This window comes from Abramis brama (genome assembly GCF_963993115.1).
Source record: "Abramis brama genome assembly, chromosome: 11".
NCBI lineage: Eukaryota > Metazoa > Chordata > Actinopteri > Cypriniformes > Leuciscidae > Abramis > Abramis brama.
Window position 1 is genome coordinate 33,145,053 of NC_139973.1, and position 124,213 is coordinate 33,269,265.

A 124,213-nucleotide genomic window follows, 5' to 3' on the forward strand; every position below is an offset into this window, starting at 1 on the left:
TTCAGTTTCAGTCATGTCTCATCACTGTTTATTATCAGGTAGACTTAGAACTATAGGGGGAAAAAGGTATTACCTGAAATGATTGAGACAGTGCCTGTAGATGCAATCCTGTTCGTGATGCCCAATTGTGGACTTGAAAAATAAGCTTTTCCCCATTGTGGTTGAATCATGGAAGCAACACCAGCCATTTTGCCAAGATCTCTTTTTTTATTATATGTCAGACAGAGGGGAGAAACCAACGAGATTGTGCCAGCTTTCTCTGTTCCTCTGGACACAAAGGTTAGGTTTTATAGGCTGCTTGACCAAAGAAATTAATTACAAAAACAAGTTTAATTTAAAAGCATGTTTACGTTTAATATATATACCTTGTGCTCTTTCTTTATAGAGAATAGGCCTACTGTATGACAGACAACGTATGTACATATTATCATTGGAAAACCTTTTCATCAGTGGAAAACAACATCATGCTACACAATCCTTCCTTATAGAGAACTTGTGACTAGTTTCATGTGCATAACTCATGTACTTAATACATCTGATTATGAATACTAATAAAGAAAATAATAAAGATACATAATACAACTGATTATGAATACTGAAAATAAAATTTTAGTCTTCAAGAGCTATACATAAAACACATTTCCATTCTGATACATCGACTTGTATACAAGCCAGTATAATTCACTCTTCCACTTCTACTTGTGGCATTCCCAAGTGGTGGAAAACGTGAATCAGAATTAATTTAATCTGACTCTGCCAGCCTGGTGGAGCGACTGGGAAATACTTCCAATAAGTCTTGGCCTATGGTAGCAAGAATACAGGTACATAAAGTGATGGATTTCAGGTTTGGGTTAGGTTCGGTCTTAAACTTTAACAGAACCAGTCAGGCTCAAGTCGGGTCGGGTCGGGTCAAACGATCTCGGGTACGGGCTGGGTTCGGGCTTTAAAGTCAGTGTAAACCTCTACACTGCAGGACTGCACCTCAAAACTTCTGACACTGCTAATTTCGTTGGAGGTAATATTTGATCATAATGGTCATTAATCAGCTGTCGGCTAATATTTCAAACTAGCAATCAAAGACTTTGGCCTAGGACAGAGGAATCTTTTAGGGTTTACCCTGTGTGACCCTGGCTTAAGCGCTCAATTTGAGGCACCTACACCTCGCGGTTCGATACCATGGTTGCCGTAGCGGCAAGGCGGAATCGAACACAGGGATTGTAGGCTGAGAATATTGGCATAGGGTTAGAGCAGGGTTTTTTAAACTTTTTGTTGACTGTAGGTAGGAGGACATCCTGCCCCCTTTACATGACCCCCAAAGTGAGAGAAGCATGGGCCAGTGGCTGTGGTTGGAGTTTTATTGTCTCTGATATCTCTCTTGCTCCGCTTTGATACCCCGAAATGCAAGGTAGTTTGTAACAAATCTTTTTTCCCAGGGTTGAGCTATATTTTCTCCTATGTTAGGGTTTAAAGTAAAATTGTACACTCAACACACAACTGCTCATGGTTGCTTGGGAGGTACCCCCTTAGGGTTGATGCAGGTTGAATGGAGTATGTAGGGCAATTACATTCTCCTACTTCATTAACCTCCCTCCCCAGCCACTGTTGGTGAATTAGGGATATATGCTGCCCTTTGGATGGGTGTGTTATAGGCCTCGCTAGTTGACCCATGGTTAAAGCGCAAGCTACAACAGGTCCAGGAGAAGTACCTTTATTTAAGTCAGGGTTCGGTTCTGGTTCGTTCTTAAACTTTAACAGTTCCGGTCGGGCTCAAGTCGGGTGTATCTTCCTCAGTGTACTGGGGTTTTTAAGTAGGGCATAGCTCCCCTGCTGCCTCCTGGGGTTGGAGTATATTGACAAGTTTTTTTTGGCAATCTGTGGTTTGCCTCCCTGTCTGAGTAATGACATGGGACATATCTCCTCTTTGGATGGCCCCAAGGGATGATGCTAGGTGAACCAACTAGGTGGGCAGTATAATTCCCTCTACTTCATTTACTTCCCTCCCCAACTATGGTTGGGTCTTGAAATAGGGATAACATTCCTTGGGAATGGCCCAAGATTTGACAATGATGATAATTACAGGAAATTTGCTTGTGGGGCTTCCCTCCTTGTTATCTGTCACTCACGTTGGTCTAGTTCTAAATAAAGTGCTAGATATAACGGGCCGTTACTCTGGTACCCTCCTTGGGGTTAATGCAAAGTGAACTAAGTATGGTAGGGCATTATTTCCCCTCTATTTAGTTTGCTTCCCTTCCCTAAATACTGTTGGGTCTTCCGGCCAACTGGCGAGTAACCCTTTTTTTACTCACCAAAGCGACTTTTTATACGCATTTGATGCGTGGTGAGTTATCATTTTGAACCATGTTTTGAGGTTTTCATTAGTAGTAGGCTTTTTCTGCAACTATAAGAAATCAATCCCACTTGAAACATAAAAACAAGTGGAACTGAGAACCAGTGACTCATCCCTCCTACTGTTCGATCTGGATGTTGAATGATGTCGTTTTTTTGGTTTTGTTGAATGGCTGGTGGCTGCGACACTGCAATGCAATCATATGGTTTATTTTTCACTTGTGGGTCTGAGAAAGGAATGGGGCAAAAGGATAAATTCACATCACTCAGCTTTCTGCTTCACTGAACTCCCATCTGTTATCACCACAGGGTATTAAGATGGCAAAACAGACATTTCTGGAATGTGGCACTAGAAAAGAGAACTGAATGGCCTGGTTGAAATGATTCAGTGCAAACCAGCTATTATAACTCTTTCTACCATAATAATTGCTAAGTGTGTCTGAGTGGCATCTTTGCATTGATTTATTTTCTTGCAAAAGTTTTAGTGTTCGATTATGACTGTTTTTGCAAAAGTGCATTAAAGCTTACAAGACATTTACAAAGATGAAAAGTAAGCTATTGTTCTCCTAGCGTCTGGCAAGCTTTCAGACCATGATCAACAGACATCAGAACAGTTTCTATCTGCAGGTGACCGTTCACAACTACTCCAATAGCCATTACAGCCATTACATTGTGTTGAACTAGTATCTGGCATGACACATATTATGTTACATATGGCCTATTTTTCCTGTTTATCAAGAATGTTTATGGAACCTGAAGAAAGCTTGTTTGCATTACCTTCCATCACAGTGCCAATCAGATGGCTCAATTTGAATTGTTATCTTTGTTTATGGGAACTCAGGCTCAATCACCTGTATTGGTAATGACATGCGATTAATTAGTCTGGAGCAGGAAAACGACATCTTAGCAACACTGATTGGCTAATGAAACCCCAAAGCCCTTATACCGACAATTCTGAGCTTTTAAAAGCCCGCTGGGAAAATATCTACTATAATAAAGTATTTGTGACGTATGTTACTAACAAAATATTTTATTTCATCAAACCAAAGGTTGTGTAGCATGTTAACATTGACATTAATTTACACAGTTTAGTGATAAGTTGCAGATTATTTGTAGCAGATACATTTTGAAAAATTACATCAAAATGTATTTTATGTAATTTAATGTAATTTATAGCGGCGCTATGCAGTTTTGGCAATTTCTTTGCTGTTTTCTCGCTTTTTGCTCGCAGGTTTCTCTATAGAGCTCCCTTATGTCCACTGAGGTATGTATGATACACAGAAGGCTAGCATATAAATGTTGAGTGCAGTGCCGTAAAGCAATTCGTTACATTGCGAGACCTGATATTGCGAGGCCCGTTGGCCCAAAGGGTGGTTTTTCCGCTCACAGGCGCTAGGGGGAAGTGAGACGGCCACCATTCAACCCGAAAAAAGTCATATAACCATTCCAATGACTCCGAAGCAGTTCAGTTAAGGTAAATTAAGCTAAAAAAAAAAAACTGCATAGCTCCCCTTTAAGATAAATAGCTCAGAAGTGTTACAACCATCCCTATTAACAGTACTTTGCTCTTTTCTTCTCTATTTTCTTAATTCTCTGGAGCCTGCAGAAACTGCATCTCATTGCCTGCAATTTGTAATGACTGGAGCTCACAAGGTGTGACATGAAGAACCAAAATGTAGCATTATTAGAATAAAAGAGACAAAAGTAATAAAATAAATGACAATTCAACCAGGAAAACTAGAACTCTGACTTGAGCTGAGCTGAGGAAAACCCACAAGTTACATTTAACACTTGACAAGAGACACATGAGGGGTATTTATATAAAACGACTAAACAAGGAACCTGGGGGATAACAATCAGGGAGGAAACAAAAACACTGATATGACAAAAACAATACAGCCAAACTTCAAAATAAAGGTCCTGATATAAACAGAACAAGATACAAGTAAAAACATCCAACTTTGCAAAACAGTTACTGCTGCATGTTTAAATATTGTGGATTTATTAACAAATGTTCACTTGCCTAAAGAAGCGTGCAAATGCCATTTTTAAATAGGATGTGTGTGTGTGTGTGTGTGTGTGTGTGTGTGTGTGTGTGTGTGTGTGTGTGTGTGTGTGTGTGTGTGAGTGTGTGTGAGTGAGTGTGTGATGGGAGGAAGGACAAGAGAAAAAAGACATTTCACACAGTAGACAGAACGTAAATTTGATATAAAATGAATGAAAATGTGTTTTGTTGATTTGCAAAAAATCTTTAATCTTACAAATTTCAGATAAACAACAAAAATCACTCCTGATTGCCAGTACTAGGCACTAGGAAGAGATAACATTCTTAAAACCAGGATCTATAATCCATTTGATTCACTCAGCAGCGTTATCAGGCATTTATAATGAGTTAGGTGTTTTTTCAAAACTCATCTAAATTGAACAGTACCGACTAATGATAATGAAATGCTCTATTGGAGCAGGAGAGAAACGTTGGTGCAATTATTTATGCGTTTTTCACTTCCTGCTTTCTAAGCATACATTTAAGATAAGGGGAAATTAAATGCCAATGTTTGAAGGAGGTATTAATCTAAGTACTTGAGAAAGATAAAGTTGCTATTCCACAACTAGAACGCGACGTCCAAGAGACGTCGCTTCTAAACACTTTGTTTATGATCATTGAATAAATAGGCACAGATATGCATACACACAAACGTCAAAGGATCAAACCCCAAATACAAACTAATTCATATGCAAAACAGCCAGCGCTGTGAATTTATCTTCTTATTTTCCATGTTTCATTCTTTCTTTTGAAAGGGTAACCCCGCCGAGAATAGGTTTTGCTCAGTTATTTATAGAAGACTATGATGAAAAGGCTTAGGGCAAAAAATATTTTCTTCCATCTCTAAATTCCACTAATACTGCTCTGATTGCACTAACCGCTATCTGACGAAAGACGTGATTGTGATCTTCCTTCCTGTGTGGCCCTATAAAGATCAGAGGCTTTGGTGTTTTATCACCCCCTGTCTCATATAATTTCCCTGAAGCTCCGTTCCCACTGCCAGAGACAGATACACGTAGGAAACAGGAAGATGAGCGAGGAAAAGCGAGGACTGAAGCTAATGATCTTCCACAGAGTTTAAATGGCATCATTAGCAATGCAATGTGATGAAACTTTCTGACACCCTGCTGCCCAACTCCTCTGTGAAGAACAAATCGATTTTAACCTGACAGACTGATGCTTTTTGTACTGAGCTGAGAGTTAGAGCCATAACACCTCAAGAAATAGATTGGAGTCGAGGTGTAATGTGTGCTGACTGAATACAACCAAGCTGCAATGGTGAAGTCATCATGCAGCTGCCAAAGAGAGATAACTGCTTTGCAAAAGAGTTTGAAGTACTGTTGCATTCCTTAAAAAAAAAAAGTGTTAGCTCACAAGGTTATGTATATTTCAATTTAAATTATTCAATTTTCTGTATTCATTTTTCCAACACAGTTGACCGTTCAGTGATGATTGACTTCGATTGCCACTTTTTACCGAGTCATTGCTCTGAGACACGAAAGTTGAGGATCCAAATGCAGTATTTATTGAACAGGGTAATCCAAAGACGTAATCCAAAAACGTAATCCAAAGTACAGGCAAGGTCAAACACACGCAGGCAGTCCATACAAACAAACAAACACAACAAGGCAGGGAACACTGGCAAAAGAGTAATCCAACAGGCAAGAAATCCAAAAACCAAGAGACATGAAACCAGGGAAAATGCTCGGAATTGCAGCGTAACACTAAACAAGACTTCACAGATAATGAATAAACCAGGGGCACGTTCAAGTTCAAAACGGTGCGCAACGTTTTGCTACGGTTTCCGGGTTGAACGTCATGTTTCCTGGAAACGGCGTGCACCGGTGTGCAACGGGGTTTGAGATACGTTTTCTCTTGTTTGGTGGGTGTGTCAGAACTGCAGTCCAATCAGCAGCAACATGTATATAAAGCACACGGTATTAAAGTGAACTCGCACAATGGGTTCAAGGAAAGTAATTTACAAATGTCTTCGATGCAGCTCGGTATACACAACAACTGAGGATATTAGAAGACATGTTTGTTTTGTTGTAAAAATATAGGTTATCAACATGATGTAGTTGCTTATGTTTTTAGCTTCATTGCAAGTGTATGACATTTGGTATAGAAATAAACAATGGTAATTAAGTGCTTTTCCTAAAAAGGAGAAAGAAAATACAGGGTATTAAAACAGTATGAACTACAAATAAAGTCAGTATGTGAGGCTAAATAGATGCGTTTTAGTCTGAATTAGGTAAGATGTGTGCTTCCATTTCAGTTTCAGCAATCCCTTCACTCGATTGGGATGTTCTCTTTTGTTCTGGGCGGCAAGTGCAGTAACTGTAACATCGGCATATTTTGTACTATTAAACACATATTTATACCGACTTTATCAGGCTCCGAAAATTCTTCACAAAGAACACAAAGAATGGCCTTCTCAGCTGCCATAGTTGCAACTCTTGCGTCATCAGAACAGTGTGTTCAACGCATCACCGTTTCTGTTTAAAAAACGTTGTGCAACGTTTTGTCGGGGCTGAACGCAGCCCAGGCTTATATGGGGTGAGCTAAACAAGATAATGAGACACAGGTGAATGTGATAATGGATGACGAGTCTGGGCAGGGAGTTATGGGAAATGTAGTTTGTCAGGGAATGACAATAGTCTGATGTGGAGTGCCCTCTGGTGGCTCTCAAGGGCACTCCAGCTGGTGACCATTAAAATTACTAATATATGTGATTAATTTCCTTAATTTGATTAATTGATTGATACACCAACTAGTTATTAATTTAGAGTTTGATTTATACAAAACTAATTATCTGTCGATAACAGATATGCAGAACCTATTGTATTTATTTTTTATTAGCCCATAGCAATAATATTGCAATAATAAAAAATAAATCCATGAAACATAATTTGTTATTATTTATATTTTTATTATTATTGATATTAATAGCAGTAGAAGTAGTAATTATATTATGCAAACAATGTGTAAATAAGCAAGTTTTACATGTTAAACAATGTGTCCTGTTGAATGATGTAATGGCATTGTTGGTGCTATTCTTTAGAGATCCACCATCAAATCCTTTATCGGTACACCCTATAAAATATAAAATAATCTATAAAAGTAATAAAATTACCATACTACTAAAATATACACATACTTATGAGTTTAGTTTAAAAAATATCCGTCAATCACTAAGCAAAATATCACAACCTAAAATGTGACTGAGGACAATACATTTATAATGCAAATTGTCCATTATGAGTCATGCATTCATAATGAGATCTGTTGTCTCTCTCTGTTCTAATGATTATCAGTCTGATGTGTTTTTAAATGACAAGCTGAGGCAGAAGAATGAGACAGAATCCTATTAGCAGAGTGTTTTAATGGACTTCTTGTTTATGAGGTCTGATACAAATGAAGAGAAGCTGTTAAATGAGGTTGCTCTAGGCGGATCTTTAGCGGGATCAGACAGGAGAGAGACTCATTATAAGACATTCTGTCTGATTTACTGCTGTCTGGCCATTGGCTAACACCAACTCTCCCATGCACTGCTGATTATTTACATCTGTGTCATGTCTGCTCATGTGAATTTATTCGCAAGCATGCTCATATGCATGAGTGATGCTTGATTTAGTTCTCTTTTTAGATGCGATGTGAATCCATTACAGACAGGACGATGTGATTATAATCACACAGTGTGTTTTAGATGTACATATATTCATGTACCTGTATGGCCATAGCCTAACTTTGGCATGCATGAAATCAAAACACTGAATCCTGGAGAAAAAAAAATGCTTAATTCTAAATCCAGGCATCTGATATTATACACATTGGATGCTATACAAGTCACCACTTCTGCCTTCTCTTCATTGATTGGTAACTTAAACCATGTGACACAAATAATTGATGCACTTGCTTGACAATATATTTGGGGCCATAGTTTAACACGGGATGAAGCACAGTTACCTATTAATTCCAATAAAAAATATATTGTTGATATATTGTTACATAAAGAAATATATATATGTTTTTATATAAAAACATAAAAATAAAATAAATCTGCAGAAAAATGTCTGCAGCAGACCTTATTTTTCAGATTTAATAACAGGTAAAATAATTAATTAATTTGGATGGGATTGTTTTCTCCAACCTATCAGACTTAATTGAAGGCAGTAAATGATTAAATAAATAAAATATTGTCAGTATGTGTACAGATTATCAGCAAAATATACTGTATCATATTGATAACAAAATTTTTTAATTGTTGGAGTGTACACTGTAAAAATTAAATTATCAATAAGGTATGACAACCTTTGGTTTCATCAAAATAAGTTAAGCAATTTCTACTTTTTTCACAAGTCAGTTTAATGTTATTTAAGTTGAACTGACTTAATAGTCTGACTTAAAGTTGATTGTACTTAAAAAATGTAATTTTACACAAATTTTTTTTACAGTGTAGCTTTCTCCACATTGATTTTGTGACATTTTCTTTCACATATTTACTTAAAACTCTTTTATTCACAAAGGGCAAGAACTAAGAGGTGTTAGAGATTGTGGGAGCTTACTTGATAAAACTAAGATGAGAAAGGAGAAGAGAGGAGGCTATATTATTTAGTCATTCTTGGCCCAACCTGTTAAGCCTATTCAAAGTGTCTGTATTTAAATGTGTCATTGCATGGTGAGCTTAGGAGAATTTTTAGAAAGATTGTGACTAACCGCACTTCAGTGCTTTAAAATAATGAATGAATAATGATTTCCCTGAGCAGGAGTAGTTATTGTGTTTCATTAAGGCCTGTTGAAAAAATACAAACACAAAGCCAATACCTGCTGTGTGCTAATAATGAAAATAGACCAGGAAACGAATAGAAGAAAAGGGTGTGTGTATTCAACAGCTCTGAGAGCTGTTGAATACACACATTTCATTTCCATGGCTTCAGATATTATACATTACATAACATATGCATTTAGAATTACACCATTTCATGTTTGAAGGTTGTACATGGATGAGTGAATCAGGATGGACAAATCAACAAAAATGCACATTTGCTATTACATAAATATCATAGTCCCTCAGGATTAGGCCGTCAATCACTATTTCATTCCTTAAATTGTAACTTTAACTGTTTATTTATATAACAAATATTTGCTTAACATATGCAGTATTAATAAAAAAACAAAAACACACAGTATTTCGGAACATAACCCGTTGAACATTTGAGTGTGCTGTGCATTGGTAAACATATGTTTTCCTCTCGGAGCAGAAAGTTAAATTGATTGCAAATATGTTGTGGTTGACAAATGACAAATGGAAACCAGGTTTTGGAACATTCTGCCTGAATGGCACACATTATTGATTAGACACACAAGAAGAGACAGATTGTTCATTCTAGAAATTAAGAGGCACAGATGTGCAGAGAGATCAAGACGTCACATAGATGCAGGTGAAGGAAGATTGCTTTCACTCTTTGCACCAGATGAACTGTTTAAAACAAAGGTGCACTCTAATAAGTCACAGTCCTTCTAATAGCTCCTATAGTGAATGAGAGTCATTGTTTGGGCTAATAATAATTTGAGCAGTTATATTTAACCCAAGGTGATGTGGTATTTTGGATTTTAAATCTCAGGAATTTGTTCTTAGAAAATGTTCAGGGCTGGTGATTTCTGTGACATTCATAGTACATGCAAATTAGTCCAACAAACAAAACAATCAAATAATTGTACAGTCTCCTGACGTTTTTATTATACTGCACATCTTTTATAGTCACTTAGTTTAATGTTGCATGGTAAAGTTTAATGTTTTAATGTTTTAATGGTGTAATAATAGAATAGATCAACCAAATATATCATTGTAAACTTATTTTCCTGGCGTCATTTTGAACCCCATATTATTTACATTTTATGAAATGCAACAGGAGATACTAGGCAGAATATCAAATGGCGCTTTTCCACTGCATGGTACGGTACGGCTCGGTTCGGTACGGCTCACTTATGGCGCATTTCCACTGTACGGTACGGCTCGCTTTAAATGGTACCACCTCTGTTGAGGTTCCAAGTGTACCGTACCGATACTAAAATGTGACGTGAAAACACTGCAGATCAGATTGGTCAGACAGAATCATCACTACCAGCGTCATTATTTACGACACGAGACACTAAACCCGCTAGATTTAAATAGCCAGTAGACAACAGCCACGCTGTAGCGCCTGTTTTAAAAGTATTTGCTTTAAAAAAATAAAAAAATAAAAACTATATGTATATGGATAAAAATTCTACTTGATTACTGGCTGTTTAAGTATCACGTGTAGAAGAAACATGCTGGGAACTTTAAAAGTCAGTCCATATATGGTTGTTTTAAAACCTACCAACATATTTTGCATGGCTATTTTTGTTGAACTAAAACTTTTAATACTTCTTAATATAATTTTTTTCTTCATTTAATCCTTTTTTTTTTTTGTGAAATATTGGTTAGTAGCATATCATTTATTAAACCGTACATCTGCAGCCAAATTGTACAGCATTATACCACAGCTTTGGACACTATATACAAGTGTGGCCTTCTGAGCGCCTTCTAAACACCCCTAGGTATACAGTTGGGCTATCAATATCAAACAACTAAAACAATATTTAGATGCCCTAGAGGCCAATGCAAGAATTAGCCTACTCTATATCCTAATTAAAGGACGAAGGTGGACATTGGTAGCCTGGTTCCGCCCTCCTACGTACTTCCGCTCAATTTCATTTTCCTTCAGTACTCCGTCTGGGATTGTGGTGTATTCTTTGGTTTTCTCCGATCAATTTTTAACCGGTCCAATCAGCGAACTGGGGGAGTGGCTGAGAACGATGACGTTGAGATTGTGCGCTAGTTTGAGTTGACATACGTCACGACCAAACGTTAGCAATTGGTTATGGCAGATCCAGAGTGACTCTGGTCAGATCCAATAGTTTTAAACTTCAACAGAGTACCCGCCTTCAAGGAAGTTAACGCTTGTCAATGGAGAGAGGCCAGACTCTCTGTACAAATGAAATGTACGAGAGTCTGGTAGAACCAGGCTAGGGCATTGGTGTAAAGAAAATCAATCTGTAACACTTTATTTATCCTTGTTGCACATCATAAGTAGGCCTACTAATACATTTACTCCAAACAGGACATATTAAAAGGCATAATGAAGTACACAAAGGCAGGGCAAGTGATAAACCCTATAAAGGTTAGAATCCAATACACACAATACTCACACCAGAAATTGGTCCATTCCACTTCACGAAACACACTGTTACAATCGTTATGGGAATTATTGTAAATAAGTAAAACAATATTGTAATGCATTACTTTTAAAAGTAACTTTCCCAACACTGCTTCTAAGTTCTAAGTAAGACACCATAGAACGCCCAGTTTTATTGAACAGCCCCTGAGGTCTCCTTTTGTGTTTGCACAGAAGAAAGAAACTACACGAGGTGAGCAAACGATGACAAAATGTTGTCACGTTCAACAGTTGATTATATGTACACTATTTCAGTGATAGTGCGCGGTCCCTTTAATGAAGACAGCACGTCGTACGTTCCTGTGAAAAAAGCGGCGTTTTAAATGCCCGGTTGACGTCATTAAACTTTTTAAGTGGCTCGAGTGCGCGCTGAGGGGAAGGCACACACGCGCGCGCTATTCGCTGCAGATGCGACTGGACGGGTTCAGGTTTGCGGGGAATAACTACAAAATCAACCTTCCTGGTAAGTTAATTTCAATTTCTTTAAATAGCTTATTATTACGGTGAATATATGCTTAATGGATTTTATTATATGAATGTTTTAAAGACAGCAGAAGCATAATAAGTAGTTCGCTTGAGTAGATCTGTTGCGTGCTGTTTACAAAACAGATGTTTTACGCGTCACATTTATTCTATAATTGTCATGCTATATTTCACTTCTGCTATAGAATAGATAACATACAGATACATTTTCTAATATTTTTGTTGTAAAACATGTTCATTTACTGTATAGACTGGCAGGTGTATTGGTGAAACTCGTGCATGCGCGTGTATATTTGATCGCACGCGTGTTATAAAGTTAACAGGCTACTGTTGTTCAGTTCACCGGGCTTAACTGTTCCGTGGTTTACTGCACTTTTCTGCTGTGCATTAGCCAAATCTATTGACCCAGAGCTCAGCCACCAACCCCAGCAGCGACACTGACAGAATAATGTTCATAATGATATTGCTGACACTGTATCCCGCGTTTGCTGCCCTTGACAGAGGAAAATGAGAGGACAGCATAATGACATTCTGACATTCTCAGGCAAGCTAATGTTGTTGTGCTTTAATAACTGTGGCTGCCAGACTCTTTTCATAGACTGTAAATCCATTTGCTTCTGAAAATTTCAGTCAAATGTGAACGTGCTAAATAAATGCACCTTCATGCTCCACATATGATTTAATTCAAATTTAAATTGCACGTTTAAACCAGGTGAACTGACCTGAAATGAACAGTTCACATGAAATAAAAATTCTGTAATTTGCAAAACCTATAGTCCAAGGTAAGCTGCTCCTGTCCATACCCCCAATAAAGCACAATAAAAGCATCCATTTAGCTTTGTGCTAAATAATAACAACAAGTCTTCTGGACCCATACAGTAACTTGTATGCAGAACAGATGGAAATTGAAGTTCGTAATTACCAGAAATCTATCCCTCAGTTAGTCAAGATACAATAAATGCCGTTTGACATTAACATGCTTGACATGTGATGGTTAATAACTGTCCCCAGCAGAATAGTGTCAAACATTTGTGATGTATGACAGCTTTCACATAGATCCAGAGAGACATGCTGCCACTAGCAACTCAAGCGGCCATTTCAAGCACATGATATGTTTATTTTATATTGTGGATTATACATTATTTGAACTTCATCAGAACTCCATCTGGGTAACATTCAGGGTATTTACATGCAAGAAAAGTTAAACCATATTGGGCTGGTGCAATGCCAGGGAAGATTTTCAGTGAATAACAATCTCTGCCTTTTTCCCCACACAAATCTATGAATGGAAGTAGATTACAACTACTACTTTTATGGTACTTTTTGGAGCTTCATAGCCACTGGTGACTGTGGTGCATCATTTGCATTTTGTAAAATATCTTGTTTTTTGTTTAACTGAAAATAGAAAATCAAATGGGTTTTAAATGGCGCAAGGCTTAAATTATAGCAGAAATATCATGTTCTGGTGAACTGCTCCTTTAATTTGCAAAGGTCTTTCGTGAGGATGCATATATTTTTGCCATATTCTTAAAGAGCCATGTATCATTTACATAGGCAAGACATTTACACAAGGCTTTGAATGCATTTTAAATTCATTTGGAATGATTATGATTTTTTTTTTAATTAACACTGATCTTCAGGTGTCATTCAATTAAAATAGATATTAACATTTTGCAAATCACATAAATGGTTTAAGTTGTCTTGCATATGCATACTGTATGTAAATACCCTTCACAAGACACCAATGTCTTGCATTTCTTGGACGTGAGATTATTTAAGAAATTCCAATTTAATTTTAGGAGAAAGCATGAGCCCTGTCAGCGTCACATGCTTCAGTGTCTATTTCCATACAGTATCTACGAAAATAAATGCTGTAATGTAATGACATCATGATCCTCACCAGGTATTTCTCATATAAGCATATGTGAAATCCTTCTTTGGAGCTATGTCCAGCAAGACATATAATCTACTCATAATCATTGCTGTCAATGATGGATTGCTATTGCTTGATTTGAAGATTTTACTTATCCTGTACTTGAGTGGTTTGTTTCCAGTGCCGGTGTTTGGTTCTGTTCTTTATTGGGTCTTATGGGATTTGGTTTTGGCATGGAATTTGGACTCAAGAATGGTTATAGTTTGGTCTGATGGCCTTCATCAAATGCTGTCCCATGGTAACCTGATTGCCTTTGTCTTAGGAGAACTGATATGAACACTGGACACTGATTACTTCCTGCTGTTACAAGCTAAAAGGAAGCAAAGCACACACTTTTTAGAGAGGATATTCTTGTATAATAAAGAGCTTCTTCAACCCGTCAAAGTGTGAGAATGCAGTCAAAACAAATGAGGTTCAGGAAGAATTTGAGTAAGATTTCTCTTTTAAATATTAAAGGAGAAGTTCACTTTTAAAATGAAAATTCTGTCATCATATAATCACCCTCATGTTGTTTCAAACCTGTATGAATTTGTTTCTTCTGCTGAACAGAAAGGAAGATATTTAGAAGAATGTCAGTAACCAGACAGTTTTTGGGTCCCATTGACTTCCATAGTATATTTTTTTCCTACTATGGAAGTCAATGGGACCCAAAAACTGCTGATATGATATTCTTCTAAATATCTTCCTTTCTGTTCAGCAGAAGAAAGAAATTCATACAGGTTTGAAACAACATGAGGGTGATTATATGATGACAGAATTTTCATTTTAAAAGTGAACTTCTCCTTTAAGTGTGTAATTTTTCGATTTTACAACATTCTATGCAGAAACAATTATAACAATTTTTATGTCTGTTTCCCTTAAAAAACACTGTGGTGCTATCTAAACATTACAGTGTTCGCTGCACCTTTTCGAATCCATTTCTTCACCTCAGTAAAAAGCGTGTCTGATTGAATGTGATAAATGTGAATTGAATGTGAGAAAAATAATGCCAAGACAACATGACTTTCTCACAAATTCATGAACCAGTGACTCTTAAGAGCTAGTTCTTTTAATGAATCAGCCTCACATACTCATGAGTTATCTGTATGAATCAGTTTGATAAACCATTCACTAAATGAACTGAACTGAACCAGAGAAGTTACTACATTAAACATCTGGTTCAATGAAATCAGCAGCTACCATACATGCAACCAAATAATCCATTTAAAATTGGATTGATGGCTCAGTCAGACTGAAAAGTCATGTAAACGATTCAATCCGATTGAGCTTGATACGAATGAAAATTCTATTTCGATTGAAGGGGGTGCATGGTGTAGATCTTAAAGGGGTCACGGATGCCCATTTTCCAAAAGTTGGTATGATTCTTTAGGGTCTTCGTGTAAAGTTTGTAACATACTTTGGTTAAAATTCCTCAATAGTTGTGTAAAACAACACCCTTTTTACCTCCACATTTTTGGATTTTTTTCATTGTATGGTGATATTTCATTGACAATATTGCTGTGACTTTCTGAATGTGGCGACCTGGCACTGCACATGCACTGAAGTTTTGCTCAGAAAACTGTGAATTTGATTGCAAAGGTTAGGGTAACATATAAACAAAACTTTTAGAATCTGAAATCAGATTAATTCGGATTGACGTGAATTACATTAAGGTGCACATTTGTTTTGTAATATAAGTAAAATAAAAAATAAATTAATTAAAAATGAATAGTAAAATAAATATTAAATGTATAGAAATGTTAATATTATCATAAATGTTACATTCTCACAAAGACATATATTTTAACCCTGTTCAGGCTGAAACACTCATGATAAAGTACACCTCAAATGGGACATAATTTGAATGACAAATAAGTTGCAATGTTTTGTCTAGTGAGATCTGAGCCTCTGAATTTACCCTAGATTAGGTTTGTTTTTCCTTAGTGCACAGGGAAGTGTTATTTATTGTGTTCGCCAGCAAGTTTTACCCTGAGCATGAGCAAATTAGCAACATGTCCTTAGTTGCCCAATGGAAACATTCCCATGGAATACTAATTTAGCAAAAGTTGAGTGTTATTTCCTCTTTGAAAACTACAGCTTTTATCACCACACGTTTTGTAACTTGCATGCAAATTTATATACCGGTATGAAAATATTTCAAAAGGTGACACAAATTCATCCTTAACAAATGTTTCTGGCATTTTGATCTTCAGAAACATAGAAATTACCATATATACGCTTTAAGCTCTGCTCTTGTTTTCCAGACATTGATTACAAACTCTGCCCCTTAGTTGTAATTGTCAACATCACTTTTGCATTCACAAACAGCATTCGGCATGCACAAAATAGAAAAGAATGTGCAATACAAAGACTGAATGCTGAGCGGGTCCATAGTGCTTCCATTCAGAACATCCAGACAGAGATAATCACTTAGCGGCATCTGATGCTTCATTTCCTGTCAGTGAATCAGCATCTGACTTCGTGTTTACGTGCTGTCTCTTCCAAATTAGATTTGAGTTTTTTGAGCTTTAAATTGTAATTGACTGGAGCAGGTGCTGCATGAGTCTAATGAGTTGTCCATTTGATTCCACTGAAGCGTAGAAACCAATAGGCTTCCGTTTAAACTGAAAATGTGAATTTTAAGGAAAGCAACAAGCGTAAAGCTTTTGTATGAGGAACAGGGCTCATTCCTGATTTAGCTCACAAATCCTATGATTCTTTACAAACCTGTCCAGCGTGGTGCCCTATCGATCTTAAAATAAATGAGTAAACAAGTTATGGCCAATTCTTCATTTTTATTTGCCTGCTTAATGTCATTTTGTTATTAGGAATGTTGGTTTTGATGCATCTGGGTATGTGTGACTTAAAACGCAGCCATAATAAGAAACCGTATAAGCATGTGCTTTTATAGATGTGTGTGATTATGGTAATATGCTGTATAATTATATACGTGTGAGGTGGGGTGGCAGGCAAATGACCTGTAGAAAAAACTCTGTAACACTTTACAATAAGGTCTCATTTGTTAACTTTAGTTAATAAAATGTTCATGTTCCTTAACACATACATTAATAAATGCTGTAGAAGGATTGTTTATTCTTAGTTCATGCTATATGTTAACATATAAAACCTTATTGTAAAGTGTTACCAAATTCTGCAAAAATAATGTTTTAAAAACAGGTTTCCAGAGCACTTCCCTATCTGTCATTGGCCGGACAAACAAATAGTCCCGCCCCAAACTCACACTATTGGCTGATGTGAGACAATGTTTTGTTGATTTATTATCGTCGTTTACGATTGTTGGTTGTCAGACTGTACGAACATGATCCTTGCTGTAAGCCATGTCACACTGTAAGTTGTCATTGATGTCAGACTGTACGGCAGTCGAGACGCGTTAAAAACGGACGCACGCAAGAAGACTCGTCCAGAGTTTTACATCATCAATCAATGACACATGCGGGATTGAAATGATGACTACAGAGAAATCTCTAACGTTAATTTAGGTCACGGCTAGTCTTGAAAAACGAAAACAATTTGACGGTCATCGTAGGAGAAGTCACATTGCAGGACTGTGAGCCAAATCTTCTGACACTGCCAGAATTTTGTCAGAGGTGAACTTTTATCGCAATGGTCATTAATCGGCTGTCGGTAAACATGTCAAACTAACGATCAAAGACTTCAGATTTTAGCCTATGATCAGAGGAATCTTTTAGGATTTGCAAAATTTGTCTCAGACGGCCAAATTGTGGCCAAAATCGCACAGCATTCTGAAACAAACAGTGCCTCAGTCACTTTTCAGGGCAATCAACCTACGAATGCCTTACTTATAGTTAAGCTGGGATTGGACAAAACAAAATATTTTATAACAAGGAAAAAAAGCAGCACTCTGTAACCCGAACCGGGCCAAAATCCAAGCATGGAGCTCTTCTCCTCGGACAGCACGCCAAATATGCACACGTTATATCTGACAAATTTTATTTTGCAGCCAGTGTCGTCTAGCAACTCTCCGTTGGCTTGCGAGGTGGAAAAACCAAACTCTAGTCAGGCCAATCATATCGTGTATAGAGTCGGTGGGCGGGCTTAACATAATGACGGCAGAGTTGTGACGGTTCCGCGTGAATTCCCTGCTACTTGGCTGCTGCTGCTGGCGAACAGCGGTCTTTCGAATCGGCTTTGGCTGCATCTCTTGAAGACTTGGAGTTAAGCTTTTCTTTGAGAAAAGAACAAAGAACGGCTCTGAAGTCATTCTTAAAAAAGGAAGATGTGTTCGGAGTTTTGCCGACCGGATACGGCAAAAGTTTAATCTATCAACTAACTCCGCTGGTGGGAAAACGATCTGGTTGCAGAGGGAATTTGAAAGACAACCGTTTATCCCACACCTCGGATTGAGCCCTGCCAATGGTGTGTTCCCAGACCCAAAATCTTGATGTGGGTCTGGCTTGCCAGGCTAGAATGTACCAGTTACTCTTCTAAATGTATTTGTATTTATAGCATTAATATTGAACGGTGAATCAACTGACTGGACTGCATTACACGGTTTTAACGCACACCTTTCAGCCAATCAGTATTCAGACAGACCATGGTATGATTAATTGTATTGACTGATTTAGGAAATTATTTGGGAGAACACTAATGTGGTTTTTGTACATGCTGATTAATTGCCTTAGATGATCGTTTAGCTAAAGAGATGGGAATCTGTTTAATTACTTGTATGAACAGTCATTTGGATGTGATTCACACATCTGAATTAGAGAAAAGGGACAGATTTCATTATGTCCCATTGTGTATCTCAAGTGGTCTCAAGGACCTGCATCAGTCTTTTTCTGTTTTCAGCTTTCTGTGACTGATCTCATAACCGATCAACTGGAGTAAACAGCTGGTGTGGGTTGAATTATTTCATGCATTTATTCTTCAGGAGGACGTGATATGCCCTACCGGGAATTTACTGTTATTTTGATCATGGTTGTGGTCCAGAAATGTCCCTAGTTATATCATAGGACTGTCATTATTGCACCATAATTCTGTCACAGACTATGTGAAAGGAAGTTATTAAAGCCTGGTGCTCATGGTCACAACAAAATATAAGTGATTTATATAGTGCTTTCTCTTCAGTGCTATAATTAAGCATTTTGACACTCATTGAACCCTCATGAAATTGTTGTTTTAGCCTTTTGATGGATAAATGTTACCTGAATAAGCATTATATATTACACAGCTATTTACATTTCATTTTGAGAATGTTTCTTCACCCTGATCTTGAAAAAAACCTTTTTATTGTATGTGTGTGTTAATGAACTCATTTCCCCTCAGTAAATTGGCAGAAATGTCTCTCCTCCTTTGAAGCTTTGTTATTCCATTTCTATAGCATTACAATTAAGAAGATATCAATAGCAGCTATAGGCATGGGACTAAAATGGTAATGGTGAAGGGTTTGTAGACAGATAGTAGATTAGCTTCCAGAAAAATGATGGAAAATGGAAACAAAAGTTTATTATTTTCAAGTGAATCTGATCTGTTTGTTCAGGCAATATTTGGTGTATGAACATCGGTTGCTAGTAACGTAAGAGATTTTCTCAGAGCTGTCAGTGTATAAAGAGAGGAAGAAAGACTGGGAATTTGAAAGAGACACATGAAAGAACATAAGTGGTTGTTTCACACATTCATGTGTACTTTAAAACTGCAAACTCATTCACTCATTTGCTACTCACTAGATAGTGAACATTGTTCGCTATATGAGGAAAGAGAGAGCAAAAATTAGTGTATTTGGTCTATATTGCACACTTTGCATTTTTGTTGTTGTTGTGTATTAATGTTTTATTTTTGTACTATTAAAAACTAAATGGATTTGCATCAAATTATTAAAAAAATAAATAAAAATAAATAAATTGTATTGTCAGAACAAAGCCTTAGAGTTCTAAAAATAGTCCACCAAAATGACCTTCCCTAAAGCTTTCCTGTAGCTCACATAGTGGAGTGCTGGCACTTGCAACACCAAGGTCAGGGGTTCGATTCCCAGGGAAAGCAAGAACTGATAAGAATATAAATGCGTAGCTTGAAATGCAATGTAAGTCGCTTTGGATAAAAGCGTCTGCCAAATGCATAAATGTAAAGGCGGAAGTATGAGAATTTAGTGTCAAACTAAATCCAGGACAGTGTAGAAGAAATATGAAATTTTTTAAAAGATCCACAGTCTGACAAACATGAGTTTTAAAAAATCTGAGGTGCTTATAGGAACACAAGCTGTGCGAGATGAAAGGCATATGGTATTGTCGCTTAAGAATATCCTCAGGAAGAGATTCAGGGAAGGTGAATAAGGTGTCCACCCTGAGACTTCCTGGGAGTGTCTTTCTGGGTGCGGTCCAAATAACATTGTAGACTTGGAAAGTCTACAGGAAAGTCTATTTTTCTCCTGGAGACGCCCATTGCCTCCTTTAGAATGCACTCATTACACTGTTTCCTCTCTAGGGGAAAACAGGAAGCATAACTCTGGGGATAAAGAGAAGTGGAATGAAGCTGAGATTAGCAAAACTATTATTATCCCTCACAGTATTTGGGCTCTCATTACAGATATTTTGCATTACTGTTGTTGAGACAACTGTCACATGTCTTTACTGGGTCAGTTTCTCTTTTGACTTCTGCAGGGTATTATTCATGTTTGCTTGTTTGGTTCAATTCCAAATGCTTTATGTAGAGGAATTGCTGTGAAGCTGCTCTCTATTTAACACTTGAACTTATTGTATTTGTTCTATAAAGGGAAACTATGCCAACCACTTAACTTAATCTGCGTTATGCCTCCAGATGGCACAAATAATAAATTATGGAAGAATTATTACATACAGTTTGTGGTAAAACAAAAAGAATTGGACATCTCAAGGTTATCACTTGTGGTGATAAGGAGTGACATATGATTGACAGCTTTGCTGTATAAATGTGTGTATTGTTTGGCTAAAATGAAATTTTTGTGTGAACAATAAACTAAAATTGCTAGGCCATCTCTGTTTTCAACAATGCTTTTTAACTGTTTGGCCAAATTTACCTCGAAATGAAGGATTTATGAACCAAACCTGTATAAAAGAATAGGATGTTTGATGATTGCTGCAGCAGAATACAGCGTTTTTAGTCGTGGATCCATGCGAATGGGGATCGTTTTGACAATGGTGTCGTCTGTACGTGGAAAACTCGAAGGAAAAACTTCTTCATTTTAAGCATATCGTTGTCGTGTAAACGTACCCTCAGTTTGTTTCTCTTTAGTTATCTGTTTCCTTTGTTCTAGTTTCCCGCCACTATCAGTTGTCATGGATATTAATTTAATGAGCACAACTGTTTGCAATTAAATTTGTCACCTTGTGTATTAAAGTTCCTCTGTTTCTCACGTTCATTTTCCGGTATTGTTTGTGCATGGCACACCGTTTCGCTTGTGTTCGTTGTTAATGCACTGCCTGAGTTTTCTTTGTAATTTGAGCTGTATTTGAGTCTACTTCACCCACCTTCATCCCTGGGATAAAACGTGACAATAATACTACTATGATAGACTGGCATGGAAAAAAACTCAAATAATGCCAGTCCCGGTCCAGGAACAGCTACAGAAATTACATGGGGAAATTTTTTTAATTTCTTTTACTCCACATACTCTGCATTTCTTTACTCTGCATACTCTTATACATCATTGATCCTAGTTGTTCCTCAACAGCACTCATCATAACAGAATGGTCCCTTGTAAACCATTCACCTAAACTTTTAAATTCTGTTATCATTTACTCACCCCAAATTACTTTCTTTCTTTTGTGGAACATAAAAGAGATATTTTAAGAAATATGACTTTTTTTTTGTCAATACAATGAAAGTCAGTGATCACCAAACCTGTTTGGTTACCAACATTCTTGAAAATATGTTCTTTTGTATTCTGCAAAAGAAAGAAAGACATACAGGTTTGGAACAAAATGAAGGTGAGTAAATTATTATTATTATTATTTTAATGATCTATTAGCTGAGTTATGAGCTGCAGTGTGTTCAACTTCTGTTTCGAAAATATTAATAATGCATTGTTTAGGATTTGTCATGAAATGTATTGCATTTTTCATACATTTCTAATTTTCAGGTGCAGGAGTTTGTCAGTGTATGAGATTGAGATGTAAATTCTGAACCAGTACAGGAAGTTGCTGGTCTTTTGGGATTTTCCTGTGTTCCATTAATATTTCTCTGGAGTAGTTTGTGTTTCCATTTTATGATTAATCAATATTCAGACAGAGACAGTGCATTATCTTATTATGCTTTGAGAGAAAAGTAGAGAGAGCCAGAATGCTGTGAGGTGAAGAGTAAATGTGAAAAGCATAGAAAAGACAGAGTGCACAGTCAATGTGATATTATGGGAATAATGTGGAGATAAAGAGCCAGCTGTGCAGTGCATCCATCATACAATAGACTATTATGAACATTTAATGGTTACCTTTAGATGGCAGGTGATATGCACTACAAAATGTGCACTTTTCAGCTCTTGAGTTACATTTTGTCTGGATTTTTTTATTTCTTTTAAAAATATTTGAAGGCAAACAAGCATTTCCCATACAATCAAAGATCATTATAAAAGAACAGATATCACACAGGAGGAAAAGGTTTGCCATGCATGCCCCCTCATTCCTTAGATGCAACTGTTTTCTATTATACAACTATGGTGTTTATTATGACAAATAGTAACCTTAAGACATTTAAAAATGCAACTTGCACAATTTTTTCTCCTGTTTCCTTCCTCAATGCTGTTAAATGGATTTTTAAAATGATATGAAACAGCCCACGCATTCTTTAAATGGCTTTTATGCTTTTTCACTTTTTCAACTTTAGTTAGTGTGTAATGTTGCTGTTTGACGAGGCCTGGTTGGGCTACATAAGAGAAGAAAGTGTTGTCGCTATGTTGAAGAGACGCTGTTTTTTCCACCCCGTTTCCAAAGCTCATTTGTTTGACCTTCCTAAGGCTGATGAATTTCGAGTGTAGAGCCTCCTTTTGCGGCCTATTCAGCATCAATTCGTCTTGGGAATGACAGATACAAGTCCTTTACAGTGGCCAGAGGGATTTTGAGCCATTCGTCTTGCAGGACAGTGGCCAGGTCGATGCTTGTGGAGGATAAAAATTTCTGGCCTGCTCCTCCAAAATACCCCAAAGTTGCTCAAAAATATTTTAATCTGGTGACTGTGCAGGCCATGGGAGATGTTCAACTTAACTTTCATGTTCATCAAACAATTCTGTCACAATTCTTGCTGTGTGTATTGGTGCATAATCGTGCTTCTACACGGCACCCCCTTCAGGGTACAATGTTTGAACCAATAGGTGCACATGGTCCTTCAGAATGGTTTGGTAGTCATCGGCAGTGATGCTCTCATCAAGCACAGTAGGGAATGTCATGATATTGCAGCCCAAACCATCACCGATCCACCCTCGTGCTTCTCTCTAGACACACAACAGTCTGGGTGTAAAGATTCTTTGGGGCTTGTCCACACCATAACTCCCACAGATGTGGGACAGACAGTGAAGGTGGACTCATCAGATAACAAGTTTCACATTGTCAACAGCCCAAGATATGATTTTCAAAAATATGATTTTTTTTTTTTTTTATCCATATCCCCCAGCCATTCTCCAAACCCTCTTTTCCCTCTGCAGAACATAAAATATATTTTGAGGAACCATTTCATCCATATAATAGCCCCTTTCACACAAACAGTCTTTACTGGTAAATTACCGGTAAATGACCGTTAAGAGATCATGTTTTCCGGTATCACCTGCTAAACCTTGAGTTACCAGTCCATATGTTTAACCACTATGCCACACCACCACCTTAATGAAGCACTCTGAACTCTGAAAACTAAGGGTGCATATCATTAGGGAAATTTCAAATTTCAGCAAAAATTTTTGGCAAAAAAGGTCCATTGTCAATAGCAATGTATGAAGCACATAGAAGTCACTTTCAAACCAAACAGCTTTTTGTTTGTCAGTGCTGAGAATTTGTGTGACCAACTTGAATACAAGTGAAATCTGTGTGGGGAACTTTTCTGTATTTACAATCATCTGGGTTCCTATTGAAATTACTGGATTTCACCTGATAAATTTAGCTGAACAACAGTAAATCTGACCACACCATATAGCCTGTTAACTGTCAGTGTCCTGTATATGACACTTGTCACAACATTTTTATTGCCTTTTTCCTTATCACATATTTCAGTAATCATCATAAATTAGGTTAATAACATATTACAATAGCATTCAAAAGCTTAAACACTCAAAATTCATCCTGTGAAAACCATGTTGAATTTAGACTTCTGTTTCATTCTTACTGACCGCCAGAGGCAGTGTAAACACTATGGATTATCGCAGCGCCAGCTAGATAGGTCGAGAGAATATACCAACAAAGTCACGTGGCGTGACGTATGCTGAGCCCTGGAGGTTTATAGGCTACAGTAGCTCAGCACTCTACCTCTTTCGCTTTCTCGCCTGGTTGAGATAGGTTGTATTTGGTTGAGTGATTATTCGCGCGGATTATCAAGTGCAGCTTACAAGAGCAGCGAGATTCGTCCTCACAAGCTGTGACAGCGCGCGTCTACGCCATTTCAAGGATTTGGATTAAATTAACAGCGCTTGGTGAGTTTTGTTTTCTATTTGAGTTTATATTGCTTTGTCAGTAACACTGTGCCTCTCGGTGCAATCCGGTGGCTTGTGTTTTCCGCGCCTATGAGTTAACGGTCTCCCGTTGACATATCTACTCATATTTTTTGTTCCTCGGCTCAATCCGCTGGGCATTTTAGACACTTTCTCTTTTTCGTGAGATATTTGTTGGTATTACCTGTCGGTTCACCCGAGGTAATAGTTTTATTTTATTATTATTGTTTTTTCATTCCGCTTAACTTAACCTTACGGTGCTATCCGAGGGTGTTATTAGCGAGTAACTATGGCTCACAGCTCGATCGCCACTGGTTTCCCACTGACTTGTAAGCTGTGCCCTAATAATCTTCTCCCGGATGACGGTCATGACATCTGCCCGTCGTGTTTGGGTGTTCAACATCTGCGAGAGGCTCTCACGGACCCGTGCATGCACTGCAGCCTTTTGCCTATGTCGGAACGACGGCTCTGTCTTGCCGAATTAGACCCTAATTCAACAGTGAAACTTGGGCAGTTAGATGTAGCCCCTCCGCGCACTCGGAAGCGCAGGGCGTCGGTGGCGGCTGGTGCTCCCCTCCCATCTAAGAAGGCCAAATCGCGAGGTGATGAACAGTCACATGTTGTGAAAAGTTCACTTTCTGTGACGGTGTTGGCGCTTTCTTCAGAGATGGCAGAGCTGAAACGCCTGCTTCACTCGCTTCAGCCTGTCACATCTGCTACACCTGTGAAGATGACACAGGAGGATGAGAATGTTCAGAATCAGGGAGCTGGGGAAGAGTCTCTTGATTCCCCTTGTTTTTCTCATCGTTCAGAGTTTGATGTGCTTTCTACAAGTGCTTCAGATTCCTTTTTTCACGATCATGGGGTTACTATGGATGTTGCTGCACAACCATCACCTCAGGCTGTTTTCACTGGTTACCCAGCAGCGGAGGGGTCTAGTGGGGGGTCAGTTCAGTCGTCTGGACAAGCCCAATCCTCCTCCGATGATACTTTGGCTGTGCTTCGAATGGCAGTTGCCCGTCTAGGACTTGATGAGTCACCTGTCCAATCTGCCCAAACAAATGTGTTTTTCAGACAGACCACAGCTGCAACTTCTTTTGCCATGCCACCATGTAAGGATTTTGTGGCTGAATTCTCAAATGCTCTCACTGGTTCTGGTCCGCCTAAGCGGCGCTCAAAGATTGCTCGAACGCTAGCATCTATGGCTGAAGCAGATTCTATCGGGGTGGGTCGTGCTCCGGAAATAGAGCAGCCTGTGGCAGCTTTGGTGGTGTCTCCTGATGAGGCTCTACGAGGGAATGTGCGATGTCCCAGTGCGCAATGCGGTCGTACAGATTCCTTGCTAAAAAAGGCATATGAATCTGTTGCCTACATTACTCGAGCAGAAAACACAATCTGCCAGTTACTTCTTGCTGCCACCAGTACGCTGGAACCTGCAAATGCGGATCCCTCTATTTCACAATTTCTGCAAACTGCTCTGTTGGCAACAGGCCATGTGACCCGCGAGCTGGGTAGTCTTACAGCCACGCTTCTGGCAGCCCGCCGCCAAGTGTGGCTTGCCCAAGCACGACTACCGGAGGACTGTAAGAAAACCTTGAGAGATCTTCCATTTGTTCCCAGGCATCTTTTTGGTCCAAATGTTCCGGAACTATTGGAAAAGAGGGTAAAGCTGTCTGAAGCCACTCGTCAACTGACACAGGTGCAGCGCAACCCTACCTTTAGGATGCCAGCGGTTCAGGCCCGACATCACTATGCTACATCGGAGCAACGTTTCCGCCGGCACGCTACACCTCAGTCACAGCCCCCTCAAAGACCTCGTGTTCCTGAAGATGCGAGAGTTTTTCGCCCACCTTATCGACCGTTTCCAGGAGGACCCCGTCAGCGTCCCCCCGCGAACACTAAAAATCGCACACATAAAGCCTGAGACAGTCAGGCCGGCGGTCGATCGTTTTTCAATAGAACAGCTGGAGTACTGGAGATCCAACACAGCGGACCCCTGGGTGTTGGCGACTCTGAGCAGGGGATATACTCTACAGTTTCAACGCCGGCCTCCCAGATTTTCAAGAATTGTTCCTACGATTGTCAGAGACACGGTTCGCGCAGTGGCTCTCTCTCTGGAAATTTGTTCACTGTTAGAGAAGGGAGCCATAGAAAAAGTTCATCCCCTCGTTCAGGGAGACGGGTTCTATTCAACATATTTTCTTGTTCCGAAGAAGGACGGTGGTTTCCGCCCAATTCTCGATTTGAGGCTTCTGAATTTGTTCCTGAAGGTCCTTCCTTTTCGAATGCTGCGCACAGCCGATGTTCTTCGGTCTGTGACTGCAGACAATTGGTTTGTAAGTGTCGACCTGAAAGATGCATACTTTCACGTCCCAATTGCTGTACATCACAGAAAGTTTCTGCGTTTCAGTTTCCTGAATCAAGCTTACCAGTTCAAAGTGCTACCCTTCGGCCTTTCCCTTGCTCCTCGCGTCTTCACAAGGTGTGTGAGCGCAGCTCTGTCTCCTCTTTGGATGAGAGGTATGCGTATTCTTCCTCATTTGGACGACTGGCTTCTCTGTGCCCCAACAGAGCAGCAGGCTGTACAAGACTCCAGACTGCTTTTGAGACATGTGCAGAAGCTGGGGTTTTCTGGAGACAGTTAGAGTTTCTGAAGGCAGGAGTGCCTCTGGGTGTTGTTCCCTCTCGTCGGGAGTTGGTCACAACAGACGCTTCCCTCACAGGATGGGGGGCAACGTGGAATCGGAGGGGTATTTGCGGGCGCTGGACACCGATCCAGGCCACAGAACATATCAACCTGCTGGAACTAAGAGCAGTGTTCTTGGCTCTAAAGTACTTCATGCCGGTTCTGGCAGGCCGCCATGTTCTCGTTCAGTCCGACAATACCTCAACAGTGTTCCATCTGAACCACCAGGGCGGCACGAGATCCCGCAGGTCTCTACGGCTGACTCACGAGATCCTGACATGGTGTCAGCCACAACTCGCTTCACTGAGGGCAGCTCATATTCCAGGAGCGTGCAACCAGACAGCGGATGCTCTTTCCAGGGATCAGGTACATCCAGGGGAATGGAGGCTTCATCCAGATGTAGTGCAGGAGATCTGGCTACGATTTGGAAGAGCAGAGGTGGATCTTTTTGCTTCAGAGATGACCACCCACTGCTGATTATGGTTCGCAAGGACAGAAGTGTCCAGCCCCCTGGGCCAGGATGCGTTGTCTCACGAATGGCCGAACTGCCTGCTATATGCGTTTCCACCTATCCCTCTGTTATGGGAGACGTTGCACAGGATCTCTCTGCGCAAGCACAGAGTGTTACTTGTGGCACCACGGTGGCCAGCCAGACCATGGTTTCCTTTGTTGCTGAGACTTCTGACAGGAAATCCATGGAAGCTTCCCCCCAGGAAGGACCTCCTCTCCCAGCTGGAGGCCAGTGTCTGGCACCCGGACCTGGCTCGTCTGCAGCTTTGGGTCTGGCCATTGGGCTAAATCCTTCCCTGGAGCGTTGTGACCCTGCTGTTATTCACACCATCTCTAATGCTAGGGCTCCTTCCACACGACAGATTTACGCTTCCCGTTGGAAGCTTTTTTCTGCATGGTGTGAGGAACAGGGGCTCGATCCTGCAACATGTGACATTCCGAGTATCTTAAGCTTTCTTCAACGGTTACTGGAGGAAGGAAAAGCAGCTTCCACGTTGAAAGTGTACGTAGCTGCGATTTCTGCATATCATGTTCCAGTTGGTGGCTCTTCTCTTGGCTCTCACAGTCTTGTCTGCAGTTTTCTGAAGGGCGCGCGCCGTCTGAACCCTGTTCGGAATCCTCATTTTCCTGTGTGGGATTTGTCACTCGTGCTTGCATTCCTGTGCTCACCCCAGTTTGAGCCCTTGCAAAGCATTGACATTAAATGGTTGTCCTTGAAGACTTCTTTTTTGTTAGCTATTGCTACTGCGAAACGAGTCAGTGAGTTGCACGCGCTGTCTGTTAGCGAACTGTGCTTGCGCTGGTTACCGGATGACTCCGGGGTGGTTCTACGACCCAATCCTTCTTTTCTTCCGAAGGTCCTTCTTCCTCAGTTCATAAATCAGCACATTGAACTGGCCTCTTTTCAGACTTCTTCAGGGTCTGATTCAAGTGCCCAACTTTTGTGTCCTGTTCGTGCCTTGAAGTGTTATGTGAACTCTACTGTTCAATTTAGACAGTCAGACCAATTGTTTGTCTGCTATGGTGGTGTGAAGAAAGGTGCTCCAGTGTCGAAGCAGAGGTTGTCGAACTGGATAGTAGAGACCATTACGCTGGCTTACAAGGCAGCAGGGAGACCACTGCCCTGGGGACTAACTTGCCATTCCACTAGGGCCGTCTCATCTTCATGGGCTGTTTTTAGAGGAGTTTCCCTGGTAGATATCTGCACTGCTGCTATCTGGACTTCTCCATGCACGTTTGCCCGGTTTTATAAGGTCAACGCTGCTGCTCATCATGCCGTTAGTTCTGCGGTTCTTCTGGAGCAGCCTTAATTTCATCAGGTGGGTGGCATTCCTCATGACTATGTTGGTATGTGTCATCCATAGTGTTTACACTGCCTCTGGCGGTCAGTAAGAATGAAACGGAACGCTAGTTACGCATGTAACTGTGGTTCTGTGAATTCTAGATGACCGCCAGAGTTCTCAGTCACTCGGAATGCGCGAGAAAGGCGTACCGAGGTAGAGTGCTGAGCTACTGTAGCCTATAAACCTCCAGGGCTCAGCATACGTCACGCCACGTGACTTTGTTGGTATATTCTCTCGACCTATCTAGCTGGCGCTGCGATAATCCATAGTGTTTACACTGCCTCTGGTGGTCATCCAGAATTCACAGAACCACAGTTACATGCGTAACTAGCGATATCCTTACCATGGAATTGGTATAGAAACCTTTTTGCAGGATCATTTTTGTGGTATCTTCTTCAAATTTGGAACACAACTTAGACATAAGGCTTTGATTTTCTTGCAATTAGTCCAAATTATTTTGTAAAATATACATTTTGTATAAAACATTTTTTTTTTAGTTCAGTAGCCTACATTTGCTTTACAATAAATTCGAACTTATATAACTATTTTTTGCTTTCACTTCTGCAATAGTCTGCTGAGTGTCTTCTTTAAAACGAGATAAACCTTAAACCTTAGGTCTGTATTCTAAAGCATTCATCAAATACATTCATCAAAACTTTTTAGTTCAGATCTATGCTCAAAAAAGAAGGGGTGACAGTTATTAACTAATTTATTAACTAAGTTATTAACTAATAATCCAGGTATATTTGCACACACAGAAGCACATTCTAGTGTTAGGGGATAATACAGTCAAAGACCCAGAACCACAGCAGTATATTTTCACAATCACAGCAATTATACCCTACACCAGGGATAGGCAACTCCGGTCCTGGAGGGCCACTGTCCTGCAGAGTTTAGCTCCAACCCTAATTAAACACACCTTAACAAGGCAATCAATGTTTTCAGGATTACTAGATAGATACAGGCAGGTGAGTTTTTATCAGGGCTGAAGCTAAACTCTGCAGGACAGTGGCCCTCCAGGACCGAAGTTGCCTATCCCTGCCCTACACCATGGTCTAAGCTATGTCCTTGCTTCAGGTTGAATGATTCTGATTGGCTAAGAAATAGATAAACATAGTAATTTTCCACACATGGACAGATAGACTGAATCTGAGTCATCAATTATGCGGCTGACACTCGAACACTGAATTTAGGCACGGCGTGACCTTCCGGGTCGCAGATCTGGGTTGCTGGGCGCCAACATGTCGAATAAAACAACTCAGTCAATCTCCAATAATGCCACTTGTTCCTTTACCCTGTAACCAAGAATACTAACACACACTGACACACAGCTTCTTCAAGGTTGGATTTGTCCAGGTTCTAACTATAAACGGGAGAGTCTTCTTACAACATCCAGATAACATGATCTTTCTCTCAAGGAGAGGACATTTTAATCTAACACAGTAAAGTAAAGACTTTAACTAAAGAAATGGTCACTTAAACTATTGGTTCCAATGACCCTTATGTTTTAACACATTAAAGACTTTTCTCAAACAAAATGAGCCGGGCTAAATGAGCAAGCACTGTTATTGCATTCCTGGCATGGGCCAGACCCTTCAGTCACCTCTCAGATATTTCATACAGACGTTTAAAGAAAACATAAGAACATTTTCGATAATCACACTGGTAACTTCTATAACAAAGTAAAATCTCATAAGCCTAGAGAAGTCATTCAACTCATTTGATATTTAGAAGGAAAAATATGGTAACACTTTACAATAAGGTTCCTTTATTAAACATTAGTAAATGTATTAACTAACATGAACTAACAATGAGCAATACATTTACTACTGTTTTTGTTAATCTTTGTTAATGTTAGTTAATGAAAATAAAGCTGTTCATTGTTTGTTCATGTTAGTTCACAGTGCATTACCTAATGTTAACAAGATTTTAATAAAGTATTAGTAAATGTTGAAATTAACATTAACAAAGATGAACAAATGCTGTATAAGTGCAGTTCATTATTAGTTAATGTTAACTAATGTAGTTAACTAATGATATATATTGATATAAATTGAAGCAGTAGTGGATTCCAGAATCCACCCCTTCACTAGTCTGTATATTCCAGAGCTTGTTGCCTTTGTTTATGTAACCACTGGTGTCTTTAGTCAATAATGACTTAGAAATATTGTAACCCTCAGTTTTTATTCAACCCCAATCCATTGAACAGCCCACAGGGTGACTTTACAGGTGTTTTGTACTACCTGTGTTGGGAAGAAGGGTCTTATCTTTCCTGTACCAGACCTGCTCTAGAGAGAAAGGGCCATAAATATATCACCACCCTCTGTTTTTCTGCTTCATTCACTATTGCCTATCAAGGCTCCACAGTTAGTTTAATCATGGTCTGTAGTTTATTGTCCATATTGATAATCTAAAGTCTGCGTGTCCTCCGTTGGGTATGGGCGCTTTGTTCTCATAGAAGCCTGGGTTGTTGTATTTGGTTTTTGTTCACTGCACAGCTTTCTTCTCTTCCCTCTGGGTCTTCTCTGTATTGGAGCCAGAGAGGATCTGGTTTGGATTTTGGACGACATTCTAATTTACTAATGACATACTTACCCCACAAACAAATGCTTGCCCTTGGTATATCTGTATTAGGCAGCACTAAAGCAGAGGCTTTATTGCAGAGCATATGAAAATAAAAGCTGTTGCTTTTGATGTGAGCTGTGAAGCGCTTGAGCTGGCCTGGTTCATTGTCATAATGTCCTCTCCCCTGCTATATCTATGCCACAGTTGTTTGTGTGTGTGCGCGCATTAGACAGCCCTTTATGTGGCTAGCAAATGCACTGACTTCACAGCCTGCCTTTGTTCTTTAGATGTGCAATTTATGTGGACAAAAATGCATTATTTCGACAGAATATCTCGCAGACTATTAAGTAATGATGTCCACTCTGAATTATATTAGTTATACAGTAACCCTCATTAAATGCAAAATTAAACCAGCATTGTTCATGAAAACATGATTAAAAAGCTACATGATGCATTAAGATCATTTATGAAGCGGTATCCACTTGGCTGTTGGGTCGACATAAATGGGTGCACAAACTAAGATGGATGGATATAATTTTAAACCTATTAGTTTCCACCCATAACCCCCCCAACCCCCAACCCCTCCAGAAAATGACAACAATAGTTGGCACTGCTCATTTTAAACCCAGAAAATGGCTGCATACTCACATGTAATCAAACACACTGAAAATTCATTTTAGTAAATTGCTTCATTCAGTTGATTCATTTAAATGAATTGATTAAAAAAATGGATTGGAAATACTTGGGATTTTATCTTTTTGTTAATATACTAAATGGGATACAATACAAAATAATACAATTTTGTAATACAATATAAAGGGGGGAGGGGAGGGGAGGGGAGGGGAGGGGGAGGGAGGGGGGAGGGCTTACATGTTCAAAAGTTAATGAATAATTTATTTTTTGCATATGAATGTAAGATCAGTAAGATGTAAGACTAATTTCTGTTGATCTGTTTTCACTAGATTTGAATGACAGCACTTCTCATTCTTTACAACTTTGGGAACAGTGGCAAATAGAATAGCCAGTATAAGAATGACACAAGTATCCTTGAAATGACTGCATATCTGCACAAATATGTGGCTATACTGCATATCTGCACAAATATGTGGCTAAATTATCACTTTCACTTCTTTTTGCCAAAAATTATTTGTGAGCAACTTTTTGAGTCATAATTGGAAAAAAAGTTTCTCATTCAAAAACTCTTTGATACGCTGCAAAAAAATGTTTTACTGGCAAAATGTACTGTACATTGTGTTGGTTATTTACATAAATGAGATGATGTGCTGGGTATTTGGATGGCCTTTGTTCCAGACCACATTTTATCTGCTGGCTGATATTATTTTAGGAGCCTTTCATTATTTATGATGCTAAATTATAAATTGTTGCCATTTGCTTTTTGGACGTAATTATGGTATTGTTGCCATGGGGATGGCAGCATGCACAGAGACATGTATTGCTGTCTTTGTTTGTTTCTTGTCCTGTGTCACATTCTAGCATGGCATGTTTTAACAGTTCTTGGGGAAAACAAACATGCTCATTACAATGAGTTTGTTTCCCTGTTTCTGCCCTTCAACTCATCAAATGGTGCATTGAATACAACCAACAAATAATACAAACCAACGAAAAACCCACTCTGTGCCTTGTTACAGAATGAGAAATACATAGTTAAGGGCATACCAGGATTAATTGGATATTTATGATACAGTATATTCACATTTTTTTTTTTTTTTTTTTTTTTTTTTTTTTTTTTGGCTAATAAAAATTAAGCAACATTTTGTATATCACAATCATTTTAATGCTTTTTTAACTTGCCCATTCTCCTAAAAATCATGTCATTAGTCCTTGCCTTGTCGCGCAAGTATGAGAGCATTAAGTGTCTTTTTTAAAAGCATCAGTAGAAAAAAAGATGTTAGAATTTCATTAATTTCTGTGAATCAGTTTAAACTGTCAGTTTTATGTATCGATTCAACCTGGGAAGCTCTTACTACAGAGTTAGGCAGTCATTATTTCGCATTAAAGGGATAGCTTGCCCAAAAATGAAAATTCTATCATTATGCACTCACCATCATGTCGTTTCAAACTTGTATGACTTACTTTCTTTTGTGCAACATAAAATAAGATATTCTGAATAATGTCTGTTTTGAAATGTCTTTTTTCTTTGTCCATACAGTCATTGATAAAAAACAACAACTTTTGGTTATGGACATTATTCAAAACATCTTTTTGTTTCGCAGAAAAAAAAGTCACACAAATTTTGAACAACAAATTTACATGAGTGAATAAATGATGACAGAATTTTCATTCTGGGCTGAACTCTCTCTTTAAGTCTTATATCTTTAGTCATATCACCTAGCCTTAGCGCACGCTCATTTGCAGGGACAATGTCTTAAGGGATTATATGCTCTGTTTAGTGTTCTGCTCCAAAAATGCAGCTCTGTGGGCTCTGCCATGTTTTTATTTTATTTTAGAAAAACAAAAAAATCATATATGCACCCCGAAATCTAGTTGATTTTTATAAAAAACTGTATCTCGTGGTGAGAGAAATGAAGGTTGGTTCAGAATATGAGCTTATAGTGCATGTAAATGGATTTTCATAAGACTGCTGTTTAAAAAGCAGCTTGGACATGCTCTGTTATTGATTACCTCCCTTTTACACCAGTATAATAAGCACTATTCAGAATGGAATTGTTTGTCAGGGGAAATGAAAAAAATATTCGCATGCCTCCTTCATTATAAAACTTCACTGTGTCGAGGGAGTTTTTTTCCACATGGGCAATAACACACACACTGTAGCTAAATATGGCTGTAAATATTCTTGTTGTTACATGTATATCTTGTTTTGCCATTGTGTTCAGCATGTTAGTTCTGCCCTTTGACCTAGTTTTCCCCAGTCTGTTTAATGTAGTAATTTAATTCACCTGTCATCCATTAATTATATCATTAGTTCTCTTACGAGAGGTTCTCTCGTATTGCGTAAGCTCTGCTTACGCAGCGGGAAAAGCCTTCTTTTCTCGAGATACTGAAACCAAAAATTATCCTTAATTTCATATATTGTCAACGCAGTGCGGCTGCAGGCAGCTGAGCTAGAGCGGCATACTGCGCGCTCATTGGCTGCCGCGCGGCAACTGCTTAAGCCTACCAGTGAGCCTGGCGTGACGTCACGCCCAATGAGGGCGCGCGCGACCTCGCGCGTCACAGCCCGCCAGAATGGGCGGCGTCAGAGCGTATATAAGGAAGGCTCGTAGGCTATATTCTCTGATTTCTGTCTTTTCAGCGAAGCACTCGCATCGCTGGTCTCTGAGAGGAAACCGTCGCCGTGGCCTTCTTGGATCAAGCTAACGAGCCAGCTTAGGACAGCCTGAGGAAGCCGGACGATCTCTTCGCCGCCTTCAGCCTGCCGTGCCAGCTCAGCTATCCGGCGATACATATCCTTCCGTGTTAAGCTCTTGTGTGTATTGCTTTTCTCCGCAGCACTCTAAAAGAGCACGAGGCGTTGTTTCAAATGCCTCGCACCACGTGCGGCTCATGCCGCTCACCGCTCAGCGACGGAGACCGCCATCTTCTCTGCGCTCTCTGCCTGGGACGGGATCATGCAGTCGTCGCGTTTTCCTCGGGCGGCTGCGAATGCTGTGAAGAGCTGCAGATGTCGACCCTGCGGGCTCGACTCGCCCTCTTTTCAGACGCCGCTCCTGCCGTTGCTGGGCCGCGAAAGAAAAAACGCCGCTCACAACGCCCACCGGAGCCTGAGACACGAGCCAAGGCCTCGCCGGAGCCTCTCCCGCGAGCCTCGCTCTCTCCCTCTCCGCCCCCGCTCCCCGACGCGCAGCCGACGGCTCTCGCCCTCGATGCCGTCGACACAGCGGATGAAGCGGACGACAACGATCGGCTGGACACATGCTCATTGTTAGCGTCGGACAGCGAGGCGTGGTCCGGCTCCGCCCGATCCGCCTCCTCCACCAGAGCTTCCAGCAGGGCTCCCGCCGGAGTGGAGGCCGAGCTTCTCCACCTCCTCACTATGGCGGTCGAGCGTTTGGGCCTCGAGTGGTCTGCGCCGGAGGTACCCCCGCCTAACAGACTTGATGGATGCTTCCTGACCACCAGTCGCCAGGCTCCAGCGTCTAGACCGGCGCCGTTTCTGCCTGAGCTCCACGACGAGCTTTCTAAATCCTGGAACGCTCCAGTTTCGGCCAGACTCCGCTCTCCGGCCTCATCGACTCTCTCCCGCGTGGACGGAGCCACGGAGAAGGGGTATGACCGGATTCCACCGGTCGAACAGGCGGTTGCAGCGCATCTTTGCCCCCCATCCGCGAGATGGCGCTCAAAGGTTGCCCTCCCGTCCAAAGCCTGCAGGACTACTTCGGCGTTCGCCAGCCGCGCTTTCTCCGCCGCTGGGCAAGCCGCCTCAGCTCTGCACACAATGGCGGTCCTTCAAGTTCTCCAGGCGGACCTCCTCCGCCAGCTTGACGAGGGAGAACTGGACAGATCGGCCCTAACCAACCTGCGCAGTGCGACGGACCTTTCCCTTCGCACGACTAAAACAGCAGCCCAAGCGATCGGACGATCCATGGCTTCGCTGACCGTCATCGAGCGCCACCTTTGGTTAACTCTCGCCGATATGGGGGAACAAGAGCGATCCGTCTTCCTGAACGCCCCGCTCTCGCCTACTGGTCTCTTCGGCCCGGCAGTGAGCGGCCTCGTGGACCGTTTTTCTGAGGTACAGAAAGCGTCACAGGCCATGAACCTCTTCCTGCCCCGCCGCTCGAGCTCCGCTGCAGGCCGCTCTAGCCAGCCTCCTGCACGCAGCTCCGCACAGCGGCCGTCTCGACCCCCAGACTCTAAGCAGCGCCAGCGCGGCCGCCCCAGGTCCCGCTCCACCAGCCAGCACAGGCCGCCGCCCCCGCGTGGGCCTCGGCCTAAGGTAACGCTGAAGCCCGAGCCTGCTAAGTCCTCCTAGCACCCGTCGGGAGGAAAAGACGGGCGGCTCCCGCCGCGGCCGGACCACCGTCAAAACTAAGATGTATCCCTCTGCCAGTCCCCTTGTCAAAGGCTACTGCAGTAGTGCCCACAGCAGCCAACGAGCCAGTTTCGCAACTCTCTCGCCTGCACACAAACGCCGTTTTTACGGCGACCCAGATAAATCGAATAAAGAGTGTAATGTCTGGTCAGACGGCTCACGCCGTCAGTGTTATGAGTGTAGTAAACATGCCCACTTCCCAGTGCTCATCACTACACACAAGCACAAATTCCCCTGTGTACCCCACAGAGTGCACTCACATAAAGCGCGCTACGGCCGCTCGAGTGATAACTGTAGGTCACGTGCCCACACTTCAGTGCTCACACCTACACAGTGCTCGCTCTGTCTCACACGCTTGGGTAACGGAACATTCTGCCACTGGCCGCGTGTTAATACAGAGCCCTGTGCCCGCTACACAGCACGCACACTCTCAGTTAAACATGTACGAGCCAGCCACCGGCTGTGTGTTAATAAAGAGCCCTGTGCCCGCTACACAGCACGCACACTCTCAGCTAAACATGCACGAGCCAGCCACCGGCGGTGTGTTAATAAAGAGCCCTGTGCCCGCTACACAGCGCGCGCACCCTCATGTACACACGCACAAGTCAGCCACCGGCTGTGTGATAATAAAGAGCTCTGTGCCCGCTTTACAGCACGCACACTCTCCGATAAACATGCACGAGCCCGCCCCGCTTCTGCGCCGCGAGCCGTCTCACAAAACGCTCTCTCACAGCGCTGTTCAGCCGGCTGCCGCCATCTGCGAACCCCCGTTCCCCCTCACTGCCACTGCGCGATGCGCGCTTACACCGCCACAGATTCCCCGTCCCGCGCTGTGCGACGGGCGAGAGTCAGAGGCGATTCGACCCCTAGCTATGAGTGCGAATGCATGGAAAGCTATCCAGGGTGTGTCGAAGTGGGTACTGAACACAGTGATAAAGGGCTATTCGCTTCAATTCGCTCGCCGCCCTCCGCGCTATCGCGCTCGGGCCGAGACTACAGTGAAAGCGGATGCAGCGCATCTGCTTCACACAGAAATAGCGAATTTGCTGCGCAAAGGGGCGATAGAACGGGTTCTCCCTCCGGGTTCCGAGGCAGGCGTATACAGCCGCTATTTCCTCGTACCCAAGAAGGGCGGAGCACTCAGACCTATATTGGATCTGAGATATTTGAACAAAACGCTTATGAAACGGCCGTTCAAAATGCTCACAACCAGTCAAATCCTCGCGCAGATTCGCCCGGGGGACTGGTTCATATCTCTCGACCTGAAAGACGCGTACTTTCAGATTCAGATTATACCCCGTCACAGGCCATTCTTGAGATTCGCCTTCGACGGCCAGGTATATCAGTACACCGTCCTGCCGTTCGGCCTATCCCTGGCACCCCGTACATTTACGAAGTGCATGGATGCGGCTCTCGCACCCCTGAGATCGAGGGGAATGCGAATCCTGAACTATCTGGACGATTGGCTCATTATAGCGCACTCGGCGGAGGAACTAGTTTCCCACAGAGAAGCGCTTCTCGGTCACCTGCAAAGCTTGGGTCTTTCCGTGAACTGGGACAAGAGCTCTTTAGCCCCCAGCCAGTCTATCACTTTTCTGGGTATAGATCTGGACTCGGCGGCAATGACAGCCAGACTGTCCGCACAGCGCGCGCGCTGTGTTCGACACCTCGCCGCCTCCTTTCAGGAGGGAAAAGTTTTTCCATTGAAAACTTTTCAGAGGTTGCTGGGCCACATGGCATCAGCAGCAGCTGTCCTGCAGCTGGGTTTACTCCGAATGCGTCCGCTTCAACGCTGGCTAAAAACGGAGACGCCCCGCAAAGCATGGATTTCAGGCCGTACTCCAATCAGAGTGACTCAGCGCTGTGTTACAGCCCTGCAGCCCTGGCTGACGGCCGAATGGTATCAGCGGGGAGTGTCGATGGGAACCATCGCACACCGCAAAGTGATCTCGACAGACGCGTCCAACATGGGTTGGGGAGCGACTCACGAAGGCAGTCCGATTTGCGGCCCGTGGTCGAATACGGAGAAAGACCTTCACATAAACTGTCTAGAGATGCTGGCGGTCGAGAAAGCGTTGAAGCACTTTCTACCGCTTATACGGGGACACCATGTGCTAGTTCGCTCGGACAACATGTCAGTGGTGTCGTACGTGAACCGCCAGGGTGGAATCAAATCCAGAACCCTGTGCGCGCTCGCAGAGCGCCTCCTATCCTGGGCTCAAGGCCCGTTGCGCTCCCTAAGGGCAGCTCATGTACCCGGTCGTTTGAACGACGGCCCGGACAGACTGTCCAGGGACAACGTTCCCCCAGGGGAATGGTCTCTACACCGCCAGACGATACAGACGCTTTGGCGTCGTTTCGGCGAAGCGAAGATCGACCTCTTCGCCACGAGCGAGAATGCTCAGTGCCAGAGGTTCTTCTCGAAAAGGGAAGACGCGCTGGCCCAGACCTGGCCCAGCGCCCCGCTGTACGCGTTCCCACCGATCTCGATGCTACCTCAAGTGCTAGCGAGGATCAGGAGTTTGAACTGCGCAGTGCTCCTCATAGCCCCGCGTTGGGAAAACCAACCATGGTTCCCCGAGCTAATGAGACTGGCAGACACAGCCCCATGGCCGATTCCGGTGAGGAGAGATCTCCTCTCTCAAGCCCGAGGCTCGATTCTGCATCCCCATCCAGAGCACTGGTCTCTGCATGCGTGGATAATCAACGATTACTCGTTGGCTTGCCAGAAGGGGTAATTAACACGATCACGCAGTCCAGAGCCCCCTCGACGAGGCGGCTCTATGCGTCTAAATGGTCAGTGTTTAACAAGTGGTGTGTGAATACGGGTTCTAATGCTCGAACCTGTGGAGTTCCACAGGTACTGAAATTTCTCCAAGAGATGTTGGACGCGGGCAGGTCCCCCTCCACGCTCAAGGTTTATGTCGCGGCCATAGCAGCGTTCGCTGAGTCGGCGCGCGGCCGTGCACTGGGCAGAAATGAACTCATTACCCGCTTTCTACGCGGGGCCAGGAGAATGAACCCTCCACGGCCCCCGACGGTTCCTATTTGGGACCTGTCCCTGGTCCTGGAGTCCTTAAAAGCGCATCCCTTTGAGCCTTTGGACTCAGTGGAGTTGAAATACTTGACGCTTAAGACCGTTTTTCTGCTAGCTCTGGCTTCAGTTAAACGTGTGGGAGATTTACACGCGCTGTCCATCAGCGCGTCGTGCCTCGAGTTTGGACCTAACGACTCGTTAGCCATTCTCAAACCGAAGCACGGCTATGTCCCCAAAGTGTTAGGCACTCCCTTCAGGACTCAGGTCGTTACCCTATCGGCTCTGCCGTCCTCCAGCAGTGAGGAAGGGGTTAACTGCCTTTGCCCGGTCAGGGCGTTAAGGTGTTATGTGACGCGCTCTGCAGCCTTCAGGTTCTCAGAGCAGCTTTTCGTTTCGTTTGGCGGGCGCACCAAGGGTCGCGCCGCTTCGAAACAGACACTGTCCAGATGGATAGTAGACGCTATTGCAGCAGCTTATGCGTCAAAAGACCTGCAATGTCCGTTAGGCATACGGGCTCATTCCACCAGAGGCATGGCCTCATCGTGGGCATGGTCCAGTGGGATTTCCATTGATGACATTTGTAAGGCGGCGGGCTGGGCGTCCCCCTCCACATTTGTTAGGTTTTATAACCTGGAAGTTCCCGCTATGCAGGCTAAACTTCTGTCAGTCTAGTCGTGATTCGTGTCCTGCCCAAGGGTCAGGCTGTATTTCCGATTAGCTTGTCTGTTGAGCTGCACGCTCAGGGTATCAGTTAACATGAACCGGCAGTGCCGTTCTGTGTTTTTTCCCTATGTGTGCTTATGAACATGTGTTGGCCCGCACCGCTGGCCACCTGTTTAATCACCTCTATGTTTTTCTATGAGTCATATGTGATTGTTAGGCTCGCACGGCGTGGACAAAGGGTTCCCGCTGCGTAAGCAGAGCTTACGCAATACGAGAGAACCTCTCGTAAGAGAACGATACTTGGTTACTCACGTAACCTCGGTTCTCTCTAGAGAGGGAACGAGTATTGCGTTCCCTGACCGTGCTGAGCCTATCGCTCGCGTCGCTTCAGTCGACAGAAAACAGAGAATATAGCCTACGAGCCTTCCTTATATACGCTCTGACGCCGCCCATTCTGGCGGGCTGTGACGCGCGAGGTCGCGCGCGCCCTCATTGGGCGTGACGTCACGCCAGGCTCACTGGTAGGCTTAAGCAGTTGCCGCGCGGCAGCCAATGAGCGCGCAGTATGCCGCTCTAGCTCAGCTGCCTGCAGCCGCACTGCGTTGACAATATATGAAATTAAGGATAATTTTTGGTTTCAGTATCTCGAGAAAAGAAGGCTTTTCCCGCTGCGTAAGCAGAGCTTACGCAATACTCGTTCCCTCTCTAGAGAGAACCGAGGTTACGTGAGTAACCAAGTATCGTTCCCTTTGTTTGTCACGTGTGTATACCCTGTTCTCACATTTTCTCAGTTTGTCCTCTTTTGAGATGGCGTTTGGTTGTTTATTCTTTGTTGTTCTCCAAGTTAGCTATTAAATATTACTCCAGTTAAATCTCCTTCATTGTGCGCTTTAACTCACTATTCTATTCTATAACTTTTCTGTAAAACACTTGTAAGTGTTTAATCGTTTTAAATAACAATTGTATGGTGCTTTACAAAATACAATGTTGGATGGTTGCATTGTTTACTTGCAGTAAATGTCTGTTTCCCTTAGAGAACATCAATGAGTCTCATTATTTGATGTTCCTTTGCTAAATAAAAGCCAGCATTTATTCCTTTGGCTGGATTGTTTAGCTCAATCAAATGGCTCGTTTCCACTGAGCAGTACGGTACGGTACGGGACAGTACGGTACGGTTCGGATCTGTTAACCATGATCTGGCTAGCGTTTCCACTGCCAACAGTGCCCTTACTTGATAGGCATGGTGTTTCGATCGACGTCATTTTCGCGCGAAGAAGAACATAGTAAACTACAATGGATGACATACAGCAGATCTTGTTCTTGCTCCTCGACATGTTTGTCACAAGAAGACAAGCGCCGACATTAGGCTTTTTCTCAATATCAAGTACGCAAAGTTTGTACTTGCCATGTGCGACTCCTACATGCAAATGGTACATCGCGTTCTTAAAAGTGTCACTCAGCTCGCTCTGCTACTCCGCTTATCTCTGTTACTCTGTATGTACATTTTAAGCAACAATAAAACGAAATATGTTATAAAACACCACTCTGCCTCTTTTCGTTTTCATTTAAATAAATTAAACATTATAGGGACACAAATGTGGTTCATGCGCAACGCATATTGATTATTCACTGCACGTTTAATACGTTATTCTATTTATAACAAAACGAAATTTAAAACACAACCCTAACGTTACCTCTTTTCGTTTAAAAAAAAAAAAAAAAAAACACATTCCAGGCAAATGTTGCAATAAACATCAGTGATAATCTTGTAATAAAAAAATGACAAGAAACCATATTTCTTTTTGTAAAATTTCAGTTTTATCAATATTAGCCAATATAAAAGTTTAAGTAAAAGGTACAAGAAGCTATACAATAAGAAATAAAGCAAACAATTCAGTCAAATATCCAAATGCAGCGCTCTAGTCTAACATTACAACAGTAAAGTTAAATACAAATAGCCTATAATATGAAACTAAACTTAGCCCTCAGCCAAAACGATTGACAGGGAACGAATTATATATTCACGAGACCAAAGATCGCCCGTTAGGTCTACACAAGACGAATTATATCTCATGTTTAACCACTAACGTCGGAGTCAGCGGCAAACGTCAGAAGAACTAGCCGAGGAAAGGCTCATCCAGCCGGGAAACATGAGCGCCGAGCGCCCGCTGATCCCATGGATCACAACCGGGGAAAAAAAAATATCATCTTTATAAATAAACCACAGATTTGAGCTTTTAACAACTACATTCTCGCCTGAAAAACTCTTAAAATTACATTTCGTGACACAGTAACAGTAGTATTATATTAAACTCTATATTAAAAAATGGCGCTTCTTATGTTGTCATTCCCCTTGTAGCACGCGCAAGTGACGATTCTCTGTCAACCAATCAACGTCCTGCAGTGAGTGTAGCTCCACCTTTTAGTACCGTACCACTGTGCTAGGTACCCCAATGGAAGGGTACCTAAAAAGTGGTACGGTACGGTTCGGCATTTTGGTACCATTCACAACTTTTGATAGTGGAAACGCAAATAAATGCGTACCGTTCCGTACCGTACCGCTCAGTGGAAACGAGCCAAAATTGTACAGGACCACCTGAACATCAGATTCATTCAGTTTGCTTTTACCTTCTCCTGTTGCCCCTTGCTCATTCAAATTTATTTGACGAAAAACAAGCCAAATGAATGAAATTGCTTTAATCTGTCCTTGAGCTGCTTTACTGCTGCTCATAGAGGAGAGAAAACGGCCCCTCAGAAATCAATGCCTGACAGTAAAATATGGGCATATTTTAAGTGATTGGAGAAGTTGCAGCATTTCACCAGGGAAAGTCCTTATCATGCAGAAACAGCCATGACGATGAGAGGAAAATTATAAAAATGGATTTAACGCATGCTCAAAGTCACCTGCTAAGATTTATGAACCTACTTCATTATTCCAGGGTGCTTTGTCTTGTCAAGTGTAGGCACTGCCCATGAGACCTTAGCAACGCTAGCGCACCTCTTGGTGTGTGTTCGATTATACACTTGGACCTAAGAAACGTGCCAGTATAGCTCATTGAATACACTGTTGATCCACTGTCCTACTGAACGATACACTAGGACTACAGTAAAATGTCAATATGAGCCACGTTAGCTAAGTACACCTCTCCTTCATATAACACAAAGCCTTGATATTCTGCATGTCAAGTCCAAAAGGCAAATTTCAACCTTTTGTCTATTGTATGAAAGTGCAACAAACAATTCTGTATTTCTGCCAATACAGCAAGACATCGTGCTGCATATTCAATGCTGAATTATCCCATCTACTGATTTACACCCTAATTGGCTTTCTTAATAGTCCTTATAATGAGATTATATGCTTCACGGAGCAGCACATCCCTTTTGGTCTCCATATCTGTAATGTAAAACTCCTTTTCTGGATTAATAGTTTGGTAGCAGAAACTGAATGTTGGAGCCATCCATACTACACAGATGGTTATTGACTTGTTTTTACTTTCCCAGGCAAACAACTAGTGAATTGTGTTTGTCTTTTTCTATGAAATAGGTAATTTAGGACACCTGGTTTGGAGAAAAGTATTGAAACTTATTCATACATTAAACTATTTGTTTGGAAACTATTTGGAAACTTTCCATCCTGGTCTAACATTTCACACATATATGAAATGATGAAAATAAAAATATTGGTTATACCAGCAGATAAATATGGGCTTTAATGAATTCATTGCGATTCTACAAATATGCAATGTAAAATGTATGTACCGGTTCCTAAAGCAAAACTTTGAAGAATCATTTCAGTGCTCAATACTTACCATAACGTCTTGAAACTTGATGAACATTTTGATTAATTGATGTATGTCTTCTCTTGGGAATGATGTTTGTTTTGGCTTTCTACCAACGTTTTTTGTCAGGCACATGTTGCACATGCATATACAGTTCCCTTTCGAAAGGGAACTCGCACTGCGTCGATGACGCTATGGGGAACGCCCTCCACGTGAACCGGTGTCTGAAAAGCTATCCAATCACGGCAATCGTTATTGACCGGCGACAGCCTATGACGTCACTACTGGTGCGACCCGGAAGTATAAAAAGGGCGCCTAGAAAATATGTCATCCTCTTTTTGTCTTCAGGGACTGTTTATAAGCTTCATCCTGAAAACTTCAAAAGGTAATCATGGCTTGTGAAAAATGCTTCAGGAAGTGTGTGGATCCGTGTCTAAGATATTGACACTTGATGACACACACAACTTGTGCGTTTACTGTTTGGGCTCAGAGCAAGCACGATCAGTTCTTGAGGGAACTGCTTGTGCCAATTGTGAGTTTTTTTCCTTGAGAAAACTTTTCTCTCATCTGGCCCTCTTCTCAAGGGAAGAGGGACAGGCATCGGTGCCAGGCGATTCAGGTCCCGCTCACGCTGAGGCAGAGCAGAGACTAGAATCGTAGGGTTTCAGAGGGAGCTCGCCGAGGAGTTTGAGAGAGTTGTTTATCTCTCACGCCCCTCTGAGGCTCGCAAGAGTGAGCTGCTGGATGAGGATGTGTTGTCACTAACATCCTCTGATCTGACAGTGAGTGCTCTGCTGGTAGCCCAAGAAAGCAAGAGATGGCTGATGAGGGTGAAGAGGATTTACAACCCGAACCCTCACAGCCACCCTGCCCCATGTATGATGAGTTGTGAGTGTTATGGAATGCGCTCAGGTAGGCTTTGCTGCTGTAGGAGCGCGTGAGGGAAGCGACAACTCGTGGCAGACTTTACGAATGGTTTCTTTCCAGCCATAACGCTCCAACTCCTGTGAGCCTTCCATTCCTGTCCGATCTATACAATGAGATAGGGATAGGCATCTGTGGTTGAAGTTGGATGACATTGGGGAGAAAGAAAGCTTTTCTTCTCGATGCATCAGTGTCACATTCTGAACTTTTCGGCACCTCTGTCGAGACGGTGATGAGAAAGTTCAGAGAGGCGAAGGCACGCTTGGCTGCATTAAATCTTGCATAACACTGTGGTCTGAATCTGCACATTTCCTACACCCCAGGCGCTTCTTGCATCAGCCCTGAGGCTGGACCTGTGATGAGTGATTCAATTTGGAACCCTTCTGTAGGTCTGGCGTCGGGTTTGGTAGTAAGTGCGTTCTTTCGAGCTCTTTATAGTGATAGGCCTCCATTTTGTGAATGTCGTTTAAGGCCATCGCTCTATGGGCAGCTCTATTGAGCTTTGTAGGTCTCCTCCCTTTACTAGAGTTAGAACAGTAGACCTCGGTTCCCTGTTAGAAAGTATTAAGGGGTGTGTTAGGTAGGGTTTTTATAGGAGTAGAAATAGGGCCCTGAAGTTTCCATATATAGGTAGGTTATGCATACCCTTCCTATAGGCCTCCTCTGATTTAGAGTCATCAGGCTTATATAGTGGGTAGTGCCAATCTGTGGTAGTGAACAGGTTGGCCGTATTATACAAAAAAAAAATCTAGTCAGGCCACCGTTCATCCGAGCATCAAACAGACATTTCTGCATGAGATGGCTTCCTCCCTATCGAGAGTTTTCTAGTGAGGCCACTGCTCTGTCAAGCTCCAGATAACACTACAAAATCAAGCATTGGCCCTCGTTAGGCCACCTTGATAGCCACCTTATACTAGAGCAGTAGTTATCCTCTCACTTTAGAGAGTCTTTTTGAGATTATTGCTCGATATCTGGCTTAGGTTTAGTATCTAGGATTTTTGGTGGCGGTCTGCCAAGCATTCTCGCCTTGAGCCTCTCAGTATCTGAGTGCAGGCTCCTTAGACCATCAGGAGATTTTATTCCTGTATAGTTTTTCCTAGTACTAGCTTCCTCTTACTCAAGAGTCATCTGGCCAAGGTCCGCCTTTTGCATTAGGTGTAAATGCTAGTGATAGCAGCATAGCAGGCTACCTTCGAAAAGCCTCCCATGCAGATATTTATTGTCAGGCCTTTCTATCTAGAGAGTAAGAATCAGTGTGCTCAGGCCTCAGTACACTATATAAGGGATAGGGAATGATTCAGACTAGGGATGGGCATTTTTCAAAAATATTGCATTCGAATATTCGGGCTCATAAAAATTGAATATTTGAATATTCGTTTATTTAAATAACGTTTAACAAAAAATGTTATTTTTTAAGCTTACGTTTTTTTTAAGTTTTTGTCACTATTTCTGAACAAGCTTACGATTAGGCAATATACACAACAAGCTTACAATATATGTTTAAGTTTTCTTTTAGTTGAAAATATTAAACAGTAGGCCTATGTGTAAACAAAAATAACGTTTCAGAGACACAAAGATAATGGTGTTCTTTGCGTTTTCTGTTCTTAAACCGGTCTCCCTCAACGAAACTTAAATGAAGTATAGGCCTATGTCTCAAAATCATTTTGCTATCAGATTGCTATCGCAGAATTATACCTGTGAGTTAGTGCTTGGAATTTATCATGGATTCACTGCACTGCAGTCTGGTTTCACGTTAGTGTCACATGAACTGCCAAAGCGCGCACACAGTCTGCTCTGGTCCAGAAACACGACAGCACAGAGTGGATCATATGCAAGAGTCGGCGCAGACCACAAAACTAATCAGACCCATTTCTGCACAGAATGCTAGATTTTAAAGCGAAATGGAGGATGAGGAGAAACGGTTAGAGATTAGGAGGAAACTGCGGCTTTACCGAGCTCAACGGCTCTGGCCGAGCTGTGATATAAACGAAACACTATTTTTGCTATTTGCTATTTTAAAAAGGGTGAGAGGCTGTTCGATATGTCCCGCCCTGTCTTCCTGTTTCTGTGGAAATTTACGTCACCACATTGAATAATGTTGCGTGTTTCAAGGCACTTTGGTGGGCCTTTAAAAAAAGCCTGGTGCAGACTCCAAAATATGGATTTAAAAGGGATGTGAGAGCCTGCATAGATTTTTGCACGTCTATCTGCTGTGTGAAAAAATTTCTTGAGTGATGACCTGACCTTCATCTAGGTACTCTGGACGACCCCATACTTGTCTTATTTTAGCACTGGTTCTCTAGAAGCCTACAGTGTATCTGTCACTGTAAGAATAAATGCGTGACTGATTGATAGCAATGTCCTTTTTTTGCTTAATAGAGCTGCAGGTCATGCATTTTTGAGGCAATGTAGGAGAAATAGCTTGTCCTCTGTCTTAAAGCAGAAACCTACAGTGATAAATGATAGTGTTTTAGCTTTATATATGAAGGTTATTCATATACTCATATCTGATCATTTTCTTGTCAAAATAATTTATCTTTGACTTTGCTCAACCTGTACTCCTGAAAGTAGCCTACAGGCAGAGTCAGAGTAGATGTCTGGCTATATAAAGCTATAATAAGATGATACATTCACTTTATATAGAATTTTCAGGGACATCTAAACAAAGCAAGAAAACCAAACAATAAAATAACAATAACAATAGACATGCTAAAGCGAGGGTTCTCAACTCTGGCCCTCGAGGTCCACTTTCCTGCAGCATTTAGCTCCAACCTTGATCAAACTCAACTTACTGTTACTTTCTATTAATCCCGAAGACCTTGATTAGCTTGTTCACTTGTTTAATTAGGGTGGGAGCAAAACTCTGCAGGAAAGTGGACCTCGAGGGCCAGAGTTAAGATCCCCTGTGCTAAAGACTCAGCATATCAATGGAAGTCAGAGTGAGCAGCATGTGTACAATCCATCAGTTAAACAGAATGTATATGAGTGGAGAAATGTTCATTTATCACTGGGACAAAGAAGAGCCAGCAAAACTAAACCAAAGCTTACCTTTAAGACAGAACTGTACTTTTATTCATCACACATACTGGGTAGTTCAAAGAACTTAGTTCTACAAACTAGCCACCAGGGTGGTTCCCCGAGAACTAATGGTTCCCTTAGGAAAATTTCCTGGTTGCATTCGCAACGCCAGTAAGAACTTTGAAGTGACGTTGTTGTTGTAACTTTTATTTTGACGGCACGGCGGACCTTTATGTGCTGAGTGCTGAGAACGCCAGCCAGAGCCTGAGCACACAGTGCTCGCATTCTGCGTGTTCATTAGTTTACGATCTGTCTAACAGTCCTGTCTAATACGATATTAGATATAACTTTTATACATAGAAAGTAGACAGTATATGAAAAGGTATTAGCGTATGCCGTGTGGTTGATGTCCAGTGTTGCTAGCTGACCAGAAATACATAATCATGCTTTGCTTGGTCCCCTCAAATTTGTGTTGGATTTTCTCATTAGCGTAAAGTTTAAAACCATCCATCACTGTTTTCCATGTTTGTAGAGTTAGTTTCTGGAGTAAATGCTATAATCTGTGTGTTTACACAGCTTTTTTTAAAATGTCAGGTGCCGATGTTTCGCGTGCGTTCAGCCAATCAGCATACACTAACATCACTGGTAGTTCCTATAGTGCTGGTTTAGACCCTACTCTGAAGTAGTAGCTAAATTAGTTCCTCCAAAAGAAGTTCCTAGAACTAAAATCATTCCTAGTTCCTGCTGTGCGAACACGCCAAAAAGGGGTATTTCCGCCAATAGTTCTAGGAACTATGAAAAGGTTTCTAGGTAGCCCCTAGGTAGAGTTTGAGGGCTGCCCGGGGTGCTGCAAGGTAATAGTGATTTAGCTTATGTCATATATATATATATATATATATATATATATAAGCTATCATCCATTTACAAGCATGCCATCCCTGCAGAGATTACGAATAAGGAGCATATAATGTGTGAAAAGATTGAACAAGTGCACCCCATTAAAACTTCATGAAGATTCAGGACTTCAGGCTCTCCCGGTCAAAATCTGATTCCTGTCACGGTTAATGGCATGTGTGTGTCTGTGTGCAAACCATTTCACTTAGGTCCTTGGGAATCACTACACTTATTTCCAGACCAATTTATAATCTGCAACTAAATGTGATTTGATGTGTATCCTGAAATGGAATATGATTGGAATGAGATTGCTTCCTATGCTCTCTGCTACCCATCTCTACAGCATTTCACGCCTCAACTTTAAATGACTTTGTCAAGAGTGTTTTTCAATTTCAGGCCACTGAGCCAAAAGGAATATAATTGAGCCCATTATTTTACATTTGTCAGATCTCTGCGTGTATTTAAATATATAAAATCGACTTCAAACCTTACTGATAACACATTTCAAATTTGTCAAAAATCTAGTGCAACACTTGGCTGAGACACTCATATAACGTCGGAAGCAAAAATACACTTTAATAGACTTGAATTGTGGTAAGGTCTTGTCAAGAATGCTAATGTGCTTAATTAACTGAAGAAAATGTTTCCTCCTTTGTTAGCCTGTCACACCTGTTAAAATACTGTGGTGAATGGGCTGAACAATCTGTAATGGTGAGTAAGGATCATTGGGATCAAACTAATTTTTACTAGAATTTGTACAGAAACAACAGATTCTTCAACTTTAAGAAAAAACAGGCATATCACTAATGTGACATTACTAATTACATACATTTTTAGTGCAATTTTCCCCTGGAAATTGCGCTTGTTAACTCATGATTTCTGTTCTGTGCGTCTGTGCGCACCAATCTTGCACTTCTATCTACTCCTCAACCAGACCACCTAGAGACTTCGGGTTTTCGGCATTATGTTAAGGAAGGTCTAATCTCGGGAACGCACAAAAAAAATCCAGGAAAAGATTTACTATCTCTTAGTGTTGTGATCCCATGAGGTGAGAAAATTGCGCTAAAACACTCACCGAGTTTTTATTACTTGTTTTGGTTATGTTGTGTGCAGAAGCTGTGAAGTGAGTCTTGCAGAAGCCCTAAAAAGTATTTGAGTTCTTATGAATGTCATTACATTAGCTAGCAAAGTATTAAAAGCAATTATTTGAAAGAACGTTTTTGTTAAAGGAAAAATAGCTGTAATTTTGGTTGTTTTTGTATACAGTACATTCAATGTAATCCATAAGAAAGAAATATCACAAAGTTGACTTATATTTTTCAAGTGTTTTTTAAATGTTTTGTCTCACATATTTGCTAGAGTTTCAGATCTCAACAGATTTAATCAAAAGTGAGAGATTTAATTTGAATAGTTTGAGTTTGAGATTGAATTGGATATGATTGAAATTGAATTGAATGATGTATCATCAAATTTCTCCAAGAACAAATTATATTATGCTCTCACTGCATGTCAAAAATAGCCTTGTGTTTTTTTTATTTCTCATTAGCCTTGAGGTCATTCATAATGACTGAGAAGTGCTATAACTAAGTCATACCTGTTGCATTTTTTGGTGTAAACTCAAAAAATACATACCCAATAGGCTGTTGATTAATTAAGTGAACACTGCAGTTTATTAAGTTCCCAGTTTATTTAGGGAACTTTATTTAGGGAACTGAAGCCTTTCCTCCACTGTCTATTAAAGTCGACATGAAATCAAAATTGACCCTATTGACTTTGTTAGCACATATTACTAGTCTTGTGGTGAACAATTAATCTGTGCAAGTTAATACACAGAAAAAAATGTTTGCCGTGGTAATCTTTAATCAAAATCTGAAAAGTTTCTTCCGGTCTGGAATGGCGTTCCTTTTCTGATGACGTCAGTTTGACGGCTTGGGTTGAAAACGCTTAACCACTCCCCTCAAACTGTTAGTCTGCTACTAGCAGAGATGGAGAGGAGGAGCGCTATAAAGTCAAACCCTGCACTCTGTTCAATATTCCGTTTCACTTGGAAATACGTCACAACACTGGAGAAAAGTCGCTTGCAACTTCTGGATCATGGGGACTTTAAGGCTCTGCCTGAAGACCTTGATTAGGTGATTCAGGTGTGTTTAAATAGGGCTGGAGCCCTATGAAATGTATATGAGATGTATATATTTTTAATTTTACATATACAATGTATGTAAAATAGCCTATAAAATTAGTTCTGAAGGGTTTTCTCCATAGACATAAACTAACTAAATAATTAGGACCATGTGAAATGCGCAGCAACTGTTATTGGAGTTTCTCCTTTTAACAACGTGTTGCCTTTAAACTTCTGAACTTGGAAAGGTCACCGTGCATCACATCCTTTCTGCCTCGTGTCAATGTTGTGAGATTATATGTGCCATTTTAAGACGTAGGCTGTCATGCTCAGGCAAGAGTAATAAATCCTTGTGTCTCATTAAACTAATCCTTCCTGAAATGCACGAGTGGCATTTTTAATGTATCATTTCATGCATATTTTTAACGTTGCTTTTCCCTATCTTTTTTTTTTTCTAAGTTCATACGTTTTTTTCACATTCACCCTGAATGGAAGATTGTCAGAACTGAAAGATTAAGCAGCTCTTCAAGCAGCAATACTCAGGCTTAGCAACTTTCCTGAACGCAGGCTGTCAAATTGGCGTTCTGTCTTCTGCACATTCTATTTCCGATATTTTCTCATTCTTCCATTTTCTTCTCTGAGGACGATTCTTGATTGACAACTGAAGTGCTAGCACAATATGAAGTATTTCGAGCTAAGGGTCTTTTGCGCTGCAGTTCAGACAGAACAAAGCTTTGACTCAGATAAAAGGCAGAGATGTGTTTCACTGTTGTTCAGGGCTTCATAGAAGCCACTTGACTCCTGCTCCTGTCATTGGCAAAAAATCAGATTTTTTTTTTATTCACATCTGACACAGATCGGAATTTGTTGCACACGTGTCAACACAAAAATCCACACGATCACAGCCTTTCTGAGCGAAATGTGTTTTTAAATTAGATACATCCAATATCTGGACATCTGACCTACATCTAAACACATATATCCGATTCCCCTTGGAATTCCAAACCACTGCAAGGCTAGGGCGAAAAGTTTGCCCACAAAGATAGGTTTTTTTATGTCGAATTATGAAGCAGACGTGCCTGTATATGCTTGCACTAAAACTCACAGCTTTTGAGCTTTTTTTATTGAGGTGGAAACTTTATATATTGGCAAGAGACACACAGAATCATTCAGGAGCATAGAAATTTGTATAAATATTGTATAAATAAAACCGCTTTGCTCTGGAAGCTTTGCATAAAATCAAATCAACTGAAATTCAGAAAGCTTTCAGTAGAGATGACATTGCTCGAACACTGCAAAGACAGCAAGCAATGTAATCATCAGTCAATCACAACAGCCTTAACCCAAGAAAGCCTTATGTATCATATTTGATAAGCAAATTTCCAAGGCCTCTAAATTTGCCTTCTGTTGATTGATAGTTATACTTTTTTAGAAAGTAAAAGGTCTTTTAGCATAATTGCAAAAAAAACTTGCTGTAAAATTGTCACAGATTTTTATAAAGTAAACATAAGAATAACTTTTAAATTGATTGTAATATTTCAAGAAGAACTTTGAACACTTACTGAACGTTATCTATACATCATTTTTACTTGTAAAAATTATGTTAAAATATCAATACATTTGTACATGATACATTTATTTGTACATCTCTCAATCATTATAGGCATTGCATTATATGTTTTGCCCCCACTATAAAAACTACAGCGCTTTGATCATGAAACTAGACATATTATGGGGATATATATATTTATATGCTTGTTTTGCAATCACGCCAGGCTCTCCCTCACTTAGGGTATGTTTACACGACAATGATGTACTAAAAGCAGACGACAACATTATCAAAAAGATCCCCGTTTACACTGATCTGCGAAAATGACTAAAAGGGCTGTATTATGCATGCCACGGCAGTAGTTGGCGATGTAACTTTGTCAAGAAACACCACGCGAACACGTAATACGCATGTGTGAACATGTAAAACACATGCGCATGACGTCACTGTTTTCACAAATTCATGCTTTTGTAGTTTACACAAGAGACTATAAAAGCATCTTTTTTAAACCTTGCACTTTGAAATCCATTTTCAAAAGCTTGCATTTTCAGGCCCCAAAAAAGATGTGTTGTGTAAATGAACAGCCAAAACGCATAAAAAGTTTTCAGTTTTCAGTTGAAAACAGTGTCGTGTAAACATACCCTTACGTGGAGTATTGACCATGCACACCTGACACGCATCTGCCCTTATCACCAGCACCATAAGTAGCACACACACGCACACACACACACGCACACACACACACACACACACACACACACACACACTCAGTCTTTGTCTGGCCTTGTCTGATGCTACAGACTCACTTGCCTCACTACTTAACGGCTAGAATTTCCTGTGAGACTCTACCAACGTTGTTACCTCGATCCAGTCATCCAAGTCGTTATCTATAGTCATCCCACGTCTCCTCTTGTGTGTGTGTGCTCTGCAAACCTGTTAGACAAGCTCAACAAGCTTAAACTCTCATTTATCTTTCTATTGATCATCTTACCTGTTAGTGGACTGTGTTCCTGCCGCTTTACTAATAAACTCACCTGTTTGAATTGATCCGTCTCTCTACCGTCATTATAGATCTAAGCCTGTACGTGATAGTTATAAAGACAGATATAAAGTTATATCTCTGAAAAAATATCAGTAATTTACATTACAAGCTATTGATCTTACTTTTTGGTCATATAAATTGCAGCAACTGCACCAATTTGCATAATTTTGCTCCGTTTCTTTGCGTGTGAACTCCAAATTCTTCTATATGAGCCAATCAAATGTGATACTAAAATATGACAATTAAAAAAAAAAAATCAGACTGTTATTTCATATGGCAGGCTTTACAGGGTTAAAAGAATAAGAAAATGAGTATTGCATGGCAACAAGGTGAGATGTGTGTTTGCAGTACGTCAATTGCGTGGTGTCTCTGAGGTGAGTTTTTTCTATTGCAAAAGGATCGGCCCGAATTTACTTTTTGATATTGAGTGTGTTTGGTTCAGCGTTTTTGACATCCTCAGCCTCCAACGTTTCTTTGAGGCTTTGATCTTGTGTATTTCTATGTCATCTCACTCATCGACTCAACATCAACTAAACACTTCACAGCAAAAGTAGGAATTGATGCCACCTTTATGACTAAGGGTGGCTATATTTTGAATCACAGAAATACTGTTTGAGCAAACTATGCCAGGATACTTTTAAACAGATGTAAAATATTTTTAGTCACTTTGCACAGGATTGTCATTCAACACTCAAAGTGTAAGTGACATTTACCACTCTAAATGGCGACCTACCTCTGATTGAATCCACAACCTCTTCAGGGCATAGTTCTCTCATGGTCACTGACGAGCACTAAGGGAACGTTAACACAACAGCAACATTTTTCCTTTGCGCTTTCGCGTACAGACGAAAACATTGTCAAAACGATCCCCGTTCACACGGATCTGTGAAAACAATAAAAAAATGCTGTATAATGCAGGCCAGTAGTTGGCGATGTCACTTTGTAGAGAAACACTAAGCACCTATAGACTGTAATATGCACGTAATACACATGCGCATGACATCACTGTTTTCACAAATTCACATTTTTGTTGTTTAAACTGAGATAATAACAGTATAATTTTGTTTAAAAAACTTGCACTTTAAAACCTGTTTTCAAATGAACGGCCAAAAAGCATAAAAAGTTTTCAGTTTTTAGTTAAAAATGCTGTAGTGTAAATGGCTGTAGTGTAATTTTTAAATTGTTAATTGTTTGGTGGTTTTGTATGTACTTGCCTTAGTGTAAACATAAACTACAAGTTTGCTGATGAGTGTTGAAAGTTATATGAAAAGTTATATGTATATATATATATATATATATATATATACAGTGAGGAAAATAAGTATTTGAACACCCTGCTATTTTGCAAGTTCTCCCACTTTGAAATTGTCATCGTAGGTGCATGTCCACTGTGAGAGACATAATCAAAGAAAAAAAATCCAGAAATCACAATATATGATTTTTTAACTATTTATTTGTATGATACAGCTGCAAATAAGTATTTGAACACCTGAGAAAATCAATGTTAATATTTGGTACAGTAGCCTTTGTTTGCAATTACAGAGGTCAAACGTTTCCTGTAGTTTTTCACCAGGTTTGCACACACTGCAGGAGGGATTTTGGCCCACTCCTCCACACAGATCTTCTCTAGATCAGTCAGGTTTCTGGGCTGTCGCTGAGAAACACGGAGTTTGAGCTCCCTCCAAAGATTCTCTATTGGGTTTAGGTCTGGAGACTGGCTAGGCCACGCCAGAACCTTGATATGCTTCTTACAGAGCCACTCCTTGGTTATCCTGGCTGTGTGCTTCGGGTCATTGTCATGTTGGAAGACCCAGCCTCGACCCATCTTCAATGCTCTAACTGAGGGAAGGAGGTTGTTCCCCAAAATCTCGCAATACATGGCCCCGGTCATCCTCTCCTTAATACAGTGCAGTCGCCCTGTCCCATGTGCAGAAAACCCCCCCCAAAGCATGATGCTACCACCCCCATGCTTCACAGTAGGGATGGTGTTCTTGGGATGGTACTCATCATTCTTCTTCCTCCAAACACGTTTAGTGGAATTATGACCAAAAAGTTATATTTTGGTCTCATCTGACCACATGACTTTCTCCCATGACTCCTCTGGAACATCCATTAGCTTTATTCAGCTAACGACCTCAAACAGGTGCATCTAATTTAGGATAATAAATGGAGTGGAGGTGGACATTTTATAGGCAGACTAACAGGTCTTTGAGGGTCAGAATTCTAGCTGATAGACTGGTGTTCAAATACTTATTTGCAGCTGTATCATACAAATAAATAGTTAAAAAATCATATATTGTGATTTCTGGATTTTTTTTTTTGATTATGTCTCTCACAGTGGACATGCACCTACGATGACAATTTCAGACCCCTCCATGATTTCCAAGTGGGAGAACTTGCAAAATAGCAGGGTGTTCAAATACTTATTTTCCTCACTGTATATATATATATATATATATATATATATATATATACATACATATTTTATACGTATTTTCACACCCAAAACAATTTGTTTAGGCCAGTTATTTATGTATTTTGCTGTTGTGTGTCAGTAGGAAATATCAGTTTATATGTCCAAACATTCCTTTAGCCATTAATTGTAATAAACCTGCAAAACTACCTTAAAAAATATGTTCAAGTGCACCTAGGACAAAGGCTGTTTTAAACGCAAAGGGTGGTCACACCAAATATTTATTTGATTTAGTTTATGGCAGTTTATTGATAAATAAAATCTACAGTATTTCTGGCATTATATTTGAAAGCATCCTCTCTTTACAGCATTTTTACACAAGTGCCTAAAACTTTTCACAGTACTGCAGCTTTGCAGGTAGGTTTCTTCAAGCGTCTTGGAGACGTTGCCACAGTTCTTCTGGATTTACTCTGACTCAGTTTTTCCTGTTTCTTCATGTAATCACTGATGGACTTGATGACGTGAGATCTATCATCTTCGTGCGGAGCATACCGGCTGTTGTCAGACTTCTTGTGCATACAAAAATCTCACTGGATTATTAAAATTAATGGCTAAAATAATGTTTGGAAATGTAAATTGATATTTCTTACTGACACACTACAGCAAAAGATATATAAATAACTGGCTTAAAACCATTTTTTGAGGGGTGAAAATTTTGTACAGTAGTATATATATATATATATATATATATATATATATATATATATATATATATATATATATATATATATATATAGTTTTGCCTCTGTTATTGACGAAATCAAAAAACCCTTTGACAGTGAACATTTCATTGAGAATAACGCCGCTTTTTCACAATCATTCTGTTCCTCTGTGCTTTTTCTGCAGGTGGTTTCTCATTGGAGTCCGTCCTCACCACACAGGCACTTCACAAACTCTGCAGAATGAACAGGGCTTTTAACAGGAGAAAGGGTATGCAAAAAGAATAGATTTAATTCCTGCAATGTCAGCTGCCAATATGCCAACAAGCCTGACTGACTGATGAAGATGAATGTGCATTTATGAGGCTGGTTGAACAACAGACTGATTATATATAAACTTGTTTTGAGCGACAGAATTCACTGTTACATTAAATTTACCTGACAGCAAAATCATTGAAGAACATGTTGGCTAAATGTTGTGTATTTGATTGCTAATTACGTTCGTTAGGTGCACCATAAGGGATGCAGTTCCTAACATATTTTCTTTGGGAAAGTAATTACTTCCAGGCCCAAACTGTATTAAAACTTGCTAAAATCAAGTTTCACCCCCACACTTCAGGTTTTCAAAGCTTAATTTCTGGCACTCATCTCTGTTTTTTGTTTTCAATTCCAAAACTCCTCAACACACACTTTGGATACTTTGAACATCATTGACAGACCTGGATTCATAGGTGACATAGGTTTGCCTACTTCCCACAGAAAGTGCTTTCTAGGCTCATGTTTTATTAATGGCAGTGACAGAAGAGCCTCTGGACTTGCTGGCATGGTCACAGCCCATGTTTGGCGAGTTTATCTCCAGCCACAGACACTGCACTAGTAGGTTGCTTTGAATATTTCATAGCTCTCTATTGGGATTTGCTCGTTCCCTGAAATTATCGTTAAGTCTAAACAGGCACTCTCACTCACGACTCTCTTTCTCAGAAGGTGATAATGCTGCTTAACGAACTAGAAATTACGTGAGACTTCACATTCATTGACCTTTACAGTCACCGAGGGACAGTTTGCTGTGCGTAAACTGTTCTGCACCATTTGCCCTATTAATGACAAACGATTCAAAAGGAATATCATTTATTTTAGGCATAAACACATACTGTATGAGTTTGAATGATTCATGCCTCCCCAGTACATAAAAGTTCTTAAACTGTTAAAGAATTTATCCATGTTTACATACTTTTCCCCCCTGCAGCTCAGTTGGAATTCATATTGTAGAATAAAACGTTAAAGTCTCTTTAATATTAATCACAAACCTTATTATTTTCCCACCAAAATTTTAAATTGCAATTCTAAAACCCAGTTTATAAATGAACCTGGAATGTGCTACAGTGCATCATTAGGTGGTTATGTAATTATTGAAACATTTGTGACATTGCAACTGAAATATTCAAATCAGTTAATTAAATCAAAATGTAACTAAATCAGTAGTTTCTAAATGAGAATTGAATCAGGAAATCTGCGCCGATAGTGTTATGGATATGTAGAATTGTGGTAAAGGTGTGCTGATTTTTAAGGCGTTACTTTACAAATGAAAAAATACTTGCTTTAAATATTGAAAATATTTTGCAAGTTATTTTTATAAATTTTATAAATAATTTTTTTAATTGTAACAACTTAAAGGTCCCATATTATGCCCCTTTTCACAAGATGTAAAATAAGTCTCTGATGTCCCCAGAGTGTGTATGTGAAGTTTTAGCTCAAAATACCCAACAGATCATTTTTTACAGCATGTTTAAATTGTCATTTTTTGGGGCTCAGAAAAACGCGCTGTTTTAGTGTGTGCCCTTTAAATGCAAATAAGCTGCTGCTGGACGGCACAGGGGGCGGAGCTTCATGAGCTTGCGCTCAGTCTCTCAGGACAATTTCATCTCACGGAATGATGATAATATCAGAAACTCTCAGTAACGGTGTTCATTTCGAGTCGGACAATAACAACAGAGTCAGAGTGCTGTATAGAGATGGAACGGGTATAGTTTAGTAGTTTAATTACGGTTATAACGTATTTGTCATCTGCTTGTATGTATCCATTATTAATAGCCTACAAGTCTGCTGATTCGGATCAGGTCTGAATGATGATCAAACATATACTGATGAGTTTAATAAAGTTTATTGTACATCACACAAAAGATGAAGCGTCAGTTTTACTTCAGAAAATCACCGTAAGAGCTGAGTAAACACAGTAAGTTATAAGAAGTGAGCAAGTACATAAACGAATTTCGGTAGAGTTGAGGGAGCATTTTCTTTAAAAACAAAATAATTCCACCTTGTCTTCAGCGGCTGCCTCAGATTTCGGGAGTAAATAGAGAGAGCTATGTGGATTAATACATCCAGCCACACAACACCTACAACGCTTGGGAGACATTCTCATCTATGGCTGTGAACTCGATCAGGGCGGGTCTATGTTGAAAAGGCAGTGTCTGTCAACACTCGTGGGCGGGGCCTGTGCTTAGTGACGTCACTAAAACAGCATAATTTAGATAATAGACGTAATAATAGATCTAACAGCATAATAGACATCACTAATTTTGCATAATAGGGGACCTTTAAAAACAAGCATGAGGTTATCTGCTCTTGGTTGGTTAACTGCTTTTAGCTGGTTTAAATCTCCCTGACGGACCAAAACCCCTCTAAAACTATCAAAATAAGGATGACTAGTGGAAACTACCTCGGTGGAACACAGTGTTTCCCTTTCGAAAGGGAACTGGCACTGCATCGATGACGCTATTGGGGAACGCCCTCCACGTGAACCGGTGTCTGAAAAACTATCCAATCCCGGCAATCGAATTTGACCGGCGACAGCCTATGACGTCACTACTGGTGCGACCCGGAAGTATAAAAGGGGCGCCTAGAGAACATGTCATCCTCTTTTCGTCTGCCCCCAATTAACGAGACGTTCGCGAACTATCTCGCAGCTGGAGAGGCATCGGCACTAAAAGCTCCAGTCCTGCCTTCCAAGCCACTCAAGATGACATCTCGCTTGAATGGCAGGGCATGGTCAGGCTGGGGCTGCCTTGCACACGATGTCTGTGTTACAGGCATACTAAGCATACTTCAGAGAGGCGAAGGCACGCTCGGCTACATTCAAATCATGCATTCCGCTGCGGTCCGAATCCACGCCCAGACAGCCAGGGGGGCCTGGCCCATCCCGTTTCGAGGATCAGAGACAGGGCCAGAGGTTCAGTGTCGCCTCTCGTGCTCCTCCTCCTCCTACAAAGGAGGAGTTTCTCTCCTACTCCTCCTCGCAGAGGAGTTTGGAGTTTGTTGGAGACGATCTGCTAGAAGCTTTTTCATCCAGAGTCCCTCAGTATCTGAGCGCGAACACAGATTTGAATTTAGAAGTTGATGATCACGCGATCTGAACGTTCTAATCACTGGTGTGAACGATCGTACAAAGGGTTAAATATATTTCATCCGACAGCTGAGGCATTTAAAGGGACATTGTGTAGGATTTTCTCCCATCTAGTGGTGAAATTGTATTTTGCATTCAAACGAATAGTGCTCTCCAGCGCCTCGCTTTTTCAAATGCGTGTTGCATCTACGGTAGCCGTTATGTACCAAAAAGCTATGACAGGATGTCTTCTAATAGCACTTCATCGAGTTTTCCTTCGGGTGAACTGGTTTGTTATTTCAAACAAACTGCAACTTGACACAACGAACAAACAAATGTTACAGTTTTGAACAAACAAAACTTACAACCTTGTTTTTAGGGCCTTCTCTACTTTACTCAATAGCTGCTATTCATCAAAGAGCCTGTTTAACTTTTAACTATAAATGTTCTACTGTCTATATAATAAAGTACACAACCAAGCAATGAAAAAAAGCTTGAAATTAAGACCGTAACATTGACTTACCTGTCGAGAAGAAAGCAGGCAACTTCAGCGTCTCTTTTGAAAGCTTTCTCCTGCATTAGCTCTTTCCACCTGGAAAAAGCTATCCCGACACTAACCCTTGTTTTTTGTAATCTCCGGTCACGTTTCCTTTTACGGTCTATTTTGGACTTTTTCTACGACGTGGACTCCTTATCCTGTGACTCAGCATTTGAATGGTCCTCCATTATAAATAACCGTGCAGTGCAGCCTTTTAAGCTTGTCGGGGCAGTGACAAGCGCCTCTCACTGCTCTGCTCCTCCGTTTCTGCTGGTTTCAGTCACGTGACGCTGGCTCTGAACGAAAATGAGTTGTGGAAAGGCGTTGGCCTAGTACTTTTTGTCCCTCTCTGCTATTATAGTTTTTCAAGATGGCAGAACTACATGGAAGCCTCCGTGGACCTACCCGTCCCGTATAAATTCTTCGTTTACGAGGATAAGTCAGATCATTGGCAGAGGTATTTGTACACCATTGAGGACATATTTATGAATAAAAATATGCGCAAGTGAAATTTCATAACTTTATATTTAGGCTATTTAACTTTACCGTTGTAACTTTAGACTAGAGCGCTGACTTTGTATGTTTGACTGAATTGTTTGCTTTATTTCTTATTGTATAGCTTCTTGTACTTATTACTACTGAAATTTAACAAAAAGAGACAGGGTTGAGTTTTTAGGGTTTTTAATTTCATTACAGTGAAGATGATCAGAGTACAAATGCACATATTGTCTGAACCATATTAATAAGTTTAATATTTTTAAAATTTAACTGAAAAGAGGCAGGGTTGTGTTTTATAACATATTTCGTTTTATTGTTACCTAAAATATACATACAGAGATAACCGGAGTAGCAGAGCGAGCTGAGTGACGCTTTCAAGAACGTGCTGTTCCATTTGCAGAATTACCGGACTTGCGTCCTCGGGAGTCATTCTCCTGAGTCGGACTTGGCAAGTCCGAACTTTGCGCACTTGGTATTGAGAAACACCTAATGTCGGCGCTTGACTTCTTGTGACAAACATGCCGAGAAGCAAGAACACGAGCTGCTGTGTGTCATCCATTGTTGTCTATGTCGCTTTCTTCTTCGTGTGAAAATGACGTAGATCGTTTCTTTCCGGCATAGGCTACACCTCGCCTATCAAGTAGGGTACTGTTGGCAGTGGAAACGCTAGCCGATTCATGGTTTACCGACCCGAACCGTACAGTACTTTACTGTACCGTACCGTACCGCTCAGTGGAAACGAGCCTTTAGGTACCGGTTCCATATTGGTACCAGGTTTCGGTTCCATATTGGTACCGGGTTTCGGTACCCAACCCTAATGATATCTGAGGCTAACAAGTATCGCTATCCTTCACAGGCCTCCTTGAAGGTGGCTCAACCATGTTGTGGATTTTAGAAATAAATAAGATCATCACGTTGTAGGCTGCCTTTGAGCCTCCCTGATTCTAGTCTATGTATGTATGTATGTATGTATGTATGTATGTATGTATGTATGTATGTGCATGCATACAATATATACTATATGTGTATATATATATATATATATATATATGTATATGTATATATATATGTATGTATGTATGTATATATATATATATATGTATATATATATATATATATATATATATATATATATATATATATATATATATATATATATATATATATGTGTATATATATATATATATGTGTATATGTGTATGTATATGTGTATGTATATATATATATATATATATATATATATATATGTATATGTATATATATGTATATGTATATGTATATATGTATATGTATTTTTTCTTTTCTTTTTCTAGCTAACCCTAAGTCTGGTTAGAAGTTTGAAGGACTCTCATGAGGCCTCCCTGCTAGATCTGCTGGATCTAACTGGAGGCGCTCCCTTTTTCTAGGGTCCCTTGTTAGAGTGCCCAGCCTCCACATTGTTTCAAAGCACTGTGAAAATCCAAGATTGAGTAGAGTTACTCCCCTTGTTTGCAAGGGTTATAAAGTTATATGCTGAGTTCTACTCTCCAGGATGCCTGTCTCTATGATCCGGTTTCACTATTAGTTTTGTGAGAGACTCTGTTTATGAAAACAGACAGGTTGTTGGCAAGACTAGGTCAGTAGATATGATCAGGTCAGCCTCCCTGGTGGCATATGGGGTTGACTTTATGTCCCCCTCAGAAAGTGACTGGAAGGCACTCCTTTCGGACCCCCTGGCCATATTCCACTAAAGGAACCCCTTCCATGGAAGCTGTTGGTTTCAAGCCCTTTAGCGGCCTTGGTAGGCTTTTCCTTTTTTGGAGGCCTCTTTGAGGCTTATAGCTTGGGCAGTGACCGTAGGGAATAATGTATGTATGTATTTGACCCGAAGGGGGAGTGTTTTCTTTGCATTTCAGGTTGAAACTGCCAGTTTTAACGTTTTGTCAAGAGCCATAATTGGCATGCACTCCCCTCAGCATGGTGGGATTGTACTTCATTCCCCAATAGCGTCATCGACGCAGTGCGAGTTCCCTTTCAAAAGGGAACGTCTAGGTTACGACTGTAACCTCTGTTCCCTGAGAACTGCGACACTGCGTCATTAGCCATGCCTCTGGGATGCCTGCTGAACAGTCCCTTCAGACGAAAGTGGATGACATGTTCTCTAGGCGCCCCTTTTATACTTCCGGGTCACAGTAGTAGTGACGTCATAGGCTGTCGCCGGTCAAATTCGATTGCCGGGATTGGATAGTTTTTCAGACACTGGTTCACGTGGAGGGCGTTCCCCAATAGCGTCATTGACGCAGTGTCTCATTCCCTGTTCTCAGGGAACAGAGGTTATAGTCATAACCTAGACGTTTTGCCACCAGAGATGACATTTATTTAGGTGAAGTTTTGCTATTCTTTTGCAAAAGGTTGAAACTGAAATCATGTTCACAAGATAAATAAGCCTGGCATAATAATAACTTTGGTAACAGGTTGTTTTTTAACATCTAAATTAATGCACATTAAGTGACCTCATCCATGCACTTGCTTTTCACCAGCTGTTTTGAATGCTTACCCTTTATGATTATTTGTGTTTAAACTGACAGTTAATCGGTGGGAGCATTACAAAATGACCTTTAGACCTAAGCTCTGGACAAAGATGTCCTGCGGTGCAGTAACCTTTTCATAGCTCAGTGAGGTACAGGGAAAAGCAAAGGGTAAAGCTAAAAATGGACCTGTCTCCTTTGCACCAAGTTTATTATTTTTTAGTTCAAAGACCAATGAACTACATAAACCTGTTAATTGGACCATTGTGATTTCACTTATACTTGCTTTAATATTTAAAAATATTGAAATGACCTAGTAGATCAATGTTATGAATTTTGGAGGTCGCATGACTCAGCAATTTTTTAAGTAGAGACTCTGTACTCTGAATTCTGTGAATAATTATGTTGCTATGTTTTGCCATAAAAGGTTGTGGTGTCCAGGGTTTTTCTTTTCTCAAAATGTGGTGAAGGTGTTAGGTGTTCTAATAATCAGATGATTGAAGAAAACAACACTTATCAAGTTAAAGTCACCATGAAAATAATGAACACCATGAATCTGCAAAGCTGAAAACATTTCCCTGATGGGATACAACATTAATTTAGGGAACCATTTAACCATTTAACCTTCAACCTTCTATACGTACAAGGCCGTGGTTTGCCTTGGATATCCTTGATCACTGGATCAGTCCCAGAGACTGACCGCTAGTTTGATGGATCCTCAACTGAGGTCAGTGTGAGCGGCTGGCACACCAAGCCTGGTGATCTCAGCGCCCTCAAGTCCGGTGGACTTTCTGTCTGCCCTGTCACAGCCAAAGAGGCAGAATATGAACTCGGTCTACATTAGTACTGATATTCAGTATTCATATTGCTTAACTATTCCATCCATCCATTTATCCAACCAAATTTACATTAAAAACTAACAATAACAAAAAAGGGCACTTATCTGTCAGAGGCCAAAAGTGCAGGTGCTTGAGCACCACTTGGGTTCTATCTGTGCACGTCCTAACAGAAACTGTTAGGACGATTCCAGATGGTGTTGTGTGCTGTAATATACCGACCACCTAAATATAATAAGGATTTCATCAATGACTTTTCTGACTTTTTGTCTGGAATTATGTCAAACTATGACAGGATTTTAATAGTTGATGACTCTTGTTTTGTCATGTGGTTTACAAATTTGTAACCTTGAAGTTTGTGAAGCGTTTTTTTTTTTTTTTTCAGATCTCTCTCCCCTGTTATTCTAAACCGAGTGGACCAGCTCGGCGATTTCACCTGTTTAACTCTTCCACTGCTGCTCAGTTCCCTATTAGTCGCTCACGTTTGACGTAACGTCAACATGACAACGTAATTGGGATCACTTCAGGGAGCCCTATCAACTTCGAGTGTCTACAGAACAAGCCAATGACCATTGGCGTGCGTGAATCGCATCACGCTTCCCACCCCGCAGCTCGGGTATAAACAGGAAGCGGGTGCACGCACACATTGTCTTTCACTTCAGAGCCGAGAGGTTGTTTCTTCAGTGCTGCAAGAAGAGACTCTCCGAGTTGGTAATTCGAACTCTGTCCAGCGTTGGTGTGATGGCGCGATCAGCGGTGGCCGTGAGCTTACAGCTCTCAACTGCTGTTTTTACAGCTTACACTGTGTGTGTCGGTATCGGTGGGCGTTCTTGAGTGTTTAACTCATTATAGCCGTGGCTACCCCTGGATGCCTCAGCGTGGGAAGAGTTTTTATTTTTTATTTTCAACTAAAAGAGCAACACAAGCGTGACCCTGCATTCTTTTCAGGATGTCATTCCGCTTGTGCGTTTCTGGGTGTGGTCGTTCCCTGGCGCCAGCAGACGGCCACAATAGTTGCCTCTAATGTTTGGGCATTCAGCATGCTGAGGCAGCTTTTGTGAATAGTTCATGTTCCCATTGCGGGAATATGACTATGGCCGCGTTAAGATCTAGACTCTCTTACCTCAAGGGAGGTGCAGTCCCCTCTCCTATGCCCCGATGGTGTCTATTCTGCACCGCATCGGTTCTGCACCTGCATCGGTTGGATGATTGGTTTCTCGGGGCAGCCAAGGGTTATGTGGATCTCCCGCCGGTGGAGCGTGCCATTGCAATGCAGCTGTGTCCATCATCCACTTCCTCTTGGCGGGGGAATCCACACCTTCCGTCCAAGGCTTGTAAGTTATCGTCCGGTCTCACGGCGAAGGCTTACAAAGCCTGTGGACAGGCTGCTTCTGTCCTGCATGTCATGGCGCTCTTGCAGGTCGACCAGGCCCAGGCGCTCATGGACATGCACGAGGGTGGTAGGTCCAAGGCCCAGGCGCTTATGGACATGCATGAGGGTGGTTCTGACCCAGAGCTTCATTAGAACTTCGTTCCTGCGGGCAGGTGTTCCCCTAGAACAAGTGTCCAGGCATTCTGTGGTCACCACGGATGCCTCTGTCACCGGCTGGGGGGCCACGTACAACGGGCATGCTCTGTGTTCAGGTCTGTGGACGGGGCCTCAACTGCATTGGCACATCAACTGCCTCGAGTTGTTAGCAGTACATCTTGCGCTGGCGAGCTTCAAAACGCCGCTACTAGGCAAGCATGTACTGGTCTGTACGGACAGCACTGTGACCGTTGCGTACATCAACCATCAGGGTGGTCTACACTCCCGCCGCATGTCACAACTCGCCCGCCATCTCCTCCTTTGGAGTCAGAAGCATCTGAGGTCGCTTTGTGCCGTTTATATTCCGGGCCTGCTCAACTGTGCAGCCGACGAGCTCTCACGGCAGCAGGTGTTACCGGGAGAATTGCGACTCCACCCCCAGGTGGTCCAGCTGATTTGGAGGCGTTTCGGGACCGCACAGATAGATCTGTTTGCCGCCCCGGACACGTCGCACTGCCAGCTGTTTTACTCCCTGACCGAGGGGACCCTCGGCACGGATGCACTGGCCCATAGCTGGCCCCAGGGTCTACGCAAATATGCGTTTCCCCCAGTGAGCCTTCTTGCACAGACCCTGCGCAAAGTCAGGGAGGAAGACAAGCAGGTCTTGCTCGTTGCGCCGTATTAGCCCAACCGGACCTGGTTCCCTAGTGCTCCTCGGGACAGCCCCTCCCTGGCCCATTCCTCTGAGGGAGGACCTGCTCTCTCAGAGACAGGGCACCCTATGGCACCCATCTACCAGACCTTTGGAAACTCCATGTCTGGTCCTTGGACGGGACGCGGAGGTTCTAGGTGACCTACCCCCAAGCGGTAGTTGGCACCATCACTTCCGCTAGAACCCCCTCTACGAGGCACCTCTATGCGTTTAAGTGGAACCTGTTCGTTGAGTGGTGTTCTTCTCACAAATAAATCCCCTGAACTTGCTCGATCAGAGTCGTGCTTTCCTTCCTGCAAGATGGGTTGAAGCGAAGGCTGTCTCCCGTATGTTGCCGCTATCACCGCACATCACGATGCAGTTGAAGGTAAGTCACTGGGAAAGCACGACCTGATCGTCAGGTTCCTGAGCGGGGCGAGGAGACTAAATCCACCCGCTCTCTATACCCTCTTGGGATTTGTCTCTGGTCCTTTCGGCACTTCAGAGACCACCCTTTGAGCCTTTGCAATCAGCTGAGTTAAAAATTCTGTCCTGTAAGACAGTACTCCTGGTGTCATTGACCTCCTTCAAGAGGGTAGGGGACCTGCATGCATTTTCGTCGACGAATTGTGCCTAGAATTCATCCCGACTAACTCTCACGTGATCCTGAGACCCCGGCCCGGATACGTGCCCAAGGTTCCTACCACTTCCTTCCAGGACCAGGTAGTGAACCTGCAAGGGCTGCCTTCAGAGGAAGCAGACCCAGCCCTGACTCTTCTCTGTTCCGTTCCCACTCTACGTCTGTACGTGGACAGAATGCAAAGCCACAGGACCTCAGATCAGCTCTTCATCTGTTACGGAGGCCAGCAGAAGGGAAAGGCTGTCTCCAAGCAGAGGATGGCCCACTGGATAGTGGATGCCATCGCCTTGGCTTACAAAGCCCAAGGCGTGCCCTGCCCCCTCGGGTTGAGAGCCCACTCCACTAGGAGTGTTGCTTCTTCCTGGGCGCTGGCCGTGCCTCGCTGACAGACATTTGTAGAGCTGCGGGCTGGGCGACACCTATCACGTTCGCTAGGTTTTATAGCCTACGTGTTGAGCTGGTTTCAAGCTGCTCGCTTCAACCAGCCAGTAACACCGAAGTTCCCGCTCTAGTGTCAGCTTGCTGCGCCACTCCCCTCCACATGAAGCGGATACGTGTGCTTTTTTGCTCCAGTCGAGTTACCCACTCAGGCGAACCCTGTGAGTTCCTCCGCACCCCTTCGGCGTCGGACGCTCTGCAACGTCAGGCCTAGTGCTCGTATGCTTGTGTAACTTATGCTAGGCTGGGTTCCATATGTGGTGATCCCTGCGGCGATCCCATATGCGTATTCTTCCACGATCAGCTCCCTGCAGTGAGCCTGTGTCTTTCGCATGGCAGAGTCTGCTCTGCCATCCCTGTCTGGTGTTGCCTCCCCCTTCTTAGGCTGGGGCCATCCCAGTGACATTCCATATGTTGCACAGCCCCTAATCGACCAGTCCATATGTGTATTCTCCACATGCTACCTCCCTTCGGGCAGGATGTGGCTTCCGCAGCGTCCCTCTCCCCTGGAACTCCTCTATGCAGGCCTTCGGCCCCAGCCAGTTGGGGGTCTGTGAGTCTTGCTTAGAGGGCTGGATGTGGCAGCAACCATGGCATTTTCCATGGGATCCCAATTACGTCGTCACGTCGACGTTACGTCGAACATGAGCGACTGATAGGGAACGTCTCAGTTACTAATGTAACCCTCGTTCCCTGAAGGAGGGAACGGGAGACATAACGTCCCGTCGCCACCGTTGCTGACCATCGCTGTACGGCCGTCACGATCCCGGCTCCTCAGCGAAAAACAATGTGTGCGCCCAGTTCCTGTCTATACCTGCGCTGCGGGGCAGGGTGCGTGACGCGATTCACGCACGGCAACGGTCATTGGCTCGTTCTGTAGACACTCGAAGTTGATAGGGCTCCCTGAAGTGATCCCAATTACGTTGTCACGTCGACGTTGCGTCTTTCGTTCCCTCCTTCAGGGAACGAGGGTTACATTAGTAACCGAGACGTTTTCTACTGTTTTCCAAAGTTTGGATGAAACTAATTTTATGCCCCCTTCCTGTTTTAATACAGAGGAGTTATCCTCACTGTTTGATTCTACCTGCCAAAGTGTGTTAGACATTGTTGCACCTTTTAAAGTTATACGTTCTAAGCCAAAAAGTGAACCATGGTTGAACGATACTACTCGTGCTGTCAGATGAGAGTGCAGGAGAGCTGAATGACAGTGGAAGAAAAACAGACTACAGGTGTCTCTTGACATCTTAAAAGACACCTGGCATAAATACCAAAAAACTGTAAAAGCTGAGAAAATTAAATACCTATCTATTATTTCCAAAAATTCTCACAAACCTCAAGCTCTTTTTAGTACAATTAATGCTGTACTAAATGGGCCTACCTCTCAATTGTATTGATCTTACTCCTCTCCAGATGTCTGTGAGAAGTTTTAAAAAAAATTTATAGATAAGATAGAAAATATTAGAGCACACATTTGACCTTCTTCTGAGGACCCTTCTATTATTGTCACCTGCTCTGCTGTCTTTAACCAGTTTGAGCCTGTGTCTTTATCTTTTCTGAAATATATCATTGATCAAATTAAATCATCCGCCTGTCCTACATAGGTTGTCCCTCCACGTTTTTTAAAACAAGTTTTTGAAACTATTGGGCCTAAAATTCTAGGAATTATAAATAGCAGCCTGACCACAGGTGTTGTACCACTGGGCTTCAAACATGCAGTGGTACAACCACTAATAAAATAAATAAAATTAAATAAAGTAAAACCCAATCTTAACACATTAGTTTTCTCCAATTACCGACCTATTTCTAAACTTCCATTTCTTTCGAAAATATTTTACAGAAAGCTGTATGTATACAGTTGCAATCTTTTTTGGATTTACATGGAATTTTGGAGGTGTTTCAGTCTGGATTTAAAGCCCTTCATAGTACAGAAACTACACTTTTAAAAGTTTTTAACAACCTCTTATTGGTCACTTATTGGAGATTCTGCTGTTCTAATGCTGTTAGACCTTACAGCTGCATTTGATACCATTGATCATAATATTCTGATCTCTAGGTTGGACCACTGTGTTGGTATCAAAGGTTTTGCTCTAGAGTGGTTTAGGTCATATCTGTCTGATAGGAAGTTTTCTGTTTGCCTTGGAGACTTTGTGTCCCCATTGGCACCTTTTCCTTGTGGAGTCTCCCAGGGGTCTATTCTTGGCCCAATGCTGTTTTCACTGTACATCCTCCCTTAAGGGTCTATCCTAAGAAAGCATGGCATTTCGTTTCACTGTTATGCAAGACGACACACAACTTTATCTGCCATTGAAACAAAAGGATACCAGCTCTTTAAAATTATTGTTGGACTGCCTCACAGACATTAAAGCTTGGATGGCCATGATTTTTTATATATTTTAACGAGAGTAAAACGAGAGTGAAAGAATTGGGTTCCTTACTTCCGTACGTTAAATCCTCAGTTAAAATTCGAGGAGTAATCATGGACAGTGATTTTAAACTTGAAAAACAGATAAATTCTGTGGTTAAAGCCAGTTTTTATCAGTTAAGGCTCTTATCTAAAGTGAAACTTTTTTGTCATTTAAAGAGTTTGAAAGAGTTCCTCTCAATTGGACTATTGTAATGCCCTCTATGCTGGTGTCAGCCATGCATCTCTCTCACGCCTGTAGTTGGTGCAGAATGCTGCAGCTAGACTATTAAAAGGGATACGTAAGCGTGATCACATTTCTCCTCTACTGGCCTCCCTTCACTGGCTTCCAGTACGTTTTAGGATTGATTTAAAAATTTTAGTGTTTGCTTATAAATCCTTAAATGGTCTAGCTCCGACCTACCTTTCTGAACTTATACAACAACATGTCCCATCGAGGTCGCTTAGGTCGGCAGATTGCATGCTCTTGGCTGTCCCTAGAGTAAGGCTGAAACATAGGGGAGATCGGTCCTTTTCAGTTGCGGCCCCTAAACTATGGAATAATTTACCATTGTCTGTGAGGCTGGCCCCAACACTGTCTGCTTTTAAATCTAGTCTTAAAACATATTTATTTTCTTTGGCTTTTACTTCAGTTTGAGAGCTGTGTTTTTTTGGCTTCTTGTTGTTGTTTTATTTTTGTTGTTGTTTATTTATGATTTTGGATGTATAGCACTTTGGTCAACTTCAATTGTTTTAAATGTGCTCTAGAAATAAACTTGACTTTGACGTGCCTGCCTGCCTAAGTTTTGTCGACATCCGCCTCATAATTATCTATGCAGGAAAAACACTGGTGTCACATGATTATTCAAATGATTATCATGACAATGAGATTGTCATAATCTCTTTGATATGTAAAAAACATAGTATTAGCTTTTTTTTTAATTTGTAGTGTTTGTCTAGACAAGCATTGCTATTATTTTTGCTGAAGAGATAAAAGCCCCTTGCAGCTTGTGGAACAGGGATGTACTTTATTGTATTTTTTGCCTGGTTAGTCCAACAGAGTGATCAGACCTATGTACCTACTGTATGGGGTCCCCGGTTATATCTTTTGATGTAGAGGGCCCTAAGGTATTTTTATTTAATAAATAGTATTTTTATTTAATATATATATAGTTAGGGACAATAATTTGATTGTATTTAGGCTGCCTCGTCTTTGTATACATTACAATTATTTATAAATTGGTATATCTGAAATGACCTCTTAATTTGGCAGCAGTCTACTGAGGGCAGTAAGTATAAATATTGAAATGCAATTTTTTTTTCTTTCACATATTTAATAGTACTAAATTGCTAATGGAACCAGTAAGACATTTTTTTTATTGTAAAGCGCAATTGAAATCAGAACTGGAATTGTTTAATTCCTTATGGTTCCCAACCCTGATAATGGGAAAACTGTCAGTCCAACTCTTTCATTGAGCGTAAGATTTGCACAGGCAAGCACAGACATTTTCTTCAGAAACTGTTAAAATCAAGTTTCATAGGTAAAGACATTTGTGCCACCCAAAGCTGTAAGCAGTTAAGTTTTTCTTATGTCCTCATGACATTGCTGCAGCAGGGAATGCCTGAGCATTCGTCCTCTCTCTGTCGAGCATTAATTGGTGTGCGGAAAGAGAGTTCAGCTGATTAATGTGTGTGTGTGTGTGTGTGTGTGTGCGCGTGTGTGTGTTTGTACCTGCGTGGCGGTGAATGCTGAAGAGCCTGTGTTATAAAGGTGTCAAATAAACAGTGAGAGAGCTGTCTCCTCTTTGGCACAGGATTAGACGGCTTGTCAGCTTCATTATATTATTGTTTTTTGTTGGTATCGCAGTTCTTATACTCTAAGGGCCATCTCTCTTACTCGCTGTCTCTCTCGGTCTCCTTTAGCCTCTATGCCCTTAATCTTTTATTCTGTCTCTCTCTCTTTCTCACCCACAGTTTTTTCAGTTTCTCTTCATTTTTCTAAAGCCGTGCACTGCTGAGTCAGGTCTAGATCACGGCAGCATGCACTGACCATAGAGCCAATTCATCAACTCACAATTTCACTCCCAGCTCAAGGGAGAAAAGAAAGAACAATGAGGGGCTCTTCATCAACACCTACAAGGGCAATAGGAAATAAAGCACAACATGTCAGTCAGCCCTCTAGGAAGAAAATTATGCTGTCTGTTCAGGGTCTTCCCGCCTTATAAGTAATATAGGCATACACTGAGGTCCCCAAAGTTCCAGGGGGACCCCTCAAGGAGGTCCATAATGAATAAGCGGCCTATACCTTCCAACACGAGGACATGGAACAGAGAAACATGACAAAACTATACCAAACTCACATTTTTTCAATCTAGCTTCCATAAGTTGTGGAAAAAAACACATCTCTTTAACCTGGCATACACATAGAACATTATCAATTTCGATTAATCAAATCAGTTAAAGGATTGTTAGACTGCATAAACTAGGTCAGCCGGAACCGGGGACACTTCCTATTACACCCGATGTGCTCGATACATCTTAAGAAGAAAGGCATCTACGTTAATATTAGTCTCTCTGTTTATCCCGAGGTTTACTGTAGTCAGCCGAATCCGAGCCGTATCCACATCAGATGGTGGACCTGCGCCTAGACACGGCCACAACGCATGATGTAGTCAGCCAGATCGGGGCAGTATCCACATCAGATAGTTGACCTGCGCCTAGACATGACCACAACGCATCCCTGAAGTGTCAGCAGAGATCGTGTCAACTAGACTCTCTCCTGTGAAGGCCTCATCGACACAACAGCCAGTGGCACTGATCCTCAACAAACCCGTCTCCATACCGGCGTGATGACTCCGATCTTCAACCAGATGGAACTGGATAAATATTCTGAATGCTCGATCCAATCTGACTTCTGACCTGTAATGCTGCCTGAATCATAATCATACACTGTTCGTTCGTTGGCCAGAGGAGAACTGGCCCCCCGACTGAGCCTGGTTTCTCCCAAGGTTTTTTTTATCCATTCTGTCACCTGATGGAGTTTTGGTTCCTTGCCACTGTCGCATTTGTCGCCTTTGGCTTTTGGCTTTCTTAGTTGGGGACACTTAATATTCAACAATATTATTGATCTGCCTGCATTGGCACCATTATATGAGAACTGAACTGAGCTGGACGATGACATCACTGTTTTCTCCAGAGCAGCTATATATATATATATATAAGTGAACTAAATTAATAACTTTTTTACAACAAATATGAACCATCACTGAACTTGATTAAGCTGGACTATGACACTATTTTCTTCTAGATCTGCTGTACAGCCGAAACAAACTTTGTTGCATTATTTTCCTGTTATCTCTGTAAAGCTGCTTTGAAACTGTATTGTAAAAAGCGCTATATAAATAAAGGTGACTATTTTTATGTAATTATTTAGAAAATGTAATAATTTACTACACTATTCTCTATCCTTTTCTGTCAACCCCCCTAGTTCCCCCTTGCAGCCGCCTGGGGGTCGCTAGACTCCCTGGACAGTATTAAAACCCCTGCTCTAATTAAACGTGATATGCATGGACCTCAACATTTCACACGCCTACAAGAAGACATTTAATTAAAATATGAGGTCTGATTAATCACCACATGAAAATAATTGAAACTGACAACAAATGCAACAACAGCAGTATAAATAAAAGCAGGAGTAATCAGTTTAATTTATTCATGCTGTGCATTGCTTTGATCTCAAGTACTGCATAACAGTGTTATTATCTTCGCATTACACACCTTTCTCAAAAATTCTCAGAAACAAAAAACATGAAAAGGCTTTCTTTGTGTTTGAGACTTCGGTGTGTTGATTGTTTCATGTTAAAGCACTGAAGTTGGGGGACTGAAAGACAGGAGACCCTTATCAATGTTAATCAATGTGTCTCTGAGATAAATATGCAGTGTCAGCTATGCAGGAGAATCGATAATTAACTTTAAAGTTTCCAGTGATTGCAAATCCTGTTTAACTACTGTACATTTTTGCTGCTTCTGTGCCTGTGGTGCATTAAAAATTTCAGGAACACCACAAAAAAAGTAAAGAAAAAAGAATCTAATGAATGAATGAAACATTGACTGACCATCTTTGCACAGCAATGCAGCACTGAAAAGATTTTTTAATCACATGAATAGCATAGACGTAAATACATGTCAATAAATGATAAATAATGTAAATGCTAAACCTGCATTAAATTGTTAGAGGCTCAGGCAATAATTATAGCTAAAATGTGCTGCACAATCTGCCTTGAATTATTATGGACCTTGTTAAAAATATTTAAGCCTTCAGCTGCCCGTTTCTAACTGTGAGAACAAAAGGACATGCAGACCGGCTGGTGAGACACGCTAGGAACAGCACAAAATTTGATAGATTTTCCCAATTGTTGTTCAGAAACAAACATTATATTAAAAATGATTGAATTTACTTCAGGTCAGTAACTATAGGTGCATTCACGCCATGGCGAAATTACGAGATTCCGACTTGTAAAAAGTGTTTACATCATCGTAGAATTCATAATTACAACTTGTAAGCTCAAGAATTTTTTGAGAGCACCAACTTGTGACCAAGTGTCCGCTGCATATACATTTTGCCATTGATAGTGTTGCCATAGAAATGCAGAATTCCGCGTCCAACTTTGTTCAGAAAAAACTTCTTAACATTTTTTTTTTTTTTTTTTTGCTGACTTTACTGGAAATATCAGTCATCTGCCATTACACCTAAATTCTTCATCTTTATTCTCTTTTTACATCCAGATAAACCAAGTATGCACACACCTGAAGCCTTGGTGAGAAGTCATGTTGTGTATAATGCAAAGGTACAGTTTGAGACGTATTTCTTATTTGTTCCTGTGGTTCTCTCTGCTTCTTCTATATGTACTACACAAAAGGGGGTGGGAGCAGCCCTACGCTGCAAATGCACACTGTGTACACCATGTCTTTAACTTTGGGATGTGAGATGTGTGTGTAAGTGTGTGAAAGATGAGCCTGCTCTACTGAAGCTGTTGGTATGATGGATGTAGTGATGTTTAAATTTGTACTAAATTCACTAAAGAGTGAATAGACTTTTATTACAGCTCACTAAAGTCCCCTTCTGTGACTGTCACCTTCATCAAAGTTTTCATCAAGTACAGAATGCTACACACACATACTGTATGCTTATTAACCCAGTCACCATTACAAACAAAATATAGTGTTAATACATTACTTAAATCAACTGACATTGTGTCTGCTGTGTGTTTATGTAGTTCCTGGGAATCACAGATGTGGAGCAGCCCAAAGGGACAGACATGGTCCGTGTGGCTGTCAGGAAGCTGAAGGTAGTGTGTCCACAGCACTCCACCATTCTGTGCATTTATAGACCATAAAATGTGCTCACAGTTCTTCATGCCTGTTTATGGGGCAGAAACGGCTGTAATAATTATATGTAAATATACAGAGATTTTTAAAGGGTACATTTACTTCCAAAGTTCATATAACAGACTCAAGCCTCATTTTAATGTTATGTGAGTTCCTGTTCACACAAGAAAAAAAAAAGCTACTATATATATATATATGTTTGTGAATGTAAAAGGTCTGCAAAGTTTCAAAGATCAAAGTGCACGACAAATGGAGTTATTGTTTTCCAAAAGAAAGAACTGATTCTGAACTGTAGGCTATAGCCTTACTTACCTGTATTTTCATCAGTGATATTCATAAAATTTATGTTAAGTGTGAAGGTACTTGTGTGTGTGTGTGTGTGTGTCAACCATTTTTAAGAAATAAATCAGCTTGGTTCAAATTCCTAAATATTTGGGTCGTGGCTTAATAACCATGGGAAAATGTGGGTTTCACGGCCAAACCAGTAGATAACCACAGGTTTAGAGAGACCGGATCCTTGATCGAACAGTTTCAGTGGAAAAAAAAAGTTTCAGACACTGTGAGAAAAGAGGTGATGCTGCACATTAATGTAAAAATCTTTATGATACATCTTACTGCTTTGTTGTTATTTAAAAATAGAACTGAAATAGAACCTGGTGGGATTTTTAGGGTGACAGATTAAGGGCATGGTAATGATGTCCTTTTGCTGGCGATATTTCTTTTGCCCAATTTATGTCCAGCTTTGGACTTGACGGTGTATTCCTCTAGAGACGCGTTTGAGCACCTCATTTCACCTTATGCTCTACTGCTCTCCAGCATCCTTTAAAAATGGTGAACACCTCCGGCTCGGTCTGCTTTTCCCTTGGTATGTACTTCCGCTGCATGTGATGAATCACTTTTGCTTCCTCAGTTTCAAAGGCACATCAAGAAGTCAGAGGGGCAGAAGACTCCTAAAGTGGAGCTTCAGATCTCTATATATGGTGTGAAGATATTGGACCCTAAAACTAAGGTAGGTTTTTTCAAATATAAAATTGTCTTGTGTTCAGTCACAGGAAGTGCTGAATAAAGATAAAACCACTTGATGTGATTTCATGCATGGCAAGCCTAATTTAGACTCCAACAATCACAGCAATTTTTTCAGCTCCATAAACTACCCCACTATTATCCTCACACCTGCTCTGACAGAACAATGAAATGCAGTTTAACTGAAAATTAAATGTGCTAACTTATATTTCAAACATTTACTGTTTAATATCAATCAAGTTCTGTTAGCACAACTGATAGAATTATCTCATTCCAATATTAACTAATTCAGCAACTAAAGTAACCAATTAGCACTAAATGCAATAAGATGTGTTCAAAACAAAGACCTAAATGCCTATTTTCCATTTCTAAAGAGAAGGTGGCAGGTTGTTAGAAGCAGAAACTTCTCACATGAGAAATAGTTTATTTTGTCATGTGTAACGTGAGATATTTTGCTAGATATTTGCAGCATCTGCGCCACCACGAGAAAACACAGCAATAACCAAGGGCGGTCGCTTCTGGGCATCGGAATCGCTTCAGGGCTTTTAATTCTCAATGGGGAAAGACTAACACTAAGTGAATTTGCAATTGTGTTTGAAATTTTATTGCAATATCCCTTCTTAGACTTTAGTGAGTTTATGCTTTAGCGCTTGTCAGTCTGGATGAGACAGAACATACAGAGAGGATGTATGAGTCACATCAGCTGTGAAACCACCATTGTTCCATCAATATGTATCAATCATCATTTAGCCTACATTTATGTTGATTTTGCGACACAATACTGAAATTGATGTGATTTTCTGGATATTTAAAATAAAGCATTTCTTCGCAAATTAAACAGTAAAATGGTTTTCGGAAAAATAAAGTACTCACAAACTTGATCAAGATAGCCTTCATCACAAACTTGATTCTAATGAAATCTAATTTACAGAAAGGGGATCACATTTATATTCAAGTGGAAATAAACATATATTGGGCCCTATCTTACACCTGGCGCAATGCAGCGTAAAGTGCGACGCAAGTGTTTTTTGCTAGTTTCAGTCTGACGCAATTATCATTTTCACATCCTGCGCCACGTTGTTTAAATAGCAAATGCATTTGCACCCATTTGTGCGCCCATGGGCGTGCTGGTCTGAGAACGAGGTGTGTTCTGGCGCATTGTTGGCACGTTGCTATTTTGAGGCAACAGAAATAGACTGTGCCATTGACCAACTGAAACCTGGTCTAAAGTCAATGGCGCAATATTTGTTATTTAATGAGCGCGTTAGTAATGTGCGCCTATAGGCGGGTCCACAACGTGCATACACTCTACTTATTAAACACACAGGGACGTACAGCAGCACACAAACATGCCAAATATTTAAAATACAAGGATTACAATGTAAAAGATTATTATTGTGCACATAAAGATATGGTGGAATCCGGCTTGTCCCGTAGATGGTCTGCTTGCACACTTTTACCTCGCGCACAAGCAGATCCGTTTGCGCTCTGGAGATGCGTCTGGTCTTTCCACTATCAAATTCCATCATGTTAATAGCGAATCTGCCATGGCGCGAGCGCAACTGGCATTTAAAGGGAATGGGAGATGAGACTCTGATTGGTTTAACGCACGTAAATCCAAAAACACACCCATTACTCATTATGAGAATAGGGACAACCCTTTTAGACCATGCACCGAGCGCACCGACCATTTTTCCCGTCATTAAACTAGCAAAAGTGGATTCGGACACGCCCTAAGTGAACTTGTGCCGTGCGCTTTAGACCATGCGCTTAGATCGTTAAAATAGGGCCCATTATGAAAACCCTAATGCTCAAAATAATTAATTGGTTTGAGTAAGATAAATTTAAATTAAACAAATTAGTTCAATCAAATTAACTTTTATGAATATATAGAACTTTCTTTTTCTTTTGAGTTCACAAAACTGACACATTTTAAGTAATCTGAATTGGTTCATTGTTTTGAGTTTTATGAACTTGTTTCTTTTCATTTAGACAAACTTAAGTTTAACTGGAGCTGGGCTGGGATTTCTATTTCCAAGCATGCTTTGCCATGACACTCGAAGGGGAGAGTAATTGCTGAAATTAAGTGTTACAATGTTTTTGTGCAAGATTAATGTTAAGTGGGAGATTTAGTATTTAATGTTTAGCTAAATACTAATTTAGCATATATACTAATATATACTAATACTAATATACTAGCATATATACTAATACTAATTTAGCATATATATATATATATATATATGCTAAATTAGAAGAGTTTCTGTAATGATGTTTTTGTTTTGTTTTTTCATCATGGTGAGGAGTGGAGCATGATCTTATTTTGAGAACAGAAATGTTACATTTTCTATATTACCGCACTCATTCAGCAATTGCTATACTAATGCTATCAAAGTATTGTGTTTCCAATTAGCAAGTTAGCATTTACTGAATTTCTGAAGTTTCCACTACTAAAAATATTTAAGTTGATATTACATAATCATTTTTGCCTCAAATTTTTTTTTACAACTTATTTGGGTTTACAGTGTCAATACTGTAATCAGTAAATATAGTCATATGCGTCATTGATGGTGCTGAGGGATAGGACATATCCTTATCAATTTTTGAAACAGCTTTCAGCAGGAATGTATCCATTTCGAAGAAGCATCTCCAGTTGTTGAGCAGAGTTTTAATTTTGTTCAAGTGCGTAAAATGAGTGTGGATCTGAAGCGGGAATATGTTATTTTGCATGCTTTGATGAGAGCTCGTTGAGGCTGTTATCAGTGGCTGAAGGCAACAACATAATGTTCTTGAGCACAGACAAATGCTCCAGTTTATCGCTTTTCATTCCAGTGAAATCACAAAAGAAAATGCAAACAAATGTGCCAATTTATACACTGAGAAGCATCTGAAATTTTGCTTACAAAATGTTTTATTAGGGCAGATTAAATGAATGGTTCAGCAAGAACTATGTCTCTTTGTAATGAGTTAATAATGAGTTCCCTCCCCCGTTCACACCAATTTTTTAAAGGGGTGGTTGATTATGATTTCACTTTTCTAACTTTAGTTAGTGTGTAATGTTGCTGTTTGAGCATAAACAACATCTGCAAAGTTACAATGCTCAAAGTTCAAAGCAAAGGGAGATATTTGCTTTTAAAGAATTTGCTTTTTAAGGACTACAACAAACGGCTGGTAGGGACTACACGCCATTTCTCCCGGGTTAGTGACATCACTAACCCTAGAATTTGCAAAAACCCTGCCACCTGAACACGATTTATAGATTATCAAGACAGAATATGCTAATCAATGACTAGAAGATAACTACACATCAGCTACATAAATTCATCAACTAACCATTAAGAAATGTCCTGTTGCATTCTACATGTTGTCACTTCTTCTTGAGTCTCTCCATCATTGACTTTGTTGACATCATCTGTCTTCGGTTTGAACATAAGGCTAAAAGTTGGAATTTTCAGTGCATGTCTGTGTGAGGTAAAATGACACAAGCTGTTGAAGCTCCGCCCTCTGTGCTGGGAGCAGCAGCTCATTTGCATTTAAAGGAACAGACACAAAATGGTGCGTTTAAATTTAACATGCTATATAAAAATATCTGTGGGGTATTTTGAGCTAAAACTTCACATACACACTCTGGGGACATCAAAGACATATTTTACATCTTGTGAAAAGGGCATTATACCACCCCTTCAAAACAAAGTGACACCCATGAGTATGGGTGCCAAAATAAATAAGCACTTCTCATGCATGTGAAATAGGCTAATGTCAAAAATGTGACATCTTTTAATTCTGGGAGAAACATCTAAAAAAAAGTAATAAACGTAATTTTTGAAACATAAACGAGAACACATGAATTCGCCCAAGCCATGAAAGAGCCTTAAAAATTTAAACCCCTGAGCAAAAAAAAAATTCTCCTCTGGGCTGTTTTCGATTTGTTGCTTTTTGCTTCAAAATAGGTCAGTCATTCCAGTGAGCCTTTCATCTCAGTTCAACTGTCCTTCTTGTTCCAGGAGATGCAGCATAACTGCCAACTTCACAGAATGTCCTTCTGTGCAGATGACAAAACAGATAAAAGAATCTTCACCTTTATCTGTACAGAGCCCGAGACGAAGAAACACCTGTGTTACGTGTTTGACAGTGAAAAATGTGTAAGTATAAGCTTGTGATATCTAACAAATGTTAAATACAGTAGAAACCTGGTTTGTTTATTGATTGCAATGTGTGCAAATATTGCCCAGGCGGAGGAGATCACTCTTGCTATCGGACAAGCCTTTGATCTCGCCTACAAAAAGTTCCTAGAGTCTGGTGGAAAAGATGTAGAGACGAGGAAACAGATTGGAAACCTTCAGAAACGAGTAAGATTATGTTCATGGATTACTGCACACACACACGTTCAAGATGCATATATGTGCTCAGAATTCTTCATTCTCACACAAACACGCTCATAGCAGGATGATTCTCGGGTACTTCTGGCCCTGTGGAAAATATGCAACTCTTTTAAGCCACACTAAACACACCTTTCACTAATTTATTTTGTAAAAGAATTTTGATACTTATTTCTTAATGCAATAAAAATTCCCAACATCTCGATTTTATATTGTTTTTTTAAATAAAATGGCTGACTCTTTTGTCCTGCTGAGGTTACTTTTATTGCTAGATTATGTGCATCCATAATTAAATTACTTGTTTTATTAATTATTTTGTTTGTTTTCTTCAGACATCGTTTAAATCAGCTTAGTTTCAAAGTCCTCCTGTAGTCAATAATTGTATCCCTTAAAACTTATCTTTGATCACCAAAATGACATATTTAAATGTTTTTTCCTTGAAAAAAAATTCCTTCATACCTTTGAATAGCTTGAAAGTAACTCTACACCCTTGCCTCATTTAGTATACGAGGCTCTATGAATATGCAAATTAGCTCCACCTCCACTCACTCACACCAGCTCAGAGATCCACTCGTTGATCATCATACGGTGACGTGATTGGTTACGAGGTAGTTTGTGACGTCAAAAAAACTGCACTTTTCAAACTATCTTTTTTTCACTGCAATTTAAAGAGAAAATATTCAGCAATGGTGTTGACTTATGAATTTGCACACAGTAAGCATATTGAAAACACCACATATAAACATTAAAAACTTGATTTTTACCACAGGGGGACTTTACAAATGTAATTATTCATTTTTTTATTACAGATTTTAAAGTTTAAGATTGATTGTGGGTCTGGGACAAGGGTAAAACAATAGAATAAAACAATAGAATATCCATCTTATTTGATGGATGCATGCGCAGCCATTTGTAAATTGAATGTGTCTAGTTAATCCTCCTCCAGTTATTTTGAACTTGTTATGCTGCTTGATATTGTAAACTGGTATTTCTTACCTTAATATTTTAATGTATTGTCATAATTATGAACACATTGTTATTGTTCTACTTATTTACCTATAGCAGCTAAGGAATCAGAAGTCTCACACATTCAAAGAAAATAGCTTACTTCTGCATTGCAAAATAAAGTGGATCCATAAAAGTCATTTGGAAAGTGGCAAAAGTAAATGATGAAAGCATGATAAAAAGTTTCCAAGATTTTGTTCAAAAGTTGTTAGTTATAAAAATCAACCCCTGAGACATAAAAGGGCTCGCAGTTAAAGAAACACCCTTCAATTTGAGAGTTGATTCTTAGGAACATGTCAACAAACAGCAACATGGAGGAAGGCTTGCGGTTGTTTTGAAAAAAAAAAAAAAAATAGTGGAAAATGTGGATGTGACAGTGCTTGGGGAGATAAGGGAAGACAACTTTTTGTAGACTGGTGCACACAAGGATTTGGAAAGGGGGGTAGGGTTGATATTTGGGTTGTTGTCAATAAACAGGTTTCCTTTAAAAAGTTTAATTCTGGCGTACTACAAACTTTGCCAATTTCAATCTGTGAATCCACATTGCTTATGTGGCCATTTTGAATACTGTAACCTGTTAATATAGGTGCCGAAATATAAAAAGCAGAGCTCACATGTGCAACGGATAGTTGATAAACTTAAATGAAACATATTTGTTCAACAACGGTCTTTTCCGTTCCCTGATTTTGATTCCAGTGTAAATACATTTAATGTATGCTGCATTACATCTGTAAAAATGCTCCTTTTCATAAAATACTGTATGCTGCTTATATGCAGCTTTCTTTGAAGTGTAAATATGACTAAAGATAGACGAATCTAACCAGAATAATCCTGTGAGCAGGCTGTGGGTTGTCCCGAATCCCAAAGACTTATGTAAAATGTTTGCATGTGATTGAGAAATGAAAATGTGAATCGTTTTATTCAATATGTGCTTATGTTAATTGAAGATTCAGGATTTGGAGATGGAGAACTCAAAACTGAAGAAGAAGCTTAAAGAGCTGGAGGATCAGCTGATGGATCCTCGCTGCTCACCAGTACGTTCAGTAGGAAATGAGTCTTGCTTATCATTCCAGTCGGATGCTGCTCCAATCTCATTGATTCTGCTCTCTTTTAGTTATTCAAAATGTTTGTTTTTCTCTCCTATCTACTTGGGCCACATGTTTTCCCCTTTTCTCTATTCCAATCTATCTTTCGCTCTCTCTCTCTCCCCAACCCCCAGTGCCCTTTTTCAGCACCTGCATGTTAATGTGTCTAATGAGCCGTACATTTTGCAGAGGCCGTCTGCCTTGTCCTGGTGTGGTGATGTCACATCACTGTCCAGCCTAGAGATCTCCTCTGTCACTCTAACGCCTGTCAGCTCACCCGATTCCAGCCAATCAGCAAGCTTGCTCACCCCTCCTCCTGCTAAGCCCACCCAATTACAATCCACAAGTGGTTACATCGTGCCACGACCTCGTGTAAATGTCTCGTACACAAAAATAACACAGTTCACTTTGCATGCAATTCACTTAGCTACTACACAATCTTACACTTTAATTTGAATCTTTAATTCGTAAAGGGATAGTCCATCCAAAAATGAAAAATTCTCTACATTTACTCTCACGTGGTTCCAAACTTGAATGGCTTTTTTTCTTTGATGATAGACAGATTGGGTTATTTTTCAGAATGGACAGTCCATGTAATTCATGCAATATAGCAATGGATGAACTATTTCTTTAATGCAGTGGTTCTCAATTTTTGGGGGGTGACACTCTCCTTTTAAAGTAAAAACCTCTGCACCACCCCCCTCATTATCAAATGTTAAATAATTTAAAACAAAATAAGAAGTTGTGTTTAATGTTTTCGTGAAAAACTTTTTGGTTTAGTAATATTTGGTATAGTAGGTCAGGGGTGTCCAAACTTGGTCCTGGAGGGCCACTGTCCTGCAGAGTTTAGCTCCAACTTGCCTCAACACACCTGCCTGGAAGTTTCTAGTATGCCTAGTAAGACCTTGATTAACTGATACCCCTTCAAAATCGGTCTTTTAACGTTGTGTCATCGATGACGCTATGGGGAAACACCTTTCACCTAGAATACTGAGGCCTGATTGGCATAATGACATTGAATCGCAATGTCCAATGGCGTTCAAATGTGCGAATCAGGGACAGGAACGCGCCGTAATGCTGTGCTGGGCGCCAAGACCGTGACATTATCATAATTTCGTCATTGCCGAAAAGTGGATTTAAGTCTACAAGATCCCCTTGTGCGTTGCGGCGAACAAACATGCCCTTGAAGCCTTGTTCCATCTGCGTGGGACCAATTAAACTTCCAGATTAGCATGAGATGTGAGTTTTTTGCCTGTGCCGTGCCTACACAGAAGCCACCATAAAAGGCTTTTAATTGCCCTCACTGTGTGGCCATAAGCGTAGGGACTCTCTGGGTTCAGATTTGGGGTTTGGAGCTAAACTTTGCAGGACAGTGGCCCTCCAGGAGCTGTATTGCACAACCCTGTAGTAGGTATTATTTTGGGGTTATTTCACGCAGTGAAAAATACATTGCGGTGTAAAGAGGACACTGACAACAGGCCGACAGCTGAGACAGAGCAGGTTACTTTTGGTATGAAAAGGGCCTTATTTTAACGATCTAAGCACATGGTCTAAAGCAGAGGGCGCAAGTGCACTTAGGGCGTGTTCGAATCCAAAAAAAAATGGTCAGCACGCCCGGCGCATGGTCTAAAAGGATTGTCCCTATTCTCTTAATGAGTAATGGATATGTTTTGGGCTTTATGTGCAATAAACCAATCAGAGTCTCATCTTCCATTCCCTTTAAAAGCCAGTTGCGCTTGTGTCATGGCGGATTGCTATTTACATGGCGTAATTTGCAAGCAGAAAGTCTGAACGCTTCTCCAAAGAGGAAACGGATCTGCTCGTGCACAAGGTTAAAGCGCACAAAATGAATGAACATCAGAAGGTATGTTGTTTCAATCACGGAAAGACGTCAATATGCATCATTTTTCAAGTTAAAGTCCACCGACGTTAATCTTCTAACTCTCCTGATTTGTTTGTCGTACAAAATGGTGGATTCAACATTATGATTGGTCAATCAAACTCCCGGCGAAGGATGAATTTGTTTACATAACCACTACTCAGTGAATGCCATACATACAAGAAACTCGCACAAACCTCATTTGTTTTCGCGTCTGCCATCAGTGTGGTAAATCTGAATGTTGAAAGATTTTAAAACTAGGGAAGTGTCCCCACCTTTTGAGAACCACTGCTTTCTTTTTTCTTGCAAATAAATAAATAAATAAGAACTAAATACCTAAATAAAAAAGGAACACATAATGATAAAAAGTATACACAAAATTTACAGTTAAATGCTTATCACACAAACGAAGTCAGATCTTACATTTGGGCTGGTTCTGACGCCTTTATAATGATATGTTTGTTGTCAATGTTATTAGGCTGGAAGCATGCAAGCTAGAGCGCCCTCCACTGACATATTTGATATGGTTCCATTCACCCCTGAGTCTCCAATAACAAGACGGTTGAATTGTAACGGCATCTCATCTCCGTACCTGCTTCCAAAAGACAGAGGTGGGGGGCTCCTTTATTTGTGCTGTCTCACTTAGATGAATGTGTCACATTTTCAAAAACCTGAAGGCAAGATCCATAATTGCTAATGTCATATGCTTCTCCATAAAATGGTCCATTTGAGTTGAAAACAAATGGAGCCAGGGTGTATAGATGTTGTATGAAGACATTTGTTAGTAAATAGTTGTGAATTTCGCTTTCAGTTCCAATGCACTGACAGATGTTTTTAGTAATGAGTTAATTATATATAATATACATTTATAATATTCTATTTATAAAAAGAAATGTCTGGATTCAAACTTTGCAAGGGGTGATCCATGAACTATTGCACACTCTGCTAAATGACAAATTATTGACTACTTTGTCTGGTTGTGCTGTAGATATAGACCTGTTTGGAGCAGAACCATTTGATCCGTTCATTTGTGGACCTACTGTCTTCACCCCAGACATCCAGTCCAAACTGGATGAGATGCAGGTAAGCACATTTATTTAGTTTTTAATCTTTCATTTACATATTCAACAATATTAAAATTCTGATCAATATGATGATTATTTTCATGTTATATTTAAAAATATATATATTGGTGGATAATCAATATGGTACCAATAAAGTATGCATGTTTTTATTCTGTAAAAGCTATTTTATTTTTATAATATCATGCATCTACTAAATATTGTATTCAAGTACAATCTTTATATTCTCTATAACTCTACAACAACACTACTTGTTTATGTATCATAAGGTTTTAATTTGGTCTCTGATGCAATGTGTAATATCTTCGAATTGAAATACTATTTTAAAAAAAAGTGTGAATCATTTTGAACACGTTGCTCATATGTTTTGAATAGGATTATGATAGAATTCTAGATATGGGAAAGAGAAATGTCAATAATGTGTCATAAACAAAAACAGTAGAAGCATCTAACATGATTGTCAGACTGTATTAAAAGATCAAAGCATATGAGGAGTATTTGGCAGCATTCGCCCCACTGTACTATAGACTGTTTTTAATTCCCATTCCAATAATCCAAAGGATTATGGAAGTTTCCATTTATGACATCCCACCTGTTATGAGATTATTAGACCCTATCATTTGCACTCCTGTGTCTGTAAATCCTGTAATCCTGAATAATTCAATTATCTTCATCTCTCTTTTCACCCTTAATGCCACCCCCAACCTCTCAGCGGCAGAGATGGTTTGTACACTTTCATTTGTGATTCACCTCACAGTGTATCCTCTAGTATTTGATATGGTTTTACAAGATTTACAAGCATTAATTTTGCTGTATCTATATATAGTATTTTGCTGTGTCTAAATGGTGTTGTATGTCTTACTGGGTTAGTTCACCCAAAAATAAATATTCTGTCATTAATTACTCCAACCTCATGTCATTTCAAACTTAACACCAACTGAACACAAATGAAGATCTGAGAGCTTTCTGTCCCTCCATTGACAGCTACGCAACTACCACTTTGACGCTTCAAAACGTTTATAAAGAGATCATAAAACTAATCCATATGAATTGAGCGGTTTAGTCCAAATTTTCTGAAGAGACACGATCACTTTAAATGATGAACAGATTGAATTTAGGCTTTTATTTACATATAAACATTCAGAACCCAATAAGGTTCATTCTTGCATGTATAGCAGATTCAGTTGTTTCCATCTGTTTATGTTCGCTGATCAATGTTTATATGTGAATAAAAGCCTAAACTCAATCTGTTCATCATATAAAGCGATCGTGTCTCTTCAGAAAATTTGACTATGGATTAGTTTTACAATCTCTTTAATGAACTTTTTGAAACGTCAAAGTGGTAGACCTTCAGTGGAGGGACAGAAAGCTCTCAGATTTCATCAAAAAGATCTTCATTTGTGTTCCAAAGATGAAACGGGTTTGGAACGACTAGTAATTAATGACAGAATTTTCATTTTCGGGTCAACTAACCCTTTAATATGTTAAACCAACATGGAATCTGATTTTGTTCTTTCCCTAATTTCTGGACCTATTTTGTGAGTGTGCAGAATTGAATTTATGGTCAAATATATTAAAATTGAGCTGAGAAGGGCTGGGGTGAACTTTGTCAATGACAGGCGTTTAGTTCTGCAGTTGCGGATTCTTTGTGGTGCTGGTTATTGCATGCATGCCATCTCATTTTTGTTTACACACACATAAGCAGTACCATGCTGCTGGATGTAGAGTTTCAGCCCTAAGCTTATTTTTTCAATGTGTAACATGAAGAAAAATCATTGAAAATGTGCACTGATAGAGACTCATTCCTATTGGCTGCATGTATTGAGGCTGCATTCATGAAAGTCAACATTTCACAACCACAGATGCAGAAGAACAGCTTGGAAAACAACATAAAGAATTAACACTTCAGTGCTGCTTATGTGTGCAATGTGAAGCCGGTTTCACTGTAGAGGTTCATTTTAAAGATAACAATTTTGAATGTACATGAACTACTGGTCTGTTAGCATTAAACAATGTGATGATGTTTTGTTTGTTATAATGTTAATAATGAAAGTTATTATATAGTCTTATCTAAACTTGAATTTATCTTTTTCATTGACCTTGTTACATGTTTTTATTGAGCTCACAGTTTAGTTCATATTTTACATTTGTTGTTTTGGCAGGAGGGGTTCCAAATGGGACTGACTCTAGAAGGGACAGTGTTTTCCCTGGATCAGGTGGACAGCCGATGCTGATTTTGGAAAGACATTTTTATATACGCTGTGATTCTTGACCTCAAAACCCTAAAAAAAAAATCACATATTTAATATTTGTATTTTGAAATTGAGTTTGAAAGAAATGTAGCAGGAGCCTCACAAAGGTCTGTAGAGGTCATTTCTATTTTTATATAATAAAATCAACATTTAATATTGATGATTTGTGTATTTTAACTTCTTAATCCTGAAACAGAAATTGTTAAAAGAGAGATTGACACAAAATGTGATCTAGCTCTTTCTAGAATTTTTCTAGAGTTTGGACCAAATTTAGATGCAAAGCTGTATTCATTCACGGCCAGGTTGTGTTTAGAATCCTTGCCAAATTATAATAATTTGTGGTTGCAGTTGTTGCTGAGGAGGTTGCTCATGTTGTAATGGTGCAAAGACTAAAAGGTTATATTATAATATCTAAACTATTAATATACTAAACATCATCAGGGTTATAGATTTATCAAAAAATTTATATGTTCAGCAAAATCATTGTTGAGGTTCTCCATTTATATTTCCAGATGTTCCAATCCTTTTCTCTTTCATTGATGGCTGTTTTAATATTTGTTTAATGCTTATCACTTGCTCTTTAATGGCGAATAAATGAAAACTGATAGCACACCATATTAGCTTTGTGCTCTTTTTTTCAACAGCAGCAAACAGTTACTCTACTAACATTTATTCATGATAAAACTCAAATGAATTCTGTTGAAAAGGATTTCAAATATTTAATCTGGAATTCATTACAAACAATTGCTGCCCACTTCCCCTCTTAAGAGTACAAAAAGCTGGATAAAGAGTTTCTTTGTGTCATGTATCGTAGGCTAATGAGTCTTTTAATGAGACCAACATTGGAGTTTTCATTAATAATTAAGTATAAATTAATCATCCGTCCAACAGTTTGATTTCTCTCTCGTATGGTCAATTGGGATTGGGAAGAGAACTGTTGGAGAATTGAATGCTACCCTGAATAAGATCCTGCTTTAATACTACACAAACAAACTCATCCATCTCATCCAGATTCACTTAACCTTCAAAATCCCCTAGAAATGACTGCAATTTAAGGGTGAACAACATCAACAAAACATCATACATGTTAGACACTCAAGGCTGTCAAATTTGTAAAACATGACTTTTTGAATTCATTTCAAATCAATGTTTTCACATACTTTAATAACACATGGCGTATAAAGTATAAATTAAAGGGTCCATATAGTCTCTCATGCACTCATACACCACAGGCTAGTGGAAATCATCATGAATAATCATGAAATAAAGGTCAGAAATCCCTCAAGGCCCTTACAGACGGCGTTTGACAATAAATACTGTATTGGCTGAGAACTCCAGTCCAAATGATGATGCTTTTATCCTTGACTTCATGAGAAGCACACATGGCCGATATCAATGCCAAACTCCTGATCTTGGCCACCTATATCCACTGGAGCCAAGTCCACAATCGGGAGCCGTGAAAGGGTTTGTGTGCGGTACTCAAAGACAGTCCGGCCCCATTCGCCGTTGGGTTTCTGGAGAGAGGAACAAAGAGGGAAAATTGTGAGTTTTTCCATTGGTAGCATTTTTGCATAAATGAAAACACTTACTGAATGCTAATCTTGACATTGTCATCAGCATTGGGGACTAACTAACTTAAGGACCATTCACGCTGATTCGCAGCAATTTGCAGCAGCGAAATGACCGCAAGTCATTCAGTGAGATGAGATGATTTCCAGCAACAGCGATGCAACAAAGTTTAACAGAGTGATGATTTTATGCAAATGAGAATAGAATGTGATGTGGAAACTACCAATGAGAATGTGTGATACAGTTGGATACTTAAGTCATGTAAGAACACCTACTAGCACAAGTGTAATCGTCAGAGTGAACTTATATAGCAAATATAATAGTAACTTTTACAGTAACAGCTACATTTTTCAGTATCACGGTCTCAGTATTTTAAATTAGTTGTATTTATTAGTGTAAATGTACACTACCAGTCAAAAGTTTGTAAGAATTAAGATTTTTTTATGCTTTTAAAAGAAGTTTCTTATGCTCACCAAAGCTTCATTTACTTTATTCGAAGTACACTAAAAACAGTAATATTGCTGTTTTCAATACTGATTGACTGTTTTCTATTTTAACATATTTTAAAATGTAAATTATTCCTGTGATGGCAAAGCTGAATTTTCAGCGTCATTACTCCAGTTTTCAGTGTCACATGATCCTTCAGAAATCATTCTAATATGCTGACTTGGTGCTCAATTATTATTGGTACTAAATTATTAATAATGATTCTAATTAATATCAATGTTGAAAATCATGCCACTTTTTTCAGGATGAAGGATGATGAAAAGAATGTTCAAAAGAGCAGCATTTCATTTGAAATTAAAAATCTTTTGTAACATCATATATGTCTTTGCTCTCAGTTTCTACAAAAATATTAAGGGGCAAAAACTGTTTTCAGCTTATACAATATTAAGAAATGTTTCTTGAGTAGCAAATGAGCATATTAGAATGATTTCTGAAAGATCATGTGACACTGAAGACTGGAGTAATAATGCTGGAAATTCAGCTTTGCCATCAAAGGAATACATACATTTTTAATCAAACAAATGCAGCCTTGTGAGCATAAGAGACTTTTTCAAAAACATTAAAAAAAAAAAAAAATTATTCCAAACTTTTGACCAGTAGTGTACATGTCATTGATCAAACAAACTATATTAAAATATAAATATGCCTACTTAAATAGTTTTTAATGTACTATTTTAAATGTTATCTATTAGTTTAACTACTACGTATGATTAGCTACGTATGATTAGCTTTTACCCAAACAATCTAAAATTGGAAAAGTAGCTTGTAGCTTCCCCAAAACTGATTATTTTATGTAGTAAATGTTGCTACAAAGTCAAAAATCGAAACATACAGAGCAGCCGTCGGAGATGACGGTGTACTTCAGACGGTTGCTGCTATATGCCTTGATGTCCTGTCCATCGGAAGCCTTTAGGACTAAAGCCTTCTTCAGATTGCTGTTCTTCTCATCTTTATAGGCCACACTGTTTTTGCAGTGGTAGGTGACGGTCTGTGCTGCTTCTTTTGACAGAAGGCGGAGGAACCTTAACTGGACTGATACGATGTTAGCTGATGCCTCTTTGTTTCCATAGGTGAACTGAAGAGTAAAATAAGAGTAGGAAATATACATTTAAGTGACGTATACAGGGCAAATATTTTTGATGTTCACCATTGTACTCATATTAACCTTAGTTCCCCGGTTCATGGTTGCTCCATACCAGACTGGTTTTGGTAAGCTGGAGCGTGATGTCCACCAGTTCTTGCGTGGGATACTGGCAGGGTTGGCAGGTATACAGGTCTCCCCCATTTCCATGTTACAGTACACTTGGATGGCGTCTCTAGCGCTGCCCTCATTCGGGTCTATCCAATACTCACCTGGGATACATTGAGAAAGAGAGATGTACTTTTAAAACAGTGAGATCCTCACATATACAGTATATCATTGATTATTGCATATACAGTAGGCCTATATCACACTGGATTATAATGACTCATGTGTGGCCTACGTCACGTGACCATCCCAACATGTATACGTCACGCAAGAGGTTGTGAACTCAACTTTATCGTGAACGAGCTTTGCGGAGCTGGACCAAGGCGAGCATTTGTAGCTGAAAAGTTTTTTTGATCTGAAAATGACTGATTGATTCACTAGATTCATCGGCTGGGGTTGTGTGGACCCATTTGAAGCTGCCTACATACGGATTTCGAACCATCAAAAATGGTCTACGTTGGGCACCCTTCACTTGGAGAAAAATTAGATGGAGAAAAATCCTGGAATGTTTTCCTCCAAAACCTTAATTTCTCTTTGTCTGAGGAAAGAAAGTCATATACATCTTGGATGCCCTTGGGGTGAGTAAATCAGGAAATGTTCATTTTTTTATTTTGTTGATGGGAAATTGTAAATAAATCTGTAAGTAGGTTCTTATTTTCGATCAAACTACTTGCACACAGCATTTATGTGGTTTGAGGTCTGGGCTAGTCCAAGCAATCTGGATCATGATTCAGCTCAATGACAGATGAATGCACATCTGTTTTCTGATATGGTACAACCATGCTTACTGTGGGCAGCTGTGTTTGTTTTATTACTGACATAATTGGATCTTGCTTTGAGGTTGGGAATCCTGCAAATATATCCTGTCAAATATTACATAACCCATATATATTGGTTAGTGGCTGTGGTTTCTTTATTCTTACACTCCATTTAAGGCAATTCCTGTAGATTTCTGATAAGGAACACTATGTTTAATTCAATGAATCTAATTATTCATTCACTGAATGAGCAGAAGATTCTTTTCTCACACAATGCCTGCTGGTGTTGCATACTTTTGTCAATTATATAAAAGATGTTTTAACCCATAACCCTTTACCCCAGACTATATGTGGTTGAAGGCCTGTAGCATTTATGTTTTTTCCATGATATTGTACAAAATAATATGAAAAACCATAAAGGTTTAAACAGGTTAAAAAAAGTTTTTCAAATGGTGGTCTAGGGACCCTCAGAACAGTTGCAGAAAAGACTTTACAAAATGTACTTTGTAAGACAGTCACAATAATTAGCCTAATTAATTTAAGATATTAATTAAATATGTTTAATACAAGATTTAACACTGAAATGTTCATATAATATTATTATAAATTATGAGATGAATCATAATTATTTTATTCTATTGTCAACCCTAGTTTTAAACAGTACGAAATAATAACTAAACGTGTTTTTTATTTTCATAAGGTTTTCTTGTGTAATTCTAAACCCATTTGATCTTCTTTTCTTCTGTGGAACCCAAAAGGAATTATTTTGGAGTGTCAGGGAAGCTCTTTTTCTTACAATACAAATGAATGGGGACAGGGACTTAAAAAGGCACCATAAAAACTCACAGAACATATTCACTGAAGAAGAAAAAAATTATAATTTTATTAATCTGTATTTTCTAGTCAAATATCTAAACATCCTTATTACAAAATAATACATTTACCTGAGATGGAAAACTGCATATCATTTTAAAAATTGTTTTCAGAGAATCGGTTTTGAATACAATTTTTGTTTTTCTTGTTTACATTTTTTTACCCAAATTTTTCACTTTCACATTTATAATTTAAACTAGTAAAAACAAATCTGCCAGTGCAATGAGACGAAATACACTCGCATTAAAAACATTCACTAAACAGACTTTAGATCTCGTGCAGTTTTGCATCACTTATCAGGTAAAATGATCTTATTTTGGATGTTTGAATAATATTACTGCAAAATGAGACAAAAAAATATACACTGAACAAAATTATAAACGCAACACTTTTGTTTTTGCCCCCATTTTTCATGAGCTGAACTCAAAGATCTTAGTAACAAAAGGCCTATTTCTCTCAAATATTGTTCACAAATCTATCTAAATTTGTGTTAGTGAGCACTTCTCCTTTGCTTTGCTGAGACAATCCATCCACCTCACAGGTGTGGCATATCAAGATGCTGATTAGACAGCATGATTATTGCACAGGTGTGCCTTAGGCTGGCCACAATAAAAGGCCACTCTAAAATGTGCAGTTTCATCCCACAGCACAATGCCACAGATGACGCAAGTTTTGAGGGAGCGTGCAATTGGCATGCTGACTGCAGGAATGTCCACCAGAGCTGTTGCCTGTGAATTGAATGTTCATTTCTCTACCATAAGCCGTCTCCAAAGGTGTTTCAGAGAATTTGGCAGTACATCCAACCGGCCTCACAACCGCAAACCACGTGTAACCACACCAGCCCAGGACCTCCACATCCAGCATCTTCACCTCCAAGATCGTCTGAGACCAGCCACCCGGACAGCTGCTGCAACAATCAGTTTGCATAACCAAAGAATTTCTGCACAAACTGTCAGAAACCATCTCAGGGAAGCTCATCTGCATGCTCGTCGTCCTCATCGAGTTCTCGAACTGACTGCAGTTCGTGGTCGTAACCGACTTGAGTGGGCAAATGCTCACATTGGATGGCATCTGGCATTTTGGAGAGGTGTTCTCTTCACGGATGAATCCCGGTTTTCACTGTACAGGGCAGATGGTAGACAGCGTGTATGGCATCGTGTGGGTTAGCGGTTTGACCCCCGCCCAGACCCCCCCAATACAGTAAAACTGCACATTTTAGAGTGGCCTTTTATTGTGGCCAGCCTAAGGCACACCTGTCCAATAATCATGCTGTCTAATCAGCATCTTGATATGCCACACCTGTGAGGTGGATGGATTATCTTGGCAAAGGAGAAGTGCTCACTAACACTATGTGTACATAGAAAAAAAGTCTTAGATCTTTGAGTTCAGCTCATGAAAAATGGGGGCAAAAACAAAAGTGTTGCGTTTATAATTTTGTTCAGTGTGTGTATATATATATATATATATATATATATATATATATATATATATATATATATATATATATATATATATACTGTATATATACACACACAAAAGTAAGTCATTTGGGTTTGGAACAGCATGAGTAAATGCTTAATTTTTGGTGACTTGAGATGAATCATAAATACAAACCAGGACGTACTGTTTCATAATGTACCTGATCAGGGTCAGTTCAACTAAAGCATTCTGAGCTACAGTAATTCTAAAATGTGTGTAGGTTCATCTCACTCACCGCTCTTCTTCAGAGGATAGCACTGTTTCAGGTCCTGGCATGTGCGGGCAGGATATTGGTGAGTGCCATCAGGACTGCGCATGCTGTCCAACTGACTTCCCAGACTCTTAAGAGACAAGTGAACCTCACTGTCGCCCCGAACTGCATCAGATCCGTTATTGGGTCTTGCTTCATCCTCATTGAACTCTGGCGGGGGAGGTGGGGGTTCCTCTAGCTCAGCTTCGACGTCAAGGTCGAAGTTTGTACCAAAAAGGTCATCTACAGCAGCTGTTGGGGGGCCAGGAGCACCTGGGGGTCCAGCTGGGCCGGGTTCTCCGGGGGGTCCCTACAGACAGATGGGTGAATACTGTTTATGCTGAACATTAGTGTTTAAACATCTAATTACATCTGATCATGACTATGAATCACAAAGTACAATGTATCTGATTATGAGTCATTAAAGATGGAAAATTTGCCAAAAGAGACAAGAAAAAACGTTTTGTATAAATTATAGACAGTGATTGGATTTTTCCCATGTGAAAAATGCCCAAACCTCTCTAATCCAGCTAAGACCAGCAAACTTCCTTAGGCGGGTTTAAGTTGTTTTTGTATCAACAGGAAGATCTCATCTCATAATAAACATAAAATGCATCATACACATGATCTCATGCCTCACCTCTGGTCCAAAATCTCCTATGTCACCTCGAGATCCAGGAGCCCCCAATGCTCCAGGTTGACCGACATCTCCTTCTTTTCCTGGTGGTCCAACAGGACCAGGGGCTCCCTAACATTGACATATTTAAAATTAAAGTCTGTTCAACATGCACATGTATTGCTGGTGCTTTGTGAAATCAATGTTGAGTGACATTTCATTCTCTTGCTCACTCTTTGCCCACTTGGTCCAATGATTCCTATAGCACCATCATCCCCTGTAGCACCCTGAAAGGAAATGATTGACAGATGATTATTAAGGGATGGATATTGTATTGTGTGACAGGTGACATATTGTCAATTATACGTACTGATGTTCCAGGTAGCCCATGGAGTCCAGTGAAGCCACGGTGGCCCTTCTGACCTCTCTCACCCGCCTCTCCTTTGTCACCTTTGTCTCCCATCGGTCCTTGTGGTCCCTAAGGTTGATTAGAAGATATTTTTGCTGTGGGTTGTTCACGTACCCTAATTATGAGATTTTAACTTGTAAAAAGCGTTCACGTCGCCATAGAGCTCATAATTTCAACTTGTAAGCTGGGAATTTTCTGAAAGCTCCTACTTGTGCCACGTGACTGCTATACCACCTGACCGTTGCAGATTCATTTAGTGTTGCCATAGAATGCATAATTATCCGAGGACGTGAACATCACATGATGTCATCTCGAAACTACAGTAATTACATGGCGTGAATGTAGCACAGGTTCTCCTTGTGTCATTTCCACAAATTGTATTGTCTGAAGTGTTCATGTCTAATTTGCTTTTATTAAATTGTATTTAATATATGAAAAGGATAATGTATAGTTAGCTGTTTATTATCATTCATTATTCACAGGACATTGTCGCAACCTGACTGGATAATCAGGACCCCAGTGCAGAAGGGTCATGTATGTTTGCCAATAACTTATTAAATAAATAAATGGAAATAAAATGTAGACTGAGGTTTAAATTATTTGAATACATGTAAAGAAAGAGACTGTGGAGTGACATTAAAGACATGAAATCTCATTAAAAGACATGACGCATCTATGTAGAAAATGGGTTGCACAGGAAAATGGGGGAAAAAATAGTTCACTACACAAAACATAGTATAAAACAAATATAAATAAATAATTGGCCACAATTGACTAATCAGAATTGAGTATTCCAAAGTGACACGTAAAAATATGTATCATTTTATTGGGCATTGGCCACCCTGCAATCTAGACAAGTGTTTAACAACCAGAGGGCTGGAACCCATAAGAGGGCCAAAGCATGACTTATAATGACAAATGTAATATTTTATTATTAATACAATAATAATATATGAATATATGAATAACATTATTTATAAATTAAATTAAAATCAAGAAATCATATTTATTCTTTCCCCTTAAAAACTATTGTTTTATTTCCAAGATTCTGTTTGGAAATAAAACAGAATCTGTTGTCTGTGTGTAACAATATGTGAATAGGCAGACTTACTTTTTTCCCTCTGATTCCTGCCTGACCATCAGGACCAGGTGGGCCTCTTGCACCCTGTCAGAACAAATAAAACAGCAAAGCTATATAAAAGGCTACAAGATTAAAGAAATTGCTTCATTGTATTACATTATGCAAGGGTTATTTCTTTAAATAATGTAAGTCTACATGCTTTTAATCAAAATAAATGGGTCACACTTTTATCTTTGACAACTATGTCAAAAAATAAGTACAATGTACTTATTGGGTTCATGTTGTATTGAAAAACATGTTTGCTGCTATTGCGGTGGGATACGGGTGAGGTTATGGACAGGTTTAGTGGTATGGTTAAATTCAAGGGTGGATTAAGAGGAAAAGGAATAGTCAACAGTGTGATTACAGCTGTAATTACATGCAGGTATTTCTTAAATATAAGTACAATGTAAACACATGTATGTTCATAATAAGTGCATTGTATCTAATGATTCATTTAAATATTAGTACACAGTAGTTTAAGAAACCTAATATAAAGTGGGACCAATAAATGTATTAAACACCAATCTACTTTGAAGTATCAGCTATGGATAGAGGAAACAAACCTGATCTCCTCTCTGTCCTGGACCTCCTGGAGTTCCGACTGGTCCTGGGCTTCCTGGGGTTCCCTGGCCACCTGCAAGACCCTCTGGGCCTGGGTCTCCTCTGTCACCCTAAAAGCAAGTTAACACATCATGTGAATTTGGCCATATTTGGTTATAATTTTTAATGTGAAATGATGAATGGGTTCCTACTCTGGCTCCAATGATGCCATCAGCTCCTTGAATTCCATCAGCTCCAGCCAAACCCTAATTTAAGAAGGAAGTCATTAAGAATGCTTTGTATAAATGTAACCAACCGTCTCCACTGTGTTTCTTACACTAACATCTCATACCTCTGAACCAGCATCTCCTCGGGGTCCGGCTGCTCCTGGCAAACCAACAGGTCCAGCACCACCTTTGGTTCCTTGGGGACCTGGGGTGCCAGCTTTTCCTGGTGTACCCTTGAAAAAAACAAATAGATAGTAGATGACGTGTCAAATCATCTTTGACTAATACAAAAAAACAGAGGCTGGGAAATCTAATTCTAAAAAGACACATTTTGATTCACTTGCATGACAAGATGATAGAAGTGATGATAGAAGTGACTTACTGCAGGTCCAGGAAGGCCAGCCATACCACGCTCTCCTCTCATTCCAGGAAGACCCACAAGTCCCCTCTGTCCTGGAGTTCCGGCAGATCCTGGTGGCCCATCTGGGCCCTAAGAATATGAGTTTTGGGATACAGTATTAACTCTTTCCCCGCCAATGACAGAATTTTTCGGCAATCCATGTTTTCACTGTTATACGGTATAAGGGCGCTATTACGCAAAATGGGAGCAGAAACAAGCGATTAAAGCATTGCTTATGCATGTTGTAGTCTTTGAAAAATATTCAAAATGTTGCTTTTTATGACACTTTCCCACATTCAGAATAGAGTAAATATTTTTTTTAAAGCAGAGGCTGTTCTTTCTTTTGACATATGGCATGTTCAGATATTCATACAAAAAAAATATTCAGGGGGACATGAAATTTGTGATAAATGATCAAAAACACTGTACAACTTTCTTTTTTTTTTCGCGGGGAAAGAGTTAAAGTGATTTCATTATAATTCTGCGTACTGAATACATGAGGGCTTTTCACACTTGAAATAGTTAACCCTGGTTCATTCTAAACCCCTGGTAAACAGAATCCTGGTTATCTTGCTTCACATGGTTAAAAATTAATCCTGGGTATTTATAAGATGACGCTTCACATTGTACATCCCTTAACCCTGGGTTAACATCCTTATATTAATTGCATATTTCTGGTGTCAGTGCAACTGATTGGACAAACGCTGCAAGTGACCTGTTTCCATAAAGGCTCTAGCGTTGAACATCCTCATATTATATTGTGCCAACTATACTACAATCAAGTTTATCCTGAATGGACTTTTCAGTCTCTTCTTCACTCCATTTGTCATGTTTTCTGTCACCATTTGATATCTGTGCCTTCAAATGCTGAAACTACTATTTATACAATGTGCTGTCTTTCTGTGTCTAAAGTGAATATGAGGCACACGATTGGCTGTCTGTTACTAAACATCAAGTCGTAACTTTCTAACACAGCATCATTTCACACGATACACATTTGGCAACACAATGCAGGGTTAACACAGCAAAAGCATGGTTTCATAACCACGGGTAAAAAGTGGTGCAAACCCCGCTTCTAAATTACAAGTGTGAAACGTTCCTTTACACTGGGTTAAAAGCAGGGTTAAGAACAATAATATCCTGGGGTTAAGCGCAGTGTGAAAAGCCCTTTAGTTTCTTTTTTCAGTTTTATATAGTGAAAAGGAATCACATACTGGCAGTCCGTCATCTCCTGGTTCCCCTTTGTCTCCAGGGTTACCAGCAGGTCCAGGGTTTCCACGCTCCCCCTGGCGGCCAGGACCTCCAGGTTCTCCCAGAAGCCCAGGTGGGCCCTCTTTTCCGGGGGCTCCGATAGGACCAGGCTCGCCAACTGGACCCTGAGAAATATATCAGTAGAATCAGATTAGAGTCCATATGTGACATGAGAAGCCAAGTGTCTTAATTTATTGGTCAAAAAGAATCAAACACATTGCAAATACTATTTGAAGGACTAGCTGTTAAGCACTGCTTTGTTGGTTAAATCCGTATTAGGGATTGTCACTCACAGCAGAGCCTGGTGGGCCGACACCTCCTGGGGATCCTGGGAAACCACTGGGACCCTTTTAGCAAAAGGAGAAAGCCAAAGAGGATTCCACAAAAGAGAGAAAGAAAAGCAGCAAAATAATTCAGGAAATAACAGAGCATTTCTGGGTATTGATAAACAATGATTTTGATACCATGATTTTTGTAACTTACAGCTGCTCCTTGAGTACCTCTTCCACCTTTAAGGCCTGTAATTCCAGTCACTCCCTAAAAGAAGTACTATATTTATACATGTTTTTTAGTCTATCAACCCATACACATATGCATATATATATATTGCTCACCTGTGGTCCAGGTTTTCCTGCCATTCCCCGAGGCCCTGGAGACCCCGTCTCTCCCTTTGCACCTTCCTCTCCAGTTTCACCTTTAACTCCAGGCTGACCATCAGGACCCTAGCACAAAAAACATATGTTTACAGCTTATGGCATATTATATCAAAGAAATATGTTTTATGATGGATGGATGGACTTACGGGAGGCCCAGCAAACCCAACAGGACCAGTAGGACCTGGTTCTCCAGGTGAGCCCTGAAACACAATACATCAGTGGAATTGTGAATCACATGAGTAAAGAACTTCAGCGAACATCGGTTTTCTCCTGGTAAACTGCTTTACTCACAGCCATTGCTCTGGAGCCTGGAGATCCAGAAGGGCCTTTTGGGCCTTGTTCTCCCTGTAATTGAACAATTAGTTCTGAGTACATCTAAGTAGCAACATATGTAAAATGTACTTTTTAATCAGTACTAAGAAACTTCAAAGTTTCAGCATTGCAGAAAAAAAACACTACGAGGTAGTGCAGACAGGATCAATTAACCACTTATGAATAGTTTAAAGGAAAAGTTCACCCAAAAATGAAAATCATTCCATCATTTACTCAAGTTAAATGAGTTGGAACAAGTTATTCCAAATCTGTATGAATTTCTTTCTCCTGCTGAACACAAAAGAAGATATTTAGAAGAATGTCGGGTAATCAAACAGTTGATGCACCCATTGACGTCCATTGTATGGAAAAAAAATACTATGGACGTCAATGGGGTGCATCAACTGTTTGATTACCCGACATTCTTCTAAATATCTTCTTTTGTGTTCAGCAGGAGAAAGAAATTCATACAGATTTGGAATAACTTGAGGGTGAGTAAATAATGACAGAATTTTCATTTTTGGGTGAACTATCCCTTTAATTTATATTTTTATTTTTTAAATCAAACCTTCTCCCCAGGTGGACCGGCTGGTCCAATAGGTCCAACAGGTCCGGGTAATCCCTACACACATAAAATACATTTTATTTAGTGTCTTTGTAACCCCTGTTGTGTTAAGAAATGGGACAGAAATGTGAAATATGGATATTTTTTAATTCAGAATTATTGATTGGTAGGTTCAGTTCTTCCTGTATTACAGATCACTCACTCGAGCCCCATCATTGCCAGCCGCCCCTTCAGCCCCTCTGTTACCCACTGCGCCCTGAGAAAACAGATAAAGAGTATTAAAACACAAGGTTTTGTGCAAATCAATAAGAAAAACATAGAGAACTCTGTATTGATGTGTTACAGATGTGGTTTCCTTCGCTACTTCACATCGCCACACAGATAATGTTTCACAGATAATATTAGAGAATATTAACTTCCTGCCAAAGGATATTAGAGAGTCATCTATATGTCAGCCGTCATCCCTAACAGAGCCTGACCCACGATGCATTTAATATATGCAATATTGTTGCACTGACTGCAAAGAATGAAACTAAAATATACTGTATTTGTTATGCACATGCAAATGTTTAACATGTGCCAAAGCCTCTGATTCCACACTCACACTTTCTCCTTTAGGCCCAGCTGGTCCAGTTATCCCTCTTTCTCCTGGCATGCCCTGTAAGCCTGGCGATCCTGGTTCTCCTATAGTTCCAGTTGGACCTGGTTTACCCTGCACAGCCATTATTGTTGTCATGTTGATTATGTTGAATTATATCATCTTTTAGGAACTAAATGGATGCATTGCACCATGCAGCATTCTTGATGATTATTAGTGAGTAAAAATCTGACTCTAACCTTGAGACCATCAGGTCCAGGGGTTCCTGGGCTTCCTTTGGTTCCTGGTAACCCATTAGGCCCTGGATCACCTCTCTCTCCAGGGGTTCCACGTTCACCCTACAAAAATGACAGATAAAAATACTGGGATATTTCTTATGTACACTGATAAATGCTGTGCTCTGATACGCTGCAGTGCAAGTACAGCAGGCTCACCCTTGGACCAGTCTGCCCTGCACCACCAGCCTCTCCATGGATACCCTGAGGGGGGAAAAATCAAAGCCATAGAGTTCTTTAATAATTCCCATTCTCAGTCAGTTTGTGTTCTACCTGTCCAGCAGAAATGACAAGTAAAGACTGGAATATAATGATCAAGTAAAGAGCACAAAGAAATTATCAACCCACCTCATCGCCTGGTTTTCCCGACTCTCCTGGTGGGCCTGGGGGTCCAGGCAAACCCTAGACATTAAGCATAATTAATAATAGATTTAACTCTAACAGGGACAAATCATATCAAGTTTACTCACAGATATGTGATTTTTTTCATTTTTAAAAGGGTCATATACATTTTTATTTTATTTTATTTTTTGTCTTCGAGGTCCATGTATATTGTTAGTCAAGTTTATACCAAAATGATTTGTGTGGTACACACAGCACAAGTTTGACAGATTACAGTACCCCACATTTTAGCCACATTTTTATGTTCTATATCCTTGAATGACCTCCTTGACTGAAGTGAATAAATACCATTGTTAATCCTAGGATTCAGAAATCACTGGTTTTGCTTGATTTTGATAGATTGTCTTTTGGGACTAGGGAGGCAGTTTTGAGTTTTAAAACTCGCAGTTTGCAGCTTGAAAAGATCAAGGACATGATATGACCTGTTTAAGAGCATTTGAACATTGTGCATTCAAAGTAATCTCTGACTGAATGCATAACCAAAGAAAAAAGAACATACTTGAAATCCAGTTAGTCCAGGAGGTCCCTGTTCACCTCTCTTCCCTCCTTCTCCCTGAAAATAAATAAAATATACTCAGCCAATGCTATGAGCTCCACTTCTTAATATTTTACCACAACAGACATATTACTCGAGATACCTGAAATAGCTAAGTCGACCAATCAAAATACACCGAAAATTTAAATAGACATAAATGTGCCATAAATTACTAATTGGAAGACTTACGGGAGGTCCTGGAGTTCCCGCTGGACCTTCTTCTCCATCTTTTCCATTAGGTCCCTGCAGGAATCATAACCATCATATCAAATCATACTGATTCACTTGACTCTTAAATTTCTATGCTATACAATATCAGCACTGACGGTCTTTACACTAGAAGTCTTTTATAATAGCTTGTTTTGAAATGTTACAGCGTGTTTTAAGCTTGACATTGCTATGGCATGCTTAAAACACGCTGTAACATTTCAGGACTCACTCTTTGTCCTGCACCTCCTGGAGATCCTGTCTCTCCTGTTTTCCCTGGATCACCCTGAATATTCAGAAAAACTCATTTCATTACAGGAAAACAGAAGGGAATGGGAAATCAGAACATTTATAACAAAAAACTCATTATCATTGACTCTCTATTCTTTTTAGTAAACATTGTTTACTACAATATTAAAGGGTAATTTGTCCATTAGAGGCATGTTTGTCTACTGAAGCGTCTTCAAATAATGCTTCATCTATATTAAAACATTTATTACATCCTGGAATAAAGATCTGATCAACAGAAAAGTCCCCCTGTACTTTTTGCTCACAGAAGGTGTTATGAGATACATTTTAATAGACAAAATGACACATATCAGTAAAATTAAGAATATAATCTTATGGCTTTTTTATATAAATAAACATATATTAGAGAATTACACTGAAGCCTTTAGGTCCAGGTAGACCCATTGGTCCTGCTGCACCTCTTGTTCCCGTAGACCCGGCTGAACCTGGATTCCCATCATCTCCTGGTCCTCCCTAAGGAAAAAGAACCACTCTTCATCAAAAGATGTGACAGAACTCACAGAAGTGTTATTTTAAATACACAGTTGATTAGATCTTTTCAGCCATAATAGTAGGCTAATCCAGATGGCTAATTCCGGAAGGATGTGTTATAGTTTACATGTGTGTAGTTTAGAAAAACGTTAATGTCAGAGTTTAAAAATCTACCTGAAAGTTTGTGTTTTGTTTGATCAGACACTTTAAAAAATAACAAGATTATTTTAGCTAAAAAGTGCATATATTACCTGTGGCCCTATCTTCCCCTCTGCACCTTGCATTCCCAGAACGCCTGTTAAGCCCTAAAGAGACATGACATAAAATATGTGAACACCTTAAATGAAGTGGACGCAAAACCATCAGAGATCCTTATTTAGCAAATTAAGAGTTTACGTCTATAATTGCATAGCATACATGGTGTGATACATACTGTTATAAAATTAGTATATTACAGTATATACCAATACAGATCATATCTATTTTACCAACCCTTGCTCCTGGAATTCCAGTTTCCCCAGGTCGGCCAGGGTCTCCAGTTGCACCCTTAGGCCCTGATGAGCCTGGGACACCACGTTCACCCTGTGCACCCTGGGGGGATTAGAAAGAGAATATAGTTTAGTATGGAATTGTATTAAATTGAGAAAACAAATGAGTGGTGATGATGTTGCTGGCATTGTTAGCAGCCTTTGAAATCTTATTGGCTGAGATGCATTTAGCATATTTCTAACCTTTTGACCAGGCAAACCATCAGATCCTGGAAAGCCACGGTTACCTGGAGCTCCCTTGAAAAAAAATACAACATTAAATATTATTGTAAAGAACAAACATGTAAAGCAGTCACTGCAATAATCACTTTGGATATGTAAGCTTGCATGTCGGTCGTTCACAATAACGTAATGGCACTAACTCTTTCTCCAGCTGGACCTGGGGCTCCAAGGGCCCCTCCTTCTCCTCTTGGACCTCGTTTTCCTTCTTCTCCCATCGGTCCCATTTCTCCTTGAACTCCAATTGGGCCCTACAACAAAAGATACACCATTTCATCTATATCATTGGAATGATTACATTATTTCAAACAATTATGAGCAATAATAACAGTGATGCATCCAAATAAATTGTTTTATTACAAGGCACTGTCCTGAATGTTGTCAATACTTACAGGCTCCCCTTTAGTTCCAGGTTCTCCTTTAAACCCAGGGGAACCTAAATCCCCCTATGAGGTACATGAAATATATAAATGTGCACAATATGAGAAATCAACGTATCCACCTTAAATATAAACACAGGAGAAAAGTGATTCCCACTATGGTGGTTATAATATTGCAATATGCATTGTGTCATTACAAGCTGGCCCTTGGCTCCTGGAAGTCCAGTTGATCCCTGAGGTCCAGGTGGACCAGGCTGTCCAATCAGTCCAACAGGGCCTTGCACACCTGGGATCCCCTATGATGAATAGATGATGATATTGCAAAACTGTCTATAGCACAAATTGTAAAGCATGATTTAAGTGCTGGAGTTCAAGTCCCTCATCCTAAAAATGATCAATAATAATAGCAATACTTGCCTTACAATAGCAATATTATTCTGCATTATAATAAGCACAAATTGTAGTATTCTTTGATGAGTGTTTATGGAGCTTACTGCTTGTCCTCTAAGTCCAGGAGTACCATCTGTTCCTGGTGGTCCCTAGAAATGACATCAACATTATGGAAATAATTGAATACACAAATCATTAGAAAGTAGAATGTTGGACAGGTAAGACTGCACCTGGTTGCCCTGTGGTCCTGATGAGCCCTGCCGGCCTGGTTCCCCCCTTTGGCCTTGAGGTCCACTGGTCCCACGTGGGCCTGTGGCTCCTGCCTGACCCTGTAAAAATTTTAAAAAGAATATTACTCACATATTTGTATACCTGCCATTAACAATGGTTTATAAATAAAAACTATAATAATGTACATTTTGAAGGTGCAGCAGATCAACTGTTCTAACTATAACCATCAATCAGACGTACCTTCATGCCTGGACCACCAGGGAATCCTGGGGCTCCAGTAATTCCCATTGGGCCCTGTAAATTAATTTAGTGTCAGGTTAGATAACACATCAGTCTTTATTAATAGAACATACTCCACATCTTTGAAGATACAGTAAAGGCATATATGTCTTTAAGGTATGTTTATTGGGTAGACACATGTGAACTGATAGAAGAGGGACTGTCATGCACATATCAGTGTTGTTGTTATATATAAATAAAAACTTAAACCTAAAAAAAACCTTTAATTTTTTTAATAAATAAAAAGTACTAAAATTACAAAATATTAAATATAAATATATACATTTTTTAAATGACAAAATCATATAGCAAAGATCCTAAAACTTAATCTGAAATTAAAAGAAAAACTGATAATATGAAAAGAAAAGAAAAAGAAAAAAAACTTGCACATACCAATGGACCTGGTTTTCCCACATGTCCAGAAAGACCACGTTTTCCCTACAAACAGAAAAATATATATATTTACTGATGAAAAGCAAATTAAAGCAAACTATTGTATTAAACTCTCTCCTCCAAGTCCAAATTTGTAAAACATTAACATTGTTAGGCCTATATGTAATGTTTTTTTCCATTATATATAAAGTTTTGATTAGGCCTGCATGTTTTTTTTCAGGGCCAAAAAGGTGAACCTGGTGACATTCCTTATGTGAGTCTATACGATTATGCTTCTTTAAGATATTCTAAAGAATATTGGTATTGGTAACCAAACATTGACTTCCATGTATTGGTATTGGTAACCAAACATTGACTTCCATAGTTTTTTTTTTTCATACTATAGACGTCAATGTGGCCCATCAGCTGTTTGGTTACCCATATTCATCAAAATATCTTCTTTTGTGTTCAGCAGAAGAAAGAAATTCATACAGGTATGGAACAACTTGAGGGTGAGTAAATGATGGCAGAATTTTCATTTTTGGGTGAACTTTTCCTTTAATGGTTCACTTACCACAGGCCCTCCTGGACCGATGCGTCCTCTCTCACCAGTCATACCAATCGGACCCTGTGAAGAACAATATTTTTATCAAAAAAGCGCAGTTTAGAAAAATCCAGTAAAGTGCAGATAAAATGAAACATCACAATCAGAACTGCAATCACAAAGTGCTCCATACCGGTGGACCCACAGGTCCCATGGTGCCAGGAGACCCAGATTCTCCCTTTTATAATGAAAAGAAAATGGCATTTACTAATACAGTCAAACTACAGGGACACAGGTTCAAGAAAATTTTCACATGTCTCCTAAAATATGACCTCTGACCTTTGACCCCACAGCACCTGCTTCTCCTTTGATACCCTGCAGACCTGGATGACCCTAAAATGGGAATGAGATTGATTGCTTTTACACTGTTTGTAAAATCGTCCTCAAACACAGTTAAAACATTACACGAACTTATGTATTTGGTTTGTACATTTTATAGTAATAAATACTAATACCGGTAAATATTAAAAAGTAATTAACGATCAGTGCAAAGAGTAAACAGTGATCAGTGTATTGGAAAGGAAGTTCTAATCTAACCCACCTTTGGACCTTTCATCCCTGACTGACCTGGTAACCCTGGAAATCCTCTGGAGCCCTATGAAACAAATCATCACAGGTAAGGATACACCGTGAGTAAGCATTTAATGTGCAGTATTTATAGAAATTCCAATTATAGTTTTTGATCCCTGTCAGCACCATACTCGTTTTTTATAGCAATTGCATTCCTCTGGTGTTTTGATTTGTGTAAGCATTAGCACAGCAGTGATTCAGTCTGTGAGCCACTAGTTGGCACCATGGTGTCTTGCATTCTGGGTTAATTGCTTCTAGATCCCATGAATTAATTAGTCATTGTTTACATCTGTGTTTAATTTGTCATTGTCTGCCACACTATTTAAGTTCCTCTCTTTGATTACATTTTTTTTCCCTCTCTGCTCACTTGTTCTTCCTTGTGTACTGCTTGAGTCATCTTGTAATTTTTATCAGTTGCGCTGTCATTTAAGCCTTTGGTTTAAATTTGAGTCTGTTTGACATTGTGGTCATCTGGAACTCTTTAACATTACTCTCTATAATCAGAAAGAGCATGTTTTAGCATTTAGTTAAGGAGTTTTCACTCAATAGCAATCCCAGACATGTGTGGAATTTTACATCGACTTGTAAAGATTGTGGAAAAACCGATTGTCAAATGTTACATTGTTTATGACTTAAAGTCAGGGTTTGGCTGGTTAACATGGCCCAGTTAGCCAGGCTAACATTCTGGCAAGGTTCTCTCAAAGTTATGAACTAAAGTTCTTCCAGTACGTTAACAGAATGTTCAAAAGTTTTTAATAATGGTCTTTAATAATGTTCTCCATCTCTTTCCACAAAAACATTATTTATACATCGTTCATGAAAAGTCTGGCATGAAAAGCCCATCCTGGTTGATGCTGGCTAAAAGCTTTCTCTGCCATTCAAAAGTAGAAGTACAATATCGATTATGACCCCACCAATTATGCTTAGAAGCCTGGACTGGATCTTAAAATGTGCATACTTGGAAATCTAAGATGAAACTCAAACAGGCTGTATTGTATTAGTGCATTCACAAACAACTGGATGCATCTGTTCCATTTCTTTGAGATGCATTTTCAAAAGCTGTACTTCTTTGAACCTGAATCGCTGAAAAAAAACAGTGAGATGCATCACATTAGTCTGAGATGTCTGTCTGGGGCGGATTTGGTGATGTGTCCAGATGATGTGAATAGCCCATTAATCTATACTGCACATAAGGAACATTTCAGCAGCCATGTCTATAAAATGTCCAATATAATATCAATAGCAGCATTGTCTTACTTGAGAGCCAGGGAATCCTTTTTCTCCTGTATTTCCAGGGGGTCCAGGCTCACCCTGTTACAGAGAGGAACAAAACTGTGTTATCATAAGCACAGGGAAACCCATCTTACTTCTGTAACGTACATGACAGCATTTTTTAAAGATTGGACACCATATTGAATAAACTGCTTTTCTATGATGTTTAAATAACGAAATCACTGGGTGAATTGTTGGTCTACTCACATCTGGACCAGCTTTTCCTGGAGGACCATCTGGTCCCCTTGGACCAAAAGAGCCCTACAGAGAAAAAAATTATTTATTGCACAGTAAGTGACACAATTATTTTTCTTGAACAGTATGGCATGGATGAATATTAGAAACCTACAGGCACGTTGTGTTAATTTACCAGTAATTGTCAGAATATTTATCATTGCGTAAAGGCAATAGTCTTACCATGGTCCCAGGATCACCCGCATCTCCTGGTGCACCTTGTGCTCCTGTTGGCCCCTGAGTGACACAGAGGGAAATAAATTCGGTGAAAACGTGCAGTGTGAAAAAACGAAGAAAAAAAAACATTGAAATGATGACATTCATTACATGTAGACAGCACCAAGCTTGAGAGAACTTACTGGTGGACCAGGCGGGCCTGGTTGACCTCTTGATCCTGATTCACCCTGATCTCAACAAAGATGTTATATCTCAGTTTAGTGGTTCTATATGGCAATCGAGCTAAATATGTATTTAAAAAAAGTCATTATTAAATGTGGAAAGATCCTTACCGGTGCTCCAGAGACCATCCCCGCCATTCCGTGCTTTCCATCCTGGAATCCAGAGGCCATTTGAGAAGCAAAGTGACTCTGTAAAACATAAATGCCATAGATTTACAGATCAGCAGATTAAAGTCACCATGAAATCAAAATTGACTATTCTTGTTTTTTAAAGGAAAATGTATCCGTGCACCTCATTATTTTTAAAAAATGCATGTGCCTTTGTAATCTTTAATCAAACTTCCCCTCCTTCTTTCAGCAACATCTCTTCTCTTCTCTGATGACGTGTTTATTGACATGAGGGTGGGACAACTGGTCACTCACATGAAATCAATCAATAGCAAACCACGACCATCCAACAATCCAATCAATTCCAGATGGAAAAAATCATGACCCACCCTACCATTTTTCTTGTTAGAGAGGCCGTTTCACTGGGATATACGTCTCAATAGAGTGGTGCAGGCTTGACTTATTTTAGTAGGCCAAAACCCCAGAAAAGAGTTATATTACCCAGAAAGTACTGGGTAATATAGTAGGCCAAAACCCCAGAAAAGAGTTATATTACCCAGAAAGTACTGGGTAATATAAGGTACATGGGTTAAGGTTAGGTTTAGGGGTAGGTTCAGGGTTAGTACATAGTATTATATTACTATAATGAGCACATAGTACATGTGGTAACAGGACTGTAAAATAAAGTGCTACAATGATTTTCACAGTCGGTCACCTTATAAAACACTCAGATCAAACACTGTTGACCAGAAACACTTTTGCTCAGTGATGCAAGGTCACCATGAGATAAAAATGTACCATTTTGTATGGAATATTGTTCCGTTTATTATAGATGACTTATCCATGCACTTAATTAAAAAATGAATTTGCCCTATCTAATCTTAATTCAAAAATATTAACCTTTTTTTCACCTTTTTCTTCCACACTTTATCTTCATTTAGTAATAACATGCATTACGTATTCAGATCACAGTAACACGTTCCAAAACCAGAACAGATAATATCACCAACTCACCCCAGGCAGTGAATTGCCCACAGGACCAGGCTCACCTGGCATGCCTGGGACACCTGGCTCTCCATCAAAACCAGGTGGACCTGAAACACCCTTCACAAAAACACATTGCATGTCAAATTTGAACAATTTAGCTGTAATTTACTACTTTACGCTATGTATTCACTCAAAGTAATTTTGATTAACCATGACTTCCATGCAATAAGAAAGTCTTGGATGTTTCTGAGGTGAAAAAGCCAAATAACAGAATACAAATGACTTTATAGGTATTGGTAAATGTCACATACTCGTCTTCCTTTGCTTCCTGGATATCCTGCTCGGCCGTCTGCTCCCGGGGGACCCTGTTTGATGTGACACACAAGATAATGGACATCACTTTGATTGACAGGGAAAGAGTAGGGATTAAAAAAAAGAAAGAAAAAAAAAGATTAGAGGTGTGTGTGTGTGTGTGTGTGTGTGTGTGTGTGTGTGTGTGTGTGTGTGTGTGTGTGTGTGTTATTTTTTTCACCATTTGTCCTGGACGCCCAGGTACTCCCACAATCTAAAAAAGAAAAAAGAAAAAAAATGAATTCAAAATAATAAAATAGTATAACAATTTTAACACTATACTGTCATATTATTATATCTGGCACAAAATAGTGCATGGGCACATGATGGACAGAAACATAATCGTATAGACTCACATAAGGAATGTCACCAGGTTCACCTTTTTGGCCCTGAAAAAAAACATGCAGGCTTAATCAAAACTTTATATATAATGGAAAAAAACATCACATATAGGCCTAACAAATATATGCCTGATATTCACGTACCTTAAACGCAATTGTTTCTGCAAAAGAAACACAGAATAGAATTAAATTAATTCAAAGGCTTAATTATAATAAATATAGCCCAATAAATGACAAATAAACGATTTCAGTCCCCTCCTCATCTAAAATAATTCCCTTTCCGAGTCTAATTGACGTCTGCCCTCTAGCGGCCGTTTCGTGTAAGACTCACCGATCCTTCCACGCGCACTGGCGAAGGTTTGACACACAGGACAGCACTCTCCCTCTGGGATGATGAACTGTTCGCATCCCTTCAGCTCCTCGCAGCGGATCTCCTCACAGATCACCTGGCCTTTATCACAGACACAAAGTCTGCACGGCTCTGGCTTCCAAATCTCATTTTCGGAATAATTCTGATCACCGTCTTTACATTTTTTCGTGTTCTCTGTTCAAAGACGAAAATAAAAACAGACATAGGGATTTTTCAAAGATCAGTCATTTATATCATACACAAACACTACATTCTTTTTAAATCACATTATCACATAAAAAAAAATGAAAAGGGTAATTATGAAGCAATTTATTTAAATTGGTAATATTTTTACTCTTAGCTTCCAAAATTGTAGCTTCCAAATTATAGCCTTATTTATTTATTCATTTATTTATTTAACGTTACCTACTTATTGTTTGTGGTGAGATTGGTTTACGTGAGATATAGGCTAAAAGAAAAACATTTTTGCCAAAAACAGGAGCAATTCACTCCGCCAGCAGATGGCGTCAAGCGTCAAGAATCATTTTGTTCACATCATCCTAAAATTCCACTTTGGTTATGCTTACTGCTAATATTGTGGTAGAAACTCACAGATTTTCCTTTATGTCTTCGTATACTGAAAGCTAACAGTCCTTACAAAAACTTAGCATGCTAACCACAATAGGCTACCCACCACAACTAGTGCTACAAACATTCTTTGTTGCTGTTGTTGTTTGTTTCTACAATTAACAGTCGTAACATGGTATCACTACTCTCATCAAGGGAAAAAAGGTAATAAATAAAAAATAAATCACAAAGACTATGAATTCTTCTTACATTGTTTGATGGACATGCCAAATCTGCACTATTAGCAGATAGCCCAAACTCTGATTGTTTTCTGATTGTCTAACTCACGCGGACCGCGGTCAGATTGATCCATAAATATAACACATGGCTAAAGAGACGATCATTTACTATAGGCTACTCTCAGAAGGCATTGTTAGTTATGAGGAGGTACCAGTGGATAACATTTTTAATTTCTTCATTTATTTCACATTGTTGCAACAGTCAGAGCCGGAGGCACACATTCAAGCTGTTTGTCTGTCTATATCAACATATAAAGTAACAAGTGTCTGGGCATCGCAGACCCCTCAGAGGGAGCCTCATGATAAACCATTGGTCTGGTCCATAATTTGTCCTTGACAAGGACATGTGTAAGTAGACATAATTATAAGTTAAAGTAGCCTATGGTTTAGACTCAGACAGAACTAGAGCAATGCCACCATTCATCCAGTTGTGCTTGCCCTCGTTTAGCTGGTGATCACATCAAATGCCACACCCTGTAATTGAGGTCTGACTGCAGCTGGAGACCTTCAGTCATTTTTCACTCAGACATTTGAGGATGCACCTCTTGTGTAGGCTACCACATCAAGAACCACATATTTAATATTTTTTTTCTGTTCTTTTTCAAATCAAGTCAAATTATGGGGCTGGTCTGTCTATACAGTACACCTTTCTGACCAACATTGCTTTAAAATATTTCTCCGTGCTTGAATGGTTTCCATCTCTGTTTCATACAATATTAATATTGTCAGACACAATCAGCACCAAAATTCTGTTCCTACAAGCCAATTTGCACTATTAAACTTGAAAACTTTTAAACTGTTAAAGTCTAGTTCAAAACATGATGCAAAACTGAATAAGACAGCAATTTGCTACATTTCAGTAATACCATATTAAAATATACCAAATCTAAAAAAAAAAAAATTAAAAATATATACTATCAAAACAATTTTTTATACAATTTTGATACAGTATTTTTTTTACAATTACTAGGACCAGTTTCTTAATACTTCTCACTTTTTCAAAACTCTTCACACGCTGAGCACAACATGTGGGCTTTGCCACAAAATGCATTCTTTCAAATGACCAAATGACAAAAATATACAATACACAATACAACCACTACCAAAACTATACAGAATAATTTGCGCATTACAATACTCTTTTCAAAACTGTTAAACTCTAAAAACCTAACATAATACAAAACTGAATAAGACAGCAATTTGCTACATTTCTACAGTAATACCATATCGAAATCTGAATCAAAAAAATTAAATGCTATCAAGTAATTAGATGTAGCCGAACACATACACAGGTGTTAGTCTTTCAGTTTCATTACCATCTATACTCTACAAAAGGGGACAACTTCGAAAAAAATTGTGTACTGTAATGCTAACATAGGCCATTTAAAATATGAAGCAGTGAATTCTAAACATTAAAGAGGTTTAAAGAAAATTTACAAAAGAAAACATACTGTAATGCTATACCTGTTGTTAGTGTTTTTAGGTCATTGTTTTATGAGTGACAAAGTGTGTCTGTTGGGTGAAACATTTGTTAGTGTTATGGAAGAATGGCTTGATTTGAGGCATGAAGTGTTTTGGTAGTCTTTGTGCATTTTACATGTAAAATTTACTGCTGTGTCAGAAAGTTATGAGAACTGTGTGAAAAGTTTGGGGTCCCGGCAAATGCACATAATTGTGGAGGAATGCATAATAAATGACCTAATATATCAGCAGTCAGAATATTGACCACAGTTTTATAATAAACACACCTGAGGAGATGCCGAATTAATTTTCCTTCATGTCTCTTTTAAACCCTCTCATGTTGTCTGTGTTGTGTTTGTCTGTGGCTCTGAGCGACAGCTCCAGGCTGAGTAACTCTTCTTGATTAGATGCTGTAGCTAGACAGAGACGGTAGACAGAGTAAATGCCGGTTCTGATGCTCAAAGTCTGTCGCATTAGAGTCTATACTGACGGCTGGCTTCTGCTGTAATCAAGCAATAATGTGTATGACTATCTGAAAGCCTTTAATACGCGTCTAGTGCAGAAACACAGTGGAAGTGCAGACAGCTTTATGGAAGGGAAGATTTTTTTTTTTGGAGACATTTGTTGCCCCTACTTTCATCAAAGGCGTTTGTGACAGCTGTAATTGTTTCAGTAAAGGCCCAAATTATGTCATAAAGACATTCCAAGCAATTAAGAAGACTAAGTGAAATTTCTCTGCACTTTACTTTTCAAAATAACAGACTTTGTGAGAGAAATAACGGAAGTGAGCGTATAAATATTTGAAATATAAATGTATAAACTTCACAAATTCTTAGCAACAGCTAAAAGTCCACATCTTAAATATCTGTGACCAGGGCACTCTTGCCAATGGCCGGTGACATATTTTTTTACCAGCCATGAAACAGATTAATCCTTATTAATGTTACAAACGTTATTCAGTCAATAGCAATGAGTGATTGTTCTTTATCTTTTGGTCTTTGATTAACATTAAAGGGGACATATCATGCCAAATGCACTTTTTTAGCCCTTAAATGCATTTTGTTGTATATTTGGAGTGTTTAGAAGTACAGAAAATATGAAATTATTCTCTTCAGGTGCTTCGTTGATATCTTTATATTCTGTTTTGGTCATATTTTTCAACCTGTTCCGATTTTTCTGTTATCTATGACGTTTTTTGAACTATTACGTCACAGTATTTGCAGCGGAACTGCCAAATAAGGACATTGACTTCCAACACTTCGAGCAATCCGCCATTTTTATTTCTCGCTGCAATTTTGTAGTCCAAGCTAAAGGATGCAGAAGTTACGAGAGGGTAAGTTAAAATGTTCGGTTGTTGGATGTAGTAACCCACACGCTTCATTACACCGTTTAATGTAGATGAACTGCCGCGCTTGTGACAGGGACATAGACTGTAAAAAATAGGACAGGGCGCATGTTTAACTGAAAGAACGAGCAGAGAGAGACACCCGGTCGCGCGCGCGCTCACTCTCTCTCTTCAGAGCCAGGCGAAAGTGTAAACAAGACATCACCGTCTCCAAACTAGACGCTGTCTTGCTCTCTCTCCCTCGCACATATTAATCAAAATAAATCGACACGGTGGTAAAAGGTCGGAAGACCAAAGTTTCATGTGTAAATACAGTAACACACCATTGCGATACATCCATATGAAGACGTTGTTCTACAGGTTCGTCGTCTTCATTTTCATCTCGCTCCTGCTCCGACTCTGGCTCGAACATGTAAGGCTGGCTGGACAAGTCTTCCGTTGTTGACATTTTGTTAATAACGTGTGAATAAAAAGTTTCTGTGCCGCTAGATAATCGTATCTCTGCTATCAAACTACAAAAATGGCCGAACGGGGTGGAGTTGAACCGAGTGTGGGCGGGGTATGAAGTGTCTCAATTGTATTTAAAGAGACCGCACCAAAACGAGTTGCTCTCAGACGCACATCAGAAAAGGGGTAGAAAAGGGGCCTGTGGAGCTATAATAATGAGGAATTCAGACCCAAGCATTGCAGTTCCGCTTTATATAGACTACAAATGTATGATTTATATGTAAAAAGGAACAATTTAAAAGCATGATATGTCTCCTTTAAAAACACAGACAGCAGGAGGAATATTAGGCAGCTGTCACTTTAAGAGCTAATGCACAGATCCAGTATACTGTAACACCGTGTCCTAACTACACGCGACGCGATAAAATTCCAGCGACAGGCAGTGTGTCTGTCCACACTAGACGCGACGCGACTGTGAGACGCCACAACGTCAATCAAAAATCACAGCCAATCAGAACAGCGTGTGGGCGGAGTCTCGCGGCAAGTGCACAACACCAGAGAGTAATCTTGACGGCACTTGCAAGAAAATGGATAAGTAGCTAACTTACATAATCAAATTCACAAATATTACACCACTTAAAAAATACATACGCTACTGAGTTACTAAAACAATCTTTGTCAAATAATACACTTTTGTTCACAGTTTTAACGTTGTTTCCATTTGTTTAATTTCAAGATCTGAGGTGAATTATATCCATTGTTGCTTTAGCTACAAAGCTGGGAGCACTAAATGACATTCAAAGTCACATTAGACGCTTTTAACATTAAATAAAGCACATAAACAGTACCTGAGATTATCATTGCCACGCTTTGTGGTTGTTGTTCCAGCGCGACGTCGCAGAAAAATAGAAACCGTTTCTAAATTAGAAACGTCGCGTGTCGCCGTCGCGCCTGGTTAGGACAAAAACTCTGATTAACATGGAAAAGATCCTTTTATCGCGTGTCGCGGCGTCGCGTCGCGTGTAGTTAGGACACGGTGTAAAACGTGACTTTTTATCAACTGTTTACGTTCAGATAAGATACAGTGGTGTAGTCTACGTGATACGCAGGTATACGCCGTATACCCACTAGAAAAGGCCAAGGATTTCCATATACCCACTTAAAAAATCGTGAGGATGCGTAACAACTTCGTTTTGTGTCAGAACTTTCATTCATAAATTCACCCCGTCTGTGTTTGCGAAGCGACACTGAATCGCGAAATCCAGTCACAAATGCTTGCTAAGCAGAACGTCACCGAATTTGGCTATTTTTGAATGAATAAATCAAAAGTAGGGCTGTACAATGAATCAAATCTCGATATGGACTAGTGTCTGTGAATATTAAAGTTAAAAGAGACTGCAATTGTTCTACGCGTCTCTGGGAATGAATGAGCGCTCAATGTGTGCTCCACTACACACACACACACACACACACACACACACACTGAAGCACGCGTGATCACGCTCGTGGTGTTTTCAGCGTTTCACTGTATTGAGACATGAGCTACTACATGTGCACTTCATCGCAGAGCTGCTATGAGAGTCACTTCACGAGAATTTCACCATTTCATTTGATAAAAGTCATTCATTCGTTTCATATACAAACACATAGAAACTGTAATGTCTTTACGACAACCTGTCAAAATAAAAGTTCGGTATAACTTGAAGAAATTATAACAGAAATATATTACTATTGCACAGTAGAGTATACTTCAAGTAGGCCTAATAATAATAATAATAGTTTATTAAAACACACAGAAACTCAAATGTCTACAACCCACCAAAATAAAAGTTCGGTCTAACTCAAAGAAATTAAAAAGAAGTAAAAATGAATTTTAAAATAATAATAATAATAAAATCTATTAAAACGTTATTTTAAGGGAATATCACACAAGTTTTCATACATGTTTTAATTTAAAGAGTAGCCTAAACTTGCCAAAACAGTAACACCATTTTTTTTTTTTAAAACACCATTTCTAAAAGTAAATTTGTATTTGTGCCTATAATGTTTATTTTTTTTTATTTTTATTGTCAACTGATAAAACCTGTGCTTCAGGGACCATATTCATATAACATCTAAGGCTAAATGTAGCTCTTAACTGGCTGAGTTAGATGGTGATTAACACTAAACAGTAGAAAATCAGTCCAGTCTCCCCAGCTGTAAATGGATGTTAAAGTCTTGTGTTGCTTATAATAAATTGACATGTTGATAACACCTAATATTTCATAATGCTCTCAATTACATGTCGATGCATACTGTATGCATTAGTGATGGTCTGGGATGGGTGAGTTTGAGGGGGAGGGGAGGGGGGGGGGGGGGTATTACAGTATACTCACTACAAAAAACTAGACTACACCACTGGACATAACTGATTATGTTATGTTAAGGATGCTTGCCAAGATGGGCATTTTGACATAATTTTGTTTGAATATGTCTGTTCAAGCACAAGAAGACGTGAAAGGGAGCTCAATTCAGTATTCGCATGCTGAGGCGCAGGCGTCTGATGTGTGCACACAGAAAACTTCCCACATAGCGCGCGAGTAACAAATTGAGTTCCCTTTCGCATCTTCTTGAGCTTGAATATTTAAATTGGCAAAGCTTAAACTTTCGTGACGATGCAGTGCTGGCCTGTCAACTGTCCTGAGCATTGTTGACGTTTGTTCAATGTCATGTTCTCCCAATTTTGCATTGTTAGGATTTATAAAAATGTTACCGGCCAACTGGTGATTGACACCATATACTTGCCAACATTCCATTACTTGTATTAGGCACTAGGCGAGTGTTCATTTTAGGACCATGTAAATATGCTGAAGGCCTGAAATAATAGTAAATGTATACTCTTTTCAGTCTTGTCAATGACACTGGTGCAGTAAAACTACTACCAGAAAGACACCTGCTGCTACTCAGCTGTATAAAACTGGCCTTTTTAAAGCACGATTGTGAAAAGACAGCAAGTACCAATTTAGTGGAAAAGCACATGGGTTATTTTAGGGAAACCACAGCGGCCTCTATTATAGGTTCTGCTTAAGGTTAGCCTGTTGGCAACTTTTATTTCTGTCGAAGCGAAAAGGCACGCCCTCTGTCTGAAGTTTTTAACAAAAATATCCTCTTTGGAATGTACATTTCTTTACTGTATACTCATGTATAGAATGGACATTGTATTTGACATTTTGGTGCAAGCAATGTTTCTCTACAAGTCCTGTATTGCAGACCCTGTGATTGACATAATATCCTCCCAGCTCATAAAACATTATGAGCTGGCTCTCATGACGTGTAACCATGGATAATTACCCTGGGAGGGTCACACACGTTGTTTTATGTAGTGTATATTAGACTAGACCGATGTACATCAAACTAGGGTTGGAGTGTGACTGCATGAATTTACCCTGCAAAATGTAGTATAATTTTAGACTTGATTCTTGCTGAGCTACCCAACAATACTGATCAATAACTTTAACTGAACTGGATGTCTAACCCAAATCAATGTGAAAACATCATATTCTTTTTATATTTTATTTTAGGATATAGACAAATGCATTCGCCACATGATTGGGTGTGTCTAGCATCTCTTTTGGAAAGAACTTTGACCACAATTGGTGGCTTGCTTTAGTCTAGAAAAACCTCACATCATTACACGCAAGGCCATGAAATTATGTCTCCAGCCCCGGTAGAGCTGACAAAGCAGAAGATCAGGACAATTTAGCTTTCACAATTAAATTAGAAATCAAAATTGTGCTAATTAGCAAGAAATAATGCTATTGAGCTAAAAAAAAAAAAAAGCTGCGCAGATAACAGGGAATGTTCTCAGAACGTTCTGGCAAGGTTCACTCACACGTTATGAACAACATTCCTTCAGTAACGTTCGTTATTATCTGGTCTTTAGCACAATTTTTTTTTATATCATTCATTGAAAGTTGTTTTCTGAAATGGTTTAGTTGGTTGTTTTTTTACTGCTTGTTTAAGAATCCTCAGAGAACATTTAAAAGTAAGGTTCCCAAAATGTTTGAAGATTAATAAAATGTTTCCTTAACAATCAAATGACCACTAGAATTTTTTTTTTTTTTTTTTTACATTGTAAAGATTTGACGTTTGAACGTTCAGAGAACAGTCAGAAATAATGTTTTTATTACTTAGCACAAAAAAAGCAGGGGATGCGTTCTTCATCTAGCATTAACTTTCTTCAGCAATAGGCCTATTCCATCATTTTTTTCATTGCTGTTCATAACATGGACTAAAACAACATCTCCTCTGTGGTGTTTCCCACATCCATTATTATTGATTAGGTTTAATAGGACGAATTAGGAATAGTTTGCCCCAAAAATTTAAATTCTGTCATAATTTACTCACACTTATGTTGTTCCATACCTGTATGACTTTCTTACTTCCATGGAACACTAAAAGAGTTGTTAGGCACAATGATAGACATCACTGCCTTCCAATGCCTCTTTTCCATAATGGAATAGGGAATTAGTCACTTTAAATTAGGCTAAATAAATTCTTTCTAAACAGACATTAATAGCCATTTGGATCTTACTTGCTCTTAAATTATCATAGTTTCCCACTTTACCTGCATTCATGCTATAAAATAACATAATTTTACTGCAATAATACAAAATGAGGCTTTATTATTTAACACACAGTGGAGGAAATTGAGTTCACAGTCATTTTTAATCTACAGTAAATGAAGCACCTTAAGAAAAACTGTTCAGACTTTTGCATTTTTAAACATAGGGTAAAATAGAAACAGCAATCATTTAAACAGTTATGAAACACACAACAGTTTTCTCTGTAGTGGCATTAATGTGTGACACTTATATGTTTCACCTGAATTGCATAAATTATTAAACATGATCATTTACTAAGCTATTAAACTGTTCAGACGTTTGCATTTTTAAACATATAATCTTACACTGTCCACATATGCATGAAAAATCAGTTGAATGTCATATTCAAATGCCATGATAAAAATGACACGAGAGAAGCTGTTCTTACTGATATACAGAGTATCTCTTCACCTGCTCTGTCAGGTTAATAAAGCATGAGGCAGGTTACTCACCGGTCTTAACATCCTGGCACGTAATCAATAACACCTGGGCCAAACAGAACCCCAGCCATACAGGTATCCTGAGGTGATGAATTGCGGTCATTTTCACGACGGGGGCACTAGCCTTGCCTGTGCCTGCCACAGGAGGTAGACTGTTAAAAAATCACAGCTTCAACATGCGCTCCACAAGATGCCCACTGTACCCGAGAGAGCGCAGCTGCCAACCTCTGCGCAGACGCTCCCTGAAGACTCCAGGCAGCCTGTGCACCCCCGCCCTGTGGTTCTCCAGCCTCTCATCTAGCTGGAGCAAAAATAACTCGAGCCTCCAGTTTTCTTTAAGATCATGCACACTTGTGAAGAACATGAAGCAGAATGCATCATGTATCACTGTCATTACACTACAAAGCTCTCCAGCATCACTCAGCAGACACCGTTTAATTATAGGACAATGTGCAGTGGGTTTACTTCATTTCTTAGATGTGTAGAATAGGTAAAAACACAATCATTTGGTGTGTAGATTCTACAGTGGATCATATGCTAACCTATTTGTTCATATTAGACACTGTTTTTTTTTGTTTTTTTTACTTTTCGTTTATACTTTATTTGGTTACACTTTATTTTAAGGTGTCATTGTTACAGTGTAATTATATATTTAAGTACAGATTAATATTAAGCAACTACATGTACTTACTATAGGGCTAGGGTAGGATTATGATTTGGTTGAGGTTTAGTTGCATGTAATTATGCATAATATACGGTTATTACTATGGTAAGTACATGTAACATATGTAACAAGGACACTGTAAAATAAAGTGTTACCCTTTATTTTAGAGTATGTGTACTTACAGTGTACTTACCCAAGAAAGGTTAGGTATAGGTGTAGGTTCAGGGTTAATACCTTGTTATAACCCAGTTATTGTAATTTCTATAATAAATACATATGTATATGCAGAACAGGACTGTAAAATAAAGTGCTACCGCTTTTCACTGATGTTGTATAGGACAAAAAGAAACAGCAATCATTTAAAAAGTTATGAAACACAAAACAGTTTTTTCTGTAGTGGCATTTATGTGTGACACATATATGTTGCACCTGAATGCATAAAGTATTAAAGATGATCATTTGCTAAGCATGAATTAGTCAACACTGTTATTAATATTCATGAGTTAAAACTCATTAACATGAGATATTCCTATCAGTCTTTCGCCTTGTAACGCAAGGATCTGAGATGAAGATCATGATCACAGTTTCATGAAAATGTATATGTAAATGTAATTTAAATATTGTATAGCTCAAATGTGCAATAAGGTTTTTGTTTTTACTTATAAAATTCTAAAACATTCAAAAGTTTGGGATCAGAAAGTTTATGGGCTTTTAAAAAACGTATTAATTTATCAAAAGTGACAGTAAAGACTATACTGTTAAAAAAGATTTCTGTTAAATAAATAGTTGTTTTGAACTTTCTATTCATTAAAGAATCCAGAAAAAGCTGTATCAAGGTTTCCACAAAAATCTTAAGCAGCACAACTGTTTTCAACATTGATAATAATAAGAAATGTTTCTTGAGCAGCAAATCAGCATATTAGAATGAATTCTGAAGGATCATGTGACACTGAAGACTGGAGTAATGATGCTGAAAATTCAGCTTTGCCATCACAGGAATAAATTGCATTTTAAACTGTATTAAAATAGTAATACAGTATATTATAATACAGTATATAGGCCTATACAGGAATATTTTTAATTGTGATAATATTTCACTGTTTTAAATGTATTTTTGATTTTAGACTTCTTTCAAAAAGTCTAAGTTATATAAATAGAACAACCATGTTAACATGCATCAATCTTAAAGCCAATTGAATTTAACTGCATAGACAAAAAGCACTTTTCAGTTTTCAAAATATCTTCTTTTGTGAAAGAAGGTCATACAAGCTTGAAACAACAAGAGTAAATTATGACACAATTAAAATTTTGGGGTAAACTCTTTAAATCTCTTTAGTAACAGAATGTTACCTCTAAAGAAACTTTGGTGGGTGGGGGTTCATTTTGAAACCAGTACAGGATTGGTCATTCATACTCGGCCTAATTGCACAAATCTTTCTACATCTGGAAAGGCAGATTACTTCAAGACAAATATAGGTTGTTAGACTGTTTCCCTCCAATTCATGTCATACAGTTGTTTGTACAATTCTAAATGAAGAAGTTTATTCCCATTGCAAACATTCTCCCACCTTATCGTCATAATTGCCTGAGTAACAGGGTGACTTCTGGATGTTCTTGGCTGGCCTCACAAAGTATTACTGTACATGCGTACAGACTGTGTTCTATAAACAACTCTTTACAAAAGCTCTTTTTTCCCATTAATGTTTTACCAGTGTGCCTTCAACAGTAATGGACCTCAGTTCTCTCCAGCCATCAGTGGACATAAAGAGGAGCCACATGAGGTCATGAGTGAGTGAGCCGTTCCGTAAATACATTCTAGCCAAATGAGCCTTGGACACTGCAGTTTAGACATATTCTAACAAATTACTTTATGCAGACTCACAAGTTCACTTCCTTTTCACAGTAGAAAGTATCCACGTTTTGTTAGTGCAAAGGAATCTTGGTTCAGTTACGAGGTGAGAAACACCTTTTAGTTGTCTTTAACCACAGTTTATTTCACCATCTGTGAATCACTGCAAACATTTAACTTATCCTAAAAATGGACATTACACATCATCACAGATTGTAAATTTACCAAAACATAAGTTAAACTCAAAGAAGAAGTTGCTAGGCTATATTCTGGTAAAACATATGATTTATCTCATGTTGTTTCTTTTCTACTTTGAAGTAATACTTCTCTCACTGAAGCTGACAGTATGTAACAAGAAATAACTGAAACAAAACCAAAATATATAACTGCTAAGGTATTTATTAATCTTTGTTAATATTAGTTAATAAAAACAGGCCTACAACTGTTCATTGTTCATGTTAGCTCAGGTTCATTAAATACGATTATCATACAACTTTTGATTTTAATTAGCCTATGTATTAGAAATGTTGAAATTAACTAACTAAAATGACTAAATGTTTTAGAAGTAGGCTATTTTTCATTGTTAGTTCATGTTAACTAAAGTAGTTAACTATTGTTAACGAATAGAAATGTATTGTAAAGGGTTGCCAGTGAAATAAAGTGTTCATAATTAACCACAAATATTCTCCATGTAAACTAGTTTGACCTTATTATGCTATACAAAAGAAGGCAATCAGATATGCAGTGTGGTCTAATGTATAAACTTAAACC

The 124,213-nt window shown here is 39.6% G+C and overlaps 2 protein-coding genes across 4 annotated transcripts; one reads left to right on the top strand and one right to left on the bottom strand.

Moving 5' to 3' along the window:
* Nucleotides 1-12,014: 12,014 nt before the first annotated feature.
* gulp1b (GULP PTB domain containing engulfment adaptor 1b) lies at nucleotides 12,015-89,130 on the top strand. Of its 3 annotated transcripts, XM_084129549.1 has the most exons (13): nucleotides 12,015-12,112; nucleotides 57,149-57,232; nucleotides 75,206-75,267; nucleotides 75,697-75,768; nucleotides 76,719-76,817; nucleotides 80,836-80,973; nucleotides 81,064-81,180; nucleotides 83,163-83,249; nucleotides 83,490-83,672; nucleotides 85,658-85,790; nucleotides 86,168-86,262; nucleotides 86,974-86,984; nucleotides 88,424-88,673. In XM_084129549.1, the coding sequence occupies exons 1-13, from the start codon at nucleotides 12,058-12,060 to the stop codon at nucleotides 88,443-88,445; spliced, it is 1,158 nt and encodes a 385-aa protein (XP_083985675.1). In that variant the 5' UTR covers nucleotides 12,015-12,057; the 3' UTR covers nucleotides 88,446-88,673. The 3 variants fall into 3 exon arrangements, with proteins under 3 accessions (XP_083985675.1, XP_083985674.1, XP_083985676.1); XM_084129548.1 differs by lacking the exon at nucleotides 86,974-86,984 and having other exon boundaries at nucleotides 88,424-89,130; XM_084129550.1 differs by lacking the exons at nucleotides 83,490-83,672; nucleotides 86,974-86,984 and having other exon boundaries at nucleotides 88,424-89,130.
* A 37-nt stretch (nucleotides 89,131-89,167) lies between these two features.
* On the bottom strand, nucleotides 89,168-121,256 carry col5a2b (collagen, type V, alpha 2b). Its single transcript, XM_084129547.1, has 54 exons — nucleotides 120,942-121,256; nucleotides 111,710-111,922; nucleotides 111,523-111,539; nucleotides 111,394-111,426; nucleotides 111,219-111,251; nucleotides 110,998-111,051; nucleotides 110,714-110,803; nucleotides 109,703-109,780; nucleotides 109,553-109,597; nucleotides 109,377-109,430; nucleotides 109,167-109,220; nucleotides 108,945-108,998; nucleotides 107,659-107,712; nucleotides 107,397-107,450; nucleotides 107,251-107,295; nucleotides 107,088-107,141; nucleotides 106,535-106,579; nucleotides 106,103-106,156; nucleotides 105,862-105,960; nucleotides 105,736-105,780; nucleotides 105,439-105,537; nucleotides 105,254-105,307; nucleotides 105,005-105,112; nucleotides 104,826-104,879; nucleotides 104,587-104,685; nucleotides 104,346-104,399; nucleotides 103,978-104,076; nucleotides 103,547-103,600; nucleotides 103,297-103,350; nucleotides 103,072-103,125; nucleotides 102,519-102,572; nucleotides 102,330-102,374; nucleotides 102,135-102,233; nucleotides 101,902-102,009; nucleotides 101,500-101,553; nucleotides 101,301-101,354; nucleotides 100,712-100,765; nucleotides 100,567-100,620; nucleotides 100,379-100,486; nucleotides 100,248-100,301; nucleotides 100,058-100,111; nucleotides 99,728-99,889; nucleotides 98,496-98,603; nucleotides 98,239-98,346; nucleotides 98,099-98,152; nucleotides 97,910-98,017; nucleotides 97,335-97,388; nucleotides 96,185-96,292; nucleotides 96,048-96,101; nucleotides 95,839-95,946; nucleotides 95,184-95,508; nucleotides 91,755-91,942; nucleotides 91,422-91,664; nucleotides 89,168-90,027 (listed from the first exon to the last, which is right to left on the bottom strand). Exons 1-54 carry the CDS (start codon nucleotides 121,030-121,032, stop codon nucleotides 89,881-89,883), a joined length of 4,500 nt encoding a protein of 1,499 aa, XP_083985673.1. The 5' UTR covers nucleotides 121,033-121,256; the 3' UTR covers nucleotides 89,168-89,880.
* Nucleotides 121,257-124,213: the final 2,957 nt, after the last annotated feature.

Bases quoted from the DNA above. Each gene is read 5' to 3' on its own strand.
- gulp1b (XM_084129548.1), top strand. From the start codon at position 12,058: ATGCGACTGGACGGGTTCAGGTTTGCGGGGAATAACTACAAAATCAAC. The intron at 12,113-57,148 runs GTAAGTTAATTT...CTTTTTCTGCAG, and splicing joins CTACAAAATCAACCTTCCTG to GTGGTTTCTCATTGGAGTCC. The intron at 86,263-88,423 runs GTAAGCACATTT...TTGTTTTGGCAG, and splicing joins CCAAACTGGATGAGATGCAG to GAGGGGTTCCAAATGGGACT.
- col5a2b (XM_084129547.1), bottom strand. From the start codon at position 121,032: ATGACCGCAATTCATCACCTCAGGATACCTGTATGGCTGGGGTTCTGT. The intron at 107,296-107,396 runs GTCAGAGGTCAT...TCATTATAAAAG, and splicing joins CAGGTGCTGTGGGGTCAAAG to GGAGAATCTGGGTCTCCTGG. The intron at 105,113-105,253 runs GTAAGTATTGAC...CTTTTGTTGTAG, and splicing joins CTGGAACTAAAGGGGAGCCT to GGCCCAATTGGAGTTCAAGG.